Genomic DNA, 144,179 nt, shown 5'->3' with positions numbered 1-144,179 from the left:
GAGCAGATGTTGTGTGATATTTGCAAGGCCTGAGAGTTGATCAACCAGAAGGTCATCCATTGTGTTTGGTTGGGATTGAGCATTTTGTAATTATTTTTGGATTAGGTGAGAGGGTTGTTGTGTGGGGTTGGATGTTGAAGGAATATTTGTAGGATTTGAGGTGGAGGGTGGGGGTTCCAGAATATCACCTATGACAGAAGTCACAGTTTGACTCACAGGTTGAACTATGGTTACGACAATTTGTTGTTCTCCACTTATGGTGGGAACCTCTATTAGAATTAGAGGGGAGTTGACTAGGTTACTGTCATGTACTCTAGCCTCAGACCCTTGTACTTATTTCAATGTACTGTCACTTGAATGTGATGTACTTGCTTCCCCCATAGCAAGATCATTGGCAATTGAACTTTCAGCTTTAATTGTGAGTGCTATCTCAGCTAGGGTTTTAAGGGGATTTGTTCCTGCAAGAGGAACCTCCAATTAAATTGGAGAGGATATAGATAGCCCCCCCTCAGGAGTACTACCCTCAAACCTTACTGTTAGGAATATGTTGTGAACTTGATGATAAATTAAACAAAATACATTAGTAGATTTAACTTAGTGAATTTTGTAGCACTTGACGGATGATCTAATATAGTCCTGACGGATAAACTTTACAGTTCCGACAGATGACATATTAACATCCATCGAGTGAGTAGTTTATGTAATAATAAGAACTGTAGCACATTTCTGCAAACAACATGTATAAGTCAAGTAGATTGCTTAGGGATTTGTAAGTCATATTGGCTAATAGATTGATATGAAGAATAGGTTGATTAATTATAAATATGAAATATCTTGTAATTCCGTATAAGTGAAATGGAGTCAAGTGACAAATAGACACCCAACAGATAATCTACAAGACTCCCGACAGATGATCAACAAAGCTTCCTGACGGATGACAAACATAGACCCAACGGATGATCAAATTCAAATAGTTGTTGACAGTGACAACACAGTCACATGCGTCGGGTGTTTGCAAAAGAAATGTGGCAGCCTGTTAAGCAGGAATTTGAGAACAAAGAAGCATTACCATTTCCATGCAATTGTGAAGATATTCAAATATGCTGGAATAGAGTAGTGAAGTAGCATGAACTTAGACTAGATATGTTTTGTTTTATTATTTTGTCTTATTATCATATAAACTTGGTGATATATAAACCAAGTGTAGCAAGTAGAACAACTATCGAACTAAGCAGATACATTTTTCAGAGAAACATATCAAGCTATATCCTGTAAGCATTTCTCTGTAGTTTAGTTGTTCAAACTTGTAAGCAGCTGTGAGCTATTCAAGCTTCACAGGGTTCTCATTTGATATATATATATATATATATATATATATATATATATCTGGTGGATACTTTCAAATCCACCAAAAAGTTTTAAAAGTTTTTGTTTTTATTACTTAATGTTTTGATTTCTATTATCTTTTTATTCCGCACAACTTCTAATCAAACATTGTTATATTTATCAAGTTAGAACTGTTTTAAAATCTGAAAAAGTAGTCAGAATTACATTCAACTCCCCCTTCTGTAATTCTTGATGTATTTTTAGGGAATAACAATTGGTATCAGAGCAAGCTCTTGAAGTACAAAGAGTGTAAAGATCACAAAAAACATCAAGATGAACAAGAAGGATGTTGGAGTCAAAATTCCATTTCTAGAAAAAGATAATTATCACCACTGGAAGGTGAAAATGCACCTACATCTTCTTTCCCAAGATGAGGCCTATGTGGATTGCATAGAGAGAGGTCCTCATATACCAATGAGAGCTACAACTGGGAATGGACCATATGTTCCCAAACCTAGGCATGAATGGTCAGATCCTGATATTGAGCAAGTCAGGAAAGATAAGTAGGCCATGAACATATTGTTCAATGGAGTTGATGGTGATATGTTTGATAACATCATTAACTGTAAAACAGCCAAAGAGGTTTCAGACACAATCTAAATTATTTGTGATGGTACTGAGCAAGTAAGGGAGAACAAGATGCAGCTACTGATTCAACAATACGAGCAATTCCACGGTGAAGAAAGTGAGTCTCTTACTGATATTTTTAGTAGATTTCAAAAGCTACTAAATGCTCTGAAGTTGCATGGAAGAGTCTATCAAACAAAAGACTCTAACCTCAAGTTCTTTAGATCTCTTATGACAGTCTCATTGAGAAATTCACAGGATTACAAGGAGTTCACCTTGGAGAGACTGTATGGCATCCTGAAAACTTATGAGCTTGAAATAGAGTAAGATGAGAGGATGGAGAAAGGAAGGAAGAAAGGAGGGTCCATAGCATTGGTTGCTGAGTTAGAAAAGGAGAAAGAGATGAAGGTAAAAACTGTTGAGTCTACATCAAAGGTCTGTGAAAGCAAGGGTAAAGGGCTGTTAGCTGAAAATGAAGATCACTTGAGCCAAGATGAAATGGATGATTTTGATGAACATCTAGCATTCCTGTCCAGAAGATTTGCTAAGCTCAAATTCAGAAAGAATTTTTGAGCAGTCAAGCCAAGTAGAAACATAGTGGATAAATCCAAATTCAAATGGTTCAAATGTGGCTTGGCAGGGCATTTTGCAAATGAATGTAGAAAGTCTAATTCTAGTAAGAAAAAGTTTGAGCCTATTGATTATAAACAGAAATACTTTGAGTTGCTCAAACAAAAGGAAAGGGCTTTCATCACACAAGAGAATGACTGGGTTGCAGACGGTTTGGATGAAGATGAAGAAACAAACTATGTCAATCTAGCCCTAATGGCCAAATCTGAAGAAACAGAAACAAGTTCTTCAAGCAATCAGGTAATCACCACTAATCTAGCACATTTATCTAAAGTTGAGTGTAATGATGCAATAAATGACATGTCCACAGAATTATATCACTTGCGTGTTACACTTAAGTCCCTCACTAAGGAAAATACTAAAATTAAAGAAAACAATATGTTCTTAAGTGAGAGGAATAATGTGATAGAGTCTCAGTTTATTGAATTTGAAAAATTGAGAATTGAGTGTAAGATTGCTAAGGATGAATTAACTGAGTCCTTGAAGAAAGAAGAGATTTTAAAGAAGCAGCTTGAACGAGAACAAGAAGTGATTAAAGCATGGAAATCATCCAGAGATGTCCATGCTCAAATCACTAAAGTTCAAGGTATTGAGTCCTTTTATGATGCAGCCTGGAAGAAGAGCAAAGAGAAGCTTGAGTCCAATTTAGTTGAAGGATTACTAACAGATGTGGAATCGACGGATGATGAAAATCATCCGTCGGATAATCAGAAGGATTATCCATCGAGTGACAAGGAGCTACATCCGTCGGATGTGAGTAAACCTATTAGCAAAGCTAAGCTAGCTAAGTTGAATGAGAAATATAGATCAGTAAGAACTTTATTCCAGGAGAATCGAGTCAAGTCAAGAAGGAAAAGAAAGTTAATGTTGGTCATCTGTCTATTAAGCAATTAAATGACAGATTAGAAAAGATTGAGGTTAAAATAGAAGCTAAAAAGAAAAACAATAGAAATGGGAAAGTAGGAATTAACAAACATAACAACTACATACCTGACAAATATGCACCCAGAAAAATTTATGTTAAGTTTGGTAGTGTTAATCATTTGTTTGTTAATTGCAAACTTGCTATGCCTACTTCCATGTCTACACCTTCTTCTTTTTCCAACATGACTGCCATGCCTACCATGCCTATGAATGCTATGTCTGCTCAGAATATAAATGCACAATTTGCTAACATGCCATTTGCACCAAATTTTATTATGCTGCATTTAGTATGCCTCAAATGCCATTTAGCACGCCTTACTGGAATAACATGCTTGCAAATAACATGCCTTTTCCTGTAAATCAAAATGTGCATGATAATTATGTTCTAATGACTGGTTTCAAAGGTCTCAACTCAAATGACTAAGGATGAATCAGAAATCCTTAGGTCAAATGAGATCAAACCTAAGAAACCAAAGAAGAAAGCTAACAAGGCAGGACCCAAGGAAACTTGGGTACCAAAATCAACTTGATTTGATTTTGATGTGAGCAGGGAAATAAAAAGAATCTTTGGTATCTGGATAGTGGTTGCTCAAGGAACATGACTGGAGATTCTACCCTGCTTACTGAGTTCAAGGAGAGAGATGACCCAAGTATTACTTTTGGAGATGACAGCAAGCGTTATACTGTGGGATATGGCTTGATTTCAAAAGACAATGTCATCATTGAAGAGGTTGCCCTAGTGGATGGTCTCAAGCATAATTTTTTGAGTATCAGCCAGCTTTGTGATAAGGGCAACTCGGTAACCTTCAATTCCGAAGCCTGTGTTGTGACAAACAAAAAGAGCAAAAAAGTGGTTCTCACTGGAGTGAGAAAAGGGAATGTGTATGTGACGACTGAGAATTTTGTGACATAATTAAGTGAATAGAGTGTGATTTATGTAAAGTAATTATAATTATGTGATTAAGTGATTGGTTAATTGTCTTTACTGTATATTAGAATCTGGGAGCGTAGATAGACGCGTTCCAATTTAAAGAGTTAGCTTAGGAATTAAGTTGTGTTATCGGGCCGTCAGGTAGAACGGAACCCGTTCTAAAAAGGGGATTAAAGTGTTTAAAATGTGAATTATGTGTTATTATGAGTAATGAAATGCTTGAGTAAAGTAATGCGATCTAGTGACGTGTTGGTCGATAATGATATTGTAAAGCGTAATTGAAACGCTAAGCGTCGGGTCGTCAGGCTGAACGTGACCCGGTACGCGTAGAAAGGAATAATATTAAAGAAGGACAAATTTTTATGATCAGACATGAGTTGTGATGTGTTCATATGTGTGCTTGCTTGTTTGTATGCGTGATTACATGATCTGTTGATATTTTTATGGATTTAATGGAATTATTTAATTTATATAAGGTCTATTTAACCCTCGCACATTTTTATAAAATTATCTGAGCAAGATAAAGGCATGAGATTTGTTTTGTTATCTTCAAAATAGTCTTAAAGACTCTCTAAAAATGATAGACGGATTTATTTTGTGATTGTTGCATATTAAATTGATTTTTATGTGATAAATGCTATTATTAGCACAAACTTGTAAAAATCGTATAAAATCAATCGTGCGCTCAAAATCTTATTATGAGTAATGGTTAGAAAGCTAATTTCGAGATCTACGTCTTAAAATTGTCATTCACAATAATTTTCAACTTTCCAAGAGGTCAATATTCGATTTCTATCTTATTTGAGTAAAAAGAGAAGGTAAATCAATCAAAAAGGGGGATTAGTGAATTACCAAATTACCCTTGTCCCCCCTTATTATATATAAACTCATTCTCTTCCTCTTTCTTTATTTTCCACCCGGCCACTTCTTTCTTTTTCTCCCATTTTCTCATTCTTCTCTCTCTCTTTTTCTCTCTCTCACTCTCGAAGTCTCTCTCTCTTTTTCCTCTCGATTCGGAACGTGAGGGCATTCAGGCTAGGAAAGGGAAAGGTATACTAGGTGGCAGTTTTTCAACCTTCGTGAAACAGGAAAGCGAATTCAGGCAAGTAACTCTAATTACTTGTGTAAATGGTTATAGAGAGGATATTGTTCATGCCATGTAGAGTATTGAACTGTTAAAGTAATGAACCCCTGTTATTGGTTTGAGATACCCTACCCTTGATCTTGTGAAATTGTTATTGATAAAGTTTATTGATCCAACCTCTTTGGTAACTCTTTTTCCTATTCTACTTATTTGATATACCATGAACTGTTATAAACCCTATAAGTACCTTTACGAACCCCTTGTAATGATGCTACGATCATTGATCACCATATTTCCTATTGATCCTTGAAACAGTTTTGATTCTTCTAACTTAAGTACCTTGTTATCCTTGATTCAAGATCCCTAAAAGTTCACATTGCTTATACTTTATTCATTTCCCTAACTTTGATTTCTTGAAATTGGATTTAAGAATGAGTTTCGACTTGAAAGAGTCCGAATGATTTCATATTCTTGGTAATGATAAAATGAATTTAGAAAACCTACTTTTTCCAACTCAAGGTTTTCTAAACGAATTCCTGATGGATTGGATTCGACGTAAGAGGCTAGTGGGACTAGTCTAATCATTGTAAGAGGCTAGCGGGGCTAGTCCAGTTTAAGGCTAAAATTATACCATTTGGTACCTTAAAGACCGGATGGAGGTCGGTACGGGCTGATCACCCGTATTATTACGAAATGAAAGATAAAGTGGTCCAATCAAGGGTTCTATATTGATTTTGAAAAGGAATTAAAATTTCCTACTCAGTAATTGATTCTTTAAAAATGAAAATGGTTTATATTGCTTTGAAAATAGTTGATTGTGATATTATGAAGCTTATAACTCGTGAACCCTGATTTTTTATTCTATTGATCATATAATTGATTCCATATAATGAAAAGATTGTCGCTTTCGATTCGAAAGATCTGTTTTGATCCTTTAATAATTTGTGATGAATGTCGGCTTTCACCCTGCTTTGAGCCTTGTTCCTTGAAAGCCCCAAATTTTCCTTCATAACCCTTTCTTAACCTGAAAGATAGAAATCTGCCACCTAGATTTGATAAAGTAGAATGCCCTGAGAATGGTAAAGTATATTATGGATTTTATATCATAGAACTGCTTTATAGTTACTTGCTGAGTTTTATACTCATATGTTTTGTTTTTATCTAACCATGGCAGTTAAGCAAGAAGATGGCCAGGCTTAGGCGCACTGCTCGTAAGAGCGTACCTGGTGGTCCCTATCGTGTTGAGGGCTTCCAGTTGCCAGAGCAGGTAGTGATGTTTTGAGTGAGCAAGCGCTTAGCCAGAAAGTTGTTAAGATACAATGGGTTATCAGTCGGTTCCAAGCCGGGATTGATTATGTATATTTAATATTATTTTGGGGTTGTAAGTTATATTTTATGATTAGTAGTTGTAATCTTGTCTCATACTCTATCATGTTTGATCCTATTAGTAGATAATCAGGGTTTATGCTTATTTAATTAATAGATTAAAGGTGTGTGGGTCCTCATTTCCTAATCCCGAGATTGAGGGCGTCACAATGTATCTAGCTGACTTCAACTCATCAAATGCAGAATCTGTCACTTGTCTTCTCTGTAAAACAAGTCAAGATGAAAGTTGGCTATGGCACAAGAAACTGTCCCATCAAAACTTCAAGACCATGAATGAACTTGTCAAGAAAGAACTGGTTAGAGGTATTCCTCAAGTGGAGTTTACTAAGGATGGATTGTGTGATGTCTGCCAAAAGGGAAAGCAGATCAAAGCATCATTCATGAAGAAGCTTGAATTAACAATTGAAGAACCTTTGCAATTGCTATACATGGATTTATTTGGACCAATCAATGTGTTGTCCATCTCAAGGAAAAGATTCTGCCTAGTAATTGTGGATGATTTCTCAAAGTTCTCTTGAACTTATTTCCTAAAGTCTAAAGATGAAGCTAGTGAAATCATCATCAATCACATAAGGCAAGTCAACAATCATCCTGATTTTAAAGTAAGAAGAATCAGGAGTGACAATGGAACTGAGTTCAAGAATTCTGTGATGAGATCATTTTGTGAAGAGAATGGTATTATGCATGAGTTTTCTGTAGCAAGAAAGGAAAAACAGGTCTCTTATTGAAGCTGCAAGGACAATACTTGAAGAATCAAAGTTACCAACATATTTTTGGGCTGAAGCTGTGAATACTGCCTGTTACACTCAGAATATCTCTTTGGTTAATCAAGCAAAGTGCATGACACCCTACCAATTGTTCAAGAATAGGAAACCAACTTTAAATTTTCTTCATGTCTTTGACTGCAAATGTTATATCTTAAAGAATCAAACTGATCAACATGGAAAGTTTGATGCTAAAGCAGATGAAGGAATTTTTGTTGGATATACTGTGGGAAAGTCATATAGAGTCTACAATCTAAGAACCAACATTGTTATGGAATCTATACATGTTGTGTTTGATGTCAAAAAGATTGAAGGACTACAAGATGGAGATTTCCATGAGAGCCTCAAATTTGATAATGTGGAGATGGTTAGTGATGACAATGACGATGAAAGTGATCAAGAAACAGTGAATAAGGATAATGCAGAAAAATCTACAACTAATGAAGCACCTAATTCAACATCTGTCATCGGGAGACAATCTGCCTTATCCGTCGGGAGACAATCAGCTTCATCCGTCGGGACATAAAGTGCATCATCCGTCGAAACATTAAGAGAAGCTGAAAGTCAGAATAGATCACCTACAGAAAATTCCCCTTTCTCAAATCAAAGATTCACAAACTCAGGGGGAGTTTCCCATAATCAAAACTTAGTCACACATCAAGACAACAATGAGGCCTCTTCATCTAGAGCTAATCTACCTCAACAAATAAAATGGACTAAAGATCACCCTTTTGAGCTCATCATTGGTGATGCATCTTCTAGAGTTTAAACAAGGAGAGCAACCCAAGACGAATGTTTATATAGCAGCTTCCTATCTAAGGAATAACCAAAGAAGGTAGAAGAAGATTTGTTGGATCTTGATTGGATTTTAGCTATACAGGAGGAGCTAAAACAATTTGAAAGGAACAAGGTATGGAAGCTGGTACCCAAACCTAAAGGAAATAATCCAATTGACACCAAGTGGGTATTCAGAAACAAGATGGATGAAAATGGCATAGTGGTCAGGAACAAAGCTAGATTGGTTGCTAAGGGCTACTGTCGATAAGAAGGAATAGATTTTGATTAAACTTTTGCTCCTGTTGCAAGAATTGAAGCCATCAGAATTTTCTTAGACTATGCAGCTCTTGCCAATTTCAAGGTCTATCAAATGGATGTCAAGAGTGCCTTTCTAAATGGAGATTTGGATGAGGAAGTCTATGTCAGTCAACCTCCTGGTTTTGAAGATCCAAATTTTCCAGAATATGTCTACTATCTCTTGAAAGCACTTTATGGACTGAAGCAAGCACCTAGAGCCTGGTATGACACTTTATCAAAGTTTCTTTTGGAAAATCACTTCACAAGAGGTATTGTTGATAAAACTTTATTCTTTAGAAATGTTAATGGCTCTAGTATACTTGTTCAAATCTATGTAGATAATATTATATTTGGCTCTACAGATGAAAAACTTTGCAAAAAGTTTGCCAAATTGATGCAAAGTAAGTATGCAATGAGCATGATGGGAGAACTAACTTACTTTCTTGATTTACAAGTTAAGCAAGTTAGTGATGGAATATTCATTAGTCAAACTAAATATATTCATGATCTTTTAAAGATGTTTGATCTAATGGATTACACATCTGCAAAAACTCCCATGGCCACTGCAACTAAGCTTGAATTAAACACTACTGAAAACTCTGTGGATATTTCAAGCTATAGGGGCATGATTGGCTCACTTCTGTACTTAACAGCTAGTAGGCCAGATATAATGTTTGCTACTTTGTTAGGTCACACACACACTGTAGAAGGGGGTTGAATACAGTGTCTAGTACAATCAAATCGAATTAAGAACACAAGTATGAAACACATAATAATATTATTATTAAAACAGTATTACAATGGAACCGTCCTCTCTCAGTGATGAACAAATATCATGAGAGCTGCTAGGGTTACAATGAATAATATTCTTGATTAAGATAACACATATAGTGTAAACCCTATGATGTGTTTATATAGACACACAGTTACAAGATAATCTTCTAATTGCTATCGAACATAAGTCTGCATCCTAAAATATATCAACTAGTTATCTTTTCTTCCAAGTATTCTATTCTTCATAGAATTCTTCTCTTTCTGTTTTAGTCTCGATCTTCTTTCCTTTCAATCAGCCACCTTCCTTATCTGAACGTCTTCTTAAGTCCTGATATTATCTCCTGATAAATATCATCTGATAACTTAAGTTCTGATATCTTAAGTCCTGACTTTAGTATAAGTACTGATTTCCAGTTAAGTACTGATTTGTCCTGTTAAGTAAGATCTGAAAAACTAAACACAAATCATATTAGACATGACATCACAAATATATCTAACAATCTCCCCAACTTGTAAATTAGCATAATATAAAAGTTTAACAGATATTTGATGATGTCAAAAATATTAAGTACAAATGCATGAGAATTTGACTAGATAACTATAACTTACAGTCCTTGTAGCTTTATCATCCTCAAAGTCTGATATCAGCTTCAGTCTGTATATCCTTCAGAATTTAAGCAGTTGTAGATCTTTGACTTAGCTTCAATTTCTGATCTCGTTGATGTCAGGAGTTGTTCTGAGATAGTTCTTCAACAGACTTCTCTCAGCATATTCAAGTTCATTGACCATCCTCCTTTTAGCATTTTTCAGTTCAACTGTATCTTCACCAGTTTGAAAGGTAGCAGCCCTTAGATCATTTATTTTTGCTTTCCTTATATCCTGATCTAGTCTGATGATATAGGCTTTATCAGAATAGACTTTAGATTGAATTCAAGTCCCTTAATACCAGAAAATGTAGTGATGATTTTAGCAGTATTAGGCTTCATTTCAACAATATCTCCACTGTGAGATCTGTACTTAGGACAGTATGGGCTGTCAGACTTTACAGAGTAAAGTTTCTTCTTCCTTTGAATATTTGATTTTAAATAACCTGCAACACCATCTGTTGATCTGTTTTTCACTTGAAGTAGAAATAGAACATGTTCTAGTTCTTCAAAATACTTCAATGGAATAGCATTCTCCCTGATCTGGAATACCCTCCCATCTGTCATAAAATATAACATGATATCTTCTTTCAAAACAGAATGGTAAACCATTTGTACAGATTCAAGTTGATTCAATCTTTCAGGAGTTGCTCCTACTCCTGGTTTACTTAAGGAAGTTGGATCATTGGTAGTATTATTTACTCTCTTCTCTTCAGAACTACCCAATCCTGATTTGTCTCTTGCCTCCTTTCCTTGAACAACTCTTGCTTTAAAACCACTTGATGTATTCTTCAAAGGTTGAGTCTGTTGAGCTTTTGTGAATCCTAGTAGTAGCATCTTTGAAGGTTTAACATGAGCAATGTCAGAGGTTTCCTTTCCTTTATCTTCTGATATCAAGCCAACTTGAGCTATGTCAGAGGTTGCTTGCTTCACTGTAATATCAGATTTTACTAAATCCTGATCTTGAACAACATGAGCTCTGTCAGAGGTTGTTTGAATATCCTTTTTCTTCAAAATTAGACTATTATCTTCATCATTAATTATTTCTTCATCCATGATTGGCATGTATACCTTTACAAGTTCATCAATTTTTTCTTTGCCCTTGGATCTTGTATCTACCTCCACTTGTGATTTGGCCTTGGTTGCCTCAGAAATTGACTTTTCTTTTATCACAATGCCCTTAGGCTTTGGAAGTTTCTTTTCAACAATAGAAGCTTTAGACTTTGACTTGACATTTTCTACTTTAAGTCTTGCTTCTTCTTCCTTCAGACTTTCAATATCCATGCCTGGATTGTCCTTTAAGAATAGTCTTTTGGAAATCTCTTCATCAAGTTCCAGAGTTTGATCACTAGAACTTATTCTTTTACCAGTATCAGAACTTATTCTTCTCCCAGCATCATAACTTATTCTTTGACTTGTAGTTCCAGCTTTTGCTTGATGAAAAACCTTTACCTTGACCATGACATCTACCCTTTTTAGAGTTTCCCTGGTCATCATTTCCATCATCCTTACCCTTCAGTACTTGACTAGATTTGCATTTGGACTTAATCACTTTCTCCCCCTTTTTGGCATCAGCAGGTAGAAGAAGAGAGACAATCAATTCCACTGAGGATTGGATCTCATTGGGTTGAGTTTGCTGAGAAGCTTGATTCTTTAGAATTTCATCAATCTGAGCTTGTCGCTTCTCCTGAATTTTTTCAATATACCCAATTCGGTCAAAGGCTGGCTTAAAAAATCTGTTCTTTTCCAATTTTACATTCATATCTTACTGGATCAATGATTCTTGAATTTTGTTCACCTTGTCATGAGTTATTGAGTGTTGACCTTGAAGGTGCCTAGTACTCAATGCAGTAACTCTCAGTTGTGCCTTGAAATCATCATTTATCAGCATTTCATCAGCCTTAGCCAGGTGCTCAGCAAGAATATTTTCAGTAGGAACAAAACTAACTGTGTTCCATTCCTTAGTCCACTCATTTCCTCTAGGAGTTTCACTCCAATGTACTGGTGCTTCCTCTCTAACAAACTTCTTGATCAAATCAGCTTTATTAACTGTTTGTGGAGGTGCATGTCCTGAAGGACCAGCTGCATCAGCATCTACATTTGTAGCGGCTTCATCAGTAATTTCAGCATTGTCAGCATCAGAACTTACAGAGCCTGCAGTATCAGCATCCTCTGATAGAATAACAGTATGTGAGGCTATAAAGGTTTCAACATCATCCTATAAATTCTGATCTGCAACTATGTTCTGATCAACATCCAAATTTTGATTCCCACCTAAAATCTGATCTTCATCATCTAGATTCAGAATTGGTGTTGTTGGAATATTGGAATTGAAATCAGCATCCAAAATTGGTGTTGTTGGTGGAGTGAGTTGAGTTGGTGGAGCTTCCAAGTACAGAACCTTAGGCACAATCAAGTTATGTATGTCTATTTCAGTACTTGTACCTGGGTCTTTAGCATGTACTGGATCAATTATAGGAGACACAGGAGGTGTAGGCACTTGCTCTGGAATATCCTCTTGCTCTTGAATAGGAGACTTTTGAGCTTGAGTAAAGTCTGATTCAGCAGTGGGAAGTAATTCAATTACTATAGGTTCTGTTGGGATCAGAGATTCCTGACCCCCTTCCTTAGCTGCCGCTTCCAGAACTTCTTCAGAGTATGATGATTCACTTATAACACTCCCGGCTCTTTGCTTTTTAAGTCTCTTTACTGAAGTTGAGACTTTGGGAGCTTCATCATCAGAATTTAGCTTTCTAAGCCTTTTGAGGGGCCTAGAACTCCCAGTTTTAGTATCTTTCTGAGAAGAGATCTTCTCAGCTTCTACAACACCAACAACTGATATTGGAACCTATTCCTCAATATCTGACTCATCTCTCAGAATAATTCTCCTTCTCTTCTGTTGAGACTGAGGTACTATCTTAGTCCTCTTTGGTTTTGAAGATGAAGGCTTCACTGGATGTGCTGAAGGTTGAGGTTGAGATGACTGTGTTGGTTTGTAATATGTCCTGATGGAGGGTTGAGTTGGTTGAGGTTGAGAAGTTTGAGGTGTTTGTGTAGTTGTGGTAGGTGCGGATGGAGATTGGGTTGGTTTTGATGAGTTGGTGGGTTGGACATCAGGATAGACAGATGTATATGCTTGTGGATCAGCATTTACCAAGATCTGTTTTACTGACTGAGGAATCTGTAAGGGTCTCAATACTTGTTTCTTATTGTCAGCATTTAACAAATCTTTAAAAGCCCTTTTTGCAAGCTTAAAGGGTGGAATTAAATCACTGGCTAGTGGGGGCTCATCAGCACAACAAAAAGTATATATAAGCTGACAGAATCTAGCAAAATATACTACATTCCTATCCTCTGTCATCCTATCCCCTATAAAACCTAGCACAACACTTGCAAAATCAAAATGAGTTTGACGGATAAGGGCATACCGGATTTGCTGAATCATGATGGGAATAACATCAAAGTTGGAGCATTTATTGGCGAATGCCTTGGTGATACAATCAAAGAAAAAGCTCCATTCCTTTATGATATTTGATTTTTTCAGTTGACCCAGCTTTCCCAAACTTTTCTCATAGCCCACACTGGCCATATGTTGCTGTAAAACAGGATCCTCCACTGTTGAGAATGTACAACCTTCAGGTCAGTGGAGAGCTTTACGAACTGCTCCTGGAGTCACCACATGCTCGATATCTCCTGATGTGAAAATTATGCTTGGTGAACCAGCAGCACCACCATTATCAAAAAGCCCAGTTCGGCAAAATGTCAGCACTTGTTTGCTTGAAATAGTTTGAGGTTGGGTCAAAGCATACCCAATCTCACTATTGGCTAATAAATCTTGCACAAAGTGCAGATCTGATGGAGCTTCAGCCTTATTCAAGATTGGACCATAGTAATTTGGTACAAACTTGGCTCCATCAATAATTAAATCCTTGGGCGCCATTAGAAATAAGTGAGAAATTAGTTTGCCTGAAAGTTGTTTGATGAAATGTCTGTGTAGAAAACCGTCAGAAAATGTGAGAGAATAAGAAAAAGAGAGAGAGTGAATAGAATAAATATGTAAATAAAAGATTTGAAAATCTTTTATCTCTTTTACTTAGACAGCCTACGTGATAGCAGTTATTGAGAAGTGGAACAGACCTTTATACCTGTCAGCCATGCAGTAGTTAAGGCAACAGTTAATGGGCACGATAAATAAGTAATGATTACATTACACGTTCAGTTTAAAAAAAACTGTTCCCACTAAACAAATGATTATTACTGCTTTATCTCACATAAACCGATATTCTGTAAAAATATGACTGTTCAAGTAATGACCAAAAATAAATCAAGTAAATAAATACTGCCACGTCAGCATCATAACTTGATTATTATTAGAATTTAAAAGTCATCAGAATATGGCTCCTTTAACTCAAAAGGTGAATGTTTATTCCTGTAATTCTTCACACAAATACTGATTTGGTTTCAACAGAACTTAATCATCAGAAATTCCATCAGAACTTGTCCTCAGAATTTATGCAACTGACACTTAAACTGTTCATCTAAAACAACATTGATCACCACAGTAATTTTCATCATTCATATGGAGTGTAAGTGTGTGCATTAAGCTAAATATCAGACAAAGAGTAAAGTCTGATTCACTTCAGCACATCTTAGAAATAAGGCATAACTAATAATTTTGCTTAAAATATGTCATTAGTATGAAGCCTACTATAGAATGAGTTCATACATGAGTCTGTTCGGCACAGAACACGCGCTAAAATTCACATAAGTATACGTGTTCGCAAGTAATATCGAATAATTTCTAGTTCGTTCCCACAGAGACTCGGACTAATTATATTTAATTAACACTCACTCACCAATGTATGATTACTTCTCAATGTCAAGACAATAACTCTTTAGATTGATTAACTAATTATTAACTACAATTAACTACGAGATAGAAACACTTAATTAACACTTGAATTAACAATATTAAACACACATGAGATCATAACTTCATTATTACTTTCTTCAATAGTTATTGTTATTACCCTTAGCATGTAATGATGATGATATTAATCGAACAACACGAAACTGATAAAAGCCAACTTTCGTTGTACTAATACCATTCTACCAAACATCCACAATTAAGATAGAAGTTGAATATGCATTAATTATATTGAGACCCTATATGTCTACAAAATTCGACAGCATAACGATTTAAGCACAAGTAATTCTTTATGATTACATAGGGCAAGTAAAATGGTTAGAGTTACCCACTAATCATGCATACACATACATGAACCTATGCTAGCATGGAAAGTTCTAAATCTCAAGATCCACCGTCACTTCACAAGAGATTAACAGACTATATTATATGTTCGTGACACACATAAGACGAATAAGCACAACCTATGCTAGATATCATACAATCATCACACACCAAGATATTAAATAACTAACTAAAGAAATCCATAGTAAATCCGTTATGACCCCATGATCACGATTAGCCCATGATAGAACTCATCGTCACCATGGGTTCATATGAAAACATGATAATAACACACAATATAAACTAATAAAAATACTTATTAAAACCAGAGTACGTCACAAGAGTAATAAGGTTCAAAGTAAAGAAAAGTAGCATCCACTATTACAATAAATAAAAGAATCACAAGAAAATGTATGCTTCCTCTTCTTCATTGCAATGTGCTAAAACGGTCTTCTTCCTTCTTGTAACACCCCCAAATCCGGGGTCGGGGATCTGGGTTGTCACGAGATCCATTTCCCTTAATAACACCCAATCTTAATACACAATCAACTACTCTGAACTGTGACCCCACAATAAACACACACACCACAAGTTATAGTCTCAGAGATGAATATCCACAAATAATCACAAGTCGTTTTATTCCACAATTATATGTCAATACACCTTAAAAGGTTTTCTGGATAAATTTACATTTTTTTGCCATTATTACAATTCATAATATACATAAGTCTGGTACATTATTAGTTGAAAACTTAGCCTATTGGTAATTTCTACCTCAGCTACAGCTGCCTCAACGCTTCCAGAAAGCTGCGGAACGTTTCCTATCCGCTTGCGAATTGGGAGCTTGGTCCTGTTCATCTTATCTATCTGATGTTGTGTGATGAAAGAAGAAAGCAAGGGTGAGCAGCAAGCCCGCCAAAATAATATGTATAATGATTAACAATATATGAGCCTACTCATAATACTCATGAAAGTCTTGGTCAAAAGAAATGAACCAAGTTGATAACTTAATGCGATGAAGTCACAAAATATTCAGTATATATATATATATACATATATACTTTTCAAAATATTGGAAGTCCTCTTCCATGCATAATATACACAAAGTCCCAGTGTATAACTGTATAAAAAAAATATCGTTGCAAGGTGATCTCATATATCTAACCTTGTCTCAACGTTTTTCTGAAAATCTTTGTCATTCATATGACAATTATTAATTAGATATAAGTTTAAAAGATGAAGTTACAAGATACCCCAATATACTTATATCTTTCCCAAATACTACTTGAACTACCACCGTTCAAGTTATAATTGGTTTCAAAAGTTCATCCCACTGATGAGACCACAAGATAAGACTTGAATAGATTCAATCTTTGAAATATTATTAAAGGAAATGAAGTTAGGATATACTTCATTAAGTTCTGATATATATATATATCCACATATACATCTTCTTTATACAATTTCCTGAAAACCTCTGTCATGTAAAGTATGAACAGAGTTTGAAATATCCAATAAATTTGGAAAGGAAAAGAATTTTGGCATAAACCAGATATCTTGCTGATCAGGGAAAGATACCCATAAGTAACCTTTTCTACTAGTAGATGGACGAATTCCCCACTGGTCATCACCCTGATCATAATAGGACCTTATGCTGGACTGCCACTCAGCCACTTATGCATTTGATGGACTCCCACTGAGCCACTTACACTATCATGGACGCCCACTGAGCCCATGTTGCTTATGCCGACTCAATAGATGGACTTACTTCCCGAACGTTGGGTAAGTAATCAATTCATTTACCAAAACTGCAACCGTGTTGCGAATATAAAATACACCACAGAGCCGGATCCCTCAGGTTTTGAGCGAGTATTTAAATCCCCTTAAAAAGGAAGATCTTAAATATAAAAATGAGTTTTGGGATCCGCTCTAACTTTTAAAAATCATTTTGAAGACTCGAAAACACTTTAAAGAGTGTTTGGAGTAAAGCTGATTTAATGAAGTAAATCAGTCCCCAGTATGAAAGAAATATCTGAATATTATTATTTAAATAATATTCCCATAAAGAATAATCTTTATAAAAATAATTGAAGTAGAAGTATTAAAACTTATACTTGAAACGAGTATTAAATAACCAAAGATATACTTATATGAAAGTACCATCTTTAATTGAATAATCAAAAATAAGTTTGATTATCGACACCTTATTCTTTAATATAATAAAGAATATTATTAAGTAATAAGCGGAGTCATAATACCTCGAATGAATAATGTAAATAATATTCATAAAATAAAGGAGTCATACATCCTCAAATGAATATCCAAGTAATATTCAATAATAATATGAACTGAGTCATAAGCCCTCGAATGAATATTCAAATAATATTCAGATAATAAAATAAAAGGAGTCATAAGTCCTCGAATGAATATTCAAAATAATATTCATTTAATATAAAGGAGTCATACGCCTTCGAATAATATTCGAAATAATATTCAATAATAAAATAAAGTTAAAGTTATCGAATAAACCTTATTCGATTAATAGTTTTGAAAACTATGACCATATATATATAAAAGTATATATATATATTTATATCCATATATACAAAATCTACTCGGGATCCTCGACTCCCGGTTTTAGAAAATATTTTTACCTTTGGGTCCCTGTACTAAGGGTATATGCAAATTACCGATATCCTCTAGCATAGGTATTATCAACTGAATCAACAGATATATATGGAAAGAATACAAAACAGGCATGCATATATATATATACCATAGCAGCATGCTTCAATATATTGCAACATTTGCTAATTAACCAACATGCATCTATCGCAAGATAATGCAAATACATATACTCATCACCACAACAGTTATAACGGGTAGAAAACTTGCCTGAGCGACTTGGGGTGATAAAAGGCTCGGGACGAGTTTGGTAACCTATAAACAACAAGTAAGTTGGAATTAAACCAAAGTCACTTGTAAATCTATACTTTAACTAACTTAGACTCTAACGCTTATTCTGCGCTTACTGATTCTCTTAAGTCACTCGAGTACCCTCGGCTCCACCATTTTTAATAATTTAACCTTTACGAGTTTTAATGCGATTCCTTCGCGAGTGTCTTACCAACTGCCTAACACACTTACCATAAATGTTTCATACATTAATTAACCCTTTTTGGTCTTTAACCTATGTTTCAAAATAAGGCGAGGGGAAAAGTTTCGTTCGCGAAACGCCGTTACATGAAACGGTCGTTTCTCCTAAACCGTGCATCGGAATCGAACAAACTACATATCAAAACGAAGCTCGTAACATGAACTATCTAGACATGGCAATGGTCATAATCTAGCAGGGGGTTCTCGGGTCCTAATGTTATGCACAAAAACAGTCTAAAGAAAATCGGACGTTACGACGGCTATGTTTACGCGATTTCCCAATTTTAAACCATTCAAAACCAACCACAAACCAACCTCAAATCCAACATACAACCAATATCCATCCTTACCACATCATAACAACCCCAACCAATTCAATTTTAACATTCATACTTATGCCTAAGCTTAACTTTAACCATACTTAAGTTCTTTTAATCAAAACAACAACATTTACCATTCCATTTCACTACCAATTCAAATCCCAAACTCTAATCACAACAACAAGCTACAATATCACCCTACTAATCAAAATCATCTTATAATACATAGGAATCTAGGGTTTGGAGATGGTATACCTTTCTTGAAGTGGTGGGAGGAGCTAGGAAGCCTTAAGAAGCTTTGAGAAGTCTTAGGAATGCTTGGATCTTCAAGGAAAACAAGAAAAACTTCAAGTTAAAAACTTGAAAACACTATTCATTGTCTTCTTCTTTGATTAAATGAAGAAGATTGAGAAGGAATTGATGGCTTAAACTCATGATATAGCCCTAACTAAGCATGAAGATGATTAGGGAATTATCTTACCAATTTAGGAGGCTTGGATCTTGAGTTTTTGAATTCTTGCCCATTTGCAATAGTAAAAAGCCGAGAGCATGAAGAACCATGCCTTGGTTTCTTTTTGATTTTGATGAAAAATGATTTGCTTGGCTTGGTTGGTTTGATTTTTGTGTTTGTTTTAGTAAATTACCTAGTTGCCCTTGATTTTGTGTGGTTAAAAAGTCACCACATCTCCTTCCTGCCCATGTCATGCTTGTGTCATCCTCATGATGTCATCCTCCCCTCCTTGTCCTCTTCTCATTGGTTGGGTGACATCATCCTCTCTAATCCCTATGATTAACTTCCTAATTGTTTGCCTAATGACCGCTGATCTGTTATACGGTTCGCTTAACTTTCATTTTCGTTTATCGTTTGAGGGATCATACCCGGGATCTTATTACTTAGGTTTCCTTAACCTTTCTCAATACATTATATTCCTTTTTATGATCCTCTCTTATAATCCTTTAATTTAAATCCTTTTTATCCTGTTACCTTTTTCTCAATTCTTTCCGTATCTAGTGGATTTCCGGGAAAAATCAAAGTGTTCGGATTTGGATTCTAACGATCTTTACATACACTTATATCCCATATAAAGTACTAATAAAATCTCAGAATATCCATATAAGAACCCCTACATAGTGTGGCATGAAAAGTTTTCTCATTCAGCAAAAACACTATTCATAAGGGTTTCAAAAAAATTCCCAAAAATTGGGGTTATTACACTTCTCTCCTTGCTCCTTGCATAATACCACACCTTTTGAAACGTCTCTGAAAACTCTTATATAGAAGCCCACAAGAACCAGCCGTCTCAGAAGTCCATCAGAATAAGGATTGTAAAAATCAGTATTAAAATTTTCGTCCCAGGGCGGCCGCCCCAGATTCCTGAGCGGGCGCCCCAGCTCCCGGGCGGCCGCCCCAGCATCCCGAGCGGGCGCCCCGGCACCTTCTGGAAAATTCTGAATTCTGCTCCCAATTTTGCTGAATTCTGCTCCCGATTTTGCTGAATTCTGCTCCTAACTTCCCACAACCAATGCCAGGCACTTCCCTAGGCTCATTTCGATGAATTCTTCCTACATACGCAAGTTATACCCTGAAATGCAAAAACACTAGAAAAACACATCAAATACACAAAATATCTGATTTCAAGACATCAATTCAAGCCATTATAAGACGTTCTAAGTGGTATAAAATGCCACTTATCACACCCCCAAACTTAAATCGATGCTTGTCCTCAAGCGTCACAGACTCAAAAACAAAATAAAAATATGCATGAATACAAACTACATGAAATGCATCAATCCCCCTCACAATGACTAAACCAACCAACTCATGACATCTCAACAAATGCAATTAGGCGAATAAAGATCAATCAAATCATGCAAACTAACATACAACCAGAAACGTGGTATGTGCGGATGCTTAACAGATATGCTTCAAAACTAGATCAATTATCATAACTCGATTATCATCAAGGCAATCTTATGATATAAATTCTAGACACAAAATGACTTATAACACTTCAAGATCACTGAAGCTTATTACGGAATCATGCTTTTATTCAACATAAAAACAAATGCTTATTTGACCGTGCAATGAGTGAGGTCCACAAAAGACTTATGCAATGGCATCCATTAAGCGAGCGTTAGGTTAGCGGATCCCAGACTAATAAAAGCCTTATGTCACTAGGCACAAAGTCCCCTAAGAACTTAATAACTCGAATACCAAAGAGCCCACTCATGATCAATTATGCATTAAACTTTATACTTTTTTTTTTCTTCTTCTTTTTTTCATTTTTCTGAGCAAGTGTGTTTCGCTCCATCTTGCTCAACCCTAGACTACTCGCATAAAAATACGAGCCGACTACTAGCCAATTGACATCTAGCCACAATTATCAATGAATTCCATTTTTTTTCCTTTTCATGTCTTTTATCATTAAGAGCCTATCATAAATTCTAAGCATAATCAATAGATTAACCTAAAAAACCATCAACCATGACAACAGTTGTGGCGCCCTCCAAACCCGGGTCAGAAGTTTGGGGTCCACACACACACACATACATCTTATTTATAACCTGCTTATAACAATAATAAAGATAACAATAATATGCAGTGACCCTATTTACCAACTACCACGGATCGCAACAGGTTAAAGTATGCACACAAGCCACACATCTACTTATATTACATATCATTCAAATCCCAACCATTCAAACTCAAATTGAGTATTAAACTTTATTACAAACTTTTACAGACTTAAATTATTCCAAAAGAAGCCTACTAGCTCAACTTTCTCAACCTGAACCCCTAGCTCTCGCGCTAGACTGGGGATCCTCGTTACCAACTGGTTCCTTTTTAGCTGGAAAGAATATAAACAACATCACACAAATGAGCTAACTAGCTCAGCAAGTCACAATGACAAAACTGAGAATAATGATCATCAGGTGAACATGATTATGATATCAAGTGAACAATGGATTATGATTTAGAATTGGATATTATACTTTTAATTTAAAAACCAAGGTTAGGCTGCTGATCAGTCACGCACTAACCCCGAGCAAGGCACACAGCATTACTCTAACTACTGGATCCAAGGCACACATTGGCCTAACTTGACCATTATATGGTCTGACCATGAATCTGGTCCAAAATTTTATAAAAACAATCCAATTCTAACATAATAACAGAATAAGCAATAATAAACAATAATCAGAATCATTAACAACAATGAGTGTTTAACAATGAAAGGGTTTCAATCCTTGTAAGGATCAATAAGATAATTTAAAAGCTTGGATGCTGGTATTGAAAGAATTGGATAACAAAGGAATCAACATTTCAAGGTTTCAAAGATTTGGGCTTTCAAAGCATAGGATACAATGTTTGAGTATATAATTAATTCAGTTTAGTGTTTGGAATTTTGTTTGCATGTATTTGTGGAGTAGTATCGTATACTTGAGGTTCGTGTTTGGGTATACAACAATCAATGGTCTAGAAAGAATAAGGTTCATGGCTCAAGATCAATAACTGGAATCAGGGTTTAGGTTTTTGTGCTTCAAAGCACTTGCAATATCACAGGATTATCAAGTACTACAATATCTCAAGAAAGTTCAGAACACTTGCCTGGTACTAGCTTACAATTCTGCACTCACTTCCAATCACAATCGTCTTACTCCTCAACTACCTGTTTCCCTTTCCTACACCTTGCCTCTTCTGCTCACATATCATAAACATCTATCAATAATCGACTCATAGAGTTCTATTCAACACATACTTCTGTCTACTCTTCGTTTTACCCAAATCCGATTAACAGATTGAAAGTTATGCAATAATCAAGTAAACACCGAATATATAGACTGATAGTCAATCAACAAGTCACATATAGCACATAATACATCACGTAATCAATGATATATTATATATAAAGAAGTCTCGGGTCATAAATAGGCTTTCTGATATTTAAAATGATTTTTAAAATATTTTTCGGAATTAAAACGGGTCGTTGGATCAATTTCGGAATAATAAACAGGGTTCGGTTGGCCAATTCTGGCTCCGAAACAATTTTATACTAATTATCGAGCCTTGGAAATAATTTAGAATAATATTTTAAAGCTCGAAACTATTTTTCGGAATTTTTAAATCATTTTTAAGTAATTATATCTAATAAAATAATTAATTAAAATCAATTAATAATTAATTAAATCAATTAATCAATTAATTTCCATATTAATTGACCAATTAATCGATTAAAAATTAACTGAAATTAATTAACTAATTAATTCAGATTTATTTTTGAATTAAAAATAATTTTCAGAATTAAAATAATAATTTTCAGAATTTTCAGAAATTAAAAATGAATTTTATAATAAAAATAAATAGGAAATATGATTTTTAAACATTTTATAAACAGGAATCCTATTTTTGAAAACTTTGCAAACTACAGGGACTAAACTTCACCATCTTCAAAAATACAGGGACTAAACTGCAATTTTGCAGTTTCAGTCGCCGGAAAATCGGGGGTGGCCGGAGAAGACAATCCCGGCGTCCTCACCCTACCAACACCTCCAGATCAACACTACACAACACCAGGAACTTGTACATGCATTCAAAACATTCTAATCATCCCTGTTCTGGCCGGAAATTGGCCAAGAACATCGCAGGTTTCCTGCGAACATCGTAAATCTTTAAAACACAACTCCCTTCGATTCAAGCATCCTCTGTTAACGAGCTATATATCAATCGATTGCAAATTTTATAAGGAACACAACCCACTATAAATCAACAGCTAATAACCCCTGAATCAAAAACCCCCAAATTTCAATTGAAAACATTTATACGGGTTATACACCCTAATTTTGAAATTCGAAAATTAAACCCACTTTTGAGCATGTTATTGAACTCCAAATCAGAAGTATGACATATGAAAATCATCAGGAAAACAAGCTCTACAACATGCAATCATCAAATCATACAAACAATCATCCGAACAAAAATTCATATTTTTAATAAAATAAATTCGAAAATAAATAAATTTTCAGAAAATAAACCTTTGATTCTGCAGTGAAACAAAGCTCAGAATCTGATAGAACACTTCAAATCCTTCGTTTTGGTTACTCAATCTTTGAAAACAGAGATTGGTAACGCCTTCATTTTGCTGTTTGATTCTTCGAACAATTTATGTAATTAGGGTTTTTCTCTGAAAATTATAAAATTAACTATCTGCAAATGATTTTGATACGAAATAATATACGGAAAAAGGCTATTTATAATTACGGAAAATTAGTATCCCGTTGGATCATTCCGGATATAAAACGGTACATTTATTTATAAAAACTGATCCAAACGGTATCGGTTTTCGGGATAATTATCCAAATTAGTACAATTTATACTGCGGTCTTGGTCTCAGCGCCTGGTTACACATACTACGAAGTGATAATTGGGATAGTTTAATAAAAAGTTCCCGTTTATCGAAAATACGGGTTTTATTGATTTACCGAAACGAATATTGTATCGAAAATATTGTGCCGGGACCCGCGCAGAATAAACCGTACGCCGGATCGAAAAAGTCAAAACATGGAATATGCTCGGAATATTACAATTAGATTAGGAGGGAGTTCTCGGAAGAGTTTCGGGTTCCAAAAACGTAACAACGGTTGACGTCAGTTGGTTCCCGTTTTTATAAAATAGATTTTAAATACTCGGAAAAAGATTTTATAAATTTCATATGATCCTTATAAATCCATAAATTAACATAAAAATAATTAGGAAAATATGACAATTATCTATGTTTTATTTTGGACATATAAAAATTAAAATACTCAATTAATATTATTTTTGAATATCCAAGTACAGATAACATTTAACAATTAACTCATAGAATAGATACTGAACACATATAATAATTATTTAATAGCAAAATAATTTCACGATATATCCCGAATATTACATCATTCCCCCCTTTAAAGGATTTTGTCCTCAGAATCTCCTAAGAAAACAAATGAGGGTACTTTTCTCTCATATCACTTTCTAATTCCCAGGTTGACTCTTCAACCTTTGGATTTCTCCATAATACTCTTATTAACTTTACCACTTTATTTCTCAATACTTTCTCTCTCTCCTCTAAAATCTCTATCGGACTCTCTACATAAGACAAATCTGCCTGAAGCTCTATTGGCTCATATTCTATTACATGCCTGGAGTCTGGATTATATTTCTTGAGCATCGATACGTGAAAAATATTGTGAATGTGCTCCATGTGCGGTGGTAATGCCAACTCGTAAGCTACTTTGCCAACACGCTTTAGGATCTCAAAAGGTCCGACATATCTTGGACTCAGCTTTCCTTTCTTTCCAAACCTCGTTAGTCCTTTCCACGGTGATACTTTCAGTAATACCAAGCTTCCTTCTTCAAATTCCATGTCTTTCCTTGACTGATCTGCATATTTCCTCTGACGATCTTGTGCGGCTATCAATCTCTTTTGGATAATTTCAACAATTTCCTTTATCTGCTGCACCAATTCAGGTCCGAGTATTTTGTGTTCTCCTACTTCGTCCCAATATACTGGAGATCTACATTTGCGTCCATAAAGGGCTTCATAGGGTGGCATCCCAATGCTGGCGTGATAGCTGTTGTTATAAGCAAACTCTACCAGGGTAAATGCTCGTCCCAACTTCCTTTGAAATTAATAGCACAAACACGTAACATGTCCTCGATTGTCTGGATCGTTCTTTCACTTTGGCCGTTCGTCTGCTGGTGATAGGCCGTACTCATATTCAATTTTGTTCCTAAACATTCTTGAAAACTCTTCCAAAATCTTGAATTAAATCTTGGATCTCGATCAGATACAATAGACACTGGAACTCCATGACGAACTACAATTTCCTTTAGGTACATATGGATTAACTTGTCGAGCGAAAATCTTTCATTTATAGGCAGAAAATGAGCTGACTTGGTAAGTCTATGCACTATAACCCAAATGGCATCATGATTAGCCCTTGTCCTTGGTAATCCAACTATAAAATCCATGGCAATGTGTTCCCATTTCCATTCTGGAATCTCCAATGGCTGTAGCATTCCACTTGGTCTCTGATACTCTGCTTTAACTCTCTGACAGGTATAACATTTGCTAATCCATTCCGCAATTTCCCTCTTCATGTCTGGCCACCAATAATTCTTCTTTAAATCTCTATACATCTTGGTACTTCCTGGATGGATGGAATACCTTGAATTATGTGCCTCCTGTAGAATTTCATTCTTTAACTTTGTCACCGGTGGAATCCAAATTCTAGATGAAAACCTCAGAATACCTTGGTCATTTTTCTGCGTGCATAACTCTTCCCCTACCAAACGATTTATATCTTGACCATTACATCTTCCTGACATTTCTTTATTTTCTCTAATAATTCCGGTTGGAAAATCATACTGTACACTTTTACTTCCTCAGGCTTGCAAACTCTAATCTCCAATTCCAATTTCTGAAATTCCTTATATATGTCTTCAGGTACTGATAACACATTCAACCTTTCTTTCCAACTCAATGCGTCTGCTACCACGTTCGCTTTACCGGGATGATAATTAATCGAGCAATCATAATCCTTGATCAACTCTAACCATCTCCTTTGCCTCATATTAAGTTCCTTCTGGGTAAATATATATTTTAAGCTTTTGTGATCCGTGAAAATCTCGCACTTTTCTCCATACAAATAATGTCTCCAAATCTTCAAAGCGAAAATTATGTCTGCTAGCTCCAAATCATGAGTAGGATACTTTTGTTCATGTGGTTTCAATTGCCTTGACGCATACGCAATCACCTTTTCGTGCTGCATTAGAACACATCCTAATCCTTTGTGAGAAGCATCACTATAAATTACGAAATTCCCTTGATCGTCTGGAAGTGACAAAACAGGTTCCGTGATCAATCGTCGCTTCAACTCCTAAAAACTTTCCTCGCATTTGTCGTTCCATATAAACTTCTCATTCTTTCGTGTAAGCTTTGTTAATGGTGTGGCAATCCTCGAGAAATTTTGAACAAATCGACGATAATATCTCGCCAATCCTAAGAAACTTCTTACCTCGGTGGGTGTTTTTGGTCTCTCCCAATTCGTAATTGCCTCGATCTTTGCCGGGTCCACTTTGATCCCTTTATTACTAACTATGTGCCCTAAGAACTGAACTTCCTGTAGCCAAAACTCACACTTCGAGAATTTAGCATATAACTTCTTTTTCCTTAAAATCTCCAAAGCCGTTCTCACATGTTCCGCATGATCCTCTTCCATCTTTGAATAGATTAAAATATCATCTATAAACACAATAACAAACTTATCCAAATACTCCTTGAAAATTCTGTTCATCAGGTCCATAAACGCTGTCGGGGCATTGGTCAATCCAAAAGACATCACTAAAAACTCGTAATGTCCATACCTTGTTCTGAAAGCTGTCTTTGGTATATCTTCTGGCTTGATCTTTAGTTGATGATATCCTGATCTTAAATCAATTTTGGAGAAATACTTGGCTCCCTTCAACTGGTCGAACAGATCGTCAATTCTGGGTAACGGATACTTGTTCTTGATCGTAAGCTTGTTGAGCTCCATGTAGTCAATACACAGTCTCATGCTTTCATCTTTCTTCTTAACAAATAATACCGGAGCTCCCCACGGGGATACACTGGGTCTGATTACTCCTTTTTCTAACAGCTCTTGCAATTGCTTCGCTACCTCTTTCATCTCAACAGGAGCCATTCTGTACGGGGCCTTGGATACTGGTTCTGTTCCAGGTGCTAAGTCGATCACAAATTCAATTTCTCTATCTAGAGGAAGTCCTGGTAACTCGTCAAGAAATACGTCTGGAAATTCATTCACAACTGGAATATCTTCAAGTTTTGTTGGTTCTTGACTTCTGTCAATCACATATGCCAGGAAATGCTCACATCCTTGTCGTAGTAACTTTTTGGCTTGAATCATCGTTAAGAACTTCTTTACTTGTTTTTGACCCTTGAACGTTACTATCCTTTCGTCTGGCATTTTCACCATTACCTTCTTATTTCGACAATCTATCTGGGCATCGTGCCTAGATAACCAATCCATCCCTAATATAACGTCAAATTCTCCTAACTTAAATAGTATCAAATCTACACAAAACTTACTACCAGAAATCTCAACCTCACAATTCCCACAAACTTGATTCACAGTTACACGCTCTTGGTTTGCTAATTCCACAGTCATTATTTCATTTAAATACTCTACTGGACAAGTTAACTTGCTAACAAAATTTTGTGAAACAAACGATCGAGTTGCTCCCGAATCTATTAACACTTTAGCATATAAAGAATTCACATTGAGCGTACCTGCCACAACATTTATATCCTGAATAGCATCCTTTACTGGCATGTCGAAAACTCTAGCCCTTGGAGTCTCATTCACTGTTGGGGTAGATCCCATAATCCTCAATGTATTACTGACTGGGGCTGGTGTCTTGCAATCCCTGGCCATATGTCCTGGCTTTCCATATTTGAAGCACGTAAATCCAATGGCTGGAACCTTCACTGCTGGATTCCGGATAGGTTGATCCTTATTTGCTGGCTCTCTTGCTGGCTGATTTCAGCACTCCCTCGAATAGTGCCCTTTCTGATTACATTTGAAACATACCACGTTCAACTTGTTACAAACTCCCCCATGCTTCTTTCCACAAACTTGAAAATCTGGAAAAGTTAATCTCAACTGATTCGGCTGATTCACATTAGCTGGACGGTTGCCCTGGCCTCCGTCTCCTGCATTTTGTCTCCTGAAATTAAAATTTCTCCCTGGCTGAAACTTGCCCTTCTTAAAATTTGGAAACTTCCCTGGTTGTGACTGACCCTCACTTCCCTCAACTTTCCTTTTCTTGCTTTCCTTTTCCTTCTGGAACATCTCACTCTCTGTCTCTGCGATCATAGCCTTCTGTACTACTCCTGCATAGATATCCAATTCAAAAATGGCTACCTTCCCTCTGATCCATGGTTTCAAACCTTGCTGAAATCTTTTAGCTTTCTTCCTGTCAGTATCCACATACGACGGTACATACCTTGACAATTCCTCAAACTTACCCTCATAATCTATTACCGACATGTTCCCTTGCTTTAATTCTAAAAACTTCAGCTCCATTTGATCCTGAACAAACTGAGGAAAATATATTTCTAAAAACAATTCCTTAAACCTTTCCCAAGTAATAACATCTGTGCCTTCCAATGTCTTCACCATTTCCCATAAATAGGTGGCTTCATTCTTCAGATAGTAACTTGAAAACTCAACCTTCTGTTCCTCCTTTACTTTCACTAAGGCAAATGCCTTCTCTATTTCCTTTAACCACATATTTGCTTCAATTGGCTCTAAGGAAACCTTGAATTCTGGTGGGTTTACTGCCTAAAAAGTTTTAAAAGTTACCTGGGGGTTGGTCTGTCTTTGTTGTTGTTGTTGTGCCAGGTGAATTGTTTGTTGGGCCAAGATTTGAAGAATCTGGGCTATTGTTGGGTCTATGGGTCCTGGGTTCACATTTGGGTTCGTATCATCTTGGTTCTTATTGTTGTTGGTTTCTTCATTCTGGGTGTTGGTGCGGGTATTTCTTCTGGGAGGCATTTTCTGTAAAGAATCAAACAACTTATTCAGCTTTTGAATCAAATCTTTGTATAAAAGAAAAGTTTTTTAAAACAGAGGTATCTCTTTTTGAAAACAGTTGTAACTAAGTAATTTGCATGCTTCTTTATAGAATATAAACAGTCATGGAAAATAGGGTACATGGTATCACAGGGTATAACTGGTGCAATAAATAAGGTAAAGTAAAATAGGTGTGATAAAGTAAATGACAGTTCTGGAAATGAAAAAGATACTGATATATATAGATCAAAAGTTTTAGGTAGTACAAGCGTAAAGACGCTTTGGAAGTAAAAGCAAAAAGGGTACAACAACCTACTCACTAGTCAGCATAGCTAGTCTATAAATATAATTCAAAAGTCTACTGATACATACTACTGTACATACTACATAACCATAACAACACTGCTCAGCATCTCCCTCTCTGAATCTCTAACTCAGCTCCAAGGAAACTCTGGTCCTGCCAGCCTCTCAAAGTCTTCCATCACCTCAGTAGCCCAACCCATCAGTGCATCAGGGCCTCTGCCAGGTAGTGTAGCTCCATGTAGCCTAGCCTCAAGAACCCTCCGTGTTACATGAATCTCCTCTCGAAGCTCCCTCACACCACTATCAACATCTGTAGTCCTAATAATATGCTGTAGCTCTCTGATCTGGGCCAACAAGGAATCACGCTCCAATAGAAGAGCCTCATACCGGTAATAAGGAATTGGGGGCAATGTAGACTGGAATGGGGCACTCGCAACTCAATGCCCAGTGGAATCTGAATCAGCTGGTGGGGGTCCTCTAATAGGTGGCCTCATGCCTGGAGGTGGAATAGCCTACAGTGGTACGGGCTACAACACATGTGGAGGTAATATAGCCAGCACTGGTGGAACAACAGGACGTGGATCCGAAGACGGCACTCCAACTGAAGGCTCTGAATGATCAGCTGATACAGGAATAAAAGAGTCGGCCATCACTGCTATTGTGGCGCCCTCCAAACCCGGGTCAGAAGTTTGGGGTCCACAACACATACTCAATATATAAACCTGTATATAAATTATTATTTGCAATGACCCTACTTTACATAACCACGGATCGCAACAGGTTAAAGTATGAAAACAAGCCACAACCTTAACTTTTATTACATCGTATCAAATCCCAACTAATTTAATTTACAACTGATATGAAATTATTCTTACAACCTTACTATCTTACTACTGCAATAAGCTCCTGCTAGCTCGATCAACCATAATCTGGAATCCTAGCTCGAACATTGAACTGTGAAACCTCGCTATCAACTGTATCCTTTGTAACTGTAGCATACATAAAAAGATTTGCAAGAGTGAGCTAACTAGCTCAGCAAGTCATATCATTATTCACTGAGGTTAAACAATAATAAACAAGATGATTCAAAGGAATCAAGTTTCTTGTTAAACAACCAATAGAATTGGATATTTATTTTAAGTTTTTAAAACCAAGGTTAGGCTGCCGATCAGTCACGCACTAACCCCGAGCAAAGCACACAGCATTGCTCTAACTACTGGATCCAAGGCACACATTGGCCTAACTTGACCATTGATATGGTCTGACCACGAATCTGGTCTACACAAAGAAATCTATCCAATTCTAAAGCAGTTCAATATGATAAACAACAGAATTCAATAAAACCTGATCATAATCAATAACAATAAAACTTTTGTATAAAAGCATGGTAAAAATTCATGGTTACTGAAAGGGTATGTCAAAGTACATGAAAGAAGTGGCCTCCAGCCTGCAGGACAATCGGGTATTAGATGAATAATGTTTTTACAGGGTTTTAATACTTTGATGTCACAAGGTATGGTTAAGTATAAAAGTTTCTGCATGTTTAAAACAATTTTGTTACAGTGTTTGGTATGTGATGGTTATATATTTGTGGAGTAGTATCGTATATGTGTGGTTTAATATTTGGTAAATCAACCAGAAACGGTTCACAAAGATTAAGGTTTACAGCTCAAGGTCAAATGATGTGGCTCAGGTTCAAGGCTGAAGGATTCAAAGTATTTCCAATATAAAACAGAGCTATTTTGAGTATTAACAATATGTCACAAGAGAATTTAGAAATATTTACAATATATCTCGAGAAAGGTTTAGAAGTACTTGCCTTATCATAATCGATTTCAACTTCACTTGTACTTATCTACTGACTCCATTCAACATTCACTCGTCTGCTTTTCTTATGCCTCGCTTCTATTCTCTGATTACTTGCTGTATTTTCTATATGACAATTCTATTTTCTGATCACCTGCTTCCTTTTCTTACGCCTTGCTTATTCTGCTAGGCATTATAAATATCTATCAATATTTAACTCATACGATTCTATTCGACATATACTTCTATCTACCCTTCGTTTCACCCAAATCCGATTAACGGATTGAAAGTTATGCTATAAACAAGTAATCACCGAATATATAGATCGACAGTCAACCAACAAGTCACATATAACACATAGCACGTCATATAATCAATGATATATCACTTATAAAGAAGTCTCAGGTCATAAACAGGCTTTCAGGTAATAAAAATGATTTTTAAAACATTTTTCAGAATTAAAACGGGTCGTTGGATCAATTTCAGAGTAATAAACAGGGTTCGATTGGCCACATCTGGCTTCGAAACAATTTTACCGAGCCTTAGAAATAATTTACAATAATATTTTAAAGCTCGAAACTATTTTTCGGAATTTTTAAATCATTTTTAATAATTAAATCTAATTGAATAATTAATTAAAATCAATTAATAATTAATTAAATCAATTAATCAATTAATTTTCGAATTAATTGACTAATTAATCAATTAAAAATTAACTGAAATTAATTAAATAATTAATTTAAATTTATTTTTGAATTAAAAATAATTTTTGGAATTAAAATAATGATTTTTGAAATTAAAATAATCATTTTCGGATTTTTCTGAAATAAAAACAATTTTGAAAATAATTTATAAAAAGAAATCTAAATTTTAAAAGAATTTAAAACAGGAATCCAGAATTTGTAAAATTCTGGAAACTTCAGGTACTAACTTGTAAAAATGCCAAAAACAACTTTGATTTAGGGATATTCTGGATCAAAACCGGGTTTTTAATAAAAAGAAACGGGTCAGGAACCGGGTCGCCGGGTCGGGATGAACCGCCGGACGAACCCAGAATCCGGTGACCCTTTCCGGATTCCGGTGACCTCAATCGGGGTCGAAAACAACCTCGTTTGATCTATTTTTCAATGCAAAATCAGTCTAAGCATTTCCAGAAGCCTAACCATTCAACAATCTGTCCACAACAATCATTTAATCAATTTTTCGGCCAAAACACGAAAAACTCCGACGAGAACTTCAAACAATAACTCCGTTCAATCTAGAAATCGTCTGATAACATGCTATATACGATTAGATTGCAAATTTTAAGGGGAACAAAACCCACCCCTTTAGAACTTCTGATAATCCCTAAATAAGAAACCCCCAATTTTAATCAAGAACATTCAAACGAATATAAACCCTAATTATACAATTCGAGAATCAAACCCAAATTTGAACATGTTATTGAACTCCAAATTCGAAGTATAATATACCAAAATGATCAGGAAAACAAGCTCTACAACATACAATCATCAAATCATTCAAACAACCATCCGTACAAAAATTTATAGTTTAAATACCAAGAAATTAGAATATAAATAATTAAATAGAAAATCACCTGATGTTTCTGGGTTGAAATTGATGGAAGATTTGGATTCTAGATTTCAGTAGCTTCGTTTTGAGTATATATACGCCAAAATCGGATATCGATAACGCCTCCGAATTTGTGTTTGATTATGAAGAACATAATATAATTATAGTATTTTCTCTGTAAAAACTCTGTAAATACTGTTTGTAAATGATTTCCGGTATAAAATAAAATACGGTAGAGGCTATTTATAATTACGGAAAATTAGTATCCCGTTGGATCATTCCGGATATAAAACGGTACGTTTATTTATAAAAGCTGATCCAAACGGTACCGGTTTTCGAGATAATTATCCAAATCAGTACAATTTGTACTACGGTCTTGGTCTCAGCGCCTGGTTACACGTATTACGAGGTGATAATTATGATAGTTTAATAAAAAGCTCTCGTTTATCGAAAATACGAGTTTTATTGATTTACCGAAACGAATAAGGTATCGAAAATATTGCGCCGGGACCCGCGCAGGACAAACCGTACGCCGGATTGAAAAAGTCGAAACACGGAAAATGCTCGGAATATTGCAATTAGGTTAGGAAGGAGTTCTCGGAAGAGTTTCGGGTTCTAAAAATGTAAAAACGGATAACGGTGGTTGGTTCCCGTTTTTATAAAATAGATTTTAAATACCCGGAAAAAGATTTTATAAAATCCATATGATTCTTATAAATTCATAAATCAACATAAAAATAATTAGGAAGATATGACAATTATCTGTATTTTATTTTGGACATATAAAAATTAAAATACTCAACTAATAATATTTTTAAACATCCAACACATTTAACACTTAACCAATAATTTACAAAATAGATACTGAACACATATAATAATTATTTAATAGCAAAAATAATTACACGATATATCCCGGATATTACAGCTATCGGAGATTATATCACAATATAAGAATCTCGAACCACGACGCGAATTATACTACTACTGGTTATACTGTAACACTCAACCACTCAACGTTCTATCATTCTATTTCTTACTTCTAATCCTAACCCTCTACCCATTCCCGTCAACCTAGGCTTGTGTCAGTGACTTATAACCTGTAGCTCTGATACCAAACCTGTGGCACCCTCCAAACCCGGGTCAGAAGTTTGGGGTCCACACACACACACACACATCTTATTTATAACCTGCTTATAACAATAATAAAGATAACAATAATATGCAGTGACCCTATTTACCAACTACCATGGATCACAACAGGTTAAAGTATGCACACAAGCCACACATCTACTTATATTACATATCGTTCAAATCCCAACCATTCAAACTCAAACTGAGTATTAAACTTTATTACAAACTTTTACAGACTTATATTATTCAAAAAGAAGCCTACTAGCTCAGCTTTCTCAACCTGAACCCCTAGCTCTCGCGCTGGACGGGGGATCCTCGTTACCAACTGGTTCCTTTTTAGCTGGAAAGAATATAAACAACATCGCACAAATGAGCTAACTAGCTCAGCAAGTCACAATGACAAAACTGAGAATAATGATCATCAGGTGAACATGATTATGATATCAAGTGAACAATGGATTATGATTTAGAATTAGATATTATACTTTTAATTTAAAAACCAAGGCTAGGCTGCTGATCAGTCACACACTAACCCCGAGCAAGGCACACAACATTGCTCTAACTACTGGATCCAAGGCACACATTGGCCTAACTTGACCATTATATGGTCTGACCACGAATCTGGTCCACAATTTTATAAAAATAATCCAATTCTAACATAATAAGAGAATAAGCAATAATAAACAATAATCAGAATCATTAACAACAATGAGTATTTAACAATGAAAGGGTTTCAATCCTTGTAAGGATCAATAAGATAATTTAAAAGCTTGGATGCTGGTATTGAAAGAATTGGATAACAAAGGAATCAACATTTCAGGGTTTCAAAGATTTGGGCTTTCAAAGCATAGGATACAATGTTTGAGTATATAATTAATTCAGTTTAGTGTTTGTAATTTTATTTGCATGTATTTGTGGAGTAGTATCGTATACTTGAGGTTCGTGTTTGGGTATACAACAATCAATGGTCTAGAAAGAATAAGGTTTATGGCTCAAGATCAATAACTGGAATCAGGGTTTAGGTTTCTGTGCTTCAAAGCACTTGCAATATCACAGGATTATCAAGTACTATAATATCTCGAGAAAGTTCAGAACACTTGCCTGGTACTAGCTTACTATTCTGCACTCACTTCCAATCACAATCGTCTTACTCCTCAACTACATGTTTCCCTTTCCTACGCCTTGCCTCTTCTGCTCACATATCATAAATATCTATCAATAATTGACTCATAGAGTTCTATTTAACACATACTTCTGTCTACCCTTCGTTTTACCCAAATCCGATTAACAGATTGAAAGTTATGCAATAATCAAGTAAACACCGAATATATAGACTGATAGTCAATCAACAAGTCACATATAGCACATAATACATCACGTAATCAATGATATATTATTTATAAAGAAGTCTCGGGTCATAAATAGGCTTTCTGATATTTAAAATGATTTTTAAAATATTTTTCGGAATTAAAACGGGTCGTTGGATCAATTTCGGAATAATAAACAGGGTTTGGTTGGCCAATTCTGGCTCCGAAACAATTTTATACTAATTATCGAGCCTTGGAAAAAATTTAGAATAATATTTTAAAGCTCGAAACTATTTTTCGGAATTTTTAAATCATTTTTAAGTAATTATATCTAATTAAATAATTAATTAAAATCAATTAATAATTAATTAAATCAATTAATCAATTAATTTCCAAATTAATTGACCAATTAATCGATTAAAAATTAACTGAAATTAATTAACTAATTAATTCAGATTTATTTTTGAATTAAAAATTATTTTCGGAATTAAAATAATAATTTTCAGAATTTTCAGAAATTAAAAATGAATTTTTATAATAAAAATAAACAGGAAATATGATTTTTAAACATTTTATAAACAGGAATACTATTTTTGAAAACTTTGCAAACTACAGGGACTAAACTTCACCATCTTCAAAAATACAGGGACTAAACTGCAATTTTGCAGTTTCAGTCGCCGGAAAATCGGGGGTGGCCGGAGAAGACGATCCCGGCGTCCTCACCCCACCAACACCTCCAGATCAATACTACACAACACCAGGAACTTGTTCATGCATTCAAAATATTCTAATCATCCCTGTTCTGGCCGGAAATTGGCCAAGAACATCGCCGGTTTCCGGCGAACATCGTAAATCTTTAAAACACAACTCCCTTCGATTCAAGCATCCTCTGTTAACGAGCTATATATCAATCGATTGCAAATTTTATAAGGAACACAACCCACTATAAATCAACAGCTAATAACCCCTGAATCAAAAACCCCCAAATTTCAATTGAAAACATTCATACGGGTTATAAACCCTAATTTTGAAATTCGAAAATTAAACCCACTTTTGAGCATGTTATTGAACTCCAAATCAAACGTATGACATATGAAAATCATCAGGAAAACAAGCTCTACAACATGCAATCATCAAATCATACAAACAATCATCCGAACAAAAATTCATATTTTTAATAAAATAAATTCGAAAATAAATAAATTTTCAGAAAATAAACCTTTGATTCTGCAGTGAAACAAAGCTCAGAATCTGATAGAACACTTCAAATCCTTCATTTTGGTTACTCAAGCTTTGAAAACAGAGATTGGTAACGCCTTCGTTTTGCTGTTTGATTCTTAGAACTGTTTATGTAATTAGGGTTTTTCTCTGAAAATTATAAAATTAACTATCTGCAAATGATTTTGATACGAAATATAATACGGAAAAAGGCTATTTATAATTACGGAAAATTAGTATCCCGTTGGATCATTCCGGATATAAAACGGTAAATTTATTTATAAAAACTGATCCAAACGGTATCGGTTTTCGGGATAATTATCCAAATTAGTACAATTTGTACTGCGGTCTTGGTCTCAGCGCCTGGTTACACGTACTACGAAGTGATAATTGGGATAGTTTAATAAAAAGCTCCCGTTTATCGAAAATACGGGTTTTATTGATTTACCGAAACGAATATTGTATCGAAAATATTACGCCGGGACCCGCGCAGAATAAACCGTATGCCGGATCGAAAAAGTCGAAACATGGAATATGCTCAGAATATTACAATTAGGTTAGGAAGGAGTTCTCGGAAGAGTTTCGGGTTCGAAAAACATAACAACGGTTGACGTCAGTTGGTTCCCGTTTTTATAAAATAGATTTTAAATACTCGGAAAAAGATTTTATAAATTTCATATGATCCTTATAAATCCATAAATCAACATAAAAATAATTAGGAAAATTTGACAATTATCTATGTTTTATTTTGGACATTTAAAAATTAAAATACTCAATTAATATTATTTTTGAATATCCAAGTACAGATAATATTTAACAATTAACTCACAGAATAGATACTGAACACACATAATAATTATTTAATAGCAAAATAATTACACGATATATCCCGGATATTACAACAGTCTAGTCCTTAAGCATACTCTAAGACTTAGTGAAATTACATGTGTTTCTAGCATGCAAGTCAACCTACAAGATTCAATCATCACTCTAACGCTATCACTATACTCGCATCAATATCACAAATCAATCGGTAAAGCAACGCAAAACGGAACATGGTATATGCATGAGCTAAATGACATGATAAATAAAGCTATAAAATAAAATAAAATAAAACTATATATGGCAAAAATATGCAATTATATGAACTAAACTATCGTGAATATGCAACTACATGACACACACACACAAATATATTCCTTAACTACCACCCCCAAACTTAAAATATTCACTGTCCCCAGTGAAGGTAGTAGAAAGGAACACAGGGTATACCTACTCGGAGAAATCATCACCATCACCCTCAGAGGGTGGAGTGTCAGGAGGCGGATAAACAGAGTCCTCACCAAAAACGTACTCTGCGACTCATACATCGCATCCATCCTCCTCGACAGCCTCCTATCCATTATAAGAGGTCTCGCAGCAGTTCCCCTCGAAGAATCAACAGTATGAACCGTGCTGCTGCTATTAATAGTTCGGGATCTCTTAGGTGCCATTGAAACTGAGAAAAAGTGTTTAAAGGTTGTGTTTTGAGTGTAGGAGAGAGTTTTGAAGTTGAAAGTATATGGGAGGTTATATGGAGGAGTTTTGTGTATATATAGGGTTAGAATTAGAGTAGGAGTGGGGTTTGTGGGAGAGAAAATGTGGGTTTGTGGGAGAGGAATCGTGGGTCTTTATGTTTTTTTTTTTGTTTTTGTGATTTTTTTTATAAGACAAAAAAAATTCTGACAGTAGGGTCCCGAGCGGCCGCCCCGGATTTCCAGGCGGGCGCCCCAGACTCCGAGCGGCCGCCCAAGATTTCCAGGCGGGCGCCCCAGGGGTTTCTGGAAAAAACTTTTTTTCTGCCCAATTTTTTGATTTTTTTGGGTTTTTTTGGATATGGTACTAACTTCTAAAGGTTCCTAAAGGTTAAAGCCTTGGGTTGCCTCCCAAGAAGTGCTTCTTTTATGTCATTAGCTTGACGTAGAGGAGTTTGATCAAGTTGACAATAAAATGGCACTAACCACTTCCCAGTTTGCCGTGTCCCCATAGTAATGCTTCAATCTCTGACCATTAACCTTGAATGCTTGGCCCGGATCATTCTAAAAAATCTCCACCGCTCCATGTGGAAACACAGTTTTGACGATAAAAGGTCCAGACCACCTTGATTTCAACTTTCCAGGAAAAAGTCGGAGACGAGAGTTGAATAAAAGAACTTGTTGCCCTGACACGAATGACTTAGGAGATAGCTTCCTGTCGTGCCACCTTTTAACTTTTTCCTTGTACATTTTGTTGTTCTCGTACGCTTGAAGTTGAAATTCATCAAGTTCATTTAAATGAAGCATTAGTTTGCGGATGACAGGAAGTAGCAACACTATGATTCACATTGTAGCGCTGCATCATTGAAGTGAACTTATGATTGCAGAAATGCGACCCCTCATCATTTATGGTTACTCGTGGCATTCCAAACCTTGTGAATATCTGCTTATGGAGAAAATTCAACATTACCTTTGCATCATTCGTCGGTAGAGCCTTGACTTCTACCCATTTCGAGACATAATCGACTTCCAGCAAGATGTACTGATTATTATAGGATGAGATAAATGGTCCCATGAAATCGATTCCCCAAACATCGAAGACCTCAACTTCCAGCATTACATTTAAAGGCATCTCATCATTTCTAGTAAATTTCCCCACTCTTTGGCAATAATCACACCTTAAAATGAACTGATGTGCATCCTTAAACAATGTAGGCCAGAAGAAACCTGCTTTCAGAATACGAGCTGTCATCTTTTCACGACCATAATGTCCACCATAAACTGTGGAATGGCAGTCTCGTAATATCCCCCCCGTCTCACAGAATGGGATACATCTCCTGATGATCTGGTCAGCTCCGTGTCTAAACAAATATGGTTCATCCTATATGTACCACTTCATCTCATGCAGAAACTTCTTCTTTTGAGCTGCATTCATATGATGAGGCATTATATTGCTGACAAGATAGTTGACAATATCTGCGAACCATGACTCTTCCTCCTGAACTGCGAACAACTGCTCATCCGGAAAAGATTCGTTGATCAATGTCTTATCATGTGAAGTAGAATCGGGATTCTCCAATCTAGAGAGATGGTCAGCTACTTGATTCTCAGTACCTTTTCGATCCTTGATCTCTAACTCAAATTCCAGTAGCAAGAGCACCCAACGAATAAGTCTGGGCTTCGAATCCTTCTTTGAGACCAAATAACGAATGGCAGCATGATCAGTGAATACTGGTCACCTTTGTCCCAAGCAGATTAGATCAAAATTTTTTGAAACCAAAGACTATAGCCAAGAGCTCCTTCTCAGTAGTGGTGTAGTTCATTTGAGCTCCATTAAGCGTCTTACTAGCATAGTAGAACATATGAAAAAGATTATTCTTGCGCTGCCCAATAACTGCTCCCACTGCATAATCACTCGCATCACACATCATCTCAAAAGGTTCTGTCCAATTAGGTGTCGTAATAATTGGTGCAGTTATCAAACTCTTCTTGAGAGTCTCGAATGCTGCCAAGCATTCATCATCAAATTTTAAAGGCACATCTTTATCGAGCAAGTTGCACAACGGCTTAGATATCTTCGAGAAGTCCTTGATGAAATGCCGATAAAACCCGCATGACCAAGAAAACTACGGATTCCTTTCACAAAAATAGGTGGTGGAAGATTTTCAATGACTCCCACCTTGGCTTTGTCCACCTCAAGACCCTTGCTAGAGACTTTATGCCCAAGAATAATGCCTTCACGCGCCATAAAGTGACATTTTTCCCAATTGAGCACCAAATTAGTTTCCACGCATCTTTTGAGCAGCCAACGCAGATTATTCAAACATTCATCAAACGAATATCCAAAGACGGAGAAGTCATCCATGAACACTTCGACATTGTTTCCAATCATAAAAGAGAATATAGCCATCATGCATCTCTAAAAAGTGGCAGGTGCACCAAATAAGCCAAACGAAACTCTGCGAAAAGCAAACGTGCCAAATGGACAAGTGAAAGTAGTCTTTTGTTGATCTTCTGGTGCAATACAAATCTGATTATACCCCGAATAGCCATCCAGAAGACAATAATACTCATGACCAGCCAACCTGTCAAGCATCTGATCAATAAATGGAAGAGGGAAGTGATCCTTCCTCGTGGCTTTGTTCAACTTTCTGTAATCCATGCATACCCTCCATCCTGTGACTGTTCGAGTGAGGATTAGCTCGTTCTTCTCATTTTCTACCACAATTATACCTCCTTTCTTAGGTACACATTGCACGGTACTCACCCAAGGTCTGTCAGAAATAGGATATATGATTCCTGCATCTAGCCACTTCAGAATTTCTTTCTTCACCACTTCTTTCATGATAGGATTAAGTCTTCTCTGTTGCTCAACAGTCGGCTTACTACCTTCCTCTAGCAGAATTTTATGCATGCAATACGAAGGACTGATCCCTTTTATATCTGCTATAGTCCATCTGATGGCCGATTTGAATTCTCTCAAGATCTTCAAGAGCTTATCTTCCTCACTACCTGAAAGATCAGATGCAATAATAACAGGCAAAGTAGATGCATCACCTAAAAAAGCATACCTCAAGTGTTCAAGCAACGGTTTAAACTCCATAGTAGGTGCTTCCTCAATAGATGGTTTGAGCTTTCCCTCAGTCATTCTTGAGATTAGTATTAACAAGAGATTCAAATGGCATGTCTAGCTTTCACTTCCAAGGAGAAGAATTTAGATATTGTAGTTGCTCATTGCCTTCCTCATCTTCACTATCAAATTCCCCCACTAAGGCTTTTTCTAAGGCATCAGACATCAACACATGATCAAGTTCCGTCGTTACCAATGAATCAATCAAATCCACCTTGAAGCACTCCTCATCTTCTGTAGGGAAGTTCATCGCATTGAAGACATTGAATGTTACATCCTGATCTTGTACTCTCATAGTAAGTTCACCTTTTTACACATCAGTCAAGGTACGACCTGTAGCCATGAAAGGTCATCCCAAGTTTATGGGAATCTTCTTATCTTCCTCGAAATCCAGAATGACAAAGTCTGCCGGAAAGATGAGCTTATCCACCTTTACTAACACGTCCTCCACGATGCCTCGTGGGTATGTAATAGAACGATCAACCAATTGTAGAGACATGTAGGTGGGCTTTGGATCAGGCAAATTCAACTTTTTGAAGATAGACAATGACATCAGATTGATGCTCGCTCCCAAATCGCACATGCACTTATCGAAAGACAGCTTGCCAATGGTGCAAGGAATGAGGAAGCTACCTGGATCTTTAAGCTTTGGAGGTAATTTTTGTTGCAACACAGCGCTGCACTCTTCCGTTAGAGCAACGGTATCAAGGTTATCTAGTTTCACCTTCCTTGAAAGAATACTCTTCATGAATTTCGCATAACTAGGCATTTGCTCTAGAGCCTCAGCGAAAGGTATGTTGATGTGAAGTTTCTTGAACACCTCCAGAAACTTACCGAACTGTTTATCCAACTTTTGTTTTTGCAATCTCTTAGGAAAAGGTGGCGGAGGATAGAGCCGTTTCTCCCCTATATTACCCTCAGGCAGAGTGTGTTTAACAGTAGTCTTCCTTGATTCCGCCGCTTTCTCCTTTTGCTTCTCTTCTTCATCTACAACTTCAGCTTCTCCATCTTTTGCTTTTTCAGCATCAGCAACTTTTCCAGACCTTAAGGTAATAGCTTTGACTTGCTCTTTAGCTTCCTTCCTGCCTGGCACTTCAGTATTGCTGGGAAGTGTGCCAGGTTGACGATTGAGCATGGCATTGGCTATTTGACCGATTTGATTCTCCAAGGTCTTGATAGAAATAGCCTGACTTTTGCACAACAGCTTGAGCTCCTCGAAATCAGCACTAGAAGGTGGAGCAGCACCTCCTTGTTGAGGATATGATTGCCTTTGAGCATAATGTTGTGGTTGCTGGAATCCAGGTGGATTAAAATGCTTACTTATAGGTTGCTGATATGGTTGCTGAACAACATTCTGATAATTGCTCCAACTGAAATTGGGATGATTTCTGTTGTTAGGATGATAAGTAGCCGGCACAGGCTGCTGTGGTCGCTGATAATTGTTCACATACTGAACATGTTCATTAACAAGAGAACACTGATCCGTAGTATGAGAGCCTGCACAAAGCTCACAGACCATAACTATCTGATTGACTCCATAGTCGGCCAAAGAATCGACCTTCAAAGACAGCGCTTGGAGCTGCGCTGTAATAGCTATAGCTGCATCAACTTCCAGAATACCTGCTAGTTTCCCAGGCATCATCCTTTGAGTTGGGTTTTGATGCTCATTTGCAGCCATAATTTCAATAAGATTATAAGGCTCAGTATAGCTTTTGGCCCACAAGGCACCTCCAGCTATTGCATCGAGCATGGCCGAGATTGGGCCCCCAGACCATTATAGAAACCAGTGATCACCATCCAGTCAGGAATACCATGATGTGGACACTTTCTCAATATCTCCTTGTAGCGCTCCCAAGCTTCGCACATAGATTAAGTCGGTTACTGCGCAAACTGAGTAAGAGCACTCCTCATAGCTGCAGTCTTTGCCATTGGATAGAACTTCACCAGAAACTTTTGCGCAAGATCTTGCCAAGTAGTGATAGACCCAGCTGGTTCAGAATGTAACCAGTCCTAAGCTTTATCCCTCAGAGAGAATGGGAAAAGCCTCAACTTGATAGCCTCATCAGTAAAACCATTATATTTGAAAGTACTACAGATCTCGACAAAATTCCTGATATCCATGTCGGGGTCTTCAATCGCAGCACCTCCGAAAGAAATAGAGTTCTGCACCATCTGAATAGTGCCCGGCTTGATTTCAAAAGTATTAGCTTGAATAGCCGGATGAAGGATTTTTGACTAAATGTCATCAATTTTAGGTCGAGAAAAGTCTATAAGAGCTGGATCTGCTGCTGGAACTATACGATCACCCATGATTACTGGTTCTTTCTGCTCACTCTTGTTGTGAACATGTTGTGTACTTGATGATCACTTAAACAAAATGTCTAAGTAGATTTTACTTAGTGAAATTATGTAGCACTCGACGGATAAGAGTTTTAGTCCCGATGGATGATTAACTTATTATCCATCGAGTGAGTAGCTTATGTAATAATAAGTTTGTAGCATATAAGTCATGTTGACTTTAACTAGATATGCAGAATAGGTTGATTAACTGTACATAAGCAATGTCTTGTAATTCTGTATAAGTGAAATGAAGTCAAGTGCCAAAATAGCTACCGACGGATGATTAACAAAGCTTCGACGAATGATCAAATGACTATCAACGGATGTTTAACATAGCAGTCGACGGATGATCAATTAAGTCATCGACGGATGATCTGAAAGTCGACGGATGATCATATCAAGATTCAAACATCAGTTGAACAGTGAAAGCTGACACACAGTCATCGAGTTGGATAATAACACACTGCGGAAGCCCATTAACTGGTTAATAAAGGACGAAAAGCAGCAAAGATCAAGACTGTTAGATTTTATATTTGTTCAGTTCTTTTGACTTTGTAATCTTGGTAATATATAAATCAAGAGAGTAGCAAATAGAAAAAAAAAGAACTGAGATAGCTGAGAAACATAAAAAAAAATAGAGAAATCTTTGTAAGCACAATCTTTAGCATTTCCTGTATTCTCAGCAGTTCTATTTTGTAAGCATCTGTGAGCATTTCTGCACATAGAGTCCTCTCGATATGTTATATATATCTCTGGTGGAATTGTTTAAATCCACCAGAAAGTTTTTAAAGACTCTTGTTTTTAATTACTTATGTTTTGATTCATTCAAGTTTACATTCCGCATTGTGCTAATCAAAACAAATATATCCATAATCGAGTTGAACATTTTTATTTCAAGAAAAAGGTTCAAGAATTCCATTCAACCCCCCTTCTGTAATTCTTTCTATATTGTTAAGGGACTAACACTTGGTATCAGAGCGAGCTCTTAATCTACAAAGAGTTTAAAGATCAAAACAATTCAGCAAGATGAACAAGAAAGATGTTGGAGTCAAGATTCCTTTTCTTGATAAAGATAATTACCATCATTGGAAGGTAAAGATGCATCTTCATATGCTTTCTCAAGATGAGGCCTATGTGGACTGCATAGAAAGAGGCCCTCATGTTCCAATGAGAGCTGCAACAGGAAATGAACCATCTGTTCCAAAGCCAAGGCATGAATGGTCTGATCCTGATATTAAACAAGTCAGGAAAGATAAAAAGGCCATGAACATTCTGTTCAATGGTGTTGATGCAGACATGTTTGATAACATTATTAACTGCAAGACTGCCAAGGAAGTTTGGGACACAATACAGATAATCTGTGATGGTACTGAGCAAGTAAGAGAAAATAAAATGCAGCTCCTGATTCAGCAATATGAGCATTTTCATAATGAAGAAAGTGAGTCACTCACTGACATTTTTAGTAGATTCCAAAAGCTACTAAATGCTCTTAAATTGCATAAAAGAGTCTATCAGACTAAAGACTCCAATCTAAAATTTCTCCGATCTCTTCCAAAGGAATGGAAACCAATGACAGTCTCTTTGAGAAACTCACAAGATTATAAGGAGTTTACTTTGGAGAGACTGTATGGAATTCTGAAGACCTATGAGCTTGAAATAGAGCAGGATGAAAGAATGGAGAGAGGAAAGAAGAAAGGAGGATCCATTGCACTAGTTGCTGATCTGGAAAAGGAGAAGGAAATGAAGATGAAAGCTATGGAATCAACTTCAAAGGCCTGTGAAAGCAAGGGTAAAGGGCTAGCTGCAGAAAATGAAGATTCATTGAGCCAAGATGACATGGAGGACATTGATGAGCACCTAGCATTCCTTTCAAGAAGATTTGCCAAGCTCAAGTTCAAGAAGAACTTTGGAGCTGCCAAGCCAAATAGAAACATGGTGGATAAATTAAAATTCAAGTGTTTCAAATGTGGCTTGGCAGGGCATTTTGCAAATGAGTGTAAAAAGTCAGATTCCAGTAAGAAAAGATTTGAGTCTGTAGATTACAAGCAAAAATACTTGGATCTACTCAAACAAAAGGAAAGGGCTTTTATTACACAAGAGAATGACTGGGCAGCTGATGGCTTGGATGAAGATGAAGATGTCAGCTATGTCAATCTAGCCCTTATGGCCAAGTCTGATGAAACAGAGATAAGTTCCTCAAGCAATCAGGTAATCACTACAAACCTTGCACATTTATCTAAAGCTGAGTGTAATGATGCAATAAATGACATATCTACAGAATTGTATCATTTGCGTATTACACTTAAGTCCCTCACTAAAGAAAATGCTAAAATCAAAGAAAACAACTTGTTTTTGAGTGAGAGGAATAATGTGCTTGAGTCTCAGTTTGTTGAGTTTGAGAAACTAAAAATTGAGTGTAGAATTGCCAAGGAGGAATTAACTGAGTCCTTGAAAAAGGAATTTTTTTTAAAGAAGCAGCTCGATCGTGAACAAGAGGTGATTAAAGCATGGAAAACATCCAGAGATGTTCATGCTCAAATCACCAAGGTTCAAGGAATTGAGTCCTTTTGTGATGAAGCCTGGAAAAAGAATAAGGAGAAACTACAACCTATTTTGGTAGATGGGTTGCTAACAGATGTAGACTCGATAGATGATGAGGACTATCCGTCGGATAACAAAAAGTGCTATCCGTCGAATGATAAAAATCCTCATCTGTCGGCTGTAAGCAAACCCATTTGCAAAGCCAAATTAACCAAGCTAAATGATAAGTATGGGTCTGTTTCCAAGAACTTTGTTTCAGGAGAGTCAAGTCAAGCCAAGAAAGGGAAGAAGGCTAATGTTGGTCACATGACTGTCAAACAGTTAAGTGACAGACTTGAGAAGATAGAGGTAAAAACAGAGACTAAAAGGAAAAACAATAGGAATGGTAAAGTAGGGATTAATAAACACAATAACTACACACCTGACAAATATGCTCCTAGAAAAATCTGTGTCAAGTGTGGTAGTGTAAATCATTTGTCTGTTAATTGCAAATCTGCCATGCCTACTCCCATATCTGTTCAGCCTCAATTCTCTAACATGAATGCCATGCCTCCCATGCCTGTTAATGCTATGCCTACACAGAACATGAATGCACAGTTTGCTAATATGCCATTTGCACCTAATCCATATTATGCTGCATACAATATGCCTCAAATGCCATTTAGCATGCCTTACTGGAATAACATGTTTGCACCAAGCATGCCATTTCCTGTTAGCCATAACATGCATGATAATTCTGTTACATCTAGTGGTTTCAAAGGCCCAACCCAAATGACTAAGGAAGAATCTGAAATTCCTAAGTCAAATGAGTTAAGACCTAAGAAACAGAAGAAGAAAGCTAACAAGGCAGGACCCAAGGAAACTTGGGTACCAAAATCAACTTGATTTGATTTTGATGTGTGCAGGGAAACAGAAGGAATCTTTGGTACTTGGATAGTGGTTGTTCAAGACACATGACTGGTGATTCTACCCTGCTCACAGAGTTTGAAGAGAGAGCTGGCCCAAGTATCACTTTTGGAGATGACAGCAAAGGTTATACTGTGGGATATGGCTTGATTTCAAAGGACAATGTCATCATTGAAGAGGTTGCCTTAGTGGATGGTCTCAAACACAATCTGTTGAGTATCAGCCAGCTTTGTGACAAAGGCAACTCAGTAACCTTCAACAAAGAAACCTGTGTTGTGATTAATATACAAAACAACAAAGTGGTTCTCACTGGTGTGAGAAGAGGAAATGTGTACCTAGCTGACTTCAACTCAACTAAAGCAGAATCTGTAACTTGTCTTCTTAGTAAAGCAAGTCAAGATGAAAGTTGGCTATGGCACAAGAAGCTATCCCATTTGAACTTCAAGACCATGAATGAGCTGGTAAAGAAAGAGCTAGTTAGAGGCATTCATCCGGTGGAGTTTACAAAGGATGTACTGTGTGATGCCTGCCAAAAAGGGAAGCAGATTAAAGCATCATTCAGGAAGAAACTTGATTCAGCAATTGAAGAGCCTCTGCAACTGCTTCACATGGATTTGTTTGGACCAGTCAATGTATTGTCAATTTCAAAGAAAAGATTTTGCCTAGTAATTGTAGATGATTTCTCAAAGTTCTCTTGGACCTATTTCCTAAAGTCCAAAGATGAGGCTAGTGAAATCATCATCAATCACATAAGGCAAGTTAACAATCATCCTGATTTCAAAGTTAGAAGAATCAGGAGTGACAATGGAACTGAGTTCAAGAACTATGTCATGAGAGTATTTTGTGAGGAAAATGGAATCTTGCATGAGTTTTCAGCAGCAAGGACTCCACAACAGAATGGAGTAGTGGAAAGAAAGAATAGATCTCTTATTGAAGCTGCAAGGACAATGCTTGAAGAATCAAAATTACCAACTTATTTCTGGGCTGAAGCGGTAAACACTGCATGCTACACTCAGAACATCTCTTTGATTAATCAAGCAAGATGCATGACACTTTATCTATTGTTCAAGAACAAGAAGCCAACTCTAAACTTTCTTCATGTCTTTGGATGTAAATGCTATATTCTGAGAAATTAAACTGATCAAAATGGGAAGTTTGATGCTAAAGCAGATGAAGGAATTTTTGTTGGATATGCTGTTGGTAAAGCATATAGAGTCTACAATCTAAGAACCAACATTATTATTGAATCTATACATGTTGTGTTTGATGATAAAAAGATTGAAGGACTAAAAGATGGAGATTACCATGAAAGCCTCAAATTCGATAATGTTGAGATGGTCAGTGATGAAAGTGATGATGAGAGTGATCAAGAAACAGTGTCTAAGGATAATGCAGACAAATCTACCACAAATGAAGCACAAAACTCAACATCCGTCGAGTTACATAATGCTTCATCCGTCAGAAGGCAATCTGTATTATCCGTCGGAAGACAACCTGCCTCATCCGTCGGTACTCAAAATTCACCATTCGTCGGGTTATCAAAAGGAGCAGGAAGTCAAGGCAGATCACCCATAGAAAGTACCCCTATCTCAAATCAAAGATCCACAAACTCAGGGGGAGTTTCTAGCAATCAAAACTCAATCACACATCAAGACAACATTGAGGTCTCTTCATCTAGGGCTAATCTACCTCAACCAAGAAAATGGACAAAAGATCACCCCTTTGAACTGATTATTGGTGATGTTTCTTCCAGAGTTCAAACCAGGAGAGCAACTCAAGAAGAATGTCTATACATCAGCTTCCTGTCTAAGGAAGAACCAAAGAAGGTAGAAGCAGCCTTGTTAGATCCTGATTGGATTTTAGCTATGCAGGAGGAGCTAAACCAATTTGAAAGGAATAAAGTATGGAAGCTGGTACCCAAGCCTACAGGATAGAATCCAATAGACACTAAATGGGTATTCAAAAACAAGATGGATGAAAATGGCATAGTAGTAAGGAACAAAGCAAGATTGGTTGCTAAAGGCTATTATCAGCAAGAAGGGATAGATTTTGATGAAACATTTGCTCCTCTTGCAAGACTTGAAGCCATCAGAATCTTCTTAGCCTATGCAGCCCATGCCAATTTCAAGGTCTATCAAATGGATGTCAAAAGGGCCTTTCTGAATGGAGATTTGGAGGAAGAAGTGTATGTAAGTCAACCTCCTGGCTTTGAAGATCCAAATTTCCCAGAGTATGTCTATTATCTACTGAAAGCACTTTATGGACTGAAGCAAGCACCTAGAGCCTGGTATGACACTTTATCAAAGTTCCTTTTGAAAAATCACTTCACAAGAGGTACTGTAGATAAAACTTTATTTTTCAGAAATGTTAATGGCTCTAGCATACTTGTTCAAATTTATGTAGATGATATTATTTTTGGCTCTACAGATGAGAAACTTTGTAAAAAGTTTGCCAAACTAATGCAAAGCAAGTATGAAATGAGTATGATGGGAGAACTAACTTACTTTCTTGGTTTACAAGTTAAGCAAGTTAGTGATGGAATATTCATTAGTCAAACTAAATATATTTTTGATCTTTTAAAGAAGTTTGATCTAATGGATTGCACATCTGCAAAAACTCCCATGGCCACTGCAACTAAGCTTGAACTAAACACTACTGAAAAGTCTGTGGATATTTCAAGTTATAGAGGCATGGTTGGCTCACTTCTGTACTTAACTGCTAGTAGGCCAGATATAATATTTGCTACATGTTTGTGTGCAAGATTTTAGGCTGATCCTAGAGAGCCTCACTTGATAGCTATTAAGAGAATTTTCAGATATCTCAAAGAAACACCAAAACTTGGCATTTGGTATCCTAGAGATTCTGGTTTTGATCTAACTGGTTATTCAGATGTAGATTATGCAGGTTGCAGAATTGATAGAAAAAGCACAACAGGATCCTGTCAATTTTTAGGAGAAAAGCTTGTGTCCTGGTTCAGTAAAAAGCAAAATTCAGTTTCTACTTCTACAGCTGAAGCTGAATATATTGCTGCTGGCAGTTGCTGTGCACAGATTTTATGGATGAAAAATCAATTGCTAGACTATGGTTTGCAAGTTGAAAGGATTCCTATTTTCTGTGACAACACAAGTGCAATTGCCATCACTGAAAATCCAGTGCAACATTCAAGGACAAAGCATATAGACATCAAGTACCATTTCATAAGGGAACATGTAATGAACGGTACTGTAGAGTTATATTTTGTTCCAAGTGAGAAGCAACTTCCAGATATTTTTACCCAACCACTGGATGAATCCACCTTTTCTAGGTTGGTAAGTGAGTTAGGTATGCTTAATTACTCTTGAATTTATCTGAACTATTTTGCAAGTTGAAAAGTAGTCAGAAATTTAACTGATTTTTAGTCTTGGATGAAATTTTGGCTAAGTCAAAATTTGCATCTCGACGGATGACCATTATCCATCGAGTAGTCATCCGTCGATATACAAATTGTAAATAAAAATCAATTTTTTTTTCTGGAATCTTTTCAAATTCGACGGATAACAGTTTATCCTCATCCGTCGAAGTGTCTAAATCTTAACCGTTAAATTCACTTAACATTATTAATCGAGTATACTTACAGTTTGTAAGCATTACACGACGGATAATGAGTGGAATTTTTACAGTTTATTTCTAAAACGGCAATTTTAGGCAATTTTTATTGGGTAATTTACTTCTCTTTATTATTTTTATCCGTTGATTTTGAGTAAAGTATAAAAGCTTATTTCATTCTAATCATTTTCTTTTATCATTCTCGAATTCAACTGTGTTATTTCATTCTCTCTCAAGCAAAAATCCTGTTTCTCTTCAAGCTTTTCTTCTCTAACAATGGCACCTGTAGTAAAGATCATGTCACAGACTGGGTTCATATATGAGAAGAACAACTTCACTGCTTTGGTCAATAAGGGTATTCAGCAATCAGAAGACTATCATAAGATGATGGACTTCATGAAGAACTGCAAGTTAAGTTTTGCCATGCTAGAATCACCCACAATTTATTGTGAAGTTGTTGAAGAGATGTGGACAACAGCAATTTACAACTCTACTGACAAAACCATCACTCTGACCATCAAAGGTAATGAATTCTGTATCAATAGTGATGTAATAAAAGCATGTTTCAAGATTCCTGATGATAATGTAACTGCACCACACACTGACACTGATATTGTCAATATGCTCAATTTCATTCATTATGCACTTCCTACTACAAAACTAAGTGACATTAGGAGACTAGGTCTTAGGAAGGAATGGAGTTACATGTGTGATGTTGTAACTAAATTCTTTTCTGGAAAAATCAGTAATTTTGATTCTGTGAACATTTCCATGCTTAACATGCTATACATGCTAGTTACAGACAAATTTTACAATTTCAGTGATGTTAGGAATATATGTGCATTAGTTTGATGATATGTTTAACAAAACACTTAAGTAGAAATCTAGTATTTGTAGCCTCAACGGATAAGACCACTTTTGGCTATCCGTTGATGGTGTAGCTTTACTTAGAAATAAGTCTAGTATTGTAGCACATTTCAGTCTCTGAATTTGAGATATAATTCTTAAATGTTGAGGAAAATTATAAGTCATTTTGACTACTAAAGGATATGCAGATAGGAAGGCCAATTGTAAATATTTCATGCCTTGTAATTTTGTATAAATGAAATGGTGTCAACGGATAACATAAAGACCTTCAACGGATGAGAAACAAAGCTTCAACGGATGTCTCTAAAGCTTCAACGGATAACATCCTTCAACGGATGAGTGCATCAACGGATAGAGCTTCAACTGCTAACACATCAACGGATAAAGCCATCAACGGATGAAGGCTTCAACGGATGTTCTGTTAAATAGCAGTTGACAAGTGGTAGTTGTACCTACAAACAGAGGCACATGGGTTGACAGAGACAACTGAGATGTGGTAGCCTATTTCAGGAACATCAGAAAAAGCAGCCGTTCTACTCTAGTATAAAGAGGCAATAGTCAACAATGCACTGGAGTAAAATGGAGAAGAAACAAGTGGATAACTTATTTTATTATTGTACTTTTTATCTTTGTCTTCACTTGTAAACTTGGTGTTATATAAACCAAGTAGCAGCTAGTAATTAGAATAGAATTTTTCCAGAGCTGTTTAGAAAAATCTTGAGAAAAATTATCTAGTTTGTACTAGGATGCAGCTGTGATCAATTTCTTGAATCACAGATTTTCTGAAATACCATCTCTGGTGGAACAACAAATCCACCAGAAATTTTTTTAAGGTCTGTTGTGTTCTGTACTTTTGTGCTTGAATATATATCTGTCTGTATTAGCTTAAAGCAATTCACACACTTGTTTATCTTAAACACACAGCCTTTGAAACTGCTCAAAACTTGAAAAAGTTTTGAGATTTACATTCAACCCCCTTCTGTAAATCTCATTGTTAGTTCACTAGGAATAACAATTGGTATCAGAGCAGGCTCTTGACACACAAAGAGTTTAAAGTTCTTGGAAACTAACAAAGATGAGTAAGAAGGATATTGGAGTAAAAATCCCAGTTCTTGACAAAGACAGTTATCACCATTGGAAGGTGAAAATGCACCTTCATCTACTCTCCCAAGATGAAGGTTATGTAAACTGCATTGAGAATGGTCCTCACATTCCCCACAAAGTAGCCACAGTTGCTACAGCCACAATTGTTGTTGGTCAATCCATTCCAAAACCTAGAGCAGAATGGACAATGGAAGACACAGAAGAAGTCCACAAGGATAAGAAGGCTATGAACATTTTGTTTAATGGTCTTGACAAGGATATGTTTGATAATGTGATAAATTGCACAACTGCCAAAGAGGTTTGGGACACAGTTCAGCTACTGTGTGAAGGTACAGAACAAGTAAAAGAAAACAAAATGCAGCTTCTCATTCAACAGTATGAGTATTTTCATTTTGAAGAAAATGAATCTTTAAATGACACATTCAATAGATTCCAAAAGTTGTTGAATGGACTGAAGCTGTATGGTAGAGTGTACCAGGTGAAGGATTCAAATCTTAAATTTTTAAGATCCTTGCCAAAGGAATGGAAACCCATGACTGTCTCCTTGAGAAACTCTCAAGATTATAAGGAGTTTACTTTGGAGAGACTGTATGGCATTCTGAAGACCTATGAGCTTGAAATAGAGCAGGATGAGGTATTGGAGAAGGGAAGAAAGAAAGGAGGTTCAGTTGCCTTGGTAGCTGAAAATGAGAAAGAATGCAGACAAGAAACTGTGAGATCAACATTAAACTCCAAAGATGGCACAAGCAAATCAGAATCAAGCAAAGGTAAGGAGCAAGTTGCTGAGAATGAAGACAACTCCAGCCAAGATGACTCTGATGGTATTGATGAGCATCTTGCATTTTTGTCCAGAAGATTTGCAAAGATGAAATTTAAGAAAAACACCAGAGCCACTAAACCTCATAAGAACATGATGGACAAATCCAAGTTCAAGTGTTTCAATTATGGTATAAGTGGACACTTTGCAAGTGAGTGCAGAAAGCCAACTTCTGAAAAGAAGAAATTTGACCAAGTAGATTACAAAAAGAAATATTTTGATCTGCTCAAGCAAAAGGAGAAGGCTTTCATTACTCAAGAAAAAGACTGGGCAGCTGATGGAGAAGAAGAGGATGAAGATGTGGAATATGTCAACTTGGCTCTCATGGCTGATTCTGAGGAAAATGAAGTTAGTTCATCAAGCAACCAGGTAATCACTACTGATTTAACACAGCTTACTAAAGAAGAGTGCAATGATGCTTTTAATGACATGTCTACTGAATTGTATCACTTGTGTGTGTCTCTTAAATCTCTTGCTAAAGAAAATAGTAGGATTAAAGAGAACAATCTGTTTTTAAGTAATAGAAATGCTGTGTTAGAAGATAAGTTGATTGACCTAGAGAAAACTAAGCTATATTGTATATCTGTTGAAAATGAACTAGCTGAATCTGTTAAAAAAGTAGAAATACTTTCTAATCAATTAGAGAGAGAGCAAGAGGTGATTAAAGCCTGGAAGACATCTAGGGATGTTAGTGCTCAAATTGTCAAGGTCCAAGGAATTGAATCATTTTGTGAGACTGCCTGGGATAAAAACAAAAAGAAAATGGAATTAATTGATGGGCTGTCAACGGATGTGGAATCAACGGATGATGAAAGTTATCCGTTGAAGGAAGAAAAGGAGCATCCGTTGAAGGTTCCTCAATTAAAACAGGCAGATGTTTCTAACAGTGAAAAACTAAAGAAACTCAACAAAAAGTTTGGTTCAACTTCCAAGAACTTTGTCAAAGAAGAAGCAAGCACATCCAAAGATTTCAGTAAGGTGAATATAGGACACATGACCTTAGAACAGTTAAAGAATAGGCTCAAAGTGGTTGAGGATAAAAAGGAAACTAAAAGGAAATCTAATAGAAATGGGAAGGTAGGGGTTAACAAACATAACAATTACACACCTGATAAGTATGCTCCTAGAAAAAGCTGTGTGCATTGTAATAGTGTTAATCATCTATCTGCTAATTGCAAATCCATTAAGAAAACTCCCATACCTGTACCCTCTTCCATGCCTAATATGTCTGCATCACCTCTGCATGCTATGCCTGTTATGTCTCAACAAAATCCTTATGCACATTTTGCAAACATGCCATATTTTAACAATCCTTATCTTGCTGTATTTAGTATGCCTCAAATGCCATACAATATGCCTATGTGGAATAACATGTTTGCACAATCCATGCCTTATCAAATTCCAAATGTGCTAAATGATTCTGTGACTAACCCTACACCTCAACCAACTACATCTAAGATCAAGGTTGACTCAAAGTTACCTAAGTCTAAAGATGCAGGAGGAATGAAGTCTAGGAGAAAGGCTAACATGAATGGACCCAAGGAAACTTGGGTACCAAAATCAACTTGATTGATTTTATGGTGTGCAGGGAAACAGAAGAAATCTATGGTACTTGGACAGTGGCTGTTCAAGACACATGACAGGAGATTTCTCCCTGCTCACAGAGTTTAAGGAGAGAGCTGGCCCTAGCATAACCTTTGGAGATGACAACAAAGGGTTTACTATGGGATATGGCTTGATTTCAACAAGGAATGTCATCATTGATGAAGTTGCATTAGTTGATGGTCTCAAGCACAACTTACTGAGCATCAGTCAACTATGTGATATAGGGAATACAATTTCCTTCAATTCTGAAGCCTGTGTTGTCACCAGTAAGAAAGACAACAAAGTGGTTCTAACTGGAGTTAGAAAAGGAAATGTGTACTTAGCTGACTTCAACTCTACTGATGCAGAATCTATTACTTGTCTCTTCAGCAAAGCAAGTCCAGTTGAAAGTTGGCTATGACACAAGAAGCTATCCCATTTGAATTTCAAGACAATGAATGATCTAGTCAAAAAGGACTTAGTTAGAGGAATTCCTCTTGTTGAATTCTCAAGGGATGGTTTGTGTGATGCTTGTCAGAAAGGCAAACAAAGGAAAACATCATTCAAAAAGAAGCTTGAAACAACAATTGATGAACCATTACAGCTGCTACATATGGATTTGTTTGGACCAGTCAATGTATTGTCAATTGCAAGAAAAAGATATTGCTTAGTGATTGTAGATGATTTCTCAAAGTTTTCATGGGTCTATTTTCTTGGATCAAAGGATGAAGCAAGTGAAATCATTATCAATCACATCAGGCAAGTCAATAATCATCCTGACTTGAAGGTTAGGAATATCAAGAGTGACAATGGAACTGAGTTCAAGAATTTGACAATGAGGCTGTTCTGTGAAGAAAATGGAATCATGCATGAGTTCTCAGCTCCAAGAACACCTCAGCAAAATGGGGTAGTTGAAAGAAAGAACAGATCTTTAATTGAGGCTGCTAGAACAATGCTTGAAGAATCAAAGTTACCAACATATTTCTGGGCTGAAGCTGTTAATTGTGCCTGCTACACTAAGAATATTTCTTTGATCAATCAAGCTAAAGGCATGACTCCTTATCAGTTGTTCAAGAGAAGAAAACCAACTCTAAACTTTCTTCATGTCTTTGGATGTAAATGCTTTATACTGAGAAATCAATCTGACCATAAAGGGAAGTTTGATGCAAAGGCTGATGAAGGGATATTTGTTGGTTACTCAGCTGGAAAATCTTATAGGGTCTACAATCTAAGAACCAACATTGTTATGGAATCTGTGCATGTTGTGTTTGATGATAAAAAGATTGATGGACTAACAGATGAGGGACACCATGAGAGACTCAAATTTGACAACATTGAGATATATTGTGATGATAGTGAAGAGGAGACTGATGGAGATGACACTTCAAAAGGGATTCAAAACATGCCCTTGGATAATGCACAAAATTCTGCATCCGTTGATAGAGGCAATGCAGTATCCGTTGAAAGACATAGTGCATCATCCGTTGAAGTACAAAATGAAGCATCCGTTGATCATAGATCATCAACGGATAATCGATTTACATCATCAGTTGATAAAACTCCAAGTTCCCTGCAAAGGACCAACAACTCAGGGGGAGTTTCAACTAATCAACACTCTGTCTCACATGATGACAATACTGAGGCCACCTCATCTAGAGTATATCTTCCACCTCAAAGGAAATGGACCAAGAATCATCCCTTTGAACTGATCATTGGTGATGCATCATCTAAAGTGCAAACAAGAAAAGCTACTTAAGATGAATGTCTGTATAGTAGTTTTCTATCTCAGGAGGAACCTAAGAAAGTGGAAGAAGCTTTATTGGATCCAGATTGGATATTAGCTATGCAGGAAGAGCTGAACCAATTTGAGAGAAACAAAGTTTGGAAGCTGGTACCCAAACCAAAGAACAAGAGTCCTATTGACACAAAATGGGTATTCAGAAACAAGATGGATGAAAATGGCATTGTCATAAGGAATAAAGCCAGATTGGTTGCTAAAGGCTACTCTCAACAAGAGGGAATAGATTTTGATGAGACATATGCTCCTGTTGCAAGACTTGAAGCCATCAGAATTTTTCTAGCCTATGCAGCCCATGCCAATTTCAAAATCTATCAAATGGATGTCAAGAGTGCATTTCTAAATGGGAAATTAGAGGAAGAAGTTTATGTAAGTCAACCTCCAGGGTTTGAAGATCCAAATTTTCCAGACTATGTGTATTATCTGTTGAAAGCACTCTATGGATAGAAGCAAGCACCTAGAGCCTGGTATGAAACCTTATCAAAATTCCTTTTGGAGAATCACTTTACTAGAGGTACTGTTGATAAAACTCTCTTCTTTAGGAATGTTAATGGCTCTAGTATACTTGTTCAAATTTATGTAGATGACATAATATTTGGATCTACAGATGATAAGCTTTGTAAAAAGTTTGCTAAGCTAATGCAAAGTAATTATGAAATGAGCCTGATGGGAGAACTAACCTATTTTCTTGGTTTACAAGTTAAACAAGTTAGTGATGGAATTTTCATTAGTCAAACTAAATATATTTATGATCTTTTAAAGAAGTTTGACTTAATAAAATGTTCATCTGCAAAAACTCCCATGGCCACTGCCACCAAACTTGAATTAAATAAGACTGAAAGGTCTGTGGACATTACAAGTTATAGAGGCATGGTTGGTTCACTTTTATATTTAACTGCCAGTAGACCAGATATAATGTTTTCTACATGTCTCTGTGCTAGATTTCAAGCTGACCCTAAAGAATCTCACTTAGTAGCTATTAAAAGAATTTTCAGATATCTCAAGGGGACTCCAAATCTAGGAATTTGGTACCCTAGAGAGTCTGGTTTTGATCTAATTGGCTACTCAGATGCAGACTATGCAGGTTGCAAAATAGACAGGAAAAGTACAACAGGCTCCTGCCAATTCCTGGGAAACAAGCTTGTATCGTGGTTTAGCAAAAAGCAAAATTCAGTCTCTACTTCTACAGCTGAGGCTGAATACATTGCTGCTGGAAGTTGCTGCTCTCAAGTGTTATGGATGAGGAATCAACTCCTTGATTATGGACTACATGTTGATAGAATTCCTATTTTTTGTGACAACACAAGTGCCATAGCCATAACAGAGAATCCTGTGCAGCACTCAAGGACCAAGCACATTGATATCAAGTACCACTTCATTAGGGAACATGTGATGAAAGGTACAGTGGAACTTCATTTTATTCCAAGTGAACAACAAATTGCAGACATATTTACCAAGCCACTTGATGAATCAACATTCACAAGATTGGTAAGTGAGCTAGGTATGCTTAATTACTCTTAAAATTCATGTCCTTATTGCAATTTGAATTGAAGCCTGAAATGTATTAGCTGCAAGAACAAATTTGATTTTTAACATAGATTATTCCATCAATGGATATTCCCTATCCGTTGAAAGTCAAAATTGTTCTGTCAACGGATGTTCATTATCCGTTGAAAGTCATATACATTTCTGGAATTTTTATCCGTCAACGGATAAAACTGAAGTGCTCTTCAACGGATGACAGTTTACCTTATCCGTTGAAATATCACATCAGTCGATTCAAGTGTTTCACAGCCGTTGATTTTATTGTCTTAACCGTTGATACTCATACATACAGCTGTATGTATTTGTTTTAAAGGTAGTTTTTAGAATACTTACAGTTTATTCTTAAACGGCTGAAATTCACTTACACATATTTATTGTTTAATCTCTTATTTATGTTTTTTTTATTTATTTGAGAAAGTATATAAGCCCTTCTGATTTTTCATTTTTACTTTACGCTTTCTTGAAATTTCAAAGCTTTTACCATTTTCTCTCTGCAAAACCTTCAAGTTATTCTCTGCAATTTCTACTCACAACAATGGCACCAGTAGTAAAGATTATGTCTCAATCTGGGTTCATCTATGAGAAGAACAATTTCATAGCTTTGGTAGAAAAGAATGAAGCCCACTCAGATTATCACAAAATGATGGACTTCATCAAAAACTGTAAACTTAGCTATGCAATGCTGGAAGCCCCAACGATTTACTGTGAAGTAGTTGAGGAGATTTGGACAACTGCTGAGTTCAACTCCATAGATATGACAATCTCCTTCACTCTCAAAGGTAAAAATCACTGTGTTAACTGTGATGACTTACTAGCATGTTTTAAATTACCTGAGAACAATGCCATGACACCACACACTGATAATGATGTATCCAGCATGTTAGATTCCATAGGTTATTCTCTTAACTCTGCTAGTTTAGGGAGTATTAAAAGAAAAGGCCTTAGGAAAGAATGGAGTTTTCTTGGGGATGCCTTTATCAAGGTTTTCTCTGGGAAAATTAGCAATTTTGATGCCATAACTTCATCTCTGGTTAATATGCTCTATATGCTTGTTTCTGATAGGTATTTTAATTTTAGCAACTATATTATGCTAGAATTGGGTACTAGATTAGGTAACAAAGCTAATAGACCTAATAACATCTATTATGCTAGATTCTTTATGTTATTGGCTAACCATGTTGCTGAAGGTTTGGTCATTACGAATGAGAATAATAAACTCAAGTGCTGGGCACAAGAGAAAAGAGTTCTTGCAGATTTATTGAGAATGGATCTCAACAGCAGTGTGCCATTGGTATATTTACCAATCATGAATGCACCTCAGGTAGGTGAGGTAATTGCTTCTACAACTCCTACTTCTTCCAACCCCTCTATTTCTTTATCTTCTAGTGTGGCCATGGAATCTGTGACAATGCCCCAACAGATTCCTACCAAGGTCACCAAAACTAAACTTTCAAAATCAAAGACAAAGAAAACCACCTCTGTTGTTTCTCAAAAGACAACAGTTGTAACACCTACCATTAACCCTGAGGGGAGTGAACAGGGTGTGAGTGGTGAGGGGAGGGGTGAACATCAAAGAAACCCCCAGGATAAGGAAGGAGAGAAAAGTGCTTCCCAAGCTAGCCAAGCCACAGTTTCTCAAAAAGCTGTGGTGGTTGAAAAGGTTACTAGCATATCCGTAGCTGCATCCTCCCAAAAGGATGTAACTATTGAAAATAGTTCCCAACCAGGAACACACAAACGAGGGAGGGACACTAAAGCCAAACACTTACCAACAAAAGCCTTTATTAGAAGAAAGAGAGCTAGAACCCAATCTTCTACACAGGGTGCACACACTGCACAGATATATCCATCTGTATCTATGCCTTCTCAAACTCAGTTTGATGTGGCTCCAACAAATGTGGAGTCACAGCCCCATTCTCTCACAATTAACACACATCAATCACCACACACTTCTTCACCATCTCTAGATGTGGATATGTTATTCCCATCAATTCCTGATTCTCCCTCTTTACAACTCAGGGAGGAGCCCCACTCAAATACAGGTGATCATCATCTTTTAGATGATTTGTTGGATCACCCGCAAATTCTTTCAGATGTAATTGAAGGATCTGTGTCACCAAAACTCATATCAATCTACACAGATTCAACAGTTATATCACTTTCAATTTCTACTTCTTTTCCTTCTTCAACGGATATCACTCATCCGTTGACAAGTGGTTGTTCTTCAACGGATAAGCTTAACAGCAGTTATCCGTTGATACCATCAGTTTCACCTTCAACGGCTATTCCTCATCCGTTGATAGTCTCTACATACACAACTGAAACAATTCCAAGTGTAGAAGACTTCATTACTGTACAATCACTTCTAGGACTGAGGGAAGGGAGTGACAATTTGAGTGAGAGGCTGGGTTGCTCCCAGGAAAAAGGAGAGATTGAGAGCTCAAATATGCATGCTATTTCTTCCAGCATGGCAAAAGTAAGTGAGAGGAGTACCACCTTAGTAGGTGAAGGTGATGGAGTGAGTTGTGTGAGCCAGGGGGAGCCCCTGATGCAAGAACATAGAGAAAATAAGAGAAAGGCAGGTACAGCAGATATAAGGATGGATCCAGCCATTGCTAATGAGTCAATGATTGTGAATGATGCTGAAAAGGAAAGACAATTTCAGCAATATTACAAAGCTGTAATTGATAACATTTCCTTGGATGCTGACACTTTTACTCATCCTGTTTTAGCCTATCAAGTATTGGCTGCACAGGGCAATGTGGAGGCAGAAAAGACACTACATCTAGTACATACAACAGCATCTCTTCAAAGGGACAAAACTGCTATTAACAAGATGCCTTCAACAGCTGGTGAGTCATTTGAAGAATTTGGAGTAAATTCTGATGATGATGACTTTGTTTCTTCTGATGGAAGCATGAACTTAGGGGGAGATGAAGGCCCTAGTTCTATTCCAAATCTACCTGAATGGGCCTTCACAAAGGAGTCTACAACAGGGCAATTCAATGTCTCCTTAGTCAAACAAATCAGTACTATCAAACAGGCCATTCAGAAAACTTCTCATGCTGGTACAAAGGCTATCCTTACAGCTCACTTGGACTCACTGCATCTCATGAAGTTGCAGCAAGTAAGACAGAATCTGAGTGTGGATGAACTCAGAAAGGATATTGCTGACTTGAAATCCTACAATTCTGAAAATTTGGATTCAGTCATGCCCTTTGGTACAATGCAGGACATTTTGTTGAGATTGAAAAAGGAATCACATACTGAAAAGAGGCTGGCCAAATTGGAAGACAGAGTTCAAGTTATTGAAGATTCTGTGGCCACCATTCTTAACAACCAATAATCTCAAACAAATCTACTTATGCAACTGGCAAAAGCACAGGGCTTGACCCCTCTCCTTGATGATAACAAAAAGGGGGAGAGTAAAAGGGAAGGAGAGCCATCTACAAAAATCCAAATATCCAAAGTGCTAGTTCCTGCCATCACTACTTCTCCAATTTTTCAAATCAAAGGAAAGCCTGATGGAATTGATTTAATCCAGCTAGCAGCAGCTGAAATTCAAGTGAAAGAGCAAAGGAGGAGAATTGATGAAAGGATGCAACAGCTGTTTGGTTCAACACAAGATAAATCAATATCTGTGAAACATAGCACAAAGGTTGAACCAATCAATATGGAGCACAAGCCAGAAAGGAGAAATAAGGTTGGAGAGACTTCTTTCAAGAATCTAAAACCTATGATTCTCAAGGCCAACACCAGATCCAGCAAGGACTCCACAAAGAACCCTCTAGACTTTGCTCATATGAAAGAAGTGGACTTTCCTCTTCCAAAGCCTGATGAAGACAAAGTTTTGGGTACAAGCATCATAAAACACAAGGAGACCATGTATGAGGCAGTAAGGAGAAACATGGCTATTATCTTTAGAGAGGGAAATAGCATATGTGTGATGCAAGGACATCCCAAATTCTCAATAGCCAAGAGGGAAGAAACCAAAAGGTTAAAGAAAGAAGCTGAAAAACTCAAGGCTGACAAAAGAGCACAAGCAAAGCTTGAACAAAAGCTAAAGTCAAGTCTAGTTGAAAATGAGAAAGGAATTGAAGTCAGGGGTGAAGACAAGATTGCAAACTTAGATGAGGTTTTTGGGAGTATATTTGGTGAAAGCATGGAGGAAAAAGAGGAATGGCAGAAGGGAAATAGAAGAAAGGCCAAGGCACATAGAAGGAGTGAAGGCAACACTGAAGAAACTAAATCTCTACCTTCCATACCTGAACCCTTTGTTGCTGATCCCACTATAAACATCCATGGTGAACCAATCATCCCAAAAGAGGAACCTATTGATTGGGACACCATCAATTTGTCTACCTTTTTAACCACTCTTCCACTACCAAAGAAACAGAAAAAAAATCCAAATCTACACCTCCCCTAAACTCTAAGAAATTCACTCAAAAACATAAACCTAACCCTAAGCCACCCATTTCTAAAGATGATTATGTTCACATCTGTGACATAAAAGAAATTTCAGACATTGAACTCTATCTGGATGAGCTGGAGGATGTAAGGGGAATTGCTGCTTACAGACAGCTACCAGAGAGATTGGTGTTCAGATACAAAGGAGCTGGGGAAAGAACATGGCCTCTCTACAGGATTCTGAATGAAGGCTACTCTACCTTGATCAGAGTCTTTTCAGCCATACAAAAGGATTCTGGCTTTACCAGGACTGCCAAGACTGAAATTCTCAACAAGATTGCCAATATAAGGAAAACTTGGAGGGAGCCCAATGCTTTGCCCAGAACCTTGCTCATTCAAGAAAGGGGAACTACAATTCACAAATCACCTCATTGGTTGATGGAATTCAGAGATGATAAAGGAGTCAGAAGATTTTTCAGACTTGAAGACCAACTCAAGATTGCCAGCAATGAAACTCTCAAAGAAATGCAATCTAAGTTGGATATCAGTGATGAAGATGAAGCTGAATTCTTCAGACAACTCCAACTCCAAATTGAGGAAAATGACAAAGGGCTAGGAAAGAAAACCAGGGATCAAAGAAGAAAAAGATGATTTGCTCAGGCTAGAGGAGCACCCTTGGAAACACTGTAAATCTTCAATTACCTTCTAGTACATACACTTTTGCAGCACTTTTAAATTTCTACTTAGTTTCAGTTCATATATTTGTTAAGTGTTTTGTTATCATCAAGTTAACCTTGAATTTATGTCTACAATTCTTATAGACATAAATAGGGGGAGATTGTTAGGAATATATGTGCATTAGTTTGATGATATGTTTAACAAAACACTTAAGTAGAAATCTAGTGTTTGTAGCCTCAACGGATAAGACCACTTTTGGCTATCCGTTGATGGTGTAGCTTTACTTAGAAATAAGTCTAGTGTTGTAGCACATTTCAGTCTCTGAATTTGAGATATAATTCTTAAATGTTGAGGAAAATTATAAGTCATGTTGACTACTAAAGGATATGCAGATAGGAAGGCCAATTGTAAATATTTCATGCCTTGTAATTTTGTATAAATGAAATGGTGTCAACGGATAACTTAAAGACCTTCAACGGATGAGAAACAAACCTTCAACGGATGTCTCTAAAGCTTCAACGGATAACATCCTTCAACGAATGAGTGCATCAACGGATAGAGCTTTAACTGCTAACACATCAACGGATAAAGCCATCAACGGATGAAGGCTTCAACGGATGTTCTGTTAAATAGCAGTTGACAAGTGGTAGTTGTACCTACAAACAGAGGCACATGGGTTGACAGAGACAACTGAGATGTGGTAGCCTATTTCAGGAACATCAGAAAAAGCAGCCGTTTTACTCTAGTATAAAGAGGCAATAGTCAACAATGCACTGGAGTAAAATGGAGAAGAAACAAGTGGAGAACTTATTTTATTATTGTACTTTTTATCTTTGTCTTCACTTGTAAACTTGGTGTTATATAAACCAAGTAGCAGCTAGTAATTAGAATAGAATTTTTCCAGAGCTGTTTAGAAAAATCTTGAGAAAAATTATCTAGTTTGTACTAGGATGCAGCTGTGATCAATTTCTTGAATCACAGATTTTCTGAAATACCATCTCTGGTGGAACAACAAATCCACCAGAAAAGTTTTTAAGGTCTGTTGTGTTCTGTACTTTTGTGCTTGAATATATATCTGTCTGTATTAGCTTAAAGCAATTCACACACTTGTTTATCTTAAACACACAGCCTTTGAAACTGCTCAAAACTTGAAAAAGTTTTGAGATTTACATTCAACCCCCCTTCTGTAAATCTCATTGTTAGTTCACTAGGAATAACAAGTGACCTTATTGTGTATGAGTTAGGTTTTAAATTAGGTGACTTAGCCAAAAGAGGAAAGAATGTCTACTATGCTAGATTTTTTATGCTTTTGGCTAACCATCTTTGTCAAGAGATTGTGTTTGATAACCCAAACAACAAATTAGCTTGTTAGGTTCAAGAGAGAAGAATCATTGCAGACTTGAACAGAGCCAACCATCACAGGGATGTGCCAATGTTCTATTTTCCTGTAATGCTGACACCTAAGGTAAGTGAGGTAAGTTCATCCATACCCTCAACTATTCCAATCTCTTCTATTTCTTTGACTTCAGGCATAGCTATGGCAACTGTGACAATGACCAAACAGTTGCCTACCAAAGCTGCTAAAACAACTTCAATTTCTAAATCCAAATCAAAGAAAACCCCCTCTGGTATCTCTCAAAAGGTACCAGTTGAAAAATCTACCAAAGCCAAAGAGGGGAGTGTGAAGGAGGGTAAGATAGGTTAGGGAAGGGGTGAACATCAAAGAAACCCCAAGGATAAGGTTGGAGAGTTGAGTGAATCCCAGCCTAGCCACACTGCAGTTTCCCAACAAACTGCAGTGCTTAAAAAGGACAAAAGCTCACTTCTAGCTGCATCCTCCCAAAAGGATGTGGCTATTGAACAAAGCTCTCATCCAAGAGCACAAGCCAAGAGGGTTAGGGACACAAGCTCACCCCAAACTTATACTAGAAAGAAGAAATCCAAAACAACTGGGGATGCACAGGGCACACACTTAGTGCAAACCGGTGCTAAAGACACAGTCCCTGCACCTTCTCAAATTCAGATTGATGTGGCTCCAATAAATGTGGAGTCACAGCCAAAATCTCTTATTATAGAAGCCACTGAAACACAATACTCACCAACTAACTCACTGGAAGTGGACATGATAAACACTTCAATTCCTGATTCCCCTTCTTTAACTCTGTTGGGGAAGCCAAAATCTAGTGCAAGTGAGCATCATCTTTTAGATGATTTGTTGGCTCACTTGCCAATTCTTTCAGATTCTATTGTGACATCTGTGCCTCAAATAACTTCAATCAACATAGAGTCAACAATAGTTTCTCTTCCCACCTCATTCATTTCTACTCTCTCGATGGATATTGCTCATCCGTCGAGTAGTGATTGTATCCCGACGGATAAGCTTAACATCAGTTATCCGTCGAATAGCTTTACCACTCACCCGACGGATATCACTTATCCGTCGAGTGTCTCTGCACAACTTCAAACTTTAATAATTTCAAGTGCAGAAGATTTAGTGGTAATACAATCACTCTTAGGACTGAGAGAGGAGAGTACATTGAGTGAGAGGCTGGGTTGCTCCCAGGCAAAAGGAGAGGAAAATAGTGAATCTCAGCAATCCATTTATTCAGGAATGACAAAAGTGAGTGAGAGGAGTCCCACCTTAGTAGGTGAAGGTGAGGGTGTGAGGGTGGGGAGCCAGGGTGAGACCCTGATGCAACAAAAGAGAGAATATGAGAGAAAGGCAGGTACTGGAGAAATAAGGATGGAACCAGCCATTGCTAGTGAGTCAATGATTGTGGATGATGCTGAAAAGGAAAGACAATTTCAGCAACATTACAAAGCTGTAATTGATAACATTTCCTTGGATGCTGACACTTTTACTCACCCTGTTTCATCCTATCAATTGTTGGCTGCTCAGGGCAATGTGGAGGCAGAGCAGACTTTGAATTTAGTGCACACCACAGAATCTTTTCAAAGAGATAAAGCTGTTGTGAACATAATGCCTTCTCAAGCTGGAGAGCCATCTGAAGAATTTGGAGTAAATTCTGATCATGATGACTCTGGTTCTTTGGATGGAAGCATGAACTTAGGGGGAGCTGAAGGCCCAAGTTCTGCTTTAAGTTTACCTGAATGGGCATGGGCAAAGGAATCTACACCAGGACAATTTGAGGTGTCTTTGGTCAAACAAGTAATAGCTATTCAACAGGCCCTTCAGGAAACTTCAGATGCTGGTACCAAGGCTGTTCTTTAAGCTCACCTGGACTCTCTACATCTAATGAAGATCCAGCACTTAAGACAGAATCTCAGTGTGGATGAATTGAAAAGGGATATAGCTGACTTGAAGACCTATAACTCTGAGAAGCTGGATTCAGTAATGCCATATGGTACCATGCAAGATCTATTACTGAGATTAAGGAGAGAATCAGATTCTGACAAGAAGATAGCCAAGCTGGAGAACAGAGTTCAAGTTATTGAGAATTCAGTGGCTCTACTTCTTCAAAATCAACAGACTCAGACAAATCTTCTTATGCAACTGGCTAAAGCACAAGGACAAACTCCTCGACTTGATGATAACAAAAAGGGGGGGGGGAGAATCAAGTAAGGGGGAGAAAGGACCAACTGAGGGGGAGAAACTTCTAGTTCAAATCAGCAAAGTAATTGTACCTTCAATTACTATCTCCAAGCCACCAGTTGCAGATGGTATAGATCTTATCAATGCAACAGCAGAAAATTTGAAAGATGTTGATAAAGGAAAGTTGACTCTGATCAACTGGAAAAAGATTGATGAGGATATACAGAAAAAGTTTGAATTAGTCAAGGAAGCAGCTCAGTCAGCCATCCATCACTCTCATGTCAAGCCAATCAGTGTGAATGAGATGAGCATGAACTATCTGGAGAAAGGACAATCTTCCTGCATCAAGACTACAAAGGCTGAGATAATTCTTAAACCAAGGGCAAACTATCCAAAGTCATCTTTTAAGAACACTATGGATACTGTGTATGAGACACCCAAGCCTGATGAAAAGAAGCTTCTGTCAAGATCTATTATCTTCTATAAAGATCCAGCTGATTCAGCCTCAAGAAAGAGAATTGCAAAGATATTCAGAAATGGGAAGGAAATTTGTGTGGTAGCTGGACATCCACAATTTGCTCATGCAAAGAAAGAGGAAAAAGCCAGATTGAAGCAGGAAAAGAGGCAAGCTGCTCTGGATGCAAAGAAGTCTAAATAAAAGAAAGAACAGTTTGCTATCTTGGCCAAGCTACAGGCTGTGAATTCTTCTCAACAAATTCCCTCTCAATCATCTCAAGCTACTGAATCAAAGAAGAAGATTGAAGAACAGAAGAAATCCCCAAGAAAGAAAGAACTGGCTAAAAGAACAAAAAGGAAATTGGATGTTATTGACAAGGAATTGGAAGATCAATTTCCTAAGGAATCCACTCAAGCTAAAACTCAATCATCAAAGCCCTCTGTGGTATTTGAAGATATAAGGGTGGTGGACCCCTACAGGAACATACATGGAAAGCCTATTGTGCCAAAGGATGAGCCAATAGAGTGGGACAAATTACCAATTCCTGACTTCAACTTGCCAATTCTTACTAAGCCAAGAAGGACAAAGTCAAGGGCAGTCAAGAAAGTGAAGTTGTCACCTCTCAAATCCGAGTCAGTAGTCAAAGCTCAACCCAAGGTCAACAGGGGAGACTACTTGTACTTATGTGACATCAAAGAATTCTCAGATCTAAACCTTTATCTGGAGGAGCTGGATGAGGTAAGGGCAATTGATGCATACAGAAACCTACCTGAAAGGTTGGTGTTCAAGTACAAAGGAGGAAGGGAGATTCAGTGGCCTCTTCACGGGATACTTCAAGAAAGCCAAGCTGTGTTGATCAAAGTCTATTCATCCTTTAAGAAAAACTTTGGGTTCAATATAACTGCAAGAAGATTAGTACTGAAGAAGATTGAAGAGCTAAGGAGTGTTAGAGCCAAAGATGCACTTCCCAAGACTCTTATCATCCCATATACAGGGAGAAGAGTGCATATAAGGCCCTACTGGCTGATGGAATTCATGGATGACAAGGGTGTGAGAAGATTCTTCAGATTACAAGACCAATTAAGTATCTCTAGCAATGAGACTCTCTTGGAGATGCAAGAAATGTTATATCTCTCAGAATCTGATGAATTAGAATTCCACAGGCAGCTCCAGAATCAAATTGAAGAAAATAACAGAAAGCTTGGAAGAAGATCCAGACCTTCAAGAAACTAGAAAAATCTGCTCAAGGAGCATCTTGAACTGACTGTGAGCCAAACCTTGTACATTTTGTTTAAATTGAAGCACTTTCAGTTTTATCTACTTATCTTTAAAGATATATGTTAAGGATGTTTTGTAATCATCAAGTGCCTCTTAATTTATGGCTACAATTCCAGTAGACATAAATTGGGGGAGATTGTTGTGAACATGTTGTGTACTTGATGATCACTTAAACAAAATGTCTAAGTAGATTTTACTTAGTGAAATTATGTAGCACTCGACGGATAAGAGTTTTAGTCCCGACGGATGATTAACTTATTATCCATCGAGTGAGTAGCTTATGTAATAATAAGTTTGTAGCACAGTGATGTATGCACCTTTGTATAGAATCTGTAGTAGCATATAAGTCATGTTGACTTTAACTAGATATGCAGAATAGGTTGATTAACTGTACATAAGCAATGTCTTGTAATTCTGTATAAGTGAAATGAAGTAAAGTGCCAAAATAGCTACCAACGGATGATTAACAAAGCTTCGACGGATGATCAAATGACTATCAACAGATGTTTAACATAGCAGTCGACGGATGATCAATTAAGTCATCGACGGATGATCTGAAAGTCGACGGATGATCATATCAAGATTCAAACATCAGTTGAACAGTGAAAGCTGACACACAGCCGTCGAGTTGGATACAAACACACTGTGGAAGCCCATTAACTGGGTAATAAAGGACGAAAAGCAGCAAAGATCAAGACTGTTAGATTTTATATTTGTTCAGTTCTTTTGACTTTGTAATCTTGGTAATATATAAACCAAGAGAGTAGAAAATAGAAAAAAAAGAACTGAGATAGCTGAGAAACATAAAAAAAATAGAGAAATCTTTGTAAGCACAATCTTTAGCATTTCCTGTATTCTCAGCAGTTCTATTTTGTAAGCAGGTGTGAGCATTTCTGCACACTGAGTCCTCCCGATATATTATATATATCTCTGGTGGAATTGTTTAAATCCACCAGAAAGTTTTTAAAGACTCTTGTTTTTAATTACTTATGTTTTGATTCATTCAAGTTTACATTCCGCATTGTGCTAATCAAAACAAATATATCCATAATCGAGTTGAACATTTTTATTTCAAAAAAAAGGTTCCAGGAATTTCATTCAACCCCCCTTCTGTAATTCTTGCTATATTGTTAAGGGACTAACAACTCTCTTTATCCGAATCTTCAAAATCTATCTTCTCCAGAATATTAAGAACTGAGTCTGTCTCCTCAGCCGTATCTAAAGTCCTCTTGCGAGTACGAGAACGTGTTTGCATAAACGCTCGCCAAAGTAACTGAAACACAACTGGAAACTATAAGTAACACGCCTTAATAAATGAGTCCTAATGACCACTGATGGTAAGTACATAAACTAAACAAATACGCCGAGTCCCCAGCACAAAAACTTGTTAGGCACAAAACACGCGCTAAAATTCACGCAAGTATACGTGTTCGCAAGTAATATAGAATAATTTCTAGTTCGTTCCCACAGAGACTCGGACTAATTATATTTAATTAACACTCACTCACCAATGTATGATTACTTCTCAATGTCAAGACAATAACTCTTTAGATTGATTAACTAATGATTAACTACAATTAACTACGAGATAGAAACACTTAATTAACATTTGAATTAATAATATTAAACACACATGAGATCATAACTTCATTATTACTTCCTTCAATAGTTTTTGTTAGTACCCTTAGCATGTAACAATGATGATATTAATCGAACAACACGAAACTGATAAAAGCCAACTTTCGTTGTACTAATATCATTCTACCAAACATCCACAATTAAGATAGAAGTTGAATATGCATCAATTATGTTGAGACCCTATATGTCTACAGAATTTGACAACATAACGATTTAAGCACAAGTTATTCTTTATGATTACATAGGGCAAGTAAAACGGTTAGAGTTACCCACTAATTATGCATACACATATATGAACCTATGCTAGCATGGCAAGTTCTAAATCTCAAGATCCACCATCGCTTCACAAGAGATTAACAGACTATCTTAGATGTTCGCGACGCACATAAGACGAATAAGCACAACCTATGCTAGATATCATGCAATCATCATACACCAAGATATTAAACAACTAACTAAAGAAATCTATAGTAAATCCGTTATGACCCCATGATCACGATTAGCCAATGATAGAACTCAGCGTCACCATGGATTCATATAAAAACATGATAATAACACACAATATAAACTAATAAAAATATTTATTAAAACCAGAGTACGTCACAAGAGTAATAAGGTTCAAAGTAAAGAAAAGTAGCATACACTGTTACAACGAATAAAAAAATCACAAGAAAACGTATGCTTCCTCTTCTTCGTTGTGATGTGCTAAAACGGTCTTCTTTCTTCTCTCCTTGCTCCTTGCTTAATACCACACCTTTTGAAACGTCTCTGAAAACTCTTATATAGAAGCCCACAAGAACCAGCCGTCTCAGAAGTCCATCAGAATAAGGATTGTAAAAATCAGTATTAAAATTTTCGTCCCCGGACGGCCACCCCAGAAATTCCTTCATCAGCTTTTAGATCAAATTTAGATAGCTGTTCAGGATGAGTCTTAAGAACAAAACACTTGCATCCAAATACATGAAAGTACTTCAGATTTGGCTTCTTTTTCTTCACCATCTCATATGGTGTCTTTCTATGCTTGTTGATAAGTGTTGCATTCTGAGTAAAACAAGCAGTCTGCACAGCTTCAGCCCAAAAATAGGTTGGTAACTTTGCTTCATCAAGCATAGTTCGTGCAACTTTAATGAGATTTCTATTCTTTCTTTCAACAACTCCATTTTGCTGTGGAGTTCCAGGAGCAGAAAATTCCTGCTTGATTCTATGATCTTTGCAGAACTCTTCCATAATCAAATTCTTGAACTCAGTGCCATTATCACTTCTTATGATTTTCACAGAGTCTTTAACCAGTTTATCCAGTAGTTTGACATGATCAATCAAGATAGATGCAGTTTCACTTTTTATGTGCAAGAAATACACCCATATGTATCTGGTGAACTCATTCACTATGACCATATCATATTTCTTCTTTGCAATAGACATGACATTCACTGGACCAAATAGATCAACATGTAGTAGGTGATAAGGCTCAAGAATTGAAGATACAGTCTTGCTCTTAAATGAAGATTTCTTTTATTTTGCCTTTTGACAGGAATCACAATGGCCATCAGGAGCAAATACTGATTTTGGCAGTCCTCTCACAAGATCTTTCTTGACTAGTTCATTTATATTGCTGAAATTTAAATGAGAGAGTTTCTTGTGCCAATCCCAGCTTTCTTCAATTGATGCTCTACTTAACAGACAAATTGCAGAACCATCAGAACTTGTTAAAAGCTTGGCTTCATAAATGTTACCATGCCTGTATCCTTTCAGAACAACTTTGCCTGTAGATTTTCTTATAACTTCACAGTGTTCTTCAAAGAAATCCACATGATAACCTCTGTCACAGATTTGACTAACACTTAGTAAATTGTGTTTAAGTCCTGAGACTAGAGCTACTTTTTCAATGATGACATTCCCAAGATTTATAGTGCCATATACCAGAGTTTTTCCCATGTTGCCATCTCCATAAGAAACACCTGGACCAGCTTTCTCCATAAAGTCTGATAGCAAGGCTTTATTTCCAGTCATATGTCCTGAACATCCACTATCCAGAACTAGGATGTTTTTCCTGTTGCCCTGCAATCACAAAGACCACTAATGATTAGTTTTAAGGACCCAGACTTGCTTGGATCCTTTGGCCTTATTAAGTTTGTTAACATTTACAGCGGATTTAACATCAGAGTTTATGTTAACATTTTTCTTATCAGAATTTACAGTATCAGACTTTGCATCAGAACTTACACTAGAAGTAATAATGCTAACTTTCTTTAAAGAAGGTTTTATTTGATAATAATCATAGTACAAACTATGATATTCCTTACAAGTATAAATGGAATGCCATAAACTACCACAATGAAAACAGGGATTTTGTGGCCTATATCTAACAGACTAACTCTTAACTCCTGATTTTGAAGGTAAGGAATTTATGTTTTTATTCTTCCTGCAAAAAGAAGTAGATGGTTAGAATTTCCACAGTTATAATATTTCTTTCTAGGAGCATTAGGAACAGGCTTATAATCATTGCTTTTATTCACACCTGCCTTTCCATTCCTATTTTTCCTAGATGGCTTTACCTTGTTTACATTCTTAACATCTTTCAGCTTATGCTTAAGCTGCTTCTTTGTCATTAAGCCTATGTTAACTTCAGTTGGCTTATCCTGTTTTGGTTTGTTAGAAGTTAATTTCTCTTTAACTTCTGATTTATCAATATCAGACTTTACATCTACAAACTTAACATGATTTACCTTACAACTATAGGCTCAATTTCTATAGTTCCTTTATTATTCTTATCATCTCCATAACCTAAGCCCTCTTTCCAATTTCCACTACTTAACAAATTCTGAGTTGTTCTGCCAGAGTTAGTCCAAGTCCTGATAATCTCTCTTTCCTTTTCTAACTCAGTTTTTAGAGATTCATTCATTTTAAGCACTTCATCTCTAACATAGAAAGCATTATCTCTATCTTTCTGAGTTTGATGGAACATAACTAACTCTTTTTCTATATAATCATTCCTCTTTTTATAAGCAAGATTTTCAGAAGTTAATCTTTCACATGTTAAAGTTTGATCTCTATAACTAATGAACATGGTTTTAAGATATCTTCTTAACTCAGTAATATCATCAGTATGAAAAGCATAAGTTGTTTGAGGTACCTTTAACTCAGCAGCTTCAGTACTGCTATCAGTATTTGTCATCAAAGCATAGTTCACCTCACTTTCAGAATCTGAAGTGTGTGTCCATCTTTTCTTCTTTGTGACAAGTGCCTTGCCTTTATCACCTTTTCCTTTCTTGCAGTCAGGAGATATGTGCCCTTTCTCACCACAGTTGTAGCATTTGACATTTGAGTAATCTCGTATGTCAGACTTTCCTCCTTTCCCCTTCTGAATTTCCTGTATGCAATCTTTGTGATTCCTTTCACCATAAGAGCACACAGCTTCATCATCTCTTGTTAGTCCCTTAACAATGTAGCAAGAATTACAGAAGGGGGGTTGAATGGAATTCTTGAACCTTTTTCTTGAAATAAAAATGTTTCAACTCGATTATAGATATATTTGTTTTGATTAGCACAATGCGGAATGTAAACTTAATTGAATCAAAACATAAGTAATTAAAAACAAGAGTCTTTAAAAACTTTCTGGTGGATTTAAACAATTCCACCAGAGATATATATAATATATCGAGAGGACTCTGTGTGCAGAAATGCTCACAGCTGCTTACAAAATAGAACTACTGAGAATACATGAAATGCTAAAGATTCTGCTTACAAAGATTTCTCTGTTTTTTTGTGTTTCTCAGCTATCTCAGTTATTTTTCTATTTGCTACTCTCTTGGTTTATATAATACCAAGATTACAAAGTCAAAAAGACTGAACAAATATAAAATCTAACAGTCTTAAGCTTGGCTGCTTTTCGTCCTCTATTACCCAGTTAATGGGCTTCCACAGTGTGTTTGTATACATCTCGACGGCTGTGTGTCAGCTTTCACTGTTCAACTGCTGTTTGAATTCTTCATATGATTATCCGTCGACTTTCAGAACATCCGTTGATGGTTTAATTGATCATCCGTCGACTGCTATATTAAACATCCGTTGATAGTCATTTGATCATTCGTCGATGGCTTTGTTAATCATCCGTCGGTAGCTATTTTGGCACTTGACTCTATATCACTTATGCAGAATTACAAGACATCAATTATGTACAATTAATGAACCTATTCTTCATATCTAGTTAAAGTCAACATGACTTATATGCTACTACAGATTCTATACAAAGGTGCATACATAACTGTGCAACAAACTTATTATTACATAAGCTACTCACTCGATAGATAATAAGTTAATCATCCGTCGGGACTATAATGAGTTATCCGTCGGGACTATAATTCTTATCCGTCGAGTGCTACATAATTTCACTAAGTAAAATCTACTTAGATGTTTTGTTTATGAAATCATCAAGTACACAATATATGCACAACAATCTCCCCCAATTTATGTCTACTGGAATTGTAGCCATAAATTAAGAGATACTTGATGATAACAAAACATCCTGAACATATATCTTTAAAGATAAGTAGATAAACTGAAAGTGCTTCAATTAATTAAAATATGCAAGGTTTGGCTCACAGTCAATTCAAGATGCTCCTCTAGCCTGAGCAGATTTTTCTAGTTCCTTGAAGGTCTGGATCTTCTTCCAAGCTTTCTGTTATTTTCTTCAATTTGATTCTGGAGCTGCCTGTGGAATTCTAGTTCATCAGATTCTGAGAGATCTAGCTTTTCTTGCATTTCCAAGAGAGTCTCATTGCTAGAGATACTCAATTGGTCTTCTAATCTGAAGAATCTTCTTACACCCTTGTCATCCATGAATTCCATCAGCCAGTAGGGCCTTAGATGCACTCTTCTCCCTGTGTATGGGATGATTAGAGTCTTTGAGAGTGCATCTTTAGCTCTAACACTCCTCAGCTCTTCAATCTTCTTCAACACTAGTCTTCTTGCAGTTACATTGAACCCAAAGTTTTTCTTGAAGGATGAATAGACTTTGATCAGCACAGCTTGGCTTTCTTGAAGAATCCTGTGAAGTGGCCACTGAATCTCCCTTCCTCCTTTGTACTTGAACACCAACCTTTCAGGTAGGTTTCTATATGCATCAATTGCCCTTACTTCATCCAGTTCATCCAGATAAAGGTTTAGATCTGAAAATTCTTTGATGTCACACAAGTACAAGTAGTCTCCTCTGTTGACCTTGGGTTGAGCTTTAACTACTGACTTGGATTTGAGAGGTGACAACTTCACTTTCTTGACTGCCCTTGACTTTGTCCTTTTTGGCTTGCTAAGGATTGGTAAGTCGAAGTCAGGAGTTAGTATTTTATCCCACTCTATTGGCTCATCCTTTGGCACAATAGGTTCACCATGTATGTTCCTGTAGGGATCCACCACCCTTATGTCTTCAAATACCACAGAGGGCTTTGATGCTTGAGTTGTAGCTTGAGTGGATTCCTTAGGAAATTGATCTTCCAATTCCTTGTCAACAACATTCAGTTTCCTTTTTGTTCTTCTAGCCAATTCTTTCTTTCTTGGGGATTTCTTCTGTTCTTCAATCTTCTTCTTTGATTCAGCAGCTTCAGATGGTTGAGAGGGAATTTGTTGAGAAGAATTCACAGCCTGTAGCTTGGCCAAGATAGCAAACTGTTCTTTCTTTTGTTTAGACTTCTTTTCATCTAGAGCAGCTTGCCTCTTTTCCTGCTTTAATCTGGCTTTTTCTTCTTTCTTTGCTTGAGCAAATTGTGGATGTCCAGCTACCACACACATTTCCTTTCCATTTCTGAATATCTTAGCAATTCTCCTTTTTGAAGCTGAATCAGCTGGATCTTTATAGAAGACAATAGATCTTGATAGAAGCTTCTTTTCATCAGGCTTGGGTGTCTCATACACAGTGTCCATAGGGTTCTTCCAAGATGATTTTGGATAATTTGCCCTTGGTTTAAGAATTGTTTCAGCCTTTGTAGATTTGATGCAGGAAGATTGTCCTTTTTCCAGATAGTTCATGCTCATCTCATTCACATTGATTGGATTGACATGAGAGTGATGGATGGCTGACTGAACTGGCTCCTTGACTAGTTCAAACTTTTTCTGTATCTCCTCATCAATCTTATTCCAATTGATCAAACTCAACTTTCCTTTTTCAGCAACTTTCAAATTTGCTGCTGCTGCTTTAATTAGATCTAGACCATCTGCAACTGTTGGCTTGGAGACTGTAATTGAAGGTATAATTACTTTGCTGATTTGTACTTGAAGTTTCTCCCCCTCAGTTGGTCCTTTCTCCCCCTTACTTGATTCTCTCTCCCCCTTTTTGTTATCATCAAGTTGAGGAGTTAGGCCTTGTGCTTTAGCCAGTTGCATGAGAAGATTTGTCTGAGTCTGTTGATTTTGAAGAAGGATAGCCACTGAATTCTCAATAACTTGAACTCTGTTTTCTAGCTTGGCTAGCTTCTTTTCAGAATCTGATTCTCTCCTTAATCTCAGTAGTAGATCTTGCATGGTACCATATGGCATTACTGAATCCAGCATCTCAGAATTGTATGTCTTCAAGTCAGCTATATCTCTTTTTAGTTCATCCACACTCATATTCTGTCTTAAGTGCTGGATCTTCATGAGATGTAGAGAGTCTAGGTGAGCTTGAAGAATAGCCTTGGTACCAGCATCTGAAGTCTCCTGAAGGGCCTTTTGAATAGCCACCACTTGCTTGACCAAAGACACATCAAATTGTCCTGGTGTAAATTCCTTTGTCCATGCCCATCCAGGTAAATTTAAAACAGAACTTGGGCCTTCATCTCCCCCTAAGTTCATGCTTCCATCCAAAGAAACAGAATCATCATCATTAGAATTTACTCCAAATTCTTCAGATAGCTCACCAGCTTGAGAAGGCATCCTATTGACAGCAGCTTTATCTCTTTGAAGAGATTCTGAGGTGTGTACTAGATTCAAGGTCTGTTCTGCCTCCACATTGCCCTGAGCAGCCAACAATTGATAGGCTGACACAGGATGAGAAAGTGTTAGCATCCAAGGAAATGTTATCAATTTCAGCTTTGTAATGTTGCTGAAATTGTCTTCCCTTTTCAGCATCATCCACAATCATTGACTCACTAGCAATGGCTGGATCCATCCTTATTTCTCCTGTACCTGCCTTTCTCTCATAATCTCTCTTTTGTTCCATCAGGGTCTCACCCTGGCTCCCCACCCTCACACCCTCACCTTCACCTACTAAGGTGGGACTCCTCTCACTCACTTTTGCCAATCCTGAATAAATGGATTGCTGAGATTCACTCTTTTCCTCTCCTTTTGCCTGGGAGCAACCCAGCCTCTCACTCAATGCACTCTCCTCTATCAGTCCTAAGAGTGACTGTATTACCACCAAATCTTCTGCACTAGAAATAATTGAAGTTTGAAGTTGTGCAGAGACACTCGACGAATAAGTGATATCCATCGGGTGAGTGGTAAAGCTATTCGACGGATAACTGCTGTTAAGCTTATCCGTCGGGATACAATCACTACTCGACGGATGAGCAATATCCATCGAGAGAGTAGAAATGAATGAGGTGGAAAGAGAAACTATTGTTGACTCTGTGTTGATTGAAGTTATTTGAGGCACAGATGTCACAATAGTATCTGAAAGAATTGGCAAGTGAGCCAACGAATCATCTAAAAGATGATGCTCACTTGCACTAGATTTTGGCTTCCCCAACAGAGTTAAAGAAGGGGAATCAGGAATTGAAGTGTTTATCATATCCACTTACAGAGAGTTTGTTGGTGAGTATGGTGTTTCAGAGGCTTCTATTATAAGAGATTTTGGCTGTGACTCCACATTTATTGGAGCCACATCAATCTGAATTTGAGAAAGTGCAGGGACTGTGTCTTTAGCACCAGTTTGCACTGTGTGTGTGCCCTGTGCATCCCCAGTTATTTTGAATTCCTTCTTTCTTGTGTAAGTTTGGGGTGAGCTTGTGTCCCTAACCCTTTTGGCCTGTGCTCTTGGCTGAGAGCTTTGTTCAATAGCCACATCCTTTTGGGAGGATGCAGCTAGAAGTGAGCTTTTGTCCTTTTTAAGCACTGCAGTTTGTTGGGAAACTGCAGTGTGGCTAGACTGGGATTCACTCAACTCTCCAACCTTATCGTTGGGGTTTCTTTGATGTTCACCCCTTCCCTCACCTAACTGACCCTCCTTCACACTCCCCTCTTTGGCTTTGGTAGATTTTTCAACTGGTACCTTTTGAGAGATACCAGATGGGATTTTCTTTGACTTGGATTTGGAAAATACAGTTGTTTTGGCAGCTTTGGTAGGCAACTGTTTGGTCATTGTCACAGTTGCCATAGCTACACCTGAACTCAAAGAAATTGAGGAGATTGGAATAGTTGAGGGTATGGATGAACTTACCTCACTTACCTGAGGTGTCTGCATTACAGGGAAGTAGAACATTGGCACATCTCTATGATGGTTGGCTCTGTTCAAATCTGCAATGATTCTTCTCTCTTGAACCCAGCAAGCTAATTTGTTGTTTGAGTTCTCAAGTACAATCTCTTGACAAAGATGGTTAGCCAATATCATGAAAAATCTAGCATAATATACATTCTTTCCCCTTTTGGCTAACTCAGCTAGTTTAAAACCTAACTCATACAAGACAAGGTCACTGAAATTGTAAAATTTATCTGTAACTAGCATGTATAGCATGTTAAGCATGGAAATGTTCACAGAATCAAAATTACTGACTTTTCCAGAGAAAACTTTAGTCACAACATCACACATGAAACTCCATTCCTTCCTAAGACCTAATCTTCTAATCTCACTTAGCTTAGTAGTAGGAAGTGTATAATGCATGGAATTAAGCATATTGATAATATCAGTGTCAGTGTGTGGTGAAGTTACATTATCATCAGGAATTTTGAAACATGCTTTTATCACATCACTATTGATACAAAACTCATTACCTTTGATAGTTAGAGTGATGGTTTTGTTAGTAGAGTTGTAGATTGCAGTGGTCCACATCTCTTCAACAACTTCATAGTAAATTGTGGGTGATTCAAGCATGACAAAACTTAACTTGCAGCTCTTCACGAAGTCCATCATCTTGTGATAGTCTTCTGATTGCTGAATACCCTTATTGACCAAAGCAGTGAAGTTGTTCTTCTCATAAATGAACCCAGTCTGAGACATGATCTTTACTACATGTGCCATTATTAGAGAATAAAAGCTTTGAAGAGAAAGAGGATATTTGCTTGAGAGAGAATAAAATAAAAGCAGTTGAATTTGAAAATGATAAAAGAAAATAATTGGAATGAAATAAGCTTTTATACTACCTAAAAAACAACGGATGAAAATAATAAAGAAAAGTAAATTACCCAATAAAAATTGCCTAAATTAGCCGTTTAAAAATAAACTGTAAAAATTCCACCCATTATCCGTCATGTAATGCTTACAAACTGTAAGTATACTCGATGGATAATGTTCAGGGAATTAACGGTTAAGATTTAGACACTTCGACGGATGAGGATAAACTGTTATCCGTCGAGTTTTAAAAGATTCCAGAAAAGTAATTAATTTTTATTTGCACATAGTATATCGACGGATGACTCAACTCGATGGATAATGGTCATCCGTCGAGATGCAAATTTTGACTTAGCCAAAATTTCATCCATGACTAAAAATCAGTTAAATTTCTGGCTACATATCAACTTGCAAAATAACTCAGATAGATTCAAGAGTAATTAAGCATACCTAACTCACTTACCAACCTAGAAAAGGTGGATTCATCCAGTGGCTTGGTAAATATATCTGCAAGTTGCTTCTCACTTGGAACAAAATGTAACTCTACAGTACCATTCATTACATGTTCCCTTATGAAGTGAGCCAACCATGCCTCTATAGCTTGAAATATCCACAGACTTTTCAGTAGTTTAAGTTCAAGCTTAGTTGCAGTGGCCATGGGAGTTTTTGCAGATGTGCAATCCATTAGATCAAACTTCTTTAAAAGATCAAAAATATATTTAGTTTGACTAATGAATATTCCATCACTAACTTGCTTAATTTGTAAACCAAGAAAGTAAGTTAGTTCTCCCATCATACTCATTTCATACTTACTTTGCATCAGTTTGGCAAACTTTTTACAAAGTTTCTCATCTGGAGAGCCAAAAATAATGTCATCTACATAAATTCGAACAAGTATGCTAGAGCCATTAACATTTCTGAAAAATAAAGTTTTATCTACAATACCTCTTGTGAAGTGATTTTCCAAAAGAAACTTTGATAAAGTGTCATACCAGGCTCTAGGTGCTTGCTTCAGTCCATAAAGTGCTTTCAGTAGATAATAGACATATTCTGGAAAATTTGGATCTTCAAAGCCAGGAGGTTGACTAACATACACTTCTTCCTCCAAATCTCCATTCAGAAAGGCACTTTTGACATCCATTTGATTGACCTTGAAATTGGCATAGGCTGCATAGGCTAAGAAGATTCTGATGGCTTCAAGTCTTGCAACAGGAGCAAATGTTTCATCAAAATCTATTCCTTCTTGCTGGCAATAGCCTTTAGCAACCAATCTGGATTTGTTCCTTACTACTATGCCATTTTCATCCATCTTGTTTCTGAATACCCATTTGGTGTCTATTGGATTCTTTCCTTTAGGATTGGGTACCAGCTTCCAAACTTTATTCCTTTCGAATTGGTTTAGCTCCTCCTGCATAGCTAAAATCCAATCAGGATCTAACAATGCTTCTTCTACCTTCTTTGGTTCTTCCTTTGACAGAAAGCTGTTGTATAGACATTCTTCCTGAGTTGCTCTTCTTGTAGAAGAAACATCACCAATAATCAGTTCAAAAGGGTGATCTTTTGTCCATTTCCTTGGTTGAGGTAGATTAGCTCTAGATGAAGAGGCCTCAATGTTGTCTTGATGTGTGATTGAGTTTTGATTGCTAGAAACTCCCCCTGAGTTTGTGGATCTTTGATTTGAGAAAGGGGTACTTTCTATGGGTGATCTGCCTTGACTTCCTGCTCCTTTTGATAACCCGACGAATGGTGAATTTTGAGTACCGACGGATGAGGCAGGTTGTCTACCGACAGATGAAGCATTTTGTAACTCGACGAATGTTGAATTTTGTGCTTCATTGGTGGTAGATTTGTCTGTATTATCCTTAGACACTGTTTCTTGATCACTTTCATCATCACTTCCATCACTGACCATCTCAACATTGTCGAATTTGAGGCTCTCATGGTAATCTCCATCTTTCAGTCCTTCAATCTTTTTATCATCAAACACAACATGTATAGATTCCACAACAATGTTGGTTCTTAGATTGTAGACTCTATATGCTTTACCAACAACATATCCAACAAAAATTCATTCATCTGCTTTAGCATCAAACTTCCCATTTTGATCAGTTTGATTTCTCAGAATATAACATTTACAGCCAAAGACATGAAGAAAGTTTAGAGTTGGCTTCTTATTCTTGAACAATTGATAAGGAGTCATGCATCTTGCTTGATTAATCAGAGAGAATTTCTAAGTGTAGCATGCGGTGTTTACAGCTTCAGCCCAGAAATATGTTGGTAGTTTTGATTCTTCAAGCATTGTCCTTGCAGCTTCAATAAGAGACCTGTTCTTTCTTTCCACTACTCCATTCTATTGTGGAGTCCTTGCTGCTAAAAACTCATGCAAGATCCCATTTTCCTCACAAAATGCTCTCATGACATAGTTCTTGAACTCAGTTCCATTGTCACTCCTGATTCTTCTAACTTTGAAATTAGGATGATTGTTAACTTGCCTTATGTGATTGATGATGATTTCACTAGCCTCATCTTTAGACTTTAGGAAATATGTCCAAGAGAACTTTGAGAAATCATCTACAATTACTAGGCAAAATCTTTTCTTTGAAATTGACAATACATTGACTGGTCCAAACAAATCCATGTGAAGCAGTTGTAGAGGCTCTTCAATTGCTGAATCAAGTTTCTTCATGAATGATGCTTTGATCTTCTTCCCTTTTTGGCAGGCATAACACAATGCATCCTTTGTAAACTCCACTAGAGGAATGTCTCTTACTAGTTCTTTCTTTACCAGCTCATTCATGGTCTTGAAGTTTAAATGGGATAGCTTCTTGTGCCATAGCCAACTTTCATCTTGACTTGCTTTGCTGAGAAGACAAGTTACAGATTCTGCTTTGGTTGAGTTGAAGTCAGCTAGGTACACATTTCCTCTTCTCACACCAGTGAGAACCACTTTGTTTTTTGATTGTTAGACACAACACAGGCTTCTTTGTTGAAGGTTACTGAGTTGCCTTTGTCACAAAGCTGACTGATACTCAACAGATTATGTTTGAGACCATCCACTAAGGCAACCTCTTCAATGATGACATTGTCCTTTAAAATCAAGCCATATCCTACAGTATAACCTTTGCTGTCATCTCCAAAAGTAATACTTGGGCCAGCTCTCTCCTTAAACTCTTTGAGCAGGGTAGAATCACCAGTCATGTGACTTGAACATCCACTATCTAAGTACCAAAGATTCTTTTTGTTTCCCTGCACACATCAATATCAAATCAAGTTGATTTTGGTACCCAAGTTTCCTTGGGTCCTGCCTTGTTAGCTTTCTTCTTCTGTTTCTTAGGTCTTAACTCATTTGACTTAGGAATTTCAGATTCTTCCTTAGTCATTTGGGTTGGGCCTTTGAAACCATTTAATGCAACAGAATTATCATGCATATTATGGCTAACAGGAAATGACATGCTTGGTGCAAACATGTTATTCCAGTAAGGCATGCTAAATGGCATTTGAGGCATATTGTATGCAGCATAATATGGATTAGGTGCAAATGGCATATTAGCAAACTGTGCATTTATGTTCTGTGTAGGCATAGCATTGACAGGCATGGGAGGCATGGCATTCATGTTAGGAAATTGAGGTTGAACAGACATGGGAGTAGGCATGGCAGATTTGCAATTAACAGACAAATGATTTATACTACCATACTTGACACAGATTTTTCTAGGGGCATATTTATCAGGTGTGTAGTTATTGTGTTTGTTAATCCCTACTTTACCATTCCTATTGTTTTTCTTTTTAGTATCTGTCTTTACCTCTATTTTCTCAAGTCTGTCACTTAACTGTTTGACAGTCATGTGACCAACATTTACCTTTTTCCCTTTCTTAGCTTGACTTGACTCTCCTGAAACAAAGTTCTTGGAAACAGACCCATACTTATCATTTAGCTTGATTAATTTGGCTTTGCTAATGGGTTTGCTTACAGCCGACGGATGAGGATTTTTATCATTCGACGGATAACACTTTTTGTTATCCGACGGATAGTCCTCATCATCCGTCGAGTCTACATCTGTCAGCAACCCATCTACCAAAATAGGTTCTAGTTTCTCTTTATTCTTTTTCCACGCTTCATCACAAAAAGACTCAATTCCTTGAACTTTAGTGATTTGAGCATGAACATCCCTGGATGTTTTCCATGCTTTAATCACCTCTTGTTCACGCTCGAGCTGCTTCTTCAAGATTTCTTCCTTTTTCAAGGACTCAGTTAATTCCTCCTTGGCAATCTTACACTCAATTTTTAGTTTCTCAAACTCAACAAACTGAGACTCAAGCACATTATTCCTCTCACTTAAAAACAAGTTGTTTTCTTTGATTTTAGCATTTTCTTTAGTGAGAGACTTAAGTGTAACACGCAAATGATACAATTCTGTAGACATGTCATTTATTGCATCATTACACTCAGCTTTAGATAAATGTGCAAGGTTTGTAGTGATTACCTGATTGCTTGAGGAACTTGTCTCTGTTTCATCAGACTTGGCCATTAGGGCTAGATTGACATAGCTGACATCTTCATCTTCATCCAAACCATCGGCTGCCCAGTCATTCTCTTGTGTAATGAAAGCCTTTTCCTTTTGTTTGAGTAGATCAAAGTATTTTTGCTTATAATCCACAGACTCAAACCTTTTCTTACTGGAATCTGACTTTCTACACTCATTTGCAAAATGCCCTGCCAAGCCATATTTGAAATATTTGAATTTTGACTTATCCACCATGTTTCTATTTGGCTTGGCTGCTCCAAAGTTCTTCTTGAACTTGAGCTTGGCAAATCTTCTTGAAAGAAATGCTAGGTGCTCATCAATGTCCTCCATGTCATCTTGGCTCAATGAATCTTCACTTTCAGCAGCTAGCCCCTTACCCTTATTCTCACAGACCTTTGAAGTTGATTCTACAGCCTCCATCTTCACTTCCTTCTCCTTTTCCAGATCATCAACTAGTGCAATGGATCCTCCTTTCTTCTTTCCTCTCTCCATTCTTTCATCCTGCTCTATCTCAAGCTCATAGGTCTTAAGAATGCCATACAGTCTCTCCAAAGTAAACTCCTTATAATCTTGTGAGTTTCTCAATGAGACTGTCATTGGTTTCCATTCCTTTGGAAGAGATCTGAGAAATTTCAGATTGGAGTCTTTAGTCTGATAGACTCTTCCATGCAACTTAAGAGCATTTAGTAGTTTTTGGAATCTACTAAAAATGTCAGTGAGTGACTCACTTTCTTCATTGTGAAAGTGCTCATATTGCTGAATCAGGAGCTGCATTTTATTTTCTCTTACTTGCTCAGTGCCATCACAAATTATCTATATTGTGTCCCAAACTTCCTTGGTAGTTTTGCAGTTGATGATGTTATCAAACATATCTGCATCAACACCATTGAACAGAATGTTCATGGCCTTTTTATCTTTCCTGACTTGTTCAATGTCAGGATCAGACCATTCATGCCTTGGCTTTGGAACATATGGCTCGTTTCTTGTTGCAGCTCTCATTGGAACATGAGGGCCTCTTTCTATGCAGTCCACATAGGCCTCATCTTGAGAAAGCATATGAAGATGCATCTTTACCTTCCAATGATGGTAATTATCTTTATCAAGAAAAGGGATCTTGACTCCAACATCTTTCTTGTTAATCTTGCTGAATTGTTTTGATCTTTAAACTCTTTGTAGATTAAGAGCTTGCTCTGATACCAATTGTTAGTCCCTTAACAGTGTAACAAGAATTACATAAGAGGGGTTGAATGGAATTCTTGAACCTTTTTCTTGAAATAAAAATGTTCAACTCGATTATAGATATATTTGTTTTGATTAGCACAATGCGGAATGTAAACTTAATTGAATCAAAACATAAGTAATTAAAAACAAGAGTCTTTAAAAACTTTCTGGTGGATTTAAACAATTACACCAGAGATATATATAATATATCGAGAGGACTCTGTGTGCAGAAATGCTCACAGCTGCTTACAAAATAGAACTACTGAGAATACAGGAAATGCTAAAGATTCTGCTTACAAAGATTTCTCTGTTTTTTTGTGTTTCTCAGCTATCTCAGTTATTCTTCTATTTGCTACTTTCTTGGTTTATATAATACCAAGATTACAAAGTCAAAAAGACTGAACAAATATAAAATCTAACAGTCTTAATCGTCCTCTATTACCCAGTTAATGGGCTTCCACAGTGTGTTTGTATACATCTCGACGGCTGTGTGTCAGCTTTCACTGTTCAACTCCTGTTTGAATTCTTCATATGATTATCCGTCAACTTTCAGAACATCCGTTGATGGTTTATTTGATCATCCGTCGACTGCTATATTAAACATCCGTTGATAGTCATTTGATCATCCGTCGATGGCTTTGTTAATCATCCGTAGGTAGCTATTTTGGCACTTGACTCTATATCAATTATGCAGAATTACAAGACATCAATTATATACAATTAATCAACCTATTCTGCATATCTAGTTAAAGTCAACATGACTTATATGCTACTACAGATTCTATACAAAGGTGCATACATAACTGTGCTACAAACTTATTATTACATAAGCTACTCACTCGATGAATAATAAGTTAATCATCCGTCGGGACTATAATGAGTTATCCGTCGGGACTATAATTCTTATCCGTCGAGTGCTACATAATTTCACTAAGTAAAATCTACTTAGATGTTTTGTTTATGAAATCATCAAGTACACAATATATGCACAATATCTCTTCATCAGGATCCATCTCAGATAGACTTTCAGTTTCTGAATCCTCATCACTATCAAAACTTGATGACTCAGTATCAGACTTTGTGATGAGAGCCTTTTCTTTTCCTTTCTTTGAGACAACCACTTTGGGGAATTCCTCCTCGGCCTTAAGAACAACTGTTCTTGACTTTCTCCCATGTCTCTTGCTTCTTTGATCCATCTCAAGTTCATGAGTTTTGAGCATACCATAAATTTCATCAAGAGTAGTTTCATCAAGAGCATAGTTGTCTCTTATAGTAGTTGCCTTCAAGTCCCAACTTTCAGGAAGAGCTAAAAGGAATTTAAGATTATTATCTTCAAGATCATATTCCTTATCCACCATTGACAGATCATTCAAGAGTTTCACAAATCTGTCATATAAACCAGTCAATGACTCATCAGGTTTTGAGTTAAAGTGCTCATACTCTTGAGTGAGTATAGTCCTCCTGTTCTTCTTAATTGAATCAGTTCCCTGGCATCTTGTCTCCAAGGCATCCCATATCTCCTTTGCAGTCTTGCAGTTAATTACCTCGTTTGACATGACATTATCAATGGCACTGTGCAGCAAATGTCTTACCTTTGCATCCTTTGCAATAGATGAGATATCTTCATCTGTATATTCACTTTTCTCCTTTAGTACAGTCTGTGCTGGCTGATCTGCAACTACAACAGAGAGCTTGGTTAGCTTATGTGGTCCTTCATTAATTCTGTCAAGGTATTCTGGATCTATAACTTCCAGAAACATAGACATCCTCACCTTCCATATGGGATACTCAGAAGGTTTCAGTATGGGAATCCTAATAGTCTCATATCGATTATGGATTTGAGTCTTTGGAGTTTCTTCAGTTTTGGTGGGCTTGGTTGGAGTTTGTGCTTCTTCAGACATGATTGTTTTTGGATCTTTACTGTATGTATATTAACAGATTGCTCTGATACCACTTGTTGGTCACACACACTGTAGAAGGGGGTTGAATACAGTGTCTAGCACAATCAAATTGAATTAAGAACACAAGTATGAAACACATAATAATAATATTATTAAAACAGTATTACAATGGAACCGTCCTCTCTCAGTGATGAACAAATATCACGAGAGTTGTTAGGGTTACAATGAATAATATTCTCGATTAAGATAATACATATAGTGTAAACCCTATGTTGTGTTTATATAGACACACAGTTACAAGATAATTTTCTAATTGATATCGAACATAAGTCTATTACGACCGGCATTTTGTGTAATATTATTTATGAACTTTGTATAATATTAGAGCCGAATGTAAATATACTTAATGATTGTACGTTGTGTGAATTAAAATTTCTGCATTATAAATTGCTTTATGTAGAATATGATTTTTTAAAGCAAAATTTTATTTATTTCCCTTATTTTTGATTTATAAGGAATATTCTAAACCTTGGAAAAATTTCTTTTAAAAGTTATTTCATTCACAAATTTCAAAAGTGATCTTATAAAATTTCTAAAAATCCAGGTTATTTTATGGTATAAATTTTATAATTTTTGAAGTTGTATTTTATTTTATAAAAATAAATCTTTAAAAATTTATTTGTTGTAATTAGCAAATTACATGGAAACCCTTGCATGCAAATCACTCTTCCATTCTATTAAAGGGCAAAGGAGACCTTTCCAACTCCACTAACTCACTTGTTGTTAACCAAATTACCACATTAACCTTGCATGCAAAATGGCCTAACTTTAGTTAGAGGGTATTCTTGTACATTCTCATTTCCACTCATTTATTTCAGTCAATAAAAGCTATAAAACCAAAAATAAAATGTGAGAAATCATTTCACTCACTCGACACTCCAACTCACCTCTATTTTTCTATCCTCCCCCTCCCTCTCCTGGCTCTCGGCCGAGAACCCCCTCCCCCACTCCCTTCCATTTTTCCATCCCATTTCTCATCTTCCCTAGTGTAATTCTTCCACCTACATTTATTTTATATACTTCCCAAGAGTTTTGTGATTTGGGAGATGAAGTTTCATGGTTGCATGTGTAGCTTTTGTGTGATCTCCAAAGAGAAACTCTTGATTCTTGTGAATTCAAGAGCTCTCTATGAGATACATTTTTTATATGTTTTAACTAAGTGTTTTATGGAGAAACTATGCTTTAAAAACCTTTGCATGCTACTGAAATTTCACTATATAATCATGTTTAGCCATGCATGCTGGTTTTAAGATGTTAATATGATGATCAACCATGGTGTGTATGCTACTCTTCTCGAAATCATATTTTCATTTTCAAAAATCTATAAATTCAAATTATTTGTGCTTGAAATAGATTGTTTCCATGATATATTTCTTAATAATAGTTAAGAGAAGATATATTTCATGATTATTAAGGTTGAGTAATAGGTACAAGTCGAATTTACAAGAATTTAAACTCTATATTTTAGCCGAAATCTTGGTAAGTGTTTTCCATGAGTTGCATGTTATATTTTTATTTGCATGTTGGTGTTCTAGGGCATGGATGATCTCCACTCATGTTAAGATACTATTTTAGGATGTTGATGCACTAGTTTTTCTTTGGTAAAGGTTGGATGTTTGGTTAATAAGTGGGAGTCAATGAGGAAAGGGATTATTTAGTGTTTGCATTTTTCCAAATTTGATGCACTAGTTTATGGGGAAGTTTTGAATGAGCATTTATTGTGCACTTTGAGGCCCAAGCCACCAGAATCTAGCACTAGGAGATATAATAGGTTTTAGGTGTTTGCTGGAGGTTTATAAGACCTTTGGTTAGGTGCACGAGTGGAATCACAAAATCTATCCAGCAGGGGACAGTTTTGTTGCAACTTAGAAATAGGAAGTTTTGACCATGTCATAGGTAGGCCCTCATTAGGAGCTGTTGGGACTTAGTTAGAGGGAGTGTCAGAGGAGTGTTTCCAGCCATAGTTCATATGATTTGAGTTAGAATAATGTGTCACAAGTTAGTTCAAGTCAGGACCTTTTCTGCCCAGAAAATCAGGGGAACCATGGACTTTAAGCTTAGGCCTAGGGAGGCCCAAGCTAGGCCCTTGAGCCACATCAAGTTTGGGAGTTGCCTTATGATCAGAAGAGTTTATTGTAGAAGTTTTGGAGGTAAACTTGTAGTGTAAGAGTGTCTAATGCACTCAAGAAACCATAGATATCATTCTGAAATATACCTTAGTAAGCACCTTCACTTACCACATAGTTTTAGAGCATTTATGAGTGGGGCCTAGGTTTACCACTATAGTTGAAAGATAGCATAAAGTCAGTAGAGTGAAAGGACCAAGTGAGGGTCAATAGGTTTTGGAGAGTTTAGTAAAGGCACATCGAGTTAAGAGGCCAAAATTTGGAGACATTGTCTAGTTTAGCGATCAAGTGACTTAAGTTGTGGAACGAGATCATCCAAGCCTAGTGTTGCAATATGGTGTGTGTGTGATATTGTTTGGTATTTAAAATATGGTATGTGAGTATATGTGTCTATGTGTACTATTATGTTTATAAGGTGATTATAAATTGCGTGCATATAGGCCTAAGTGCCATTTGTGTTTAATTTCGGGTTGTAAATAGGTTATGTTGGTGAGAATATATTATAATGAGGTTATTATTAATTGGGTAGGATTTCGAGACGAGGGTAAACTTGCCATAAAGGTCGAGTAAAGCTTCCAGTTGCTCCTACTTTCCAGTCCAGTCCAGTCCAGCCTTCTCACGGCAAGTGATTCAACCTACTTTTTAGTTTACACTACGAATGTGTGATAACTAGTTCTTATATATATGATGCGAGTATCCTGAGTTATCTTGTTATACCCGGACCAAGTGATTCTCAAATCTATCTTCGTATTATATAGAAATGCCGTGAACCCTCAAGTACTTATTGCAAGTAGATCAAAAATCATACTATGCTAGTATACCAAAGTAATCGGGATGCCTTGATAAAATGGAGAATTGTTATAATACCTGATTGATCCTTTTGATTAACATGCTATTGATTACTGAGAAATCTTGATTTTACACCCTGATGCTTGATTTAACTCTTGTAAGAACCCCGATAGAAACTTTATCTTGATACCTAAAAGCCAGATATTCTTTAAAGTCATTCACGATTGTTTGATAACCCTATCCTTACCCTAAAGCTTGACATCCTGATATACCTTGAGCTAATGATCACTTTCTTTATATCTTAACACCTCTATCATACTTATAACCAGTAATGCTTATCTTCTTGATGTTCTATACCTTGTCCAAAACCATTGCTTTAAGCCTAGTTTGGCATTACTCTTTCATATTATCCAATAACCCTACTAAATCTTCTCGTCAAAATTTTTGTAAATGGAAACCTTTCAATTACCCTGATAGAGTAAAGTCTAGTGGATCATGGCCCTAAGATTTAGTGAACATAATTCCAGTGTTTCAAGTCAATCTACAATCCCTTGATAAAGATGTTTACTGTTTAAGAAATTTTATTATCAATCAGCATCAGTTTTTGAAATGATTAAAATTTGGATTTTCAGTCCCAAAGGGGGATAAATGTTTTCTTTAAATAGTGGATCTGGACTGAGACGCAAGTCCTTTCCACACTGATATTGTAGGCTTAAAATATTCCTAGGGATCCCATTAATGTTTTAGAACCCAGCGAGGTTCGGGATTACTTCGCGGTTGATAACCAGCTGTAATCTGTGGCATCATAAAATGGTTTTTGATTGAGATATGATTTTGAAAAAGTTTTTGATACAAGCAAATGATGCAATCACCCAAAAGTTCATCTCTTGTTATTATTAGTTATATCTTCACATTGTCATTCTTTAATATATATCTCGATTTATGTTTTGTATCGTATTGTTTAGCACTTGTTGAGCATTTGGCTCACTACTTGCTTTAACCCTGATATTACAGCTAGCAGCTATGGTTAGATTCAAGCAAATTGCACGTAAGACTTGTGATGCCGATGCGTATGTCCGAGCTCAGGTAGAATAAGAGATAGTTTTGTGTGAGGACTCGATATTAAAACCATTTGTAATAGTTAGTAGTGTTGGGTTGTTCCAAACCCTAAACTGTAAGATCTTGGATTCAGTTGTATTAACTTTCTTTTAAGTATTGTAATAATTATATATTATGTATTTTTAAGTTGGGGGGTGTGACAGGTTTTGGTATCAGAGCTACGGTTTAGAGTCCCTGGACAGCCCAAATAGGTTATAGGATATAGGTATAGGTTATAGATAATATACGAGAGAGTAGGTTAAGTAAATCTATTATTAATACTCCTCTTATTGGTTTGTCAGCAAAGGGCGCACTCCTCGTCATCCTCTGGGTCGGATGACACTATTGCTTTCTCCGTGTATGCTTAGTTGAGGCACGAGTTTGACATGCTTCAGGGCAAGTACGATCGACTGATAGAACGATTGAAGAATGTGTATCCGGACAGCCGAAACTATGAAGGGAAGCTTAAGGAGCAGATGACTGCGAGACTTGAGACTTTGGTTCAGTACGTCAACACTAAGCTTGAGGAAATGCCATCACACCGAGACCGTACCAGTCAGTATATCATCCAGATGGTGGCGGATGAGCTCTAGAGTATTGTGAAGATGCTTCGAGAGGAGAAGACTACTAAGCCCCGTTTCGATGGAGTGGAACCTTAGTTCTTTCCATTATCTACCATTCATGTTGTTGTATTATCGGACTAAGTAGAACTCCCTGTTGTTCCTTTAGATAAGCATGTTATTCCTAAATTCAGACCTTATTCTAATCTTGATGTATTGTGACCTTAAATTTCAATGCACTATCGTTCCGTTTGCTTTCAATTGTTTATTTCACACCTTTATATGCATCACCCTATTTGTTTAATTTGAAACTTGACCTCATGTATGAATAAGAATGCCATGCGACACCCTCAAATTATTTCATTATTCATACCTATTTTGGCGTAACTCTTATTCCAGGATCATGCCACCCAAAAAGAAGAACCCAACAACCACATCTACCACAGATCCAAATATTCTTCGATTACTAGAAACCTTACAACAGCAAACAAACGTTATAGCTCAACAACAACTAACTCTTCAACAACGATTTGAAAACCAAGATAACCGTGAACCACACCAACCACCTGATCCACCAGTACCACCTCGATAAGTTGTTACTTTCAAGGCTTTTCAGAATGTGAACCCACCTACATTTCATGATACCACTGATCCAATAATAGCTAACACATGGATTAAGGAAATGGAAAGGGCTTTTGAGTTGGTACAGTTAGGGGATGATCAGAAGACACCATATGCTACTTACTTCTTGAAGGGCGAAGTCATCTATTGGTGGGAATCAATGAAAGCTATGGAAGCAAATCAACAAGTTTCTTGGGAAAGATTTAAGAAGTTATTTCTGGAAAAGTATTACCCTAAGTATATGCAGAATCAGATGGAGCTTAAATTTCTTGAATTGAAGCAAGGGAATATGTCTATACTGGAGTATGAGAAGAAGTTCACAGAATTGTCAAGGTTTGTGACAAAGTATACCAGCAGTGAGGAGGAAAAAGCTAAGAGATTTCAACAAGGATTAGAGCCTTGGATCAGAGATAGAGTGGCTATGTTTGAGCTTGATACTTATGCAGGCGTAGTATAGAAAGCTGCTCTGATTGAGAATAATGGGATGTAGTCAAGAAAGGAAAGGGATAACAAGAAGAGAAATGTTCCATTTTATGGAGAAAAGTCTGAAGCCGGAAATTCACAAGATCGGAATGTAAAGAGGATTGGATTCCATAAGGGCGGAAATTTTCAAAAGAAGGGAAATTTGAGCAAAAGACAAGAATCAAAGGGGAACAACCAGGCAAGCCAAGGACAAGTTGGAGAAAACAGATTTCAGAGACCGGAATGCAAGCATTGTGGAAGAAGGCACCCCGGAGTGTGTAATAAGCTGAGCATGACATGCTATAGGTGCAACCAGAAGGGATATTTGGCAAACGAGTGTAAGATACCGAAGCCAGGAGTTACATGTTACAAGTGTGGAAAGACTAGACACATAGCTAGGGAGTGCAAGACAACCAGACCAGTTAAAGCTCTGATGAATATGGCAAGTACCAGTGCAAACGTGCCAGCTGAGGTATTGGCATTACCTCCACCACCTACAACAACTCCGCAAGCAACAACAAGGACATTCGATTTGAAAATGAAGGACGTTGTTCAGAACTCTGAGGTGATAGCAGGTACACTTTTACTAAATAATGTCGAAGCTAAAGTATTGATTGATTCAGGAGCAACGAGATCTTTCATATCAGAAACTTTTGTTGATAAACTTCAATGTGATAAAATGGTTATGAATGAGGTAGTAAATATGGTAATTGCGAACCAAGAGAAGATTCCCGTGAGTCAACTCTGTCCGAAGTGTGAGATTGATATTTTGGGGTATAAGTTTTCAGCCGACTTGTTACTCTTCAAGTTGGGAGAGTTCGATATAATTTTAGGTATGTATTGGTTAAGAAAGAATAATGCCCATATTAATTGTAATTCCAAGAAAGTGTATTTAAAGATGAAGAGTGGAGAGAAAGTAGTATCTAAGGGACAGAGGCAAGAGCAACTGTTTCTTACAATCGTTCAGGCTAAGAAGTTACTTAGAAAAGGTTGTGAGTTATTCCTAGCTTATGTAGTGGATTCAGAAAAGGGCAACCCCAGCATAGAAGGTATTCCTGTAGTTAACGAATTTCCAGATGTGTTTCCAGACGAACTACCAGACTTACCACCAGATCGACAAATCGAGTTCGAGATCAACCTTACTCCGGGCACATAAGCAGTTTCGAAGGCCCCTTATAGGATGGCACCAGCAGAAATGAAAGAGTTGGCGAGCCAGCTACAAGAATTATTGGACAAAGGAGTGATACGGCCAAGTACGTTACCATGGGGAGCACCTGTCTTGTTCGTAAAGAAGAAAGATGGAAGTATGCGGTTATGTATAGATTATCGGGAGTTGAATAAGGTGACGATTAAGAACCGATACCCGCTACCAAGAATAGATGACCTATTTGATCAGCTGAAAGGAGCAAAGTGCTTTTCAAAGATTGACTTAAGATCAGGATACCATCAATTAAAGATCAAAGAAGAAGATATCCAAAAGACAGCATTCAGGATAAGATACGGACATTATGAATTCTTAGTAATGCCTTTTGGATTGACTAACGCCCCGGCAGCATTTATGGATCTGCTAAATCGGGTATTTAAAAAGTATTTGGACAAGTTCGTAGTGGTATTCATTGATGACATCCTTATTTATTCAAAGTCGGAAGAAGAACATAAGCAACATCTGTGGATAGCATTGGAGATACTCCGACAAGAGAAGTTGTATGTCAAGTTTTCTAAATGTGAGTTTTGGTTAAAGGAAGTTCAATTTTTGGGGCACGTCATTGGAGATGAAGGAGTTAAAGTAGATCCGACAAAGATTGAGGCGATTATGAGTTGGGAGAGGCCAAAGACACCTACGGAAGTGCAAAGTTTTCTAGGATTGACAGGGTATTATAGAAGATTTGTTAAGGATTTTTCAAAAAATGCCACGCCATTGACTAAGTTAACCAGGAAGAATTAGAAGTTCGAATGGAATGCAGAATGTGAGGATAGCTTTCAAGAGTTGAAACAGAGATTGGTAACAGCTCCTGTGTTAGTACTACCTGACGACCAAGGAAACTTTGTGATTTTGAGCGATGCTTCACATAAAGGATTGGGCTGTGTGCTAATGCAACACAATAAGGTGATCGTGTATGCGTCAAGACAGTTAAAACCGCATGAATGGAAGTACCCGACGCATGACTTGGAACTAGACGCCATAGTGTTCGCACTTAAGATTTGGAGACATTACCTCTACGGGAAAAGTGTGAAATCTATACGGATCACAAGAGTTTAAAGTACATTTTCACTCAGAAGGAGCTCAATATGAGGCAAAGGAGATGGTTGGAATTGATTAAGGACTATGATTGCTCGATAACTTATCATCCTGGAAAGGCAAACGTTGTAGTCGATGCTTTGAGTAGGAAGGAAAGATTGAATATGATAGCAACACCAAAAGAATTATCTGAAGAGATTAAGATATTTGGATCAGAACTTTGTGATTGTGGAATAGTTGAAGAAGTTTGTCGTGCAATGAATTTTCAGCCAACACTAGTGGAAAAGATAAGGAAATGTCAGGAAGAAGTAATGGAGAAAGAGAAGAATCAGCTAACTGGAGAAGAGATTGGTACTCAAAAGGATGAGCAAGGTATACTAAGGTTTTCCTCAAGAATTTGGATTCCTCATGTACCTGAATTGAAGAATGAGATTTTGCAAGAAGCCCACAATTCAAGATTTTCAATCCATCCGGGAAGCACCAAGATGTATCGGGACTTGAAGCAGAACTTTTGGTGGCCAAATATGAAGCGAGAGGTGGCAGAATGGGTTGCGAAGTGTTATACTTGTCAGGAAGTGAAGGCAGAACATCAACGACCAAGCGGATTAATTCAGCCCCTAAAGATTCCAGAATGGAAATGGGAAAATATTGCTATGGACTTTATAGTGGGACTACCGAGAACAAAATCCGGACATGACGCTATATGGGTTATAGTTGATCGCCTTACAAAGTCGGCGCATTTCCTTCCAATTAATGAGAAGTCATCATTGGAAAGATTGGTTCATCTGTATGTGCGAGAAATACTAAGACATGGAGTACCCGTATCGATAGTTTCAGACAGAGATCCCCGATTTAACTGGAGATTCTGGAAGCAATTTCAAGAGAGTCTTGGCACGAAGTTGAACATGAGTACGGCGTATCACCCGCAGACTGATGGTCAGAGCGAAAGGATAATTCAAATAATCGAAGACATGTTGCGCAGTTATGCAATCGATTTTGCAGAAAGTTGGGATGACCACTTGCCATTACTAGAATTCTCCTATAATAACAGTTATCACTCCAGTATTGGCATGCCACCATACAAAGCTTTATACGGACGGAAATGTAGATCAGCGACAAGTTGGGATGAAGTAGGAGAAGGAAAGATTCTAGGTTGGGAATTGGTACAACAGTTGCATGAGACAGTCAAGTTAATTCATAAAAGGCTGCTTGCTGCTCAAGATAGACAGAGAAAGTATACGGATCCAGCGCGTAAGGATGTTAGATTCCAAGCAGGCAAAGTCGTTTTGCTGAAGGTGTCATCGTGGAAAGGGTTGTCTAGATTTGGAAAGAAAGGGAAGTTAACACCTAGATATATAGGTCCTTTTGAAATTTTGAGTCAAGTGGGGAAGGTGGCCTACGAGTTAGCCTTACCACCTCAGTATCAGCATGTGCATAATGTGTTCCATGTGTCATTGCTTAAGAAGTACAATCCTGATGTCAACCATGTGATAGAATATGAACCTGTAGAAATTCAGGCAGACCTGTCATTTGTGGAGCAACCTGTCAAATTACTCGACTTGTAAGTAAAGAGTCTTAGGAATAAGTCGGTAAAGTTAGTGAAAGTACTTTGGAGGAACCCCAAGGTCGAAGAATCAACTTGGGAGTTAGAGTCTAATATGCGTTCCCGGTATCCTCATCTATTCTCTTAGATTCTGGGGACAGAATCCCTTAAGGGGGAGAGGATTTTACGACCGACATTTTGTGTAATATTATTTGTGAACTTTGTATAATATTAGAGCCGAATGTAAATATACTTAATGATTGTACGTTGTGTGAATGAAAATTTCTGCATTATAAATTGCTTTATGTAGAATATGATTTTTCAAAGTAAAAGTTAATTTATTTCCCTTATTTTTGATTTATAAGGAATATTCTAAACCTTGGAAATTTTTTCTTTTAAAAGTTATTTCATTCACAAATTTCAAAAGTGATCTTATAAAATTTCTAAAAATCCAAGTTATTTTATGGTATAAATTTTATAATTTTTGAATTTGTATTTTATTTTATAAAAATAAATCTTTAAAAATTTATTTGTTATAATTAGAAAATTACATGGAAACCCTTGCATGCAAATCACTCTTCCATTCTATTAAAGGGCAAAGGAGACCTTTCCAACCCCACTAACTCACTTGTTGTTAACCAAATTACCACATTAACCTTGCATGCAAAATGGCCTAACTTTAGGTAGAGGGTATTCTTGTACATTCTCATTTCCACTCATTTCTTTTAGTCAATCAAAGGCATAAAACCAAAAACAAAATGTGAGAAATCATTTCACTCACTCCACACTCCAACTCACCTCTCTTTTTCTCTCCTCCCCCTCCATCTCATTGCTCTCGGCCGAAAACCCCCTCCCCCAGTCCCTTCCAACCTCTAACATTTCTTTGCCTTCAAATGTAGTTATGACATCTGTGTCAATGACCCAATAGATGCCTACCCAAGCTACCAAAACAAAATCTTCAAAATCTAAAGCTAAGAAAGCCCCATTTGATTTCTTTAAAAAAAATCAGTTGCAAAAACTACTAAACACAAAGAGGGGAGTGTGAAGGAGAGTGAGCAAAGTGAGGGACATGGTGAAAATCAAAGAAACCCTAAGGATAAGGCTGGTGAGATTAGTGTACCCAAACCTAGCCACACCACAGTTTCCCAACAAACTGTGATTGTTAATAAGGAAATAAGCTCTATTCTAGTTTCATCCTCCCAAAAGGATGTTACTATTGAAACATGCTCCCAACCAGGAGCACATGCCAATAGGGTTAGGGACACGAGTTTACCACATACTTATGCTAGAAAGAAAAGATCAAAAACCCTTGGGGATGCACAGGGAACACACACAGTGTAAACTGGTGCTAAAGACCCAGTCACTGCACCATCTCAAAGTCATATTGATGTGGCTCCAATAAATGTGGAGTCACAACCAAAATCTTTAATAATTGAAGCTCCTGAAACACCAAATTCACCCACACATTCACTGAATGTAGATATGATTCATACATCATTTCCAAATTCTCCATCTTTAACTCTATTGGAGAAGCCAAAAATCCAAGCAAGTGAGCATCATCTTTTGGATGATTTGTTGGCTCACTTGCCAATTCTTTCTGAGTCTATTGAGACATCTGTGTCCAAATTTTCATCAATCTGCACAAAGTCTACAATAGTCCCCACTCCAAACTCATTCATTTATTCAATCCCATTGGATATTATTCATCTGTCGAGTAGTGATTGTATCCCAACGGATGTGCCTAACAGCAGTCATCCGTCGGCTAGCCAAACTACTAGCCCGATGGATATTCCTCATCCGTCGGGAGTCTCTGCACAACTTCAAATTCCTACAATTGTCACAAGTGCAGATGACTTAGTAGTAGTACAATCACTCTTAGGACTGAGGGCATGGAGTGAATTGAGTGAGAGGCTAGGTTGCTCCCAGGCAAAAGGAGAGGAAATGAGTGAACCTATGCAGTCCATTTCTTCAGGACTGGCAAAAGTGAGTGAGGAGAGTCCCACCTTAGATGGTGAAGGTGAGGGTGGGAAGCCAAGGGGAGCCCTTGATGCAACAAAAGAGAGATTATGAGAGAAATACAGGTACAGGAGTGATAAGGGTGGACACCATTACTAGTGAGTGAATGAATGTTAGTGATGCAGAAAGGAAGAGACAATTTTAGCAAGAATATTAAGCTGTCATAGATTTTATTTCCCTAGATGCTGAGACATTTACTCATCCTGCTACAACTTATCAAACTCTAGCTGTACAGGGCAATGAGGAGGCTGAAAATATGCTCAATCTAGTGCATACAACTGCTTCTCTACAAAGAGCAAATGATGTAATCACTGCTATACCATCCAATACTGGCAGTAATTTTGAACTGGCTGAAAATTCTTTTGGGGATGCTGGTGGGGATGATGAGGAAGACATTATGAGCATAGGGGAGATGCAGGCAATCCTTCCTGGATGCAAACCAAAGAATTTTCATACTCACATCTCCAATCCACATTGTTCAAGCTCATTCAAGACACCCAAACAGCCATTCAAGCATCTACAAATGCCAGCACAAAGAGACTACTTACAACACATCTTGAAGCTCTTCAGATGCACAAGATTCAAGCTCTCCAACACAGTCAAAGTGTGGATGAAATAAAGCAAGAAGTTTCTGAAGTAAAACAGGATTTCATAGCAAGGTTCAATGCTAGACTTCCTGGAACCACCATGACTGAGATAGCTCAGAAACTGAGGAAGGAAGCTGATCTAAATAGAAAGTTTGAGGTCATGGACTCTAGATTATCTGATGTGGAGAAGTCAATGGCCAAGATACTTGCTAATCAGGAAACTCAGACTGCTCTGCTCCAACAATTGATGGCTGCTCAACTCCCTTCCACTCAACAACTTGATGCTAACAAAAAGGGGGAGAAAGGCTCATCAAGTGAGGGGTGAAATGGCTCAACATTCAAGTCAACAAAGTAATTGTGCCAACAATTGCTTTCACTAATCCACCAGCCATGGACAACATTGACATCATCAATCTGGCAGCAATAAAACTGGAATCAAATGACAAACTGCTAAATATTGATGTAGAAGCAGCTGAGAAGGAACTAAAAGAAAAATGGAGAAGAATAGATGAAGAAATTCTACAAAAATTCGGACCAATTCAGAACTCAGACAAAATCTTTAATCATCACTCTAAAGTCAAGCAGATTTCTCTGAATGAGATGAGTTTGAATTATCTGGAAAAGGGTCAAACATCTTGCATAAAGTCTCCAAAGGTAAATCTGGTCCTGAATCCTAAAAGAAACTACTCAAAGTTTTCAGACAAAAATCCTATGGATATTGTGAATGAAACACCTAGGCCAGATGAGAAGAAGCTGTTGGCTAGGTCAATTGCATTTTTTAAAGATCCATCCGATTCAGCACTTAAAAGAAGGATTTCCAAGATCTACAGAAATGGTAAGGAAATCTGTGTGGTGGCTGGACACCCTCAGTTTGTAGAAGCTAAAAAGGAAGAGAAGGAAAGAATCAGGCAAGAAAAGAAGCAAGATGCCTTAGATTCTAAGAAGCTCAAACAAAAGAAGGAGCAAGCTGCTATCTTCGTCAAACTTCAAGCTGTGAAGACTACAACTGAGATTTCTGAACAACCATCTGTGATTGCTGAACCTCGAGATCAGAAAATGCAACAGGAACCACAACAGAAAAGAAGATTCAGATACAAGCTCCCCTCCAAAAGAAAATTGGACTTCAGTGATGAGGAAATGGAAGAATACATTCCCAAAAAGTCTACAACTTCAACTCAGACAACCAAACCCTCAGTGGTATTTGAAGAATTCAAGATGGTGGATCCAACTAGGAATATTCATGATGAGCCCATAATTCCAAAGGATGAGCCAGTAGATTGGGATAGTTTGCCAATTCCTAAACTAAACTTTCCTATCTTCAACAAGCCAAAAAAAACAAAGACTAGAGCAATCAAGAAAGTGAAGCCTATGACTCTCAGATCCAAGATCCTAACCAAATCTCAACCCACAGTCAACAAGGAAGATCTCTTATACATCTGTGACATCAAGGAGTTCTCTGAAATAAACCTCTACTTGGAAGAATTGGAAGAAGTAAGAGGGATTGATGCTTACAGACATCTTCCTGAAAGGCTAGTGTTCAAGTACAAGGGAGGGAATGATATCATATGGCCACTTCACAGGATTCTTCAAAAAAGCCAATATGTACTGATAAAGGTATATTTATCCTTCAAGAAGAACTTTGGATTTAATGTGACTGCAAGGAGAATAGTCCTAAAGACAATTGAGGAGCTAAGGAGTAATAGAGCCAAAGATGCACTTCCAAAAACTCTGTCTATTCCCTTCACAGGAAAGAGAGTGCATTTGGGACTTATTGGCTGATGGAATTCATGGATGATAAGGGAGTTAGAAGATTCTTTAGACTGGATGACCAACTGAGTATCTCTAGCAATGATTCTCTTTTGGAAATGCAAGAAATGTTGGATTTATCTGAAGCTGATGAACTTGAATTCCACAGACAACTCCAAAATCAGATAGAAGAGAACAATAGGAGGCTTGGGAAGAAATCCAGACAATCAAGGAAATAGATTTATCTGCTCAGACTAGAGGAGCACCTTGATAATGATTGTGAGCAACTTTTTTGTAATAACCTCAATTTTTGCAACTATTCAAAACCCTGATGAATAGTAAATTATGCTGATTGTAAAATATTATCAGACCACCCTATATAGGGATCCTTTTGTCGAAGTTCTGAGTTCGTATTAGTATTCTTTATGGAATATAAGTGTATGTAAAAGCCGTCAGGTTTCGAAAATGAACACTTTCATTTTTCTCGAGATTCCACCAGACACTGAAGGAATTGAATTATGTATTAAGAATTAAGGGAATTAATACCAAGGATTATAAAAAGGGATTAGAAGGGTAATAAAGGATATTAGAAAGGATTATAGAGCCCCTAACAATGAAACCACAGATACGTTCCTTCAAAATAATTAGCAAGACCGAACGATAAACGAGTCGTAAAACAATTAAACGACAAGTAATGCAAGAGAGATTAGTGCAAGGATTAGGGATAATGATCAAGCAATTAAGCAAGGATTAGCATAAAAGATGCTTCCACCACCAAATAATGACAAGTGGCAATGATGAAGTCACCAAGGTAATGTCATGCTTAATCACACTACACTCACTTTGATCATCCAATTAACCACCCAAATATCTCACTCAACTCCCATTTTCCACCACAAACATAATTAACAAAGAAAAACACTCTCCCCCCTCCCAAGAATGTTGCTCTCGACCCAAGCATAAACAAGGAAGAAGAAAAAAGAAAAACCTAGGCTACACTCCACCATTTCCATCAAGGTTTGTTTCTAAACCTTCCATATATCAAGATTAAGACTAGCTATGAGTTTAAGAATCAATCTCCATTCCTAGATAGCTTAAACAATTCATCAAAGAAGATGATGAATAGTATTTTCAAGTTACTAACTTTGTTTTCTTTGTTTTTCCTTTAAGATCCAAGCATTCCTAGGCTATCTCAAGGATTTTTAAGGCTTCCTAGCTACTCTAATCACTCCAAGGAAGGTATAACACCTCCACACCCTAGCTTAACTTTGAGCTTTAGTTGAGTTTTAAGCATGTTAAGTGATGGTTATAGTAGTTAGTATAATAAAAGCATGGCTGTTACATGATTGTATGGATGGTTAAAATTAAGTGGTGGATTGGATGATCTTTGTATGCTAATTGAGAAATGGATGGATTATGGAGAAGTTTTGACTTAATATGATGTTAGGAGTGAGTATCTTGATGGTTGATGATTTGTAGGTTGTATTGGTATAGATTGGAAATGGAAAAGCATGAAAATGTAGCCGTTATAATGCCCGATTTTCTTTAGGCCCAACTTACACTAGAAATTAGGTATACGAAACTCTCTTTCCAGACCCGACCACTGACATGACTAGATATATTACGTTACAAGCTTCGTTTTGATATGTGGTTCGCTTGAATCCGATGTACGGTTTAGGAGAAACGACCGTTTTAAGTAAAGGCATTTCGCGAACATACCATTACACCTCGCTTTACTTTGAAACCTTGGTTAAGGTCCTTATATGACTAATTGGAGTATGAAACAATATTTAAGACTAATTGGTCAGTTGGTAGAGTATTTGCGAAGGAGTTTCCTTAAAAAGTTAAATGGTTAATTTTATAAAAATGGTGGAGCCGAGGGTGCTCGAGCGACTTATGTGAATCGTTAAACGCAAAAGCGAACGTTAGGGTCTAAATGGTTAAAGTCTAGTTTCTTAAGTGACCGTGGTTTAATTCCAACTTATATATTGTTTATAGTTTACCAAACTCTCCCCAGGCCTTTTACCACCCCCAGTCGCTCAGGAAAGTTTTCTACTCGTTATACTGTTGTTGTGATGTAAATATGTGGATGCATTATCTTGAGATAAGTGCATGGTTATTATTAGCAAAGTCTTGCGATATATTGAAGCATGTGATATGATATTTATATGCATGCCTGTTTCGAAATCTTGATATTCTATTATCAATTCAAATGCTTATAAACTGCATAATACCTATGCTAGAGATAAGCAGTAGTTGCGTATACCCTTAGTATAGGGGACCCAAAGGTGAACATTTTTCTAAACCGGGAGTCGATATTCCTGAGTATAATATATATATATATATATATATATATATATTTATATATAATTTTTTAAAACTATTAATCGAATAAGGCATGTTCGATAGTTTTGAATAATAATCAAACATATTTTTGATTATTCAAATAAAGATCGTACTTTCGTATAAGTATATCTTTGGTTATTTATTATTCATTTCAAGTATGAGTTTTAAAACTTCTACTTCAATTATTTTTATAAAGAATATCCTTATGGGAATATTATTTAAATAATAATATTCACATATTTCCTAATATCGGGACTTATTTATTTTTTAAATCAGCATTACTCCAAACATTCTAAAAAATATTTTCGAGTCTTCAAAATGATTTTAAAAGTTAGAGCGGATCCCAAAACTCGTTTTCAAATTTAAGATCTTCCTTTCGAAGGGGATTTAAAAACTCGCTCAAAAATCTGAGGGATCCGGCTATGTGATGAACCTTGGAAAACTTATTATACTTTGAACAGTAATAGTTCAATTAGTTTTTTAAAATGATATAAGTTTAGTGAATTAATTGGTAACTTCATCTTCCTTTCAGCTTATATCCAGTAAGTAATTATCTTACATTTGATAAAGATTTCCAGTAAGTTATCTATTTAGATACTTGCATTATTGATTACACTATAGATTATCTTGCGAGATGTAATGCTCACTCTTGCTTCATTTCTTCATCACACAACAAAAGTTAGGAAGGATGGCCAGACTCAAGCAGACCCAGCGCAAGAGCGTGGGAAGTGTTCCGCGTCTTCCCGTTGATATCATAGTTGCTATAGCTGCAGAGGTAGATCTATTTGTAGGCCAGGCATTCTACTTTTGGGAAACAATTATGTATAATTATAACTTGTGTTGGATAATGGCAACTAATTGTAAACTTATTAAGTAATCATAATAACTTTTAATTTGTGGATTCAAGGACTTGTACTTATTTCAATATCATCTTTGAGACTATAACGTGTTTTGGTGTGTGTCATTGTGGGGTCACTTTAACACCCCCAGATCCGGGGTCGGGGATCCGGATCATCACGGTCTTTCTTTCCACAATATCACTTAACTTAATTAATAATAAATAACCTCATGCTGTGACCCCATACTAACACACACCACAACCCGTTATAGTCTCAGAGATGAAATTGAAATAAGTACAAGTCCTTGAATCCACAATTTAAAAGTTATTACAACCCAAAATGATTACTTGATAAGTTTACAGTTACTTGCCATTATCTGCCACAAGTTATAATTATACAATATTTGGTTCCCAAAAGTAGAATGCCTGATCTACCAATATATCTACCTCTGCAGCTATAGCAGCTACAACATCAACGGGAAGACGCGGGACGCTTCCCACGCGCTTGCGCTGGGTCTGCTTGAGTCTGGCCATCTTTCCTAACTGTTGTTGTGTGATGAAGAAATGAAGCAAGAGTGAGCATTAGAGCTCGCAAGATAATATATAGTGTAAACAATAATGCAAGTATCTAAATGGATAACTTACTAGAATCCTTTATCAAGTGTACGGTAATTACTTACTGGATATAAGCTTAAAGGAAGCTGAATTTACCAATTACTTCACTATACTTATACCATTTTTAGAAATCTACTTGAACTACCACTGTTTAAAGTATAATAAGTTTCAAAAGTTCGTCCCATAGATGAGACCACAAGTTAAGACTTGGATAGATTCAATCTTTGAATTAATTTTTAAAGGAAATGAAGTTACGAGATACTTCATTCAATGGAAACACCATTATAACTGTTTGACCCTTGTCAATGCTTCGGCAATCACCCATTCGTAGCCTTTCGATCGAAATGCTCCGGGTAGTGTTGCAGAAATATCCAACTGGATGATGAACTCATTACGGGAGTTTGTCGCGCCAGAAAGACAACTTACGATGATCAGTCGCAGTAGTGCAACCTCACCATTTCTACATGTAGAGGAGAACCTGTCGGATTTACTTGTCAACCGAACACTGGACTCCTAAGGAATGGACCTTCTTAGCGGAACTTCCAGGCCACTTGGTCCAATATAATAAGGCTGGGCCGGCGCCACTCGACCACTTACGCCACTCCTAGTTCAGATGAAATCCATGACTCTGAAACGTAAAGCTCGTCCCCCCTTTCTCCAAGTAGAAACTTGTTGATACGGCTCCACCAAGAAGTCGTATCTAGTTGGAAAGGAAAACTCACCGATATTTCCCAGGCGATGCCTGTTAATGGATTAACTTGTTCCAAGAATTTTACTTCCCGAGTGTTGGGTAAGTAATCAAAAATTCTTTTATCAGAATAGCAACCTTGTTGCGAATATAAAATACACCACAGAGCCGGATCCCTCAGGTTTTGAGCGAGTATTTAAATTCCCTTCGAAAGGAGGATCTTAAATATAAAAATGAGCTTTGGGATCCGCCTTAACCTATAAAATCATTTTGAAGACTCGAAAACATTTTTAAGAATGTTTGGAGTGATGCTGATTTAATAAAATAAATCAATCCCAATATATTAGAAAATATCTGAATATTATTATTTAAATAATATTCCCATAAAGAATAATCTTTATAAAAATAATTGAAGTAGAATTTTTAAAACTTATACTTGAAATGAATATTAAATAACCAAAGATATACTTATACAAAAGTACTATCTTTATTTGAATAATCAAAAGTGAGTTTGATTATCGACACATTATTCTTTAATAAAATAAAGAATAATAATTAGTAAATAATCGGAGTCATAAGTCTTCGAATGAATATTCAAATAATAATATTTATTAAATAAAATAAATGGAGTCATATGTCCTCGAATGAATATTCAAAATAATATTCATTAATAAAATAGACGGAGTCATAAGTCCTCGAATGAATATTCAAATAATAATATTCATTAAATAAAATAAACGGAGTCATATGTCCTCGAATGAATATTCAAAATAATATTCACTAATAAAATAGACGGAGTCATAAGTCCTCGAATGAATATTTAAATAATATTCATAATAAAATAGACGGAGTCATAAGTCCTCGAATGAATATTCAAAATAATATTCATTAATAAAATAAAGTTATCGAATAAACCTTATTCGATTCATAGTTTTGAAAACTATATCTATATATATATATATAATATACTCGGGAACATCGACTCCCGATTTTAGAAAATGTTCACCTTTGGGTCCCCTATACTAAGGGTATACGCAATTACTGCTTATCTCTAGCATATGTATTATGCAACTAATAAGCATTTGAATCAACAGATATATATCAAGATTAAGAAACAGACATGCATATATACCATATCACATGCACCAATATATCGCAAGATTTGCTAATTAACCACCATGCATCTATCACAAGATAATGCATATACATATGTATACATCACAACAACAATATAACAGGTAGAAAACTTGCCTGAGCGACTGGGGGTGATAAATGGCTTGGGACGAGTCTGGTAACCTATAAACAACATATAAGTTGGAATTAAACCAAAGTCGCTTATGAATCTATACTTTAACCAATTAGACCATAACGTTCGCTTTTACGCTTAACGATTCACTTAAGTCGCTCGAGTACCCTCAGCTCCACCATTTTTAATAAATTAACCATTAAGGGTTTTAAGGCGATTCTTTCGCGAGTGCCTTACCAACTGCCTAATACACTTTACATAAATGATTCATACTCCAATTAGTCCTTTAAGGTCTTTAACCTATGTTTCAAAGTAAGGCGAGGGGTAATGGTTCGTTCGCGAAACGCCGTTACTTAAAACGGTCGTTTCTCCTAAACCGTATATCGGATTCAAACGAACCACATATCAAAATGAAGCTCATAACATGAACTATATAATAATGGCAATGGTCAAAACCTAACAGTGAGTTCTCGAGTCCTGATGTTAAGAACAAAACAGTCTAAAGTAAATCGGACATTACGACGGCTATGTTTACGCGATTACCAATTTTTATTCTACTCCAAATCAACCACAAACCAACCACAATTCAACCATACAACCAAACTCCATCCATAACTCACTACAACAGTCCCAACACCTCAAGTTTTTCCAATTTATATTAATCTCAAAGATGAACTAAAACTATTCTTAAGTTCTTTAACTAATAACCAAGATTTACAACTCCAAAAACATCACAACACCAACTAATCTCTACATACACAACAATCAAGCCTCTTATGAACTATAATACTCATATTAAGCTCTTAAAATTCAATAACAAAGCTAGGTTAAGAGATTATACCTTCCTTGTGAGTGGGAGTAACTAATTAGCTTGGAATCACCCTTGAAAGTCCTTACCCAAGCTTAATCTAAACAAAAACTCAAGAACAAAATTTTAAGTTCTTGAAAAACACTATTCACCCTCTTCTTCCATGAATTTTAGGAAGAGATTGTGAAGGAATTTGAAGCTCAAGCTTATAGGATAGTTATATCCATGCATAAGGAGTATTAGATAATTACCTCACTAATTAAAAAGGCTTGGATCTTGGATTTTGGATTTTTCTTCTTGAAAAAAAGAGAAAGGCCGAGAGATTTTTTAAAGAAAATGAAGTCAACTTTGTGTTTTTGTGATTTTGTGATTTGTTTTGCTAGGTTGCTTGCTTTTGTTTTGATTTATTACTTTTAACCATGGTGAATTTTGTGTGGTTCACAATCAACCAACAACACCCTTCTCTTTGGTCATGCTTAGGTCATCATGTTATGTCATCCTCCCACACTTGTCCTCTTCTTGTTGGTTTGATGACATCATCCTCACTAACCTCTTTGATTAGCTTCTAATTACTTGGCTAATGACCGCTGATCTGTTATACGGTTCGCTTAACTTTCGTTTTCGTTTATCGTTTGAGGGATCATACCCGGGATCTTATTACTTGGGTTTCCTTAACCTTTCTCAATAAATTATATTCCTTTTATGATCCTCTCTTATAATCTTTGAATTTAAATCCTTTTTATCCTGTTACCTTATACTCAATTCTTTCGGTATCTGGTGGATTTTCGGGAAAAATCAAAGTTTTTGAATTTGGATTCTGACGATCTTTACATACACTTATATATCATATAGAGTGCTAATAAGATCTCATAATAACAATAAAAGAACCCCTACATAGTGTGGCATGAAAAGTTTTCTTATTCAGCAATATCAGCAAAAACACTATTCATAAGGGTTACAAAAAAAGTTCAAAATTTTGGGGTTATTACAGTCTCCCCTCCTTAAAAGGATTCCGTCCCAGAATCAAATAGAAAATAAATGGGGGTACTTTTCTAGCATTGCGCTCTCTATTTACCAAGTTGATTCTTCCACACTATGATTCTACCATAGCACTCTGACTAGCTTGGTTACTTTGTTCCGAAGCACCTGCTCCTTCTTATCCATAATCTTTACTGGTCTTTCCACGTAAGTCAGATCTGGTTGCATATCCACCTGCTCGTACTCCACTATGTGCCTGGCATCCCGATGATACTTCCTTAGCATTGACACATGGAACACATTATGAACTTGTTGTAGGTTCGGGGGTAAGGCTAGCTCGTAAGCCAACTTCCCAATCCGTCTTAGTATCTCAAAAGGTCCAATGTATCTTCGGCTTAGTTTCCCTTTCTTTCCGAACCTCATTAATCCCTTCCAAGGGGATACTTTTAGTAGTACTAAGTCTCCTACTTCATACTCCTTATCCTTTTGGGCTAGGTCTGCATATTTTTTCTGTCTGTCTTGGGCTGCTACCAGCCGTCCTCTGATAAGATCCACTATGTCTTTGGTCCTTTGGACCACTTCGGGTCCGAGCATCTTCCGCTCTCCTACTTCATCCCAGTATAAGGGAGATCGACACCTTCTTCTGTACAGGGCCTCATAAGGCGGCATTCCGATGCTAGCATTAAAGCTATTGTTATAAGAAAACTCGATCAACGGCAAGTGATCATCCCAACTTCCTTTAAAGTCTATTGCACAGACTCTCAACATATCCTCTAGTGTCTGGATGGTCCTTTCACTCTGTCCATCCGTCTGGGGATGGTAAGCGGTACTCATATTTAACTTGGTCCCCACACATTCTTGAAAGCTCCTCCAAAATCTGGAGTTGAACTTGGGATCTCGGTCTGAGACAATGGACGCTGGGACTCTGTCGCGTCACTATTTTCTTAAGGTAAATGTCCACCAGTCTATCGACTGTGTATCTCTCATTGATAGGAATGAAATGGGCTGACTTTGTCAGTCGGTCTATAATCACCCATATGGCATCATGGTTGGCTTTCGTCCTTGGTAAACTGACAACAAAATCCATGGCTATCTGTTCCCATTTCCATTCGGGAATCTCCAGGGGTCGTAAAAGTCCCCTGGGTCTCTGGTGCTCTGCCTTTACTCTTTGGAAAGTCAAGCATTTGTTTACCCATTCTTCTATGTCCCTCTTCATGTTGGGCCACCAGTAATACTCCTTCAAATCCCTATACATTTTGGTGCTTCCCGGGTGAATGGAATACCTTGAACTATGGCTTTCATCCAAAATCTCGTTTTTAAGCTCTTGAACGTTCGGAACCCAAATCCGGTAGGAGTACCTCATTATCCCTTTATTATCTTTCTCAGTATGGATCTCTTCTCCAGTCATTGACTCTCTGCCTTCATTCATTACTTTCTCTTGGCACAATCTGATCTTTTCCAATAACTCTGGCTGCATCGAGATCTCAAACAGTTTTTCAGTTCCGGTTTCGGTTACCTTTACTTCTATTTCCATTCTCTCGAAATCCTTTATCAATTCTTCCGAAGTCATTATCATTCTGAGTCTTTCCTTTCTACTAAGGGCATCAGCCACCACATTGGCTTTCCCAGGATAATAGAGAATCTCACAATCATAGTCCTTGATTAGCTCTAACCATCTCCTCTGGCACATGTTGAGCTCTTTCTGCGTAAATATGTACTTGAGGCTCTTATGGTCTGTGAAAATCTTGCACTTCTCTCCATACAAGTAGTGCCTCCAAATTTTTAAGGCAAAAACTATTGCTGCGGGCTCAAGGTCATGAGTAGGATATCTAATTTCGTATTCTTTCAATTGTCTTGACGCATACGCAATCACCTTACCGTGCTGCATAAGCACACACCCTAATCCTTTGTGCGACGCGTCACTATATATCATAAAATCTCCTTTTCTGTCTGACAATGCCAACACCGGGGCCGTTACCAACCTTTTCTTTAATTCCTGAAAACTGTTCTCGCATTTTTACGTCCATTCAAACTTCTCTATCTTACGAGTAAGTCATGTCAAAGGGGCTACGATCTTCGCAAAGTCCTGTACAAATCTACGGTAGTAGCCGGCCAATCCTATGAAACTCCTTACCTCTGTGGGTGTGGTTGGCCTTTCCCAATTTAAGACCACCCCTATCTTGGAGGGGTCGACCAATACTCCTTCTTTATTGATCACATGACCTAAAAACTGTACTTCATTCCGCCAGAATTCACACTTCGAGAATTTGGCAAATAACTGTTCCTCTCTGAGTATTCCTAGAGCTATCCTCAAATGCTCTGCATGTTCTGCCTCAGTCCTTGAGTAGTTAAAATATCAACGATAAAAACTATCACACACTTGTCCAAGTACTTCTTAAATACTCTGTTCATTAAATCCATGAAAGCCGCTGGGGCGTTGGTTAATCCAAAGGACATTACCAAGAACTCATAGTGCCCATATCTGGTACGGAATGCGGTCTTGGGAATATCTTCGGGTTTAATCTTTAGTTGGTGATATCCAGTTCTCAGGTCAATCTTGGAAAAATAAACATCATCTTTTAGCTGGTCGAACAGATCGTCTATTTTAGGTAACGGGTACCTGTTCTTTATGGTTAGCTTGTTCAACTCTCGGTAGTCGATGCACAGCCTCATGCTCCCATCTTTCTTCTTAACAAATAACACCGGTGCTCCCCACGGAGACACACTGGATCTTATCATACCCTTATCCAAAAGTTCATGTAATTGGGTAGCTAATTCCTTCATTTCTAATGGGGCTAACCGGTAAGGTGCTTTTGAAACTGGCGCCGTCCCTGGGGCCAACTCAATACCAAATTCAATCACTCTATCGGGTGGTAATCCCGGAAGGTCTTGTGGGAATACATCTTCAAATTCGTTGACTACCGGAATATATTGTAAGTTGGGAACCTCCTTCTGCGTGTCCACCAAATTGGCTAGGTAAGCCTCATTTCCTTTTCGTAGCATCCTTTTGGCCTGGGCCATAGTCAAAAATTTCTGCGTCTGCCTCTTTCCTCTAAATATGACTTCTTTCTTTCCTGGGATATTCAACTTAACTTTCTTCCCCTTATAGTCTATCTAAGCATCATTGCTAGGTAGCCAGTCCATTCCCAAAATTACATCAAACTCCCCTAATTTAAAAGGAATCAGATCAACACTAAAAGATTGTTCCCCTATGCCTAACTCACAGGCGGGGTGAATCTGGTTAACAGGAATAACTTCATGATTGGCTATTTCTACTTGTGAGGGTTCTATCAAGGGTTCAGCCTTAAGTCTTAATTTATGCGCAAAGTCCTTTGATATAAAATATTTAGTTACTCCCGAATCAAATAAAACATTTGCACTGACTGAATTTAGAGAAAGGGTACCTGCTATCACATCTGAGTCTTTCCTAGCATCCTGGACTGTCATGTTGAAAGTCCTCACAGTCAGTGGCTTATTAGAAGCAGCTCTGCTTGCTCCTGAAGCTGCTGGTTTGTTCATTGGGCATTCCCTCTTCCAATGACCCAGGCGTCCACACTAATGACAAGTGGTGGCTGGAATGACGGCAGGGGCTGACGAAGGGCATTTGTGGGAATAGTGGCCCACTTGTCCACACTTAAAGCAGGTTACTGGCTTTCCCTTACACTCCCTAGAATGTATCCTTCCACAAGTGTTACAGGCTGGCAATGGGGGTCGAGACTGGTTGGAATAGGACATTCTTGACTTCTGGCCGCTCTGGCTCACATTCACACTCATTGGCCGCTTAAACCTAGTGTTCTTTCCCGGTAGGGACACTGCTCCTCGATTAAATCTAGTTGGGAAGCTCCTTCCTGCGGAACCTCCACCCATGCTCATACTTTTTGTAACGCCCCCAAATCCGGGGTCAGAAGATTTGGTCGTCACTATGAAACCTCAATCCAAATTAACCTGTTTAATCAATAAATAAATGCCAGCGGAAGATATTTAGCATAAATGACCCCAAACTAATCCAAGATCTTTTAAGGTTACAGTTCTAGAAACAAGATATCCAAATTCCACAAATAAATTTTTCTCACTTTCTTTTAAAACTCTTTTCAATAAATTCCAACTCACAATTAAACCCACTAGTATAACTTCGAAATGAAGTATACTAGGCCCAAATAAAATACACAACTATACCTGTAATATAATATAATATAAACAACTTTACACAATAAAACTTACACTAGCCCGCAAACCCTGGATCAACCACCTTCCAATAGCTTCTTCTTTGCTTCCTTGAATTACGGAGCTAAGCAGCGCAAGCTAATCCTCACTGGAGGTTAAATTTAAAAACAGGCAAGTTTGAGCGGAAGAAATGCTCAGCAAGATCATTATAGCATATATAGGGTCTTTTGATATAAAGCCGATATCTGCATTAGAGCAGAACATTTAAAATCATAATTGCTGAATTATAAACTCTTTTTGATATTTTCAAGCGAAAGGCTTCAGCAATACTTTGAATCTTGACGAGAATAAAACTCGTAAAACAGTGTTTACGGAAATATCGTAAACCACAATAACATGAAACAATGATTATGGATTGAATCATAAACTTTACTCAAAACTCAACTCTTAATATTAATACTTATTTTGTTGTCATATCAAATTAGATATCAATACGAACTTTGATGCTCACAACACCCATACTGAAGTCAACATCAATCATCTATACTAATACCACCTTTAATATTTAACAACAACGTAAGTATCCACAAAATCAGAAACTGAATCAAAGCCACAATTCACTTTTAATCCAAAACAGAATCAGTACTTTTAATCCAAAAAGAATCAGTTGATAAATTATTATTCTATGAATATCAAAAATGATATGATAATTTAGATTAGGATCATTCTCCGACGGACGTACTATCACATGCTGATCAGCCCGTGTGATAGCACAAGGTCATGATTCATAGAAACGTGACCCCAAAAACACGAGTACTCAAACAAAAAGGCATAACTAGCCTGTGGCAAAATGGTGTCATAATATTTCATATGGCACTTAGAAATAGCCCTCCGCTGGACCGTCCGTCCCGGTCACTTACGCAATTATGATCCAATCTTAAAACCTTTTATTGAAATGGGGTCATGATACTCGACACCCGAAATAATTTTATTCCCCCAATTCTTGGGTAGGAATATTCGCAACCAAATCACTTTTCTCAAAATCCAAAATATTTGTAAATCCGATAATTGGATAAGTAAAATCACTTAGCTACTCTGAATATAGAATAACGGAAGAATACTTGCATAAACAGAATTATTTAATTCAGCGATATGTAAAACATTTATCGATTCTAAACTGAGATTGGGAAAGCAATACTTGCATGATATGATTCAAAATAAATATCACTTGAACAATAAGTGATGATAGAAATACATGCATAATATGATTCGAAATAAATGTCACTTGAACGATAAGTGAAGTCAAAGTACTTGCCTTTGGGTTTTAGTAGTTAGTCACACTCGCAAAGACGCATCTATTCTGACATTCTGTCTCAAAACATCACCACCTTTAAGTTCAACACTTTACTGATATGCTGCTCCTGCTATTGCTAGAAGCCAGATATTCAATGGCATTCCATCTTACTCTTTATCCAACATCTTGTCTTGATCAACTCGAATGATCCGCATCTATAATTAAAATATAGAACTTTAATTGTCTAATCGATAACCACTCGACGAACTACGCGTCAAAAGCCTATCGTCTACCCATACGATAGCCCGCACATAAATATATCAGCCAAACACAGGAATCTTGATCCACATATGCACATAATTCATATAGCACGTAAGCACATAATCCACGTATCACATAATTCATATCACATATGACTCAGTTCGTCAAAAGGGTCGACTCGATATGTTTAAAACTGAAATCAGGTCAAAAATATGATTTTTCGATCAATAATCGACTCAGAATAACTTGTAAAACAAACGACCTTTCAAAAAAAAAAGGATTTGGGTCTCGAAAGTATTTTTAATGAAAGCGGAATATTTTTTTGAGTCTGTACGCGTTCGTTTCGTATTAAACGGACAAACGGTTGATTTATTATGAATTTTTGAACATTTTTCGGAATAAAAACGGATCTCCAAATCATTTAATAACTAAATAATAAGGCTCGAACACTCAAAAATAATTTTATAAGAATTATCGAGCCTGGAAAATAATTTAAAATAATATTTTAAACTCGAAACCATTTTTCAGAATTTTTAAATCAATTTAAATAATTAAATCTAATTAAATAATCAATTAAAATTAATTAATAACTAATTAAATTAATTAATCAATTAACATTTAAATTAATTGACTAATTAAATAATTAATTATTCACTAAAATTAATTAATTAAATAATTTGGATTTATTTTTGAATTAAAATAAATTTTCAGAATTAAAATAATGATTTTTAGAATAAAAGAAAATAATTTTTAAAACTAAAGACTGATTTTTGATTTATTTTTAAAACAAAATCTGCACAAACAGATTTTAGACTATTGAATTGGGAGAAATAGAATCAAATGTGGGTCGAAACCGGGTCAGGCAACCGGGTTATCGGGTCGCCAAGAACACGAAGAACTCGCCGGCCGTTTACCAGAATCCGGCGAGCCCCGATTTTCCGGCGAGCGGGGTTTGCAGTCCTAACGGCTTATTTTCGTTCGATTTTCAGCTGGATTTTATTCTACATCAACCCTGCAACATAACAGTACCAACAACGACAAGAACGAAGTCGCAGAATTCAAACTCCGGCCAAAAAGCCATTAACGCCGGCGGTTTTCTCGAGTTTTCCGGCAAAAACTCGAATTCACTCAATCCTTAACCAAACACGATGATTCCAGTGTCAAAATAACGCCAAGAACGATTACAATCTACTCAGGTCATCACACACAATCAAAACCCACTAAATCATAAACCCCCAAAAATTCGAATATTACCCTAAAAATCGATTTTAAAATTTAACAACTCTTGAAACGATTTGATGATATAAAATGATAGAGAATCATCTGTGATTCATTTTGGTTATTCATACTTGTGATTTGGTGTTCAATAACGCCTTCAAAATTGACTTTGATTTTCAGAATTTTTCAAGAACACCAAGAACACATATTCAAGAAATTTTCAGAAAATTAAACCTCAATTTCTATATGATATTGAACTCTATTTTTGAAGTATAATATACCAAATCGACCAGAAAAACATGCTCTACAACATAGAAGCATCAAATCACATCAACAACATCAAGAACAAAAATTCATCATTTAATTATCAAATAATTCGAATATAAATAATTAAATAAGAAAATTACCATGATTTCTGGACAGAAACTGATGATTGATTCAGAAAGGAGATTTCGAGAGCTTCGTTTTGATATGCTGCACGCCCGAATCGGAGTTCGATAACGCCTTCGTTCGTGTGTTTGATTCTCGGGAACGTATCGGTTTCTCGGGTTTTTCTCTGTATTTACGGTGTTTTAACTGGTTGCAAATGAATAAACGGAATAAACGAAATAAGAAATAGGCTATTTATATTTATGGAATATTGGATCGTTCTGGATCGTTTTGGATCGTTTTGGATCGTTTTAGATCATTAAATTAGTTGCTTAGCCGCTAAGTAACTGCAATAACGATCCGATTCAATACCAAAATTGGATAATTATCAAAACCGAGCTTTTTATAAAACATTATATACGAGAATAATATAAAAATATCCCGTCTCTCGAAAATACGGGTTTTATTGATTACCGAAATAACTATCGTATCGAAAATCTTGCGCCGGGCCGCGCACGGGTTAAACCGTAATCCGGATTGAAAAAGTCAAAACACGGAAAATGTCCGGAATTACCAGATTAGGTTAGGAAGGAGTTTTCGGAAGAGTTTCGGGTTATAAAAACGCAACAACGGTTGAAGTCGGAAGATTCTCGGCTTTATAAAATAATTTTGGTAATTACTCAGAAAATAATTAATAATTCATAAATCAATATAAAATAATCTAACAGTCCAAAAATTACCAGAAAAATATCACAATTATCTATATTTTATTCTAGACATATAAAATTTCAAATACTCAAATAATATCACATCTAAATACCCAAACATCAATACCACTTATAAGATAATTCACCAAAATTCACCTAAAATCACATAATAATTCCAATTAATAATAATAATAATATTTGAAAATATGGGATATTACAATCTACCTACCTTATAAGGATTCCGTCCTCGGAATCAGCAGAAGAGAGCACTAAGAGTTTTCTAACCAACTTTCCGTCACACCACCTTACTTTGACTTGAACAGGATACTCAACTTAACTTGATTGGCATACCTTCGAATATTTGGGATGATAAAATCATAGAAAAGAAAAGAATTTCATATCATAACAGGATAGAATCTGAATTGGAGAAAAAAATATTGTTGAAATGAAATAAAAACTGAGAGATCAATATGATCAAATGAACTTGGTATTGCGTGTCCAAATTAAGACACTACTAAAGGTTGTTAACCTTCTTGTAGTCACAACACACACAAGTGATGGCGTCCCATCCAACTCCTATCACACAGACAGGTATACCTTGTGTCCCTTATATTTAAGGTTGTTCATCTCAGTCAGAATAAAAGAATATCAAAGGAATTCAAAATCAAATGAATAAAACTGAAAAGATTTCAAAGATGATAATTCTGAAGGAAATGAAATCCAGAGAACAAAATTCTGACACCAAATGAGCAACTGGTGTCACATCACCAAGAAACTATCCACCAAATAAGAAAAGTGGAATTTATTATCACAACTTGACAGAGCTATTAAAACCTGAAAAATAGGTTTCATGACAACCTCTGGCACATTTAAAACACAGTTATGATTGAAAATGAGTGTTAGGGAATATATCCTCTAACAATTACTTCTTTTGAGAGAGGCCAAAAGAAATTATGGAAAGAGAAGGTATTGCCAAAGTCTTAATATTTATCTTCTATTTGAATTCTTCTGTTGACTCGTCACCCAATTCTAGACACATCTTCATGTTCCAAGGATATCGATAATCTTCATCGTCGTCAAATCGTAGTCTCGAAAGATTCCACCATAGAAGTTTTGCAACTGCCAGGAGTTCCATCCGGCTTAGCACAACCATCTCAAACAAATTTGCCTTATCTTAACTTATTCGTTGGTACTATATCCAATAGTCCAACAGGAACTCGATATGAGCTTAACGTCCTCACATAGCTATACACACTCCTACACACTCTCGTTTCTAGTTTACTATAACCTCAGCTCTGATACCAACCTGTAATGCCCCCAAATCCGGGGTCAGAAGATTTGGTCGTCACTATGAAACCTCAATCCAAATTAACCTGTTTAATCAATAAATAAATGCCAGCGGAAGATATTTAGCATAAATGACCCCAAACTAATCCAAGATCTTTTAAGGTTACAGTTCTAGAAACAAGATATCCAAATTCCACAAATAAATTTTTCTCACTTTCTTTTAAAACTCTTTTCAATAAATTCCAACTCACAATTAAACCCACTAGTATAACTTCGAAATGAAGTATACTAGGCCCAAATAAAATACACAACTATACCTGTAATATAATATAATATAAACAACTTTACACAATAAAACTTACACTAGCCCGCAAATCCTGGATCAACCACCTTCCAATAGCTTCTTCTTTGCTTCCTTGAATTACGGAGCTAAGCAGCGCAAGCTAATCCTCACTGGAGGTTAAATTTAAAAACAGGCAAGTTTGAGCGGAAGAAATGCTCAGCAAGATCATTATAGCATATATAGGGTCTTTTGATATAAAACCGATATCTGCATTAGAGCAGAACATTTAAAATCATAATTGCTGAATTATAAACTCTTTTTGATATTTTCAAGCGAAAGGCTTCAGCAATACTTTGAATCTTGACGAGAATAAAACTCGTAAAACAGTGTTTACGGAAATATCGTAAACCACAATAACATGAAACAATGATTATGGATTGAATCATAAACTTTACTCAAAACTCAACTCTTAATATTAATACTTATTTTGTTGTCATATCAAATTAGATATCAATACGAACTTTGATGCTCACAACACCCATACTGAAGTCAACATCAATCATCTATACTAATACCACCTTTAATATTTAACAACAACGTAAGTATCCACAAAATCAGAAACTGAATCAAAGCCACAATTCACTTTTAATCCAAAACAGAATCAGTACTTTTAATCCAAAAAGAATCAGTTGATAAATTATTATTCTATGAATATCAAAAATGATATGATAATTTAGATTAGGATCATTCTCCGACGGACGTACTATCACATGCTGATCAGCCCGTGTGATAGCACAAGGTCATGATTCATAGAAACGTGACCCCAAAAACACGAGTACTCAAATAAAAAGGCATAACTAGCCTGTGGCAAAATGGTGTCATAATATTTCATATGGCACTTAGAAATAGCCCTCCGCTGGACCGTCCGTCCCGGTCACTTACGCAATTATGATCCAATCTTAAAACCTTTTATTGAAATGGGGTCATGATACTCGACACCCGAAATAATTTTATTCCCCCAATTCTTGGGTAGGAATATTCGCAACCAAATCACTTTTCTCAAAATCCAAAATATTTGTAAATCCGATAATTGGATAAGTAAAATCACTTAGCTACTCTGAATATAGAATAACGGAAGAATACTTGCATAAACAGAATTATTTAATTCAGCGATATGTAAAACATTTATCGATTCTAAACTGAGATTGGGAAAACAATACTTGCATGATATGATTCAAAATAAATATCACTTGAACAATAAGTGATGATAGAAATACATGCATAATATGATTCGAAATAAATGTCACTTGAACGATAAGTGAAGTCAAAGTACTTGCCTTTGGGTTTTAGTAGTTAGTCACACTCGCAAAGACGCATCTATTCTGACATTCTGTCTCAAAACATCACCACCTTTAAGTTCAACACTTTACTGATATGCTGCTCCTGCTATTGCTAGAAGCCAGATATTCAATGTCATTCCATCTTACTCTTTATCCAACATCTTGTCTTGATCAACTCGAATGATCCGCATCTATAATTAAAATATAGAACTTTAATTGTCTAATCGATAACCACTCGACGAACTACGCGTCAAAAGCCTATCGTCTACCCATACGATAGCCCGCACATAAATATATCAGCCAAACACAGGAATCTTGATCCACATATGCACATAATTCATATAGCACGTAAGCACATAATCCACGTATCACATAATTCATATCACATATGACTCAGTTCGTCAAAAGGGTCGACTCGATATGTTTAAAACTGAAATCAGGTCAAAAATATGATTTTTCGATCAATAATCGACTCAGAATAACTTGTAAAACAAACGACCTTTCAAAACAAAAAGGATTTGGGTCTCGAAAGTATTTTTAATGAAAGCGGAATATTTTTCTGAGTCTGTACGCGTTCGTTTCGTATTAAACGGACAAACGGTTGATTTATTATGAATTTTTGAACATTTTTCGGAATAAAAACGGATCTCCGAATCATTTAATAACTAAATAATAAGGCTCGAACACTCAAAAATAATTTTATAAGAATTATCGAGCCTGGAAAATAATTTAAAATAATATTTTAAACTCGAAACCATTTTTCAGAATTTTTAAATCAATTTAAATAATTAAATCTAATTAAATAATCAATTAAAATTAATTAATAACTAATTAAATTAATTAATCAATTAACATTTAAATTAATTGACTAATTAAATAATTAATTATTCACTAAAATTAATTAATTAAATAATTTGGATTTATTTTTGAATTAAAATAAATTTTCAGAATTAAAATAATGATTTTTAGAATAAAAGAAAATAATTTTTAAAACTAAAGACTGATTTTTGATTTATTTTTAAAACAAAATCTGCACAAACAGATTTTAGACTATTGAATTGGGAGAAATAGAATCAAATGTGGGTCGAAACCGGGTCAGGCAACCGGGTTATCGGGTCGCCAAGAACACGAAGAACTCGCCGGCCGTTTACCAGAATCCGGCGAGCCCCGATTTTCCGGCGAGCGGGGTTTGCAGTCCTAACGGCTTATTTTCGTTCGATTTTCAGCTGGATTTTATTCTACATCAACCCTGCAACATAACAGTACCAACAACGACAAGAACGAAGTCGCAGAATTCAAACTCCGGCCAAAAAGCCATTAACGCCGGCGGTTTTCTCGAGTTTTCCGGCAAAAACTCGAATTCACTCAATCCTTAACCAAACACGATGATTCCAGTGTCAAAATAACGCCAAGAACGATTACAATCTACTCAGGCCATCACACACAATCAAAACCCACTAAATCATAAACCCCCAAAAATTCGAATATTACCCTAAAAATCGATTTTAAAATTTAACAACTCTTGAAACGATTTGATGATATAAAATGATAGAGAATCATCTGTGATTCATTTTGGTTATTCATACTTGTGATTTGGTGTTCAATAACGCCTTCAAAATTGACTTTGATTTTCAGAATTTTTCAAGAACACCAAGAACACATATTCAAGAAATTTTCAGAAAATTAAACCTCAATTTCTATATGATATTGAACTCTATTTTTGAAGTATAATATACCAAATCGACCAGAAAAACATGCTCTACAACATAGAAGCATCAAATCACATCAACAACATCAAGAACAAAAATTCATCATTTAATTATCAAATAATTCGAATATAAATAATTAAATAAGAAAATTACCATGATTTCTGGACAGAAACTGATGATTGATTCAGAAAGGAGATTTCGAGAGCTTCGTTTTGATATGCTGCACGCCCGAATCGGAGTTCGATAACGCCTTCGTTCGTGTGTTTGATTCTCGGGAACGTATCGGTTTCTCGGGTTTTTCTCTGTATTTACGGTGTTTTAACTGGTTGCAAATGAATAAACGGAATAAACGAAATAAGAAATAGGCTATTTATATTTATGGAATATTGGATCGTTCTGGATCGTTTTGGATCGTTTTGGATCGTTTTAGATCATTAAATTAGTTGCTTAGCCGCTAAGTAACTGCAATAACGATCCGATTCAATACCAAAATTGGATAATTATCAAAACCGAGCTTTTTATAAAACATTATATACGAGAATAATATAAAAATATCTCGTCTCTCGAAAATACGGGTTTTATTGATTACCGAAATAACTATCGTATCGAAAATCTTGCGCCGGGCCGCGCACGGGTTAAACCGTAATCCGGATTGAAAAAGTCAAAACACGGAAAATGTCCGGAATTACCAGATTAGGTTAGGAAGGAGTTTTCGGAAGAGTTTCGGGTTATAAAAACGCAACAACGGTTGAAGTCGGAAGATTCTCGGCTTTATAAAATAATTTTGGTAATTACTCAGAAAATAATTAATAATTCATAAATCAATATAAAATAATCTAACAGTCCAAAAATTACCAGAAAAATATCACAATTATCTATATTTTATTCTAGACATATAAAATTTCAAATACTCAAATAATATCACATCTAAATACCCAAACATCAATTCCACTTATAAGATAATTCACCAAAATTCACCTAAAATCACATAATAATTCCAATTAATAATAATAATATTTGAAAATATGGGATATTACACTTTTCCTCTTTATTCCCTTCTTCTCTCTTTCCTTCTGCATCTGTTCACTTCTGCCTTCTACAATTGTTGCCTTTTACACCAGAGTGGCATAATCAGTAAGCTCAAGGATTGCCACCCTATTCTGAATCCACGGTTTCAGTCCCTGCTGAAACCTCCTAGCTTTCTTTTCCTCGGTGCTCACAAACTCCGGCACAAACCTTGATAACTCAGTAAATTTCGCTTTGTACTCTGCTACAGATAAGTTATTCTGCTTTAGCTCCAAGAACTTGAGCTCCATCTGGTTTCCATAAACCTCGGGAAATATTTTCCCAGAAACAACTGACCGAATCTCTCCCAGGTTATAATAGCATATGTCTCCATGTTTTTCTTGGCCTCCCACCAGTAGTTAGCCTCTCCTTTCAGAAGGTAGGTAGCAAATACAGTCTTCTGTGCCTCATCGGTACTCAGAATCTCAAAGGATTTCTCCATTTCCTTTAACCATGCCCTTGCCTCAACTGGGTCGGCTGATCCGTGGAACACAGGGGGCTTAAGGGACTTGAAAGCCCTGAAGGAGTTTGCCACAACATTGTTATTTCCTTGAGGGGGTGGGTTGGGTTGACGTTCCAAGTTCTGCCTTAGTAGTTACATGAACTGTCCCATGAGATCCATGCCCGGGTTTGGTACTGGTTGCTCAACCTCAGTTTCTCCTTCTTCAGCCTCTATCTCAAATCCCTCAACATCATATGTTTCCTCCTCCTCTTGATACAGGGAGTCATCCTGTTCAACATAATCCTCATCTTCCTCTTCACTGTGTTCTTGGTTCCTATCGTCCTGGTTATAGCTTCCCTGGTCCTCAGATCCAGGGTTCGCCCTAGTTCCAATCTTTCTTGGCGGCATGATACTGCTAATTTTTTTTTTGGGAAATTCAACGTTAGGTCACAATCATACACAAAATTGTGCCTAGCACAGTTTCTATAATGGGGAGAATGTATCTCGCAATTATATTATATTATGACAGTTCTAAAAGAAGTACAGTAATAATAATGATAAAGACAGTGATCTCGTCACTAAAGAACTGAACTGAAAGGAAATAAATATATACATGATGCGAGAAAATACATAGTTTGATCTGGTCAAAAGTACAACAGTGCTACAGCCATCTGCCCAAAAGTGATACACAAGAGTCTATCTGTCTAGTCAGAAAAAGGGATGCTATATACAAGTCAATTATCCCAGAAAATTGGCTCTTACTATGGCCTCGACTAACTAGACAACTAGACTATCCCATTATCGGTCCTGAATCACACACCGGAGCGGGTCAGCTCCCATACCCTATCCATCGCACGACGGAAGATATAGTCGGCCTGCCGCCTGGAGATCCTACCATGCCTGTCCCCCTGGAGCGATCGGAGTCTCGCTCGGGACGTGAGCTCTATCCCCGTCAGCTCCCTCCTCAAGGATCGGGGTACAGTAGCCCTAGTCTCATAAGCTCGGGCACGCCTACCCGCCCTCTCCGCATCCAACTCCCTCCTGACCTCATCCATCCGGGCCTCAGCAACAGCCACTCGGGTCCTCAGTACATCCTGAACATACCCGTGAGCTAACAAAGACTGCCTATGGGCAGGGTCGAGAGGTGGTGAATTCGGAGCTGCTGGGGGTGCCTCCTCGGTCTGCCTAGGCTCGGGAGTATGGGTCTCTGAGCTGTCATCATAGGGGCTCCAAGATAGTGGTGGAGGGGTAGGAGCTCTGACCACCGGGAGTGAGGGTAAAGGGGTACAAGTATACTCCACTATAGCTCCGACATGCTCCTTAGCTACTGGGACCTCATTCGGGTCCTCCTCATCTGAAATAGCAATAACCTCTGTCTCTGACTCCTCTGAGGGGTCCTCCTCATCCTCCTCCATCTCAGGCTCCTCCTGATCCTCGGCATCTAGCAGTGCCTCATCATGCTCACGCTCAAACATCTCAGGGTCCTCTATCTCATGTGCATACACATTAAACGAGCTAAGTTACTATCATGATACTTATAAGGGTTCCCGTAAGGGTTTTAACTGTCAGTGCTACTTTAAGTAGTCCGACTATGAACTTGGCAAGAGTTCTTATTATCTTTGTGAGTTGATTATTATATCGTCGCATCATCTCTGAGGTTTATAACGCTTAGCTCTGATACCATTTCTGTAACACCCCCAGATCCGGGCTCGGGGATCCGGGTCGTCACGGTCTTTCTTTCCACAATATCACTTAACTTAATTAATAATAAATAACCTCATGCTGTGACCCCACACTAACACACACCACAACCCGTTATAGTCTCAGAGATGAAATTGAAATAAGTACAAGTCCTTGAATCCACAATTTAAAAGTTATTACAACCCAAAATGATTACTTGATAAGTTTACAGTTAATTGCCATTATCTGCCACAAGTTATAATTATACAATATTTGGTTCCCAAAAGTAGAATGCCTGATCTACCAATAGATCTACCTCTGCAGCTATAGCAGCTACAACATCAACGGGAAGACGTGGGACGCTTCCCACGCGCTTGCGCTGGATCTGCTTGAGTCTGGCCATCTTTCCTAACTGTTGTTGTGTGATGAAGAAATGAAGCAAGAGTGAGCATTAGAGCTCGCAAGATAATATATAGTGTAAACAATAATGCAAGTATCTAAATGGATAACTTACTAGAATCCTTTATCAAGTGTAAGGTAATTACTTACTGGATATAAGCTTATAGGAAGCTGAATTTACCCATTACTTCACTATACTTATACCATTTTTAGAAATCTACTTGAACTACCACTATTCAAAGTATAATCAGTCACAGTAGTCCAACCCCACCATTTTCTACATGTAGAGGAGAACCTGTCGGATTTACTTGTCAACCGAACACTGGACTCCTAAGGAATGGACTATCTTAGCGGAACTTCCAGGCCACTTGGGACAATATAATAAGGCTGGGCCGGCGCCACTCGACCACTTACGCCACTCCTAGTTCAGATGAATCCATGACTCTGAAACGTAAAGCTCGTCCCCCCTTTCCCCAAGTAGAAACTTGTTGATACGGCTCCACCAAGAAGTCGTATCTAGTTGGAAAGGAAAACTCACCGATATTTCCCAGGCGATGCCTGTTAATGGATTAACTTGTTCCAAGAATTTTACTTCCCGAGTGTTGGGTAAGTAATCAAAAATTCTTTTATCAGAATAACAACCTTGTTGCGAATATAAAATACACTACAGAGCCGGATTCCTCAGGTTTTGAGCGAGTATTTAAATCCCCTTCGAAAGGAGGATCTTAAATATAAAAATGAGCTTTGGGATCCGCCCTAACCTTTAAAATCATTTTGAAGACTCGAAAATATTTTTAAGAATGTTTGGAGTGATGCTGATTTAATAAAATAAATCAGTCCCAATATATTAGAAAATATCTGAATATTATTATTTAAATAATATTCCCATGAAGAATAATCTTTATAAAAATAATTGAAGTAGAAGTTTTAAAACTTATACTTGAAATGAATATTAAATAACCAAAGATATACTTATACGAAAGTACTATCTTTATTTGAATATTCAAAAGTGAGTTTGATTATCGACACATTATTCTTTAATAAAATAAAGAATAATAATTAGTAAATAATCGGAGTCATAAGTACTCGAATGAATATTCAAATAATATTCATTAAATAAAATAAACGGAGTCATATGTCCTCGAATGAATATTCAAAATAATATTCATTAATAAAATAGACGGAGTCATAAGTCCTCGAATGAATATTCAAATAATAATATTCATTAAATAAAATAAACGGAGTCATATGTCCTCGAATGAATATTCAAAATAATATTTATTAATAAAATAGACAGAGTCATAAGTCCTCGAATGAATATTCAAATAATATTCATAATAAAATAGAGGGAGTCATAAGTCCTCGAATGAATATTCAAAATAATATTCATTAATAAAATAAAGTTATCGAATAAACCTTATTCGATTCAGAGTTTTGAAAACTATACCTATATATATATATAAATATATATATAATATACTCGGGAACATCGACTCCCGGTTTTAGAAAATGTTCACCTTTGGGTCCCCTATACTAAGGGTATACGCAATTACTGCATATCTCTAGCATAGGTATTATGCAACTAATAAGCATTTGAATCAACAGATATATATCAAGATTAAGAAACAGACATGCATATATACCATATCACATGCACCAATATATCGCAAGATTTGCTAATTAACCACCATGCATCTATCACAAGATAATGCATATACATATGTATACATCACAACAACAGTATAACGGGTAGAAAACTTGCCTGAGCGACTAGGGGTAATAAATGGCTTGGGACGAGTCTGGTAACCTATAAACAACATATAAGTTGGAATTAAACCAAAGCCGCTTATGAATCTATACTTTAACCAATTAGACCCTAACGTTCGCTTTTGCGCTTAACGATTCACTTAAGTCGCTCGAGTACCCTCGGCTCCACCATTTTGAATAAATTAACCATTAAGGGTTTTAAGGCGATTCTTTCGCGAGTACCTTACCAACTGCATAATACACTTTACATAAATGATTCATACTCCAATTAGTCCTTTAAGGTCTTTAACCTATGTTTCAAAGTAAGGTGAGGGGTAATGGTTCATTCGCGAAACACCGTTACTTAAAACGGTCGTTTCTCCTAAACCGTATATCAGATTCAAACGAACCACATATCAAAACAAAGCTCGTAACATGAACTATCTAATAATGACAATGGTCAAAACCTAACAGTGAGTTCTCGGGTCCTGATGTTAAGAACAAAACAGTCTAAAGTAAATCGGACATTACGACGGCTATGTTTACGCGATTACCAATTTTTATTCTACTCCAAATCAACCACAAACCAACCACAATTCAACCATACAACCAAACTCCATCCATAACTCACTACAACAGTCCCAACACCTCAAGTTTTTCTAATTTATATTAATCTCAAAGATGAACTAAAACTATTCTTAAGTTCTTTAACTAATAACCAAGATTTACAACTCCAAAAACATCACAACACCAACTAATCTCTACATACACAACAATCAAGCCTCTTATGAACTATAATACTCATATTAAGCTCTTAACATTCAATAACAAAGCTAGGTTAAGAGATTATACCTTCCTTGTGAGTGGGAGTAACTAATTAGCTTGGAATCACCCTTGAAAGTCCTTACCCAAGCTTAATCTAAACAAAAACTCAAGAACAAAATTTTAAGTTCTTGAAAAACACTATTCACCCTCTTCTTCCATGAAATTTAGGAAGAGATTGTGAAGGAATTTGAAGCTCAAACTTATAGGATAGCTATATCTATGCATAAGGAGTATTAGATAATTACCTCACTAATTAACAAGGCTTGGATCTTGGATTTTAGATTTTTCTTCTTGAAAAAAAGAGAAAGGCCGAGAGCTTTCTTGAAGAAAATGAAGTCAACTTTGTGTTTTTGTGATTTTGTGATTTGTTTTGCTTGGTTGCTTGCTTTTGTTTTGATTTATTACTTTTAACCATGGTGAATTTTGTGTGGTTCACAATCAACCAACAACACCCTTCTCTTTGGTCATGCTTAGGTCATCATGTTATGTCATCCTCCCACACTTGTCCTCTTCTTGTTGGTTTGATGACATCATCCTCACTAACCTCTTTGATTATCTTCTAATTACTTGGCTAATGACCGCTGATCTGTTATACGGTTCGCTTAACTTTCGTTTTCGTTTATCGTTTAAGGGATCATACCCGGGATCTTATTACTTGGGTTTCCTTAACCTTTCTCAATACATTATATTCCATTTATGATCCTCTCTTATAATCCTTGAATTTAAATCCTTTTTATCCTGTTACCTTATACTCAATTCTTTCGGTATCTGGTGGATTTTCGGGAAAAATCAAAGTGTTTGAATTTGGATTCTGACGATCTTTACATACACTTATATATCATATAGAGTGCTAATAAGATCTCAGAATAACAATAAAAGAACCCCTACATATTGTGGCATGAAAAGTTTTCTTATTCAGCATTCATAAGGGTTACAAAAAAAGTTCAAAATTTTGGGGTTATTACAGTCACAGCTTGAGGTTATTTATTTTAATTAAGTTAAGTGATATTTATGGAAAGAAATACCGTGACGACTCGGATTCTCGACCCCGGATCTGGGGGTGTTACAAAAATGAGATCAGAGCTAAGCGTTATAAACCTCAGAGATGATGCGATGATATAATAATAAACTCACAAAGATAATAAGAACTCTTGCCAAGTTCATGGTCGGACGACTTAAAGTAGCGCTGACAGTTAAAACCCTTACGGGAATTCTTATAAGTATCATTATAGTAACTTAGTTTGTTTAATGTGTAGGCGCATGAGATAGAGGACCCAGCGATGTTCGAGTGTGAGCATGATGAGGCATTTCTAGATGTCGAAGATCAGGAGGAGGTGAGGAGGATGAGATGGATGAGGAGGACCCCTCAGAGGAGTCAAAGACAAAGGTTATTGCGATTTTAGATGAGGAGGACCCGGATGAGGTCCCAGTAGCCGAGGAGCATGCCGATGCTATCGTGGAGTATACTGGTACCCCCCTACCCTCACTCCCCGTGGTCAGGGCTCCTACCCCTCCATCACTATCTTGGAGCCCCTATGATGACAGCTCTGAGACCCATACCCTCAGCCCAGGCAGACTGAGGAGGCGCCCCCAGCGGATTCGGATTCACCACCTCTCGACGCTGCCCATAGGCAGTCTTTGTTAGCTCACGGCTATGTTCAGGATGTTCTGAGGACTCGAGTGGCTGTTACTGAGGTCCGACTGGATGAGGTCAGGAGAGAGTGAGATGCAGAGAGAGATGGTAGGCGTGCACGAGCTCATGAGGCTAAAGCTACCATACCCCAATCTCTGAGGAGAGAGCTGACAGGGATAGAGCTTATGGCCCGTGCGAGACTCTGATCACTTTAGGGAGACAGACATGGAAGGATATCCAGGAGGGAGGCTGATTACATTTTTCATCGTGCGATGGAGAGGGTGTGGGAGTTAACCCACTCCGGTGATTGATTCAGGACCAGTGATGTGGTAGTCTAGTCATCTAGTTAGTCGAGGCCATAGTAAGAGCTAGTTTTCTGGGATAGTTGACTTGTATATAGTATCCCTTTCTCTGACTTGACAGATAGACTAATGTATTTCACTTTTGGGCAGATGACGGTAGCACTGTTGTACTTTTGACTAGATCGAACTATGTATTTCTCGCATTATATATATATTTGTTTCCTTTCAGTTCAGCTCCTTAGTGACGAGATCACTGTTGTTATCTCTACTATTACTGTACTTCTTGTGATTAGAACTTTCATAATATAATAGAATTGCGAGATACGTTCTCCCCATTATAGGAACTGTGCATGGTACAATATTATGTGTATGATTGTGACCTAACGTTGAATTTTCCAAAATTTATCAGTATCATGCCGCCAAGAAGGATTGGAACTAGGGAAAACCCTGGATTTGAGGACCAGGGAAGCCAGAACCAGGATGGTAGGAACCAAGAACACAGTGAAGAGGAAGATGAGGATTATGTGGAACAGGATGACTCCCAGTATGAAGAGGAGGAGGAAATATTTGCTGTTGAAGTATTTGAGATAGAGGCTGAAGAAGGAGAAGCTGAGGTTGAGCAACAAGTACCAAACCCAGGCATGGATCCCATGGGGCAGTTCATGCAACTACTAAACAGAACTTGGACCGTCAATCAAACCCACCCCCTCAAGGAAATAACAATGTTGTGGCAAACTCTTTCAGGGCTTTTAAGTCCCTTATGTGGCGCCTTCCAAACCCGGGTCAGAAGTTTGGGGTCCACAACACATACGCAATATATAAACCTGTATATAAAATATTATTTGCAATGACCTTGCTTTACATAACCACGGATCGCAACAGGTTAAAGTATGAAAACAAGCCACAACCTTAACTTTTATTACAATGTACCAAATACCAACTAATTTAACTTACAACTGATATCACTACTATAGTAAGCTCCTGCTAGCTCGATCCGACTCAATCTGGAATCCTAGCTCGCGCATCGAACTGGGAAACCTCGCTATCAACTGTATTCTTCTTAACTGTAAAATATGTTAAAAGATTTGCAAGAGTGAGCAAACTAGCTCAGCAAGTCATATTATCAATAACTGAGGTTAAACAATAATTAAACGAGATGATTTAAAGGAATCAAATGTCTTGTTAAACAACCAATAGAATTGGATATTCATTTTAAAATTTTAAAACCAAGGTTAGGCTGTTGATCAGTCACGCACTAACCCCGAGCAAAGCACACATCACTGCTCTCATTACTGGATCCAAGGCACACATTGGCCTAACTTGACCATTGATATGGTCTAACCACGAATCCGGTCTCTAAAAAAAACTATCCAATTCTAAAGCAGTTCAATATGATAAACAATATAATTCAATAAAATAAGATCGTAATTAATAGTGATGAAACATTTGTATAAAGGCATAATACATTTCATGAGTATCACAAGGGGTATCGAAGTATGTATAGGAAATGGCCTCTAGCTTGTAGGAGAATTGGGGTATTAGAGGGACAATGGTTTAAAAGATTTAGCTCTTTGATGTCACAAGGTATGGTTGAGTGTAAAAGTTTCAGTATGTTTAAATAATTGTGTTCTAGTGTTTGGTATATGATGGGTATATATATTTGTGGAGTAGTATCGTATTTGTGTGGTTTAGTATTTGGTAGATCAACAACAATTGGTTTACAAAGAATAAGGCTTACGGCTCAAAGATCAATTGATGTGGCTCATGTTCAATGCTGAAGGATTCAAAGTATTTACAATATGAAACAGAGCTATTTTGAGTACTAACAGTATGTCACAAGAGAATTTAGAAATATTTGCAATATATCTCGAGAAAGGTTTAGAAGTACTTGCCTTATCATAATCGAATTCGACTTCACTTGTACTCGTCTAATGACTCTATTCAACAACCACTCATTTGCTTCTCCTATGCCTCGCTTCTATCCTCTGATCACTTGCTGTATTTTCTACATGTCAATTCTATTTTCTGATCACCTGCTTCCCTTTCTTATGCCTTGCTTACTCTGCTAGGCATTATAAATATCTATCAATATTTAACTCATACGAATTTATTCAACATACAATTCTATCTACCCTTCGTTTCACCCAAATCCGATTAACGGATTGAAAGTTATGCTATCAACAAGTAATCACCAAATATACAAACCGACAGTCAACCAACAAATCACATATAACTCATAACACGTCAAATAATCAATGGTATATCATTTATAAAGAAGTCTCGGGTCATAAACAGGCTTTCAGGTAATTAAAATGATTTTTAAAACATTTTTCGGAATTAAAATGGGTCGTTGGATCAATTTCGGGGTAATAAACAGGGTTTGGTTGGCCAATTCTGGCTTCGAAACAATTTTATAATAATTATCGAGCCTTGGAAATAATTTAAAATAATATTTTAAAGCTCGAAACTATTTTTCGGAATTTTAAATCATTTTTAAATAATTAAATCTAACTAAATAATTAATTAAAATCAATTAATAATTAATTAAATCAATTAATCAATTAATTTTCGAATTAATTGACCAATTAATCAATTAATTATTAACTAAAATTAATTAACTAATTAATTCAAATTTATTTTTGAATTAAAAATAATTTTTTTGAAATTAAAATAAATGATTTTTAAAATTTTAAAATAATTAAAACTATTCCCAAAAATCATTTTATAAAAAAGAAATCTTGTTTTTGAAAATATTTAAAACAGAAATACTAATTCTGAAAGTTTTGTAAACAGAAATTGTATTTTTAAAATTTATAGAAAATACAGGGACTGAATTGTAAGGTTGATCAAACTACAGGGGTCAAACTGTAGTTTGACCACCTTCTTCACCAAGTAGCCAGCGTCGCCATTTCCGGCGACACCGAGCTCACCGGAAATGAGGCAGAAGCCTCGAATGACTGTAAAACTCTCCACAATTCAAGAATAGACAACATACAGTTCAATTATGTAAACCAAATCTGCAAACATATCCGAAATTGATCAGAATAATTGAAACAAAAACTCGCCGCCGGCGAGTTCTAGAAAAATCCGGTGAGAACTTCAAACAACAACTTCGTTCAATCTAGAAATCGTCTGATAACATGCTATATATGATTAGATTGCAAATTTCAAGGGGAACAAAACCCACCCCTTTAGAACTTCTGATAATCCCTAAATAAGAAACCCCCAATTTTAATCAAGAACATTCAAACGAATATAAACCCTAATTATACAATTCGAAAATCAAACCCTAATTTGAAAATGTTATTGAACTCCAAATCGATCATATGCCATACCAAAATGATCAGGAAAACAAGCTCTACAGCATACAATCATCAAATCATTCAAACAATCATCCGTACAAAAATTCATAATTTAAATACCAAGAAATTCGAATATAAATAATTAAATAGAAAATCACCTGATATTTCTAGGTTGAAATTAATGGAAGATTTGGATTCTAGATTTCAGTAGCTTCGTTTTGAGTATATGTACGCCAAAATCGGATATCGATAACGCCTCCGAATTTGTGTTTGATTATGAAGAACATAATATAATTATAGTATTTTCTCTGTAAAAATTATGTAAATACTGTTTGCAAATGATTTCTGATACAAAATAAAATACGGTAGAGGCTATTTATATTTATGGTAAATTAGTATCCCGTTGGATCATTCCGGATATAAAATGGTATGTTTATTTATAAAAACTGATCCAAACAGTACCGGTTTTCGAGATAATTATCCAAATCAGTACAATTTATACTACGGTCTTGGTCTCAGCGCCTGGTTACACGTACTACGAGGTGATAATTGTAATAGTTTAATAAAAAGCTCCCGTTTCTCGAAAATACGAGTTTTATTGATTTACCTAAACGAATATTGTATCGAAAATGTTGCGCCGGGACCCGCGCAGGACAAACCGTACGCCGGATCGAAAAAGTCAAAACATGGAAAATGCTCGGAATATTGCAATTAGGTTAGGAAGGAGTTCTCGGAAGAGTTTCGGGTTCTAAAAACGTAAAAACGGATAACGGTGGTTGGTTCCCGTTTTTATAAAAATAGATTTTGAATACCCGGAAAAAGATTTTATAAAATCCATATGATTCCTATAAATTCATAAATCGACATAAAAATAATTAGGAAGATATGACAATTATCTATATTTTATTTGGAACATATAAAAATTAAAATACTCAATTGATATCATTTTTAAACATCCAAACACATTTAACACTTAACAAATAATTCACAAAATAGATACTGAACATGCATAATAATTATTTATTAGCAAAATAATTACACGATATATCCCGAATATTACATCCTACCCCCCTTAAAAAGGATTCTGTCCTCAGAATCTCCTAAGAAAATAAATGAGGGCACTTTTCTTTCATGTCACTTTCTAACTCCCAGGTCGACTCTTCAACCTTTGGGTTTTTCCACAATACTTTTTTTAACTTTATCACTTTAGTTCTCAATACTTTCTCTCTTCCTTCTAGAATCTCTATCGGACTCTCTACATATGACAAATCTGCCTGGAGCTCTATTGGCTCCTATTCTATTATATTCTTGGAGTCTAGATTATACTTCATAATTATCGATACGTGAAAAACATTGCGAATGTGCTCCATGTGCGGAGGTAACGCTAACTAGAAAGCTAGTTTGCCAATGTGCTTTAAAATTTCAAAAGGTCCGACATATCTTGGGCTCGGTTTTCCTTTCTTTCCAAACCTCGTTAATCCCTTCCACAGCGATACTTTTAGTAGTACTAAGCTTCCTTCTTCGAATTCCATGTCTTTCCTTGATTGATCTGTTTATTTCCTTTGACGGTCTGGTACGGCTATCAATCTCTTCTGGATAACTTCAACAACTTCCTTTGTATGCTGTACTAATTCAGGTCCAAGTATTTTGCGCTCTACTGCTTCGTCTTAATACACCGGAGATTTGTATTTGCGTCCATAAAGGGCTTCTTAGGGTGACATCCCGATACTAGCGTGATAACTGTTGTTGCAAGCAAATTCTATCAGAGGTAAATGCTCGCCCCAATTTCCTTTGAAATTAATAACACAAACACGTAATAAGTCTTCTATTGTCTGGATTATTCTTTCACTTTGGCCATCCGTCTGTGGGTGATAATCTGTACTCATATTCAATCTTGTTCCTAAACATTCTTGAAAACTCTTCCAAAATCTTGAATTAAATCTTGGATCTCGATCAGATACGATAGACACAGGAATTTCATGACGAACTACAAATTCCTTCAGGCACATATGGATCAACTTATCGAGCGAAAATCTTTCATTTATAGGCAGAAAATGAGCTGAGTTGGTAAATCTATCCACTATAAGCCAAATGGCATCATGATTAGTTTTTGTGCTTGGTAACCCCAACTATGAAATCCATGGTGATATGCTCCCACTTCCATTCTGGAACCTCCAATGACTGTAGCAATCCACTTGATTTCTGATGTTCTACTTTAACTCTTTGACGTATGTAACATATGCTAATCCATTCCGCAATTTCCCTCTTCATATCTGGCCACCAATAATTTTCCTTTAAATCTCTATACATCTTGGTACTCCCTGAATGGATTGAATACCTTGAATTATGAGCTTTATGTAAAATTTCATTCTTCAATTCCGTCACTGGTGGAATCCAAATTCTAGAAGAAAATCTAAGAATACCTTGATCGTCCTTTATGTGTGCACAATTCTTCACCTACTAAATGATTTATATCCTGATCCATTACCTCTTCCTGACACTTCTTTATCTTCTCTAACAATTCTGACTGAAAAGTTATACTTATACATTCTTACTCCTTTTTAGATCTTGAACCCTGACTTCCAATTCTAACTTCTAGAATTCCATAGATAATTCTTCTGGTATAGTCTCTATGTTCATTCTCTCTCCTTCTTACTCATCTCTTACCACTACATTTGCTTTTTCTCGGGAGTTCATACTTCAAACTCTTATGGTCCGTATATATCTCACATATTTCTCTATACTTATAATATTTCCCAGTCTTTCAAAATGAATATTATTGTTGCTTTTAATTCTAAGTTATGAGTAGGGTACTTCTGCTCATAAGGTTTCGGTTGTCTGGATGCATATGCAATAACTTTATTGTTTTGCGTCAACACACATCCTATTCCCTTACGAGAAGTATCACTATAAACTACCAAATCTCCCTAATACTTTCAAAGTAATAAAATAGGCGTTGTAACCATTCTTTCATTTAACTCCGCAAAACTTTCTCCACCTTTCTCCATTTCACATAACCTTCTTGCTTTTCCTGGTTAGCTTCATCCAAAATATTGTAACTTCCAAGGAATTTTGCATAAATTTCTGATAGTAGCTGGCCCATGATAAAACTTCTTACTTTTGTTGGTGCTTCTGGTCTTTCTTCATTCATACTATCTTTAAATTTTTCTGCTGAATCCCCTTTTTATCTTCTCCTTACTGACTGTCTATACTAAGAATTATACTTCCTGCCATTAAAGTTTTCACCTGGTAAACTTTTTATACCGCTTCCTTCTTATTTAACTCCTCAGCTATCATTGTATAGGTTGCATGATTCTTCCTAAGTAACACAAATACATCTTATCCAGATTCCTCCTTCAAGATTCTACTCATCAAATTTAAATATCACTGCTATATCAGTTCGTCCAACTAACATTTCTAGAATTTTATAACAACAATACTGAGTTCTGAAAATTATCTTTGATATGTCCATAAGATCAATCTTCACTTGGTAATATACTCAGTCTTAAATCAATCTTATAAAAATACCTTGCTTCATTTATTTAATTAAACAAATCACTGGTTCAAGGTAACAGATATCTGCTCTTGAGAGTAAACTTGTTGAGCTTTCGCTAACACATTATTTCACACTTCCATCTTTCTTATTAACACATTGTGTCGGTGCACTTTAGGGGGTACGCTAGGTCAAGTTTCTTTTTCTTCTAATTATCTCCTGCGTTTGCTCTGGTAACTCCTTTATTTTATCTAGTGCCATTCTGTGTGGGGCCTTGGACACTGGCTTCATTTCAGGTGCTAAATCAATCATAAACGCATTTTCTTTATCTAAAGGAAATATTGGTAACTCGTCTGAAAACATATCTTGGGACCGTAAAATCTTCAAGTTCGGTTTGCTCCTGACTCTTATTTATAATCGCCATAACACTTATATTTTTGGTCGCTGTAATCTTAAATCATTCTTAACAAGTTCTTTACCTTCCTTTGTCCTTTAAACTTCTTCATGTTCTCATTTGGCATCTTCAGAACTATCTTTCATCACGACGGTCTACCTGGGCATCACACTTGAATAGTTAATCCACTCCTTAGAATAATGTCAAATCCTCTTATCTTAAATGATATCAATTCTTCGCAACTTATTGCCAGAAATATCGACTCCGCCATTGGTACTTACTTATTCAATAACTGCACGTTCTTAACTTGCTAGTCCTTTAGTCATAAACTTATTGATTCGACAAGATAATTCATCTTATCAATAAAACCTTGAGAGATATATGATCAAGTTGCTCCCACATCTTTCAATACTTTAACGCATAAGGTATCCGCATTAATCTTCCACGTCATCACATTCATATTCTAAATAACATATCACAAATTCTCATTCTCGGAGACGTATCCCTTATTGAAGTAGATTCCCTTGACTGTTAATGCATCCCTGGCTAGGGCTAGTAATTTGCAATTCTCACCATATGCCCTTGTTTCCTTTCCATGCATGAGAGGTAGATGAGACTTTGCCCGCTGGGTGTATAATATGTTGACTTTTGTTTGAAAAGCTCTCGCAAGAACAACGGTATAACGAAACAACTAAAAGGATTCATAATTTTAATAAACTTAGAGTTGAAAAGAAAGAAGAAGTAATGATTTGAATATGAATGAGACAACCACATTGGTACTTAAGATGGCCAGTCTTTCATACCGTATGGCATACATCATATGATTAGGTGGCGTCTCACCTGACTCTTCGTCATTCCGACAAAGTGTCTCATCATAACACTGTTTGTCCCAATCAGAAAGCAAAACTTAAGGGGAATAATTAAATTTGAAAGGAATGCAAAATCCTCCGTTTTGATATCATCAGAAAGAATTTATTAAGAAAAAGGAGTTCATACATTTTTAGGAATTAAAAAGGAATATACGCTGTAATGTTGAGGACAAGAATGATACTATTGGTCACCATCCACATTCCACTTGTATTCATCTTTCGAATTTGATCGATCATAATGGCGTTCTTATCAGATAACCTTGAGTTTCCTCTTTTTAATTTGGAATAACCATGAATTATTCAACATAACGATCCTTTTATTAATAATATTCTTCTTTTAGAAAAGTCTGGAAATCTTCCCCAATCTTCTTCGGTCATGCTCAGGCTTTCGTTAAATCCATAAATTCCTTGAACTCTGATAATCCCAGTAATTGGATGAATAGTTACCCCATACGCTGGTTTTCTTGTTAATCTTATCAAACAATACTTGCACCTTGCTGTTAGGAATAATTTACTTCTTCATAATCGCAGGTTACCTCGTTCTCCAAATTAACAATACTAAGTCTGAAACAGCATCCTTCTAGGTAATCCGGGTCTTTTAACAAACAAAAAAACTCAAGTAGTAATTTGACAACCAAGGTTTAAAACTTATTTTATTCAAAAAGGCTTTTAGAAATTTTGTGAGGAAAAATCTTTTTCGAAAACTTGTTAAAATTTTTGAAAATTTTGAAAATCACACCTCCGGTTGTCCTTACTGTATGAGTTGATTATTGTCCTTCTTATGACCAGATACCAAGTTAAAGAAATGATCACTCAAAGGTCCATTCACTTCCATTTATCTCCTCTCCTTCATTGGGTCTATTACTTTCCTTAATTATTGAAAACTTCCGCTGTCATTGCACGTTATCTTATTCGTAGCTTCATATTAAGGCTCCCATACTGGTAGTACTCCCGTTAACCACTTTGCAATCATTAGGCGGAACAGACTATCCAATAGTCAACAAGTCAGCTAATATTACATCATCTTGTTAAAATATATATCACATCATTACAACACCATTTTCTAATTTTAAGAAATCTTCAGATCCCTAATCTCCTCTAACTCTCTCTCTTCAACACTTATCTACTCCATTCCACAAGCTAGTCGTGAGTGGCCTAATTACTAATAGCTTCTTGTAACCTGATAACAGCCATCCTCCAGAATACTTGAATCTTCTTTCTAAACTTCTTCTCACTTTAATTTTGTATCTCAATACTCACCATTTACTACAGCTATCGTGTCCCTTCTCGCAAATGCTGTTGTTTCAGTGGAAAGGTTTTTAAACTGAGGATATAGAATATAGTGTATAATGAACAGAAAAGATACATTCATAGTTGAATATTCAAAAGAACAAGAGTAAACAAATGAAGGTTCTTGAATAGGTAGTCTCATATCAAGAGATGATAGAATAGCGTTGAATAACTTGGAGAGGCACATCTATCACAATAATACTGATGGAGGAACAAGGCGCAAATCGAATCTGGGAAAAGATGACGATCCTTAAACGGAAAGCTCCAAACGATCAGTTGATGCAGGGAAATCAGGATCTGCCATTGTCGTTCCCTGGATATCATGTCGCTAGTTAAGAATCCTGAATTGCAACACGGACCGTGCCGGAGACCTATTATACAATCGCACTCAACCTCACGATGACCTATTTTTCTATTTCCTATTCCTAATCCTAACCCTCTACCCAATCCCGACAATCTAGGCTTGTTTCAGTGACTTATAACCTGTAGCTCTGATACCAACCTGTGGCGCCTTCCAAACCCGGGTCAGAAGTTTGGGGTCCACAACACATACACAATATATAAACCTGTATATAAAATATTATTTGCAATGACCCTGCTTTACATAACCACGGATCGCAACAGGTTAAAGTATGAAAACAAGCCACAACCTTAACTTTTATTACAATGTACCAAATCCCAACTAATTTAACTTACAACTGATAAGGAAATTATTCTTACCATCTTACTATCTCACTACTATAATAAGCTCCTGCTAGCTCGATCTGACTCAATCTGGAATCCTAGCTCGTGCATCGAACTGGGAAACCTCGCTATCAACTGTATTCTTCTTAACTGTAAATATGTAAAAAGATTTGCAAGAGTGAGCTAACTAGCTCAGCAAGTCATATTATCAATAACTGAGGTTAAATAATAATTAAACGAGATGATTCAAAGGAATCAAGTGTCTTGTTAAACAACCAATAAAATTGGATATTCATTTTAAATTTTTAAAACCAAGGTTAGGCTGTTGATCAGTCACACACTAACCCCGAGCAAAGCACACAACACTGCTCTCATTACTGGATCCAAGGCACACATTGGCCTAACTTGACCATTGATATGGTCTAACCATGAATCTGGTCTCTAAAAAAAACTATCCAATTCTAAAGCAGTTCAATATGATAAACAATATAATTCAATAAAACAAGATCGTAATCAATAGTGATGAAACATTTGTATAAAGGCATTATGCATTTCATGAGTATCACAAGGGGAATCGAAGTATGCATAGGAAATGGCCTCCAGCTTGTAGGAGAATTGGAGTATTAGAGGGACAATGGTTTACAAGATTTAGCTCTTTGATGTCGCAACGTATGGTTGAGTGTAAAAGTTTCAGTATGTTTAAATAATTTTGTTCCAGTGTTTGGTATATGATGGGTATATATATTTGTGGAGTAGTATCGTATTTGTGTGGTTTAGTATTTGGTAGATCAACAGCAATTGGTTTACAAAGAATAAGGCTTACGGCTCAAAGATCAATTGATGTGGCTCAGGTTCAATGCTGAAGGATTCAAAGTATTTACAATATAAAACAGAGCTATTTTGAGTATTAACAATATGTCACAAGAGAATTTAGAAATATTTGCAATATATCTCGAGAAAGGTTTGGAAGTACTTTTCTTATCATAATCGAATTCGACTTCACTTGTACTCGTCTAATTACTCTATTCAACAACCACTCATCTGCTTCTCCTATGCCTCACTTCTATCCTCTAATCACTTGCTGTATTTTCTACATGTCAATTCTATTTTCTGATCACCTACTTCCCTTTCTTATGCCTTGCTTACTCTGCTAGGTATTATAAATATCTATCAATATTTAAGTCATACAAATTTATTCGACATACACTTCTATCTACCCTTCGTTTCACCCAAATCCGATTAACGGATTGAAAGTTATGCTATCAACAAGTAATAACCAAATATACAGACCGACAGTCAACCAACAAATCACATATAACTCATAACACGTCAAATAATCAATGGTATATAATTTATAAAGAAGTCTCGGGCCATAAACAGGCTTTCAGGTAATTAAAATGAATTTTAAAACATTTTTCGGAATTAAAACGGGTCGTTGGATCAATTTCGGGGTAATAAACAGGGTTCGATTGGCCAATTCTGGCTTCGAAACAATTTTATAATAATTATCGAGCCTTGGAAATAATTTAAAATAATATTTTAAAGCTCGAAACTATTTTTTGGACTTTTAAATCATTTTAAATAATTAAATCTAATTAAATAATTAATTAAAATCAATTAATAATTAATTAAATCAATTAATCAATTAATTTTCGAATTAATTGACCAATTAATCAATTAATTATTAACTAAAATTAATTAACTAATTAATTCAAATTTATTTTTGAATTAAAAATAATTTTTTTGAAATTAAAATAAATGATTTTTAAAATTTTAAAATAATTAAAACTATTCTCAAAAATCATTTTATAAAAAAGAAATCTTGTTTTTGAAAATAATTAAAACAGAAATACTAATTCTTAAAGTTTTGTAAACAGAAATTATATTTTTAAAATTTATAGAAAATACAGGGACTGAATTGTAAGGTTGATCAAACTACAGGGGTCAAACTGTAGTTTGACCACCTTCTTCACCAAGTAGCCGGCGTCGCCATTGCCGGCGACACCGAGCTCACCGGAAATTAGGCAGACGCATCGAATGACTGTAAAACTCTCCAGAATTCAAGAATAGACAACATACAGTTCAATTATGTAAACCAAATCTGCAAAAATATCCGAAATTGATCAGAATAACTGAAACAAAAACTCGCCGCCGGCGAGTTCTAGAAAAATCCGGCGAGAACTTCAGATAACAACTCCGTTCAATCTAGAAATCGTCTGATAACATGCTATATATGATTAGATTGCAAATTTCAAGGGGAACAAAACCCACCCCTTTAGAACTTCTGATAATCCCTAAATAAGAAACCCCCAATTTTAATCAAGAACATTCAAACGAAAATAAACCCTAATTATACAATTCGAGAATCAAACCCTAATTTGAACATGTTATTGAACTCCAAATCGATCATATGACATACCAAAATGATTAGGAAAACAAGCTCTACAACATACAATCATCAAATCATTCAAACAGTCATCCGTACAAAAATTCATAATTTAAATACCAAGAAATTAGAATATAAATAATTAAATAGAAAATCACCTGATGTTTTTGGGTTGAAATTGATGGTAGATTTGGATTCTAGATTTCAGTAGCTTCATTTTGAGTATATGTACGCCAAAATCGGATATCGATAACGCCTCCGAATTTGTGTTTGATTATGAAGAACATAATATAATTATAGTATTTTCTCTGTAAAAATTCTGTAAATACTGTTTGCAAATGATTTCTGATACAAAATAAAATACGGTAGAGGCTATTTGTATTTATGGGAAATTAGTATCCCGTTGGATCATTCCGGATATAAAATGGTACGTTTATTTATAAAAACTGATCCAAACGGTACCGGTTTTCGAGATAATTATCCAAATCAGTACAATTTGTACTGCGGTCTTGGTCTCAGTGCCTGGTTACATGCACTACGAGGTGATAATTGTAATAGTTTAATAAAAAGCTCCTGTTTCTCGAAAATACGAGTTTTATTGATTTACCGAAACGAATATTGTATCGAAAATGTTACGCCGGGACCCGCGCAGGACAAACCGTACGCCGGATCGAAAAAGTCAAAACATGGAAAATGCTCGGAATATTGCAATTAGGTTAGGAAGGAGTTCTCGGAAGAGTTTCGGGTTCTAAAAACGTAAAAACGGAGAACGGTGGTTGGTTCCCGTTTTTATAAAAATAGATTTTGAATACCCGGAAAAAGATTTTATAAAATCCATATGATTTTTATAAATTCATAAATCAACATAAAAATAATTAGGAAGTTATGACAATTATCTATATTTTATTTGGAACATATAAAAATTAAAATACTCAATTGATATCATTTTTAAACATCCAAACACATTTAACACTTAACAAATAATCCACAAAATAGATACTGAACATGCATAATAATTATTTATTAGCAAAATAATTCCACGATATATCCCGGATATTACACCTTAAGCCCCCTGAGTTCCACGGATCAGCCGGCTCAGTTGAGGCAAGGGCAAGGCTAAAGGAAATGGAGAACTCCTTTGAGATTCTGAGTACCGATGAAGCACATATGACTATATTTGCTACCTACCTTCTGAAGGGAGAGGCCAACTACTGGTGGGAGGCCAAGAAAAATATGGAGACAGATGCTATCATCACCTGGGAGAGGTTCAGTCAGTTGTTTTTGGGAAAATATTTCTCGAGGTTTATGGAGAACCAGATGGAGCTGAAGTTCTTGGAGCTAAAGCAGAATAACTTATCTGTAGCAGAGTACGAAGCAAAATTAACTGATTTATCAAGGTTTGTGCCGGAGTTTGTGAACACCGAGGAAAAGAAAGCTAGGAAGTTTCAGCAGGGACTGAAACCGTGGATTCAGAATAGGGTGGCAATCCTAGAGCTTACAGATTATGCCATTCTGGTGCAAAAGGAAATAATTGCGGAAGCTGGAAGTGAACAGATGCAGAAGGAAAGAGAGAAGAAAGGAATAAAAAGGAAAAGTATGAGCATGGGCGGAGGTTCCGCAGGGGGGAGCTTCCCAACTAGATTTAATCGAGGAGCAGTGTCCCTACCGGGAAGGAGTACTAGGTTTAAGCGGCCCGTGAGTGTGAATGTGAGCCAGAGCGGCCAGAAGTCAGGAATTTCCTATTCCAACCAGTCTCGACCCCCATTACCAGCCTGTAACACTTGTGGAAGGATGCATTCTGGGGTGTGTAAAGGAAAGCCGATAATCTGCTTCAAGTGTGGTCGAGAAGGTCATTATTCGGACAAGTGCACTTCGTCAACCCCCATTACCCGCCCAACCACCACTTTTCATCAATGTGTACTCCCGGGTCATTGGAAGTGGGAATTCCCAATGAACAAACCATCGGCTTCAGGAGCAAGCAGGGCTGCCTCCAATAAGCCACCTACTGCGAGGACTTTCAACATGACAATTCAAGATGCTATGAAAGACTCAGATGTGATAACATGTACCCTTTCTCTAAATTCAGTCAGTGCAAATGTTTTATTTGATTTAGGAGCAACTAAATCTTTTTTATCGAGGGA

Source organism: Apium graveolens, chromosome 6 (assembly GCF_009905375.1).
Source record: "Apium graveolens cultivar Ventura chromosome 6, ASM990537v1, whole genome shotgun sequence".
Lineage (NCBI taxonomy): Eukaryota > Viridiplantae > Streptophyta > Magnoliopsida > Apiales > Apiaceae > Apium > Apium graveolens.
The sequence above is the reverse complement of the archived record's forward strand: the minus strand, read 5'-3'. Positions refer to the sequence as shown.